A 144,179-nucleotide genomic window follows, 5' to 3' on the forward strand; every position below is an offset into this window, starting at 1 on the left:
TAGTTTAAGCATTATGCGAGTCAAAATATTGTACTGCGGGTTACTTGCTGTTTCATTTGCTTCTGTATAATCGTCCTCCTTGTAAATCATTTGGACTATTAGTTACAATCTGATAGTGCAGCATTGGTGTTTTCTGCTTTTCTCAGTGGACAGGTGCACGCGGTGGACAACCAACGTGCAGCTCTAGTGCTTCACACTGTGATAAAAGGGCAAGTGTTCGTCCTGCACCACGCTATCCCATTCACAACACATATACACCGAGAATTTCCTCGGTTCTGTAACTTCATTGGCCATAAGGTTGCAAGTTGCTGATCATAAGAGATACTGGTCTGCCATTTTGCTCTGAATTTGAGTAACTGTTGAGAGGGGGTCTACTTCAAGTTAAGCCAAGACAAAAACAAGGGAAACTGGGCTATACATTCGTAAAAAGTCAATTTAGTCTAATGTGTGGAAGAATTTCTTCCCACAGAGACTTCAACACCTGGAATGTTCTCTGGGTCGGGCAGTAGAAGCACATCCCATAGTCAAAATACAGTTGGATATGATGAAGCCATTGTAATTTGTTTTATAATGGATGGATAGGGTAAGAGACGAATAACCGTCCACAGCTGTGTGCTTCTGCAATTACTATCCGCCATCACATCTTCCTCTGGCTGACGATACACCAGCGACCCGGAAGCAGTGCTGTTGTCCCGGAAGTTGCCGGCGGCGGTGCCCAGCTGCCAAGATGGTGACGATACCGAGGGGTTTGTGTAATGTCTTCAGCCGGCTGCTCCGGCAGCACCAGGTAACGCTCCACCGCCCTTTGCTGCTTTTACTACCCGGGGTCTGTGCAGCGTTTATATTTTAGCGCCACTTGCATGATGTCTCGTTACCCGGGCAGTTGTCATTCTCGCATAGCTTTAAACCCCCCCCCCCCCCCAACCACCAAATTAGAGACGGACCCCTGAGAGGATAGAGAGAAACTATTTCCGCTGGTTGGGGATTCTAGGAGTAGGGGGCACAGTCTAAAAATTAGAGCCAGATCTTTCAGGAGTGAGATTAAAAAACATTTCTATACACAAAGGGTTGTAGAAGTTTGGAACTCTCTTCCGCAAAGGCAATTGATGCTAGTTCAATTGCTAAATTTAAATCTGAGATAGATAGCTTTTTGGCAACCAAAGGTATTAAGGGATATGGGCCAAAGGCAGGTATATGGAGTTAGATCACAGATCAGCCATGATCTTATCAAATGGCAGAGCAGGCATGAGGGGCTGAATGGCCTGCTCCTGTTCCTATGTTCCTAGACGGACCCCCGGGACCCATCCCTGAGAGAGACGGACCTCCGGGACCCGTCCCTGAGAGTTAACCCCCCAATCCGCTGAGAGTTGGATAGAAATTACAGCACTGAAACAGTCTGTGTTGGTGTTTATCTTCCACAGGAGCAGCAAAATCCCATGTGCCCATTCTGTTTCCAGATCCCTTTATTCTCCTTTTCCATCCACAATATCTAACCTATATTTAAATGTTGACATGGTCGCTGCTTCAAACAGTAACCCTGGCAGTTAATTTCACAGCCTCACCACCCTCTGTATAAAAATGTTTCTCCTGCTCTCTTACTACAGGTCCTAAATCTCTTTCTTTTAATCTTATATCTATGTTTCATCATTCTACACCCCTCAATCATTGGAAACAGTTTGTTTCTATCTAGTCTGCCCCATCGCTTCATAATTTTACACCTCTTAAATCACCATAATCGACTCAGCTCTACTGAAAACCGCCCCAATTTTTTCAAGTCTCTCCTCATATCAGGCAATATCCTAGTGAACTTGTGGTGTACCGTAGCCTCAATATCCTTCCTATAATGTAGAGCCCAAAACTGCACGAAGTACTCCCAACTGTGGTCTTACTAAGGTTTTCTTTAGATTCACCGTTATATCTCAATTTTTGTATTCTATACCTCTTGCCATAAAATCCAATTTTCCATCAGCTTTTTTTATGGCTGTACCCACTGGGAGTGCTACTTTTAATATCTTCCATAATCACCCAGCTTCTGCCCCCAAAGTCTAATTATTACTTTGATTTTTTTAAAACCAAAACCTCACCCTCTGCTAGTGTTTTGCCCATTCCACCATCATCTCAATATCCCCTTGCAGCTTAATTTCGTCCTCAGAATTATTTACTATGCCTCCTATTTTAGTATGATCTGCAAATTTGGATACCATTCCCTCAAACCCTGCATCCAAATCGTTCATTTACACAGTGAACAGAAGCAGTGTCAGAACAGAACTCTATGGGACACCGCTACCCACTTCCAAATACCCTTGAGAAACTGCCATTTCCTTCCTTCTAACCAATTTAATCCAATTTGCTACCATCCCCCTAGTTCCATACCCCTTAATCTTCTCCAAAAGTCTCTGTAGTAGCTTGTCAAAAGCTTTCTGAAAGTTCACGTACATCACATCCACTGCATTTCCACTATCCATCGTATTTGTCACCTCGTCAAAGAACTCCATCAGGTTTGTCAAACACAACCTTTCTTTATGAAATACTTGTTGGCTGCTTCTAATTATTTTCTCTTCATCATGCCCTGGACCACACGTTAAAGACCAACTCCCTGAACCCCATGTGAATGCTTAATACCTCAGACTGTGTGAAAGATCAACCCCAGACCCTGTGTCAAAAGATCTATTCCCAAACTGTGTAAAAGATCAATCCCTGTACCCCATGTGAGAGATCAATCCCCAGACCACATGTGAAAGATCATCCCCTTCACTCTTCATTTCTCAGTGTAGGGACAGGTAGGGGTGCTGAGCATTATCTTTTTCATTTTAAATACAGCGATTTTGGAACCTAGACACACTGCTCAATCCCAAGCTGAGCTTACTTCTCCACATCCAAATCTCTTAAGTCTGTTTTCTTCCACCTCCAAAACATTGCTCCCTCCACCTCTACCTCTTCCAAAACCCTATATCGATGCCATTATCATCCGGAGGCTTGACTTGTCCAATGTGCTTCTTGCTGGACTCCCAAACTGTAACCTGTATAAAAAGGTGCAAGTCATTCAGAACACAGAGTCTTCTCTTGCATGAAATGCTGCGCTCCCATCACCTCTATCCTTACCGAGCTCCTCTGGTTCCTGTGACCTATCACATGCATTTAAAGATCCTTATAATCCTCATTTTGAAATCCCTCTTTTGCCTTGTCCCACAGCAGTCTTTCCCAGTGTTACTCCTTTCCTATACCATATTACTCCTTGCCCTCCACTCCCTTCCATCATCAGCAGCTGGCCCTCCAACCACCATAATCTTGCCCTCTGGAAATCTCTCCACCTTACTACTTCCCCCATTGCTTTCAAAAGTCTTCTTAAAAACCCTGGTTTTCGATAATGTTGGTGGCCCCTGAAACTTTTTCTGTCTTCCTTTTATACTCTCAAAGATGTCTTTCTGTCTAGGAATGCAAATTGTTTAAAAGATATTCCATTTGTTGTAACTTAATCTCTGTAGAGTGTCTTTATCAGGAGGAGGTTATGTTACATTCCTGGAAGTGCTGTAGCTTAATCAAAGTTCAGTATGCCGAAAGAAAGATATGTGGGATCTCCATGTTAGCTCTGTTTTCTTTTGACTAGTAAAGATACACGTGCATGAATGACTTAAAAAAAAATCATACTGTTTGACTTTCAGGTTAATCGAGTGTCACCTTTGAATTATGCCAGCAACAATATGATAACAGCATGTCTTTGGTAAGTTCAAAGATATTAGGTGACTTCAGATTAAGTATATTCCTATCAATATTCCTTTCAAAAATAAGCAGAGACAAAGAATTTTTACGGTGCATTTACATAACAACTGTAATATTGGTGCAAAGTGGTGTGTAATTGTAGCCCAAATCTCAACTCAGAACCTGAACTGGAGGAGGGATTCTCAATGTGCATTGTTCTGGAGACGCCTGCACACCCTCACCAACATCGAACTTGTAGTGTAAATACACTACAAGTCTAAGTTAACTTTCTAATCTTAAGTTTTTTTTTGCTGAATATGTTTGTATACAGAGTATTGGTGACATCATGACAACTCATTTGGAGGAATCTCTGTGCCGAGTGTGATGAAACTTAATTAAATGCAAAAAATAACATTTTCAGATATGTCTTGTGTTAATCATATTTCAGCTGATTGTAGTTCAGCTCCCTTACACCTTCAGGCATAGTCAAACAAATCAACAGAAATAAAATACGTTGTGCAATTGATTTTTAAAGGAGTACTGATGAGGAACGTTCCTTCATTAAATAGTAACACTTTAACTTATATCAGCAGAGTAATTTTAACTCAGCATTCCTAATGATACTGGATGCCATTATTGCATATTGGTTTTGCCAGATTCACTCATAGTGTGTGCAATAAGCAGAATCATTTATTTTAATATTTATTCCTTGTAGCCATGGTATTGAGATTGCTGGCCCAGTTAAGCTTCTGGTCAATGGTGAACCCTTGAATGTTGATGATGGGGGACACGGCAATGGTGGTGCCTTTGAAGGTCAAGGGGATGTGGTTGGGCCTTTTCTTGTTCGAGATGGTTATTGCCCAGGACTTGTGGTGTGAATCTTACCTGTGATTTGTCAGGCCAAGCCTGGATATTGTCCAAGTCCTGCTGCAGGCTGGCTGCGGTTGCTTCATCATTGGAGAAGTTGTGAATGGATGTGCAATGCCACAGAAAATCGACTAGTGTCTTGTGTAAAAGTCTTTTCTGTCACGTATACAATCACCCTTCTGTCACTCTTAGTCAAACATCAACAACTTACATTTATATAGCGTCTTTAACATAATAAAACGTCCTAAGGAGCGCAATCAGACAAAAATTGACACCGAGCCAAAGAAGGAGCCATTAGGACAGGTGATCAAAAGCTTGGTCAATGAGGTAGGTTTTAAGGAGCATCTTGAAGGAGGAGAGGTGGAGAGGCAGAGATATTTAGGGAGGGAATTCCAGCGCTTAGGGCCTAGACGGCTGTAGGCACAGCCGTCAGTGGTGGGGTGAAGGAACAGGGGGATGCACAAGAGGCCAGAGTTGGAGGAATGCGGAGTTCTCAGAGGGTTGAAGGGCTGGATGAGGTTACAGAGATAGGGAGGGTTGAAGCCATGGAGGGATTTCAACACGAGCATGAGAATTTTAAAATTGAGGTGTTGGTGGACCGAGATCCAATGTAGGTCAGTGAGCACAGGGGTGATGGGTGAATAGCACGGTGCAAGTTAGAAATACGGGCAACAGAGTTTTGGATGACCTTAAGTTTATGTAGGGTGGAAGATGGGAGGCCAGCCAGGAGAGCATTGGAATAGTCGAGCCTGGAGGTAACAAAAGCATGGATGAGAGTTTCAGCAGCAGATGTGCCGTGGCAGGGGTGGAGACAGGCGATATTAGAGGTGGAAGTAGGCAGTCTTGGTGATGGAGAGAAAATGGGGTTGGAAGCTCCGCTCAGGGTCAAATAGGACACTGAGGTTGGGTACAGTCTGGTTCAGCCTGAGACAGTGGCCAGGGAAAGGGACAGAATCAGCTGGAGAATGGAGTTTGTGGTGGGGGCCATAGACAATGGCTTCGGTCTTCCCAACGTTTAGAGGAAATTTTAGCTCCTCCAGGACTGGATGTTGGATAAGCAGTCTGACAACACAGAGGCATTGGAGGGGTCTTGACAGGTGGTGAGGTAGATCTTATCCAAGAGAGAGTTGAGCCTGGGATGGCATCAAGAGAGTAGGAAGGTCGACAAGTAGTGAATTGCCCAATAATCAAAGCATTATAATCAGCCCAAATGTATTCCAACCTAGGCAAAGTTGTTAAGCAAATTTAGTCTATTACACCTAATAGTAGCTGGAGCAGAAAGTTAAAACAAACAAAAAAGAAATGAACAATTGAAGCTAGGTGTTAACTTAGCTTAAACTTTTTAAACGATTCTTACAATTAGGATAATTCATACTTCCTGTCTTCTGCACTCAGGTTTCTAACGAATGAAATGTTAAAATGTTACATATCAGCCGCACCCCACCCCGCAACCAAGAACATGCCATTCCACAATGTGTCCTATTTGCCTGTCAAACTAAGGCCAGGGTTCTCAAGTGCAATCTGACATCAAAGCAAATTAGCTTTTATTTCAAGATTGCAATTATACAGCCTTAAAGGGATACAGTTTTACATTGTGTTTTACATGGTAAGATGTCCTGTGCTTATAAAACCTCCGACTTACCGCTAGCAGTGCCACAGGAGATTCACTAATGTATATTCATAAACTCTTGCATGTTAGCTTGACACGGTGGCAGCACTCTTATCTCGGAGTCAGAAAGTTGTGGGTTTAAGTCCCATTCAAGGACTTCAGTACATAGTCTAGTTTGACACTTCAGTGCAGTACTGAAGGAATGCTGCATTGTTGGGAGTGCTGTCTTTTGGATGAGATATTGGGCACTATCTGCCTGTTCAGGTGGATGTAAAAAGATCCCGTAATACTTCTTTTGAAGTGGAGCAGTGAGTTCTCCTGGTATCTTGGCTAACAATCATCCCCCAACCAACACTAACAAAAACGGATTAAGTGGTCATTTATCTCACTTGCTGTTCATGGGATCTTGCTGAGTGCCAACTGGGTGCCACATTCGCTACATAACAACAATGACTGCACTTCAGAAGTAATTAATTGGCTGTAAAATGCTTATAAATGTCCTGAAACATGAAAGGTGCTATCTAAATGTAAGTCTTTAGAAGCTTTTTAAATATGATTTAGTTTTTGTAAAATTTAGATGCTGTACATACAAAAAATTATGTAATAATTATTTCATATACGTTGTTCCTGTTTAACGGCAGCAAAAGGCCAGTGCTGACACTGTCATCAGGAATCCATTTGGGGTCTCCACACTACGCCACAGCTCCCTTGGTAAGGTTTCCTGCCTATTTTAGTGACTGTATCGGTGCTATGTTTAGTCTGTCAGGATTTGTGCTGCATATTTTAAGTAGTTAGCTTGCCATGAAATCTAGACATGAATTTCAAGTAGACCAATTTTGCTAACTTAATTCTTAAGAGATCAGATTAGAAAATACCCAATTGTTCTTTTCAGGTACTTCATATAGTTAGTTTTTTTTTAGGAACAAAATTATCTGTGCACCTTTTAGAAAATGTTGAGTTTGTATAAAAATACGAATGATACTTGTAACAATATATCCATGGACACTTGCATACATAGAAATAGGCCTTTCAGCACAACCAGTCCGTGTCAGTGTTTACCTTCCACGTGAGCAAATAACATTAATTGTATTTACCCACCCTGTTCCCATATCCTTTCAACCCCTTTTCCTTCATCCACCTATCCATCCTAATCTTGAATGTTAACATAGTTTCTGCCTCAACCACTAACCCTGGATGTGAATTCTACAGAAGTGTCTTCTACCCTCTGTTCTAAATCTTTTACACTTAATTTTGTATCGATGACCCCTCGTTCTTGAACCCTCAACTACTGGAATCAGTCTGCTTCTATCTACCCTGTCCGATCCTTTCATAATTTTAAACGCCTATTATATCACCATGTAATCTGTTCAAATGAGAAAGGCCCAATATTTATATTTCCTCATACCAGGCAGCATCCTACTGATTCTGCGTTTCTAAAGCCTCAATATCGTTAGTTTAGTATGGAGACCAATACTGCACACTCTACTCTGATGTCTGATTAAGGTTTTATATAGGCTCATAATTATCTCTTGGCTTTTATATTCAATACTACTTGAGATAAAATTAGCTATTTTTACAGCCGTATCAATCTGAGGTGTTGCCTTTAATGTCCTGTACCCCCAAGAACCTCTGCTCTTCCACAGCACCAAGCCCATTTCCTTTCAGAGTATAATTATTGCTGTTATTTTTTTAAAACCTAAATGCATTACCTCAAAATTACTGACATTGAATTCCAGCTGCCACTTTATAACCCGTTGCCCCATCTTATCAATATTCCTTTGCAGTTTCCTTTTGTCTTCTAAAGAATTGGTAACATCTACAAATTTTGTCACCACTCCCTCTCGACCTGTATCCAAATCATTTATGTGAACGGAAGTAGGTTATCTTAAGGGGTAGAATCACTTCTAAGAACAGAAAATCCTCAGTAGTTTACTGGAAATCTTATTAAAAAAACAGTGTGTGCAATCAGGTTGGCAGATGTAGAAGTAAGAAATCTTTATTTGTAGACTCTTCACAATATTCCGTCAACATTTCAAAATTTGTATTTAACTTAAAGAAACTAGTTTGAATGACATTTCTGCTTAGAATAACATGCAGTTGTATTAAATAAGACGTGCACATTTGGAAAAAGTTGGTTGAATCATTTATCCTGATATTCCCTTTATACTGGGATGCAGATCAACAGACAGCAGTCTTTCCGCTACCACATGTGGCCATTTTGACACATGACGTTGGATAGTGAGCTAATTGACTATATCGTCTATCACAGCAGAACCCAATCCTTTTCTCATGAACCATCTATATAATGCAGTCTTAACAATTGTTGCTAGATGGTGATCAGAATCATGTATGCTGGCTGATTTGTTCCCCCACCATCCTAGCCAAGGCTAAGTGTTGCACCCAAATACCACGCTTGCTGAAATTGGTGATGTAGTATAGAACAGGGATCAGACCTGGGAGTCTTGTGATCTGCATGGCCAAGTACCTAGTTATGCAGCGCATTTACCCTATTCCCTTTGAAGTGTCAGCTTGGCTTAGAAGGGTGTGAGTTTAAGCCCCACTGCAGGACATCACATAACTCAAGGTGATACTTCACTGCAGTTCTGAAGGAGTCCTGCATTGTTACACTTGCCATCTTAAACTGAGGCCCTGACTGTCTGTTTCAGGTGGCTATAAAGAACTCATAACATTTTTTTTGAAGAAGAGCAGAGAGTTCTTCTGGTGTCCTAAGCAAAATTCATCTCTCAGCCAACACCACCAAAGCCGATTAACTTTTTTAGTTGTTGGAATCCTGCTTTGTGCAAATTGGCTGCTGCATTTGCCTGAAAGCAACAGTGATTACGCTTCAAAAGTAATTCATTGACTGTGAAGCACTTTGAAACATCCTGAGGACGAGAAAGGTGCTATATAAATGTGAATTCTTTCTTCTAAGTCATTAGGTGGGGAGGCTGGTTAAAACATTTTCTAGTTCATTTTTATTTGCTTTACTGTTTACTGTTAACTGTTAAGGTGCAAATTTAAATCTGTCAAGTTTTGGAATATTTGGCTGCTTTGGGACTTTTGAGTCATTTCATTTTAAAGAGGATATCTCCATCTCTGCAATAAGTTCTTTTGTCTGTCGTGCTTTATGATTTTATGTTAATGCAGATAACAGTAACAGATGAGCCTGATGCACTTTACAAGAAGATCTCTGTGTTGGTGAAGGGTCATGATAAAACTGTACTGGATAGCTACGAATATTTTGCCACACTTGCTGCTAAAGAGCTGAATATCACTGTTGATAAAGTGTAAGTACTTAATTGCTCTTATAAGCAGCTCCCTTGCATCTTTTTGGATTTAATATGCCAAGTGGATTCTTTTCAAATACCCTCTAAATTTTAAATTTTCCTTGTTATTTTCTTCCATTCCCCCCCACCATTACCTGTACTATGACAGTGTCGGCACTGATGAATTGGCTGCCAAGTGCAATGCAGGTTAACTTCCTGTTCAATTTTTATTTTCCTGCCTTCTAAGAAAATCTTCTAGGAAAATTCTCCAATGTTGAGACTTGGTATATATTTACCTCAACATTACCACTTTACATTTGTGATCCTTTCATTCAAATGCACTACAGTGATACAGGCAAAAGAAATCCCATGTATTCAACTGCTCCACAGTATCAATGGCACTGTTGTGTCTGAAGACAGACTTCCATTGCCATGTCCCCACTAGTATACTGTACATAAATTATAGCAATGAAGAAATAACTTTAAATTTTTTGGTCTATTCATGTTTTCATTCTCACAGCAAAGCCAAATCCCTGCTAGTATTACTGCTGCTACTTCTCTTCCTCACAAATTATGTTAATTACTTTTTCTTTGTGATTTTTGTGTTCAAAAGATGCTAGTACTAGGAATGGAACAATTTTCAGCCACCCCGTTTCAGCATAAAGTACTCACATGTCAGTTAGTTGCAGAGTAAAACTCTGCCTCAAAGTTTACACCTCAGAGGAAACACCCCCATTGCACCAGTGTTACATTTTCCATTTCCCACCGCAGTCATCCTGTCATCTGTCTAAGTGAGATTTCCAATTAGTACCATTGTTGGGGCAATGCACACTAGTAACCGGATCTAGACTGTCCAAGCTACTCCAATTCTGGCCTCTTGTGCATCCCCAACTTCCTTCGCCCCACCAGTGGCAGCCGTGCCTTCTGCTGTCTAGGCCCTAATCTCTGGAATTCTCTCCCTAAACCTCTCCATCTCTCTCCTCCTTTTAACCTACCTCTTTGACTAAGCTTTTGGTCTCCTGTCCTAATATCTCCTCCTTTCCCAGTGTCAATTTTTTTTGTCTGATTACGCTCCTGTGAAGCACTTTGGGATGTTTTACTACATTAAAAGGCACTATATAAATGCAAGTTGTTGATATAAGATTCTTACACCCCATCAATCTGGACCTGATTGAAATCTAGATCTCAGAGGGGAAGGCAGATTGTAACTCACTGTACCACTCACTACTGTATTATGCAAAATATCTTTACCCCTGTAAATCAAAAATATCCATGAATTTTTATTCCACATACCATTAGGAATGAGCCCCTGGACCATGGACTCTTGGGGATTTCTAAACAGGAACTTGCTAAATGGCTTGTTGGCCATGTTTGGTGCCTCCTCACCGTTATGCAGCTCCAAGTGAGGATGAAGCCATATTGTAGCATCAAATGTCACAATAATCATAAACTATATTCATAAGAGATCCATCTCAAAAGGGATAGAATGAGTTAGGTGTTGCATGGAATGTAGGTAACATTTTCAATCTGAGAAATAGGTAGGTTATTTCCCTTTACTTTTAGTGTCACCCAGATTTTACACTAGCCCAGTCAACCTGTGATGGAAAAAATTATTCAGCTACCTATTATGGGGGAGAATTTCTGTGGGCTTCGCTAAATCTCACGAAACTTTGGCAGCTGATCGGTGAAAACCCTGAAGAAGTGGCATAAGTGGCCATTTTTAGCCATTTATGGCTAAAAATGGCCACTTCATGGGTTACACTTCATGGGCACATCTGTTTTGTCTGCTTTGTCCTATGCTTATACTTTTTATAGTTTTCCCACAGTCTCTCCTATAGAACATATCATTGCAGCAACACTGAAAACAGTCGTTTTGATATTTATATGCAGCTGGGACATTGCATTTGTAAAGTCAATAAAAGTAAAATTGATGTCCTGTGGTTTAAAATAACATTTTTGTGAAGTTAATTTGTATTGTTTTCTTTCTTTTTAAGGTATGAACCGGCAAAGAAAATTGATAGAATGACACTTCTCAAATCTATTCACATTTTCAAGAAGCATAGAGTTCAGTATGAGATGAGAACTCACTACAGATGTATAGAGGCAAGTAAAAGGCAAAAAATCATCTAGAAATCTCGAGGATAGTAGATACCTTGCTATAAACTTTCAGCTGACAGACGCAAAATATTCCAACTTCAAATAACTTGGACACTAAGGGAATCAAGGGATACAGGGATAGGGCGGGAAAGTGGAGTTGAGGTAGATGATCAGCCATGGTCTTATTGAATGGCAGAGCAGGCTCGAGGAACCGTTTGGCTTACTCCTTCTCGTATTTCTTATGTTCTAACTTTTAACCATTAAATGGAACTAAAGCCCAGTAACGGTTATTTTGGTTATTACGTTGCTTTCTATTTTTGCCCTTTATCTGCTCACTTAGGTTGGCCAGATTAACATGAATATTTGTTTTATCGTATTAAGAATTTTGTGTAATAGGTGTTACTATTCTGTGGTGAACAAGCTCTTGCATTTTCATTCTCATTTAAGTAATGAAACTGCCCTAATGTTGATGGAGATGAGATTTACATAGGAACCACGATCTCAGTTTACACTATTTATTCATGATATTGATTAGGAAAAAACCTGACCAGGTCAATAAGAGTCAAAGTACTTAAATCTAACACAGTAATGTGATGGAAGGTGTGACTTTACTGGAAGTAATTTAATTGTCAGTTTTGCAGTGAAAGTTAGGCTTCTGGTACAAGGTATGAAGAGATTAGAGCATAAATCTTGTTAGTCTGCCAGGCAGAGATGTAAATTTCACTGATTAATCAGCATGGTACATTTTTTTGTGATTTTTTTTTAAGGTATAAATTCTTAGGATAATATAATTGGATGGTGAACAGGTACTAATTATCAACCAAGATCTGCAGTCATCAAATATATTTTACCCCTCCCCACACACTTTCTCCCCACCCCACAGAATTGTGCACTTAGAACTCAGGATCAGCAGTGACATGTCCTTAGTTCTCTGCTGCTCTGGCTGACTCTCATTCTAATTTTTACTCACCCTTTGTGGGCCAATGGAAGTACAAGTACATAAATATGTTTAGGAATGGGAAATGGCCATTAGGATTAATAAGACATCCTTTTTGATACCCCAGCTCCACTCTATCATTTAATCCTTCTCTCTTCAAAAATGAAGCCACTTCAATAGTTTCTGTCTCAACCACCAATCGCTGGACATTCTGATCACAGGCCCGGTATGAAATATGCTGGTAGTAGGTATGTGCGAAAGCAGTATGACATCTGTTATAGTCACTTAGAATATCTGCAGCTTGTGATGTAATTGTTAATATCCAGCCTTTGAATATCAAACATAACCAAAATTTCATTTTTCTCCAGCAGATGAAACTCTTTATTTTCTGTCAAATCCTCTTTGATTTTATAATGCCATGTAACTACAGCAGGCAACAGAACAAACAGGCAATCTATTTCTAAACTTTTGCCGTTGTCAATTTTCAACCCACTGCTGAGGTGTATAACAGCAGGCCAGCAAAAAAAATTCTTCCTCCAAGTTTTCCTCCTCCTTTTGGGGTGACTGCCGGCCATTCGTTGGCTGCTGCCAATGGCATCATAGCTGTGACTGGAAATTAAGTGGAGTCGGGTTTTGAACTTGTGTTTCCATCACTTTGTGATGCTGTGAGTTGATGCCCCAAAGCACTGCTTAACAAATATATTTTCTTTGCCAGTCAATCTACTTTCTTTTTGCCAATTTTCTCCCCAGGTCTAATGATCAGAATTTGCTGTCTTTTGATAATAAACTCCATATGCTTCTGTAGCTATTCTTGTAATAGCAGCTGATTTGTAGAGGTAGTACTGCTGATTGATGAACCACCCTCAACTGCAGTCATTTTACAATTACTCATATTGAAAGAAAAAACACTTTTTTCCTGGTCCCTAAATTTTTTGTGTGAAATACAATTGAATTGTTAAATATAGGGCAGTTTAGAAACGTGCTTCTTGTGTGTGATTGAAGAATTCTGGCTTACTTTTAATACTGATGCTGCTCTCTGCTAGCTCAAACATCTGACTGGAAGCACTGCTGACGTGTACTTGGAATATATCCAGCGCAATCTTCCAGAAGGGGTCGCTATGGAGGTGACCAAGGTCAGTTTGCTATTGGTACTAGTAGAATAGGGATTTTTTTTCCTGATTTGTCTTTTATGCAAATCTGTAATTTATAAAACTTTTCTGTCTTTTCAGACAATGTTAGAAAAGCTACCTGAACATATTAAAGAACCTGTTTGGAGCATACATTCTCCTAAAGATGAAGGCAAACCAGACTGATAAAGCCAATGGACATTCTCCTGTAACTATTTATGCTATTTTTTTAACAATTAAAATTGCTCAGTAAATAAATGAAACTAATTTGTAAAAATGCTTTACCTTTGTGTTAGATTATCTGGGCTGCCTATTGTAAAACAGAATAAAAAAGGTGCAACTCACCATTTCACCACTCTCGCAGGCAGCACCCTCAAATGTGCCAAAAATCAGGGTATACAAAATAGAGCAAAAGGTGGAGCTACTAAAACAGCAATACTTGTAAGTACACATAACACATAAGAAATAGGAGCAGGTGTAGGCCATATGGCCCCTCGAACCTGCTCCGCCATTCAATCAGATTATGGCTGATCTTCAACCTCAGCTCCACTTTCCTGCCCGATCCCCATATCCCTTGATTCCTCTAGAGTCCAAAAGTCTTTTTAGCTCGGCCTTGAATATACTCCGACTCAGCATCCACAGCCCTCTGGGATAGAGAATTCCAAAGATTCACAACCCTCTGAGTGAAGAAATTCCTCCTCATCTCAGTCTTAAATGGCTGACCCCTTATCCTGTGACTATGCCCTCTAGTTCTAGACTCTCCAGCCAAAGGGAATAGATTGGAAATTAATGAACCCTTTAAGCATTTGTCCAAGTAACCTGAATTAGAGATGGCCAGAAATCAGCAATTACAGCTGTTTGTAATTATAGTTATCTGGGCAATAGCCCAAGAGAACAGGACTAGGGATGAGAAATGGGCTGAGCCAACCTTGCTGGCTGCTCTATGTGGCACAGGTTGGTGCTATTGTCAAAGGAAGTATCATCGTTACAAAAGCAGAATTTTCATTTTTTGTGAAATAGGGAAAATTTCTACCTTTATCTCCAGTATATTATAAATCAGAACGAGGGTTAATTGTTAATCCTGTGGTATGCTATCCAACTCACACCTGGTATTGGTTCATAAGAGACTCAGGGTACTTATGGAAACTGCCTTTTTGACACAAGAACAAAAGAAATAGAAGCAGGAGTAGGCCATTTGGCCCCTCGAGTTTGCTCCACCATTTAATAAGATCATGGCTGATCTTCTACCTCGACTCCACTTTCCCACCCCCGATATCCCTTGATTCCCTTAGGGTCCAAAAATCTATCAATCTCAGTTTTGAATTTACTCAATGACTGAGCATCCACAGTCCTCTGGGGTAGAGAATTACAAAGATTCACAACCCTCTGAGTGAAGAAATTTTTCCTCATCTCAGACCTAAAAGGCCATACCCTTATCCTGAGACTATGACCCCTAATTCTAGACTCTCCAGCCAGGAGAAACAGCCTCTGAGCATCTACCCTGTCAAGCCCTCTAAGAATTTTATACGTTTCAATGAGATTCATTGCACCCCCTCCAAGGCAAGTATATCTTTCCTTAGGTAAGGAGACCAAAACTCTACACAGTACTCCAGGTGTGATCTCATATAATTGCAGCAAGACTGCCTTACTCTTATCCTCCAATCCCCTTGCAATAAAAGCTAACAAAACCATTTGCTTTCCTAATTGCTTGCTGTACCTGCATGTTAATGTTCAGTGATTCATGTACAATCACACCCAAATCTCTCTGACTTGCAACATTTCTTAGTCTCTCACCTTTTAAAAAATATTCTGCTTTTCTATTCTTCCTACCAAAGTGGATAATTTCACATTTCCTCACATTATACTCCATCTGCCACCTTCTTGCCCGATCACTTAAGCTGTCTATATCCCTTTGCAGCCTCTTTGCGTCCTCCTCACAGCTTACTTTCCCACCTAGCTTTGTATCGTCAGCAAACTTGGATACATTACACTCAGTCCCCTCATCTAAGTCATTGATCTAGATTGTAAATAGTGAGGTCCAAGCACTGATCTCTGCGGCACCCTACTAGTTACAACCTGCCAACCCAAAAATGACCTGTTTATTCCTACTCTGTTTTCTGTCTGTCAACCAATCCTCAATCCATGCTATTACCCCCAATCCCATGAGTTCTAATCTTGTGTAACGACATCTTGTGTGGCACCTTATCGAATGCCTTTTGAAAATCCAAACATCCACTGGTCCCCTCTTACCTACCCTGCTAGTTACACCCTCAAAAAACTCTTAATAGATTTGTCAAACACGATTTCCCTTTCATAAAACCATGTTAACTCTGCCTAATCATATGATTTTCTAAATGTCCTGTTACCACGTCCCTAATAATAGATTCTAGCATTTTCCCTACTACTGATGTCAGGCTAACTGGCCTATAGTACCCTGTTTTTTCTCTCTCTCCTTTCTTGAATAGCGGGGTTACGTTTTCTATCTTCCAATTCATACAGACCGTTCTAGAATCTAGGGAATTCTGGAAGATCGAAACCAATGCATCCACTATCTCCGCAGCCACCTCTTTTAAAACCCTAGGATGTAGGCCACCAGGTCCAGGGGATTTGTCGGCTTTTAGTCCCATTAATTTCTCCAGTACTTTTTACTAATATTAATTACTTTAAGTTCCTCACTCTCATTAGACCCTTGGTTCCCCACTATTTCCGATATTTTTTTGTGTCTTCTGCTGTGAAGACAAATACAAAATATTTGTTTAACGTCTCTGCCATTTCCTTATTCCCCATTATAATTTCTCCTGTCTCTGCCTCTAAGGGACCCACATTTACTTTCTCTAATCTCTTCCTTTTTACGTACTTGTAGAAGCTCTTACAATCTTTTTATATTTCTTGCTAGTTTACTCTCATTCTACTTTCTCCCTCTTTATCAATTTCTTGGTCATTCTTTGCTGATTTCTAAAACCCTCCCAGTCCTCAGGCTTACCACTCTTTTTGGCAACATTGTAAGCCTTTTCATTTAATCTAATACCATCCTTAACTTCTCTAGTTAGCCACGGTTGGACTACTTTTCCCGTGGAGTTTTTATTCCTCATTGAGAATTATGAATTATTTCTTTAAACGTTCGCCATTGCTTATCTACTGTCATCTTTTAATCTAATTTCCCAATCTACCATAGCCAACTCACCCCTCATAACTACGTAATTGGCTTTGTTTAAATTTAAGACCCTAGTTTCAGACTTAACTACATTACTCTCAAACTCTATCATATTATGATCACTCTTCCCCAGAGGATCCTTTACTATAAGATTACTAATTAACCTGGTCTCATTACACAATACTAGATCTAAAATAGCCTGTTTCCTAGTTGGTTCCTTGACATATTATTCTAGAAAGCTGTCTCAAATGCATTCCATGAACTCGTCCTCCAAACTACTTTTGCCAATTTGGTTTGCCCAATCTCTATGAAGATTAAAGTCCCCTACGATTATTGCATTACCCTTGTTACATGCTCCTCTAATTTCCTGATTTATACTCTGTCCAACACTGTAACTACTGTAAGGGGGCCTATAAACTACTCCCACCAGTGTTTTCTGCCCCTTGTTATTTCTTAGCTCCACTCATACTGCTTCTACATCCTGATTTTCTGAGCTAAAATCCTTTCTCACTACTGACATAAGCTCAAAAGTGTTGGGAGAAAGCCCAAACCGTTACAAAAGTAGGCGGTTAGGCAAACAGTAAGGAGGACTTTAAAGGACTTCAGGAGTACATAGACAAGTTAGCAGAAGACTTCAGGAGTACATAGACAAGTTAGCAGAAGGCAAATGCAATTTAATGTGGAAACATGTGAGGTAATGCATTTTGGGAGGAAAAACAAGGAAGGGATTATACTTTCAATGGGAAGATGCTGCCAGGTGTGGATTAGCAGAGACAGCTAGGGGTTCAATTACATAATTCCCTGAAGATGCAAGTGCAAATAAGTAAAGCCATAAAAATGTCAATAGTATTTTGAATTTTATAAATCCGGGCATACAGTACAAGACTAAAGAGGTATTATAAATTTGTGCAAGGCAATGGCTAAGCCCAAGTTATAGTGGATGCCCCATTATAGAAAGGACATTAACTGTATAAAGAGCATATAACATAGATTCACCTAGGTGATGCTAAAGCTGGGAAGTTATAGTTATGAGAGTGGGACTATTCCCATCAGCAGAAAAGGCTAAGAAGAAACTTAAGAGGATTTTAAAATTATGAAGGGTTTTGATAGGATGACTAAGGAAAGACTATTTCTTCTGATTGAAGAATCAATAACAAAGGCTCATCAATTTAACATTGTTACTAAGAGTGAGGACAGAGGTTAAGTGAAATTTCTTTATGTAAAGTTGTTGGCACATGGAATGCTTTGCCACAGTGAGTGGTTGAGGCAGAAGCCATTGCATCTTTTAATTTGAAAATTGCATAAATATTTGAAGCAGGGGAAGATAGGGGGCTATGGGGACAGAGCAGGCCAGTGGGAATAGTCTTGAATTGCTCTAGCAAAGAGCCAGTACAGACATGATCTAAATGGCCTCTTCGTGTTATAAACCTCTATGGTTCCATGGCAAGGCCATGCCTGCAATGGCGGTTATTTGCAGGTTATCTTCCTTTTTTAAATTCATTTTCAGGAAGTGGATGTTGCTGGCAAAGCCAGCACTTATTGCCCATTCCTAGTTGCCCTGAAGAGGAGGTGGTGGGCCTTCTCCTTGAACCACTGCCACCCGCATGGTTATTCTTGTTGCGGTTTGATATAATTGAGTGGCTTACTAGGCCACTTCAGAGGGTAATTAAGAGTCAACCACGTTGGTGTGGGACTGATATTGGCCAGACCTTTCCTAAAGGACATCAGCGAATAGTTTTTACAACAATCCAACAGCTTCATGTTCACTTTTATTGATATTAGCTTTTTTTGTTTTATATTTCCAGATTTCTTAAACTGAATTCAAATTCTCCAACTGCTGTGTTCTCTGAATTATTAGTCCAGGCTTCTGGATTACTAGTCCAATAACATACCTCTGCACTACTGTACCCATATGTAAATACAAGTTGTTGCTAATGAACCTTATCCTTTTTTTTAATGAATTCAAATTCCTATTCACATTCAAAAATAGACACCAAAGTTAATTTTCAAAACAGATTTTATTAATTCACACGAAGTTTGTTACCCACATAATATAAATGCCCGTGAAATACAGTAAAGTTATCTGAATTTTCCCACCGTTTCCAGGTCTGGAAGTAGGCTTCAGGAGGGAAATTCCCTACATCGAGGATCATCATGGGTCACGCTGATCTTATATCATGCTTCTAGATCATTCCTACACATTTATGTACTTTTCATTGCAATGCAAAGCCAGTTAATTTGGTAAATGAAATTAAAAGTAAGCTTATATGTAAGACATTAAAGCTATTAGCTTAATTACGGACAGTGTAATGAATCATTAATGGACAAGGCTTTAAAAATGAAAAATTCCAGATCACAAATTTATATTTCTATTTTATAAACAATTTCTAATTTTATTTTATACTGCTGATCCTGTATGCTTTAGCTTGAAAACTATTTACATTAGATGGCACATGCATTTTATATGTTCACAAATTGAAGATGCTTTTTACACAGCATTTTCTCTGATAACTAAGTTCCACAGCACTTTTCATCATAGTGTGTTCAAGATAGCTGTTCAGACTTGAGAGAATATATTAAGGTCACTACACTTTTTAAATGCCTATCAAGCGTTCATAATTTGTCTACAGTAAAACTGTAAAGGTGGATGGTCATAAGTCTAACTTCCCCACTCCTATGAAATGGTGTTGGGGATCTGCATATGTTCATCATGAGAGATGTATCTTATTTCCAGATGTTATCGATGTAAAATAAAATCACCACTAACTTTAGATTGGAAGTTGTTATATGCAGAAAAATGGAGATTTAACTGGATTCCTCAGGAATTATGTGCATCTTTACACAAATTTTGTTTATGAAGCATCACGTTATTAATTTTAAAATGTAGGCACTTGGTTTCAACAGTATTACAACAATCAATAGTTCTGACAAAAGCAGCAACTTAAACTCCTTTCTTTCCTTATTCTGGTTTTATTTAACCACCAGCTACAAAAAATATTCTCAGCACATTTTGCTTAGGTGATTTCGGATGAAGTAAGTTGCATTTTATAGGCTAAAAGAGAAACTAATCACTCAGAGCCCCTTCCACTGTGTGTGTGCGCGCCCTCCAGATTGGTATATTTTACATGCCTAAAGCAAATCTGTAGATTTTAAAATTTAAGAGATTAAAATGGATCAGTCTTTGAATTTAGAATAGATTTTGAAAAAAGGCTTTATGAAATGTTGAATAATGTACCTTTGAAAGCATTTCATATATTCAATCTTTTCTCTGGTATTTGGTCATGTTCCACTGCCTTTAATGCAGGGATTTTCTTTCATTCCACAGGTTTGTTGAGCTAGTAGTTATGTGCAGTAACACATACCTAGGTAAACATGATTCGAGACCAGTAAGCTTGCTTGCCAAAGCACCTCATTGTAAAAGCACCTTCATTGCTTCTTTCAGCTGTATATTATAATTTCATTAAAATTCATGTAATCTTGCTATGCAATATCTGTCAAGTACTGGAAACAGTGTTTTTACAATATTTAGTTAGAAAATTTGTTTTATTTCACATTTCTTCTAAATATTTGATCACTCAGCACTCATTCTTTCCTGTTTCCTAAATTGATTTCTCTGATCACTATATACGACAATGTTCCCATTGATTACTGTTAATAATATGTAGCTGTCATGAGCGTTATTTCCCATTTTAAACAAATCTTTCTAATAGGTCATGTTTCCAATTTACTCAAGTTTTTTTTAAATGCAACTAATTATACCTTTGCACCTACAAATGTGTGGCAGTTTGGTTTCTCCTCCAACTTTCCCCCCTCAACCATCTCTCAAAGGTGCAAGTGAAGATGTGGATCCCATAGGCACGGTCAGCCCTCTAGCACCTCATTTGAGAATCTGAATGATGAGCATTCATGGACTACTCACTATAACGAAGCCCAACCCGCATCTTTACCTATCATCACAGGTAATTCCAGAAAACTGTCAAACCAATTGCTTTCCTCTCCGTAACGTGGGGATGCTAATATCACCCCCCCACTGCTGCCCCAACTGATAGAAACTCAACACAGACTAGTGACCTTTCTGGTCTGCACAACTAAGCACCAAACCTGTGTGGTGAACAAAGTTATTGTGTGTGTGTGGGGGGACAGTGCAGTCAACACCTGTCTTCTTTTGGACTACATGCAATGAAAAATGGTAATGAGCTTTAAGCAGTGTGGTAAACATAGAAGACCATCTTATCTTTTTCTTCTTGTAAGTCCAAACGACATCTTCACAGATACTGTTCCAGTCAAACTCTCAGAAGACATCAGAAATAGTATCGATTAGATAACATTTACAATTCTTGACAACTTGAGATAGAATCATTATCAGAAGCTTTGAAAACATTGGTCACCCAAACACAAGACATTAGAATGCAAGGGAGTTTTACTTTTATTTCCAAATCTGGGTGAAGCAGCCAGAGGTATGCATGCCAGCACGAAGAGTACAGGTGGATAGAAACTTTGCTGTCTGGCTACCTTCTGCAACTTAAAATGGTGCAATTCTTCACAGATCTCTCTATCCCTTTTTTTAAATTAAAGCAACATACTTTGATTCATATTACTTTTTCCAACTTCTACAGCATGATTTTTTTTTGTACGGTGGGAGTGAACTGAAACATACTTGTCTAAACAAAATACACAGAAAGCAAGGATGAACACAGCAAAATCATCGCACTTGTTTCCCTCTGCCTAACTTCCTTTACTTTCCTAGGTGGCAATCAAGCTGGGATATGGTTCCACAAGTACCTGTAGCCCCTTGGTACCATATATAACAACTACTGGAGTGAAAGAAGGCCATTTGGTCCACAAAGTCACTCCATCCCAAGACCATGGATTAATTATTGATCACTCTAATATAAATGTCTCCTCCTCCACTTGTTGATTGCTTACTTTAAGACACAAGTTCCTTTCCCTATCTCTCTAGGTAGAACAAAAAAATCAAGCAGTGTTGTTACTATCTCTAGAACCCAAATCCTCCTCTTTTTCAGTTTCTGCATCAGCCACCTTAATTGATTTTATTTCATTTACTTTTGTTAGTTTTATTGGGCGGGTCACTCGTCCGAGCGTTTAGTGCAGTTGCCCCTTTAAGGAAAGCACCTGTTGTATTCCAAGGGCTGAATTTAGCCCGACCCCACAATTCTCAGTAGCCTATCTTAAATAGGACCCCTTCAGGTTATACAAATTTACTATTACCTGTTCCTATATTACCCTACATTTTTCCACATTAAAATCCACCTGTCATATCTCAGCCCACCTATGTAAGTGTTCCTAGTAATCAATCTTTCTACTCATTACTTGCCAACATATCTGTGTCATCAGCAAGTGTAATACTAAACTATATATCCTTTTCCATATCATTCACAAATATTGTGAACAAGAGACGCCCCAGTAGATATCTGTGAAACATCACTGGTTTCTTTTTACTAGGAGGAACATTTACCATTTATCACTGCCCCCTGTTAAGTCAATGCTCAATCTATCTAGACAATTTATCCAGCTTCTGCACAGAAATAAGTTAGTCGTACATTAGACCATCAAATATTCTGTAGTTTGTACAGCCAATCTAGATCTTTGTTTTTCATGTTTAGGTTTCTCAGGATGTTACGGCATTAACACCAGTTAGCAACAGCCCAGAAAATACTATGCTGCCATAAGCCTTAACCCTTCCCTATTAGTCTCACATGAGGAACTTTGACAAACATCTTGAAAAAACAATTTATTTCAACTACTAGATTACCCTTGTTCACTAGCTTAGTTACCTGCTCAAAGAATTCCTATATTGAATGCCATTATTATTTTTAAAACCATGAAAACTACTCCCTATGATATCTGTGCTCTTTCAAATGTTCATTTGCAGAATCCTGTAGAATACCTCAAGCATTTTTCCCACTTTGGATGTAAAGCTAACCAGCCTGTAATTACTAATTTTGTGCCTTATTTCTTTGATTATTAGAATTACATTTGCCATTCACCAGCCCTGAAGTCTTATTCCAGTAGTTATGGAACTCTTAAAAAATACCAAAGAATCATTTCTTCAATTTCGTTGAGGGCTAGGAGGTTTCCCGCCTGGTCCAGGTGCCTTGTGGATGTTTAATCCTTCAAGTTCAAGCATAACATATTTTCCAACTTTTATGCCTTACAGATTGCTCAGCTGCATTTTCTATGGTTGGTATTTGTCTACAGCCCCCTTTGTGAAAAATGTGAAGAATCTGTTTGATATAGCTTCCATATCTTATTCACCTGTAGTAATCTGCCCCACACATTGTTTGACCTTTCCTCTATTATTAACATAATTGTAAAACATTTTTGGGTCCCTCTTATTGTCCTGCGTGATCTATTTCTCTCTCATTTTTTCTAATAAGTGACCATTTTCATGTGAACCCAGAAATTGAGTGCTGGCAGACTATTTGATCGCTGGGGGACATCACAGCTAAGTCTAATCCCATTGTCACCCAGCATCAAGTCCTGGATGAGTAAAACACTTCCTCAGCTCAAGGTTGGCAAAACTAAAACTATCCTTTTCAGCTCCAGCCAGCACCTATGTGCCGACTCCATCAACTCCACAGCTGCCCTAAGACTGAATCTGGTGATGCACAATCTTAGCTTCCTGTTTGACTTTTAGCTGAACTTTTTATCCCATACCAAGACCATATTTCTCCACCTCTGCATCACTGCCTGCTTACGGTCTATCTCAAAGCTACCAAGACCTTAATCCACATCTTCTTCAGCCAGAGAACTGACTTTTTTTTAATTCGTTCATGGGATGTGGGCATTGCTGGCGAGGCCGGCATTTATTGCCCATCCCTAATTGCCCTTGAGAAGGTGGTGGTGAGCCGCCGCCTTGAACCGCTGCAGTCCGTGTGGTGAAGGTTCTCCCATAGTGCTGCTAGGAAGGGAGTTCCAGGATCTTGACCCAGCGACGATGAAGGAACAGCGATATATTTCCAAGTCGGGATGGTGTGTGACTTGGAGGGAAACGTGCAGGTGGTGTTGTTCCCATGTGCCTGCTGCTCTTGTCCTTCTAGGTGGTGGAGGTCGCGGGTTTGGGAGGTGCTGTCAAAGAAGCCTTGGCGAGTTGCTGCAGTGCATTCTGTGGATGGTACACACTGAAGCCACAGTGCGCCGGTGGTGAAGGGAGTGAATGTTTAGGGTGGTGGATGGGGTGCCAATCAAGCGGGCTGCTTTGTCCTGGATGCTGTCGAGCTTCTTGAGTGTTGTTGGAGCTGCACTCATTCAGGCAAGTGGAGAGTATTCCATCACACTCCTGACTTGTGCCTTGTAGATGGTGGAAAGGCTTTGGGGAGTCAGGAGGTGAGTCACTCACCGCAGAATACCCAGCCTCTGACCTGCTCTTGTAGCCACAGTATTTATATGGCTGGTCCAGTTAAGTTTCTAGTCAATGGTGACCCCCAGGATGTTGATGGTGGGGGATTTGGCGATGGTAATGCCGTTGAATGTCAAGGGGAGGTGGTAAGACCCTCTCTTGTTGGAGATGGTCATTGCCTGGCACTTGTCTGGCGCGAATGTTACTTGCCACTTATGAGCCCAAGCCTGGATGTTGTCCAGGTCTTGCTGCATGTGGGCTCGGACTGCTTCATTATCTGAGGGTTTGCGAATGGAACTGAACACTGTGCAATCATCAGCAAACATCCCCATTTCTGACCTTATGATGGAGGGAAGGTCATTGATGAAGCAGCTGAAGATGGTTGGGCCTAGGACACTGCCCTGAGGAACTCCTGCTGCAATGCCTTTTCAAATGCTCTAATTGGCTGCCCCACTGTGACCATTTACAAACCAATCCAAAACTCGACAGCTCATGTTCTTTTTCACACAACTAGCACCACTATCCTTGCTGAGCTCTGCTGGCTACCTGCGTTCTAACACATCAAGATTCTCATCTGCAATTCCCTCCATCGCCTTGCTCCACCCTGTCTGAGCGATCTTCTTCAGCCATAAATCCGTCCGCACCCTCCACTCCTCTGACTCCAGTTTAGTACTGGCTCCCCATTCCATCATCAAAGGTCCATCATTCAGTCATTATACCCCCTGTGCTCAAATTCCAAAACTATTTTGCCTTTGCACCCCCCACCTTCAAAAGCCTCCTTAAAATCCATCTCTTCAAACATGCTTTCCCCTCCATTAAATTCATTCTTTCCTGCTTGGTGTCCACCTCTCTGCTTTGTGATGCACTCTACGGCTTTCTTAACACATGAAGAGGCCTATAACTAAAAATCTGCAGTTTGCTGACAACCTCCACGTTTTCTAACGTAGGGCTATTGGACAGCAATCAAAAGCAGCAACCTTAGTTGATTTGCCCCCTCCTATAGTCAGGAACACTGACCAACTGTTTTGCCCCGCTGCTGCTTGAGCACATACCAGTGATCAAATCTGGGATCATTCTTGTCTGTATGGGCTGTATCAAAACACAAAGTGCATTTATCTACTGAGTCATTGTGGCATTTAAAATCATGCTCTTTGTAGCAAGAACAGCAATTTAAAGAACAGTAGCCACTTCACAATTGGGCTAATCAACATTGTTTTGCACAGATTCAGGTAACACCAGTAAATTTTAAAAAATGATTATGCAAAAACTTCTCACCTGAATTCAGTGCTCAAGCTCCCCAGTAGTCTCAGCATCTCCAGTAGGCCACACAGGGTGCACTACCTATGTTACCCTTCAGGAGACAACAACAGCATCAATCTTACACCACAGTAAAGGTGGTGATTAAAATTAAATTTAATAATCACATGCAATACTGAAGATGAAAATTAGAAAAATTGGTTAACAAGTTTATTGCATGAAAGGCCTAAAAAAAATCTTACGGGCAGGTTTTAAATTGCCCAACATTCAAATCACTACATTTTAATTACCCACAGATCTTGTTCCAACTGTTTGATCTATAAATTAAAATATTGATCTCTTCTAATACTACCTTTTAATATTAATATATTACTGGAAGCCAGATATGTAGTGGGACATTCCCACATAAAATTTAGTTAACCATACCTTAACAAATTATTGTTTCTTCGTATATACAATTCCTGCTTGCAGATTTAAGACCCAAGGTAGGGCTAGCCTAAGGTTAACTTGAATTGCACACTGGTCAGAAGATAGAATTCAGCCCTCAGCACAAAGGGAACTAGCAAGGTTCGTTGTTAAACGAACTGCTTTAGTGGCAAGTTAGGTTGTGATCATCCTGGAAGATGGCAGGCTCTGTTCCAAAATACTTTTTTCCGTCGTTACGTTATGTTTCTTTGCCACTAACATGGCAACATTAGAAAGAATTACAGGTGTTCATTAAATTCTTTGTAGCAAATACTGATAACACTTTCATTAGAATATTCATATGAATATATGGTAAAAGTTACTATACATTACTTCATTAAAATATTCAAATGAATGTAGTTAGATACATTAACTGTATAATATTTTTGATTGTCAAACATAACATGTTACACTTCAATTATTGTTTAATAACAAAATCAAAAGGGTCAAGCTGCATTGTATATATATTTTGGGAAAATGAATTTAAAACCCTTTGAAATTCACAATTGTTTTAAATATTTTTTTTATTTCCTCAGGAGTTTTTCATTATGCTCTTTCTGGTTCAGAAAGTAACATTAATCCACATTTACTTCAATTACATTATTTAGTGTTTCTAACAGTTCAAAACTTAAACAGTGTGATTTCTTTTCCACGTATGGAATCATCCAACCATTAACTACTTTTACTTTACATTGTTACTTGCTGTCAGTATTTTCAAATTTAAAAACACTTCACTTCTATAAAATAAGGATGCACAGGCAATATTTCTAGACAAACAACATTATTAAAACAATCACAGCTACCTAAGCTAAAATAGTTGCACAAAAATATTTTCAAACTGCATAAAAGTAGACTGCATGATTCTTTACAAAGATAAATGCTTGACCTCAGCAGAGACATCTAGACATAAAACTGGTTATTTAATCATTCAAGATTAAATGTGTGCGTGAGGCACCGAAAGGAGTCCATACAGCTTATATAAAACAATGCTTCGAAAGTCCAAGGAGTCACAGAAATATATATTTGTATGGCTTGTGCCATCTGGTGCATGAGGGCTGCTGCAAATATTGTTGACAAGTCTCAACTAAGTTTCTTTGCCAGCTTTACTATTTGCTGATCCTAGTCCGGCCATCTCAAAACTTTTTGTGTGCGCCCCACTATACAATTTAACAGTAAGTGGCTTTAAAAGCGTCTGCCACCTGGCGGTCCAGGCCATCTCTGGCCCCGTCCAGGTGGCGGCGGCGCACCAGGTCCATTGTGAAAGCTGTGTAAAAGGATAAAATCACAATTTTTTTTGTTTTATGGCGTACTTATCTTTATTAAAAAATTAAAGTTAGTTATAAAAATCTAACAGTTATACTACTTTTAATTATTTTATACACTAAATAGTCATTTGAAACATTCTTGACATGCAGATTTTTATCGGCTTCCAAAAAAATAACATTACTCACTACATTAAGGGCTAGTTACAAAAATTAGATCCAAGCATTTTGTTTAATTTAGAGAAAAAGAATTTACTGCGTTTTGGGAAAATTATCCCACACAACCCTGAACTTCACTTACCCTCTCGGAGGTGGGAAAACTCCTCTTCGCATGCCTCTACCTCGAATAAAGGGGGGTCTTCCTCTGAAGCGCATTGGTCCTGGAGGAGGAGGAAGATGAGGAGGGCCACCACCCCTAAATCTGCAAGACAATTATCAAATGCTAAGACTGAAGAAAGCAAATCAAACACATTTTATTCAAACTAGGACCACGATGAAGGTGAGGTACTAAACTGCTGAACAAGGTTACATAGGGCTGGCAGGGACAGTTGGAGCCAGAACATGTAGAAAGTCCCAATCTCAGTTGAGGCCTTATAATTAAAATACTAAAATTTTCATTATTTAGTAATAGAACAAATTGTATATGTTTTCTGCTAAAATCCCTTGCAAGCCATATACTTGCAATCACCTCACCAAAAAGTTCAAGGACATTGGTATTATACATCACAACATTTTGTGCTCCCAACAACTGCTACAGAATGTTTACAAACACAACTAAAAACAGTAAAGGTTCAGTACCTGTTAGAACTGAAACTAGTGAATTTTCCAATCAATCAATATTCAAGTTAATGTAATCTATTAAATAGTGATATAACTCTACAAAGCTGAGCTTCTCTGTACAGTCGTTTCATGTCTTACTAAAATATTCTAAATATACCCCATACTACCCAGTCCTTTATCCAAAAAATCTTTTCCAATAAAAAAAAGCATCTGTTGTCCTCACCAACAGCAAGCAATTAGCAGAAGGCATTTCATGGAACATCATTATTAACTGAGTATTCTGCAGAGACTATTATAAACATAAAACATTCTTATATATCCTGAATTATTCCCTCTTGTCCAGTCATATAGACTAATGGAATGTTGGCCTTTATCTCAAAGGTTTGGAATACAAAAATGAGGAAATGATGTTTCAGTTGTTCAGAGCTTTGTTCCAACCACATATGCAGTGCTGCATTCATTTTTGGGCACTGAACCTTAGGAATGATATATTGGCTTTGAAGGGGGTGCAGCACACGATACCGGGCTTGAAAGGTTAAATTATGAGGACAGGTTGCAAAAATTTAGTTTGTATTCCCTTGAGTTTAGAAGATTAAGGGGGTAATCTAATTGAGCTAAAATTATAAAGGGATTTGATAGTTTCTTTGCTTCCAGCCTATGTCCTCTGGGGTGGAGGAATTCAGAATAAGGATGCATAGTCTTAAAATTAGAGCTAGGCCAATTAGGAGTAAAATCAGGAAGCACTTTTTCCACACAGAGAGCAGTGCAAATCTGGAATTCTCTCCTGCAAAAGGTTGTGGATGCTGGGTCAATTGAAATTCTCAAGACTGAGATCGATAAGATTTTGTTAGGTAAGGCTATCAAGGGACATGGAGCAAGGGCAGGTAAATGGAATTGAGCAACATATCAGCCATGATCTAACTGAATGGTGAAACAGGCTCGAGAGGCTGAAAGAGACAGAATGTTCTGAAGACAATGGGCTAAGTCTCCAGGTGATTGTTCCTGATCTGTGCTTGGTCTTGTCACGCAAATCAAATGGCGTGGTTTCAAAACAGATCTCGTCTTATTGATCAAATAGTATCATAAAGGTTCAATTTGCCATACACTTTATACAGTTTAAAGTAATTAATTTCAATCTTACAGCCCTGTACCAACTTATTTCGGAATCCAAGAGAGACTAGTAACACTTCTAAGCCAGTATGTCCAATATTTAGACAAAATATTCAACAAAACAAGGATATAAGCAAACAAAACAAGGATATAAGCAAACAAAACAACGGATAAAGTTCTTTCAAGGATGTAGATGGTATGACTGCATACTAAGGTATTTTGCAACTCTGGGACTTGAGTACAAATTCACTGACTGAATAATCTACGTGAAAGGGTTTGGGTAGTCCATCCCATTCCAGTCAGAAACCTGTAAAGATAGCTGGTGTAAAAAATGGGAAAAATTCACAACCATAAATGTAGATACTCTTTTGAAGTTTGCATTGAGGCACATCACTGGAAGAGGGCAGTACAAGTATCCAGTTGTTCTGTAGCTAATCTAGTTGGATTTGATATCAATATTAAGTTCCCAAAATAAAACTTTTATTCCCCAGCACAGACATCTCTCATTGATTTGCCAATGTAGGTCAACGAGCACAGGAGTGATGGGTGAGCAGGAGCTGGTGTAGGATAGGATTCGGGCTAGGTTTTGGATGAGCTAAAGTTTCTGGAAGCTAGAGGATAGGAAGCCGGCTAGGAGAGCATTGGAATATCGAGTCTAGAGGTGACAACAACATGGATGAGGGTTTTAGGAGCAGATTGGCAGGGGCGGAGATGGGCAATATTACAGAAGTGGAAGTAGGCAGTTTTTGTGATGGAGAGGGTATAGGGTCGGAAGCTCAGTTCGGGGTCAAATAGGATGCCGAGGTTGAGAACTGTCGGCTTCAACCCGAGACAGGGGCCGGGAAAGGGGATGGAATCGGTGGCGAGGGAACAGAGCTTGTGGCAGAGGTCAAAGACAATGGTCTTCCCAATGTTTAATTGGAGGAAATTGCAGCTTATCTGGGACTGGACGTCAGACAAGTAGTCTGACCACACAGAGATAGTGGGGGGTCCAGAGAGGTGATGGAGAGGTAGATTTTAGAGTACTTTCAACCTGCTTGACTTGAGATTGAAATCTAGTTCCATTTGGATTTATGTGGCATTAATAGCATACTTTCATATTCTCTGTTCGTGACAGGGCCATGGCAAACCAATCGATCGTTGCTGGTGCCTGACCGGACTTCAGTTTTGCCCTAAAGTTCATTTATCCACTATTTATGGGGTCACCTGTCTGCAATTTCATATTGCTAATATAGAAAATAGCCTTGCTGCTGGCACTTGTTTATGCCTAAAGAGTAAGCAACAATCAAGCTATTTTGATTTATGCAACTTATTTTGGATGGAGAGATGTAATAATTCTAAAGATGCATGAATGGTGCCGCATTCAAAAGAAGAAACCCTTACAATTTAATCGTCTTTGTTGTGTGAAAATTAGAATTCAAAACGCCAAATTCTGTTAAATGACAGCTTGCAACATCCCATTTTCATCCATTTAATGTCTACCAGCTTTAAAAATTTCAATCCCTCTAGTAATGCAACTTATCAATAACTGTTTATGTTGCAAATGTTCCAGTCTAGTCCTTGCACATGATCTGGTTCAGGGGTATCACCAATGTGTTTCCAATTCCCTATCAAATCCTATAAGTCCCTTACCTTGGCGTGGGAAGGAAAGGCATATCTCCTCGTCCACCAAATGGACATTCCATCCCTCCCCTCATAAGATGTGGTCCATGCCTAGGCGGACCTCTTCGACCACGGGGATCTGGATATGGACGCATTCTAGTATTTCCCATACCACGTCTAAAAACAGAAAACAACATTTTTACTCTCAAATGAGAAAATACAATTCATATAAAGTTAATATTTTTAACTGTGATCATAAAATCATTGTCAAAATTAAACCCTCTCAAACACTTTTTTGTGTGAATCAAAGTGAGGGATGTTAGCACCAGGAAAATAGAACTTAATGTTCATGCACCCAGTGTCAGCAAACAATCAGTCAGATGCAGACTGAAGCTCCCTCTGTCCACCCCAACAAAATAATATAAATTTAAGTATATTACATATTACAATGAAAATAATGGGATGTGTTAAAAGCTTTGGCAGTCAGGATAGAAGGAGTCAAAACATCCTGTAGATCCGGCACAAACATGATGGGGCAAATGGCCTCCTTCTGTGCTGTAAGATTCTATTATTCACAATGACACAAACAATGGTTAACTGGGTAAATGCACCACACAGCTTGCCAATGAGCCATACAGACCATGCTTGATCCCCGATCTGTGTCGAATTACCCTATCTCAAACACAGCTAGTTGATGGGCGTACATAATTAGCCTTTGTCCCTGGGTTAGGGTAGAGGGAAAAAAATATTGACTACTGCCCTCCTTTTCTGATCACCATCAATCGACGCTCTGCAAATACACATGTTCGGATTACTGGCTGAGGGCAAGGTTGACACTGGCTTTGATGGCCCCAAGTCAAATATGCTACCAACACATAACTTTCCATGTTTACCAATGAAGAATAATCACTTGGATAAGCCACTGCAGGGCTGCTGCTTCTGGAAGTGGACCCCAGATCAAGTGCCCATCTTAAGGATAGGGGGGGAGAAAATTGAGAAAGAAATGAGAAATACCTTGCAGGTCCAAATCCATTAGCAGCTGCTTGTCCTCGCCCAAATCTGCCAGGTGGTCCACCTCTACTCACTGGTCCTTGGCCCTTAGGCCCTCCAAAAACACCTCTGCTGCCTCTTCCCCTGCCACCTCTGGCCATTCGCCCGCCTTTTCCTCTTCCTTTAGCTCCACGACCCCTGGTCAAAATAGTAGCATTACATTTTACTTCTCTTCACTGCATGTTACATTTAGTATAAAAAGGGGCCATAATCCAAACAGCAGAAAATCTTCAGGGTCTTGGACTGTTATTAAGTCCCTCTAGTACAATTGCAAAATTGAACTAATTAGTAAGTTATTTTCCCCAACTATCCATCTTGGCATAAGAAGTTAAAACATAAGAAGTATTTTCTCACATCCAAATGTAGTTATTTTCCTGATTACAGGTCTTAGAAATTGGCCAGCAAACAAATACACAGTTTTGGCCATTTAGTTTAGAAGAAACAAGTATGGAGCTTAAACACCAGCATGGACTCGTTGGGCTGAATGGCCTGTTTCTATGCTGTATATTCTATGTAATTCTATGTAAGTGATGGATTAATTTAAGGTTCACAGGTATTTTCCAGTAATCAAAATGTTAAATAAATATGAGACCAGAGACCTCACTTAAGTGAAGAAAGGTTTGTGAAATAAAGTTTTGTTTTCAAAATATCTTAGGATAGCTAACAGTTTGTGAAGCTCACTATAAATAGTGCTGAAATTTTGGGCTCATTGCATCCCACAAATTATGCATGTCCATGTTATTTCTGATTTGATGACATTTCCTCAAATATCATAAGCAGGTTTGCAACATCCCACCCACAAGAACGTTTTATATGAAGTACAACTAGTTCATGAACTAAACTCCCCAAACATGAATTTGTAAGTAATAAGAGTGATTCCAAGGCAAACACCTGATTGAGTGGATGATATTAAACCAAAGGAGAGAGCTCACGGGGCTTATAATAGTCATTAGATGATATTATAGCCCTAAAATCCAAGTTTTTGAAATGTGCGCAATGCACTTCAGAGGCTGCAGCAATTCAGATTGAAGCCTTTACTGCAACCTCACTGGCCCCAAATATAGACACTAATGCTATTATTGCACAACATCACTGGATCATCCAAGTTGATCATGGATTAATCCATAGGTCAACTTGTAGAATCAGTCACCTGGTTTCAGTTGATTACCTGCAAATTACATGATCCCTACGTGTTTTTATATAATTTCATTGCTCAACATACTTCTCAACCTGTTATGTGTCAAGGCTTTTTTTTGCCTTATTTTGAATGAACCTTTACCATTTTTCATTTTATCAACCCACTATTTACATCAAGATGTCCAAGACCATATATCAACACATTAGCTTACCTAATTTCGTCACTGCCACCAGTCTGTTCATCATAATCCATCTGTAAATCAAAATTTAAAAAAAAATTCAAGTTGCTTTGCTTAGTACATCTCACTAAAGTCGATGAACCTCCAACTGAGCCTCATCACAAACTTTGGCTCTTTCTAGCCTTATACCTGCAGTTATGAGAGCAGTGTCCCAGCTTCTTACCATCCAACTCCCCCCCCCCCCCCAACTTCCACTTTTCAGTTCCATGATCAGTAGTATCATCAGCTGAGCTCTATCCTCTGACTCAGTCCCACGTCTTTCAAAACCGCTATCAACCACCCCCTCAAAAAACCCTGATCTCAACCACTCCATTCTCTCCAGCTACTGCTGATCTCTAACTTTCCCTTTCTCTCTAAAGTCCTGGAACATATTGTTGCATTGCAACTATGCTCCCACCCTGACTACTTCCTGTTCAAAGCCCTTTATGTTTCCGTCCCACTCCGTACAGAAACCATACTTGTCAAAAGTCACCAACGTCCTATGTGATTGTGACCAATGCTGACTGCCCCATCTCAACCGCCCCACTACCTTCAACATTGTCAATCCACTCCATTTTCGTAGATTGTCTCTTCTCCACAGTTCATGCAGCACTGCTCTTTGCTGGTTACATTCCTAACTGTCATACCATAGACGTTACATTGCCTCAACTGGCTTCTCCTTACATGCCTGCAAAATTGTTTCTGGTGTATCCCAGTCTTGGCTCTCTCATCGTCATTTATAAGCTACCCTTTGGTAATATTATCCAGAAGCATGGGATCAGCTTTCACGCGTTTGCTGATGACACCCACTCTACCATGCCAACTCCACTTCATCGGCTGTCCCTGTCCCTAATTTCCTCCATTCCAGGATGGTAGAAGGCAACTTAGATGGACAGAGAATCTGGCAGAATACGGGCAGTTGAGTGTTAAACAAGCTGCATTAGATCAATGGTGGAGGATGGGAAGCAGCAAATAGACATTTGAAAAATGGAGTCTAAATGATAAGAGTTTCAGTGGTGCTGGGGCTGAGAGAGGGGCAGAGGAAGGCAATGTTGCAAAGGTGGAAATAAAGTGGTCTTAGTGATGGATAGGATGTGTCTTTGAAGCTCAGCTTTGAGTTGAATAGGACGCCGTGTAGTTGACACTTAATGCCCGTAGGGCAACTAGGGATGGGCAATGAATACTGCCTTTAATTGTCAGGTGTGGCTCAATGGTAGCAGTCATGCCCAAGTCAGAAATTTGTGGGTTCAAGCCCCACTCCACAGATTTGAGCACATAATGTACGCTGACACTTCAGTGTAGTACCAAGCAGTATTATTATAAAGGAGGAGTTGCACTGTCAAAGGTGGCAACTTTCGGATGAGACATTAAACTAGGGCCTAGACTGCCCTCTCACATGGACATTCGAAAAGCAGGGGAGTTCATGTGGTGTCCTGGTCAACGTTTATCCCTCAACCAACATCATTAAAAAAACAAATTGCCTGGATAGTTATCTCATTTTTGTTTATGGGATCTTGCTGTGCACAAATTAGCTTCCACGTTTCCCTACATTACAGCAGTGGCTACAGTTCAAAAAGTGTTTAATTGGCCATAAAGTGCTTTGGGACATCGGGAAGTCTTGAAAGGCATTATATAAATGCAAATTCTTTATTTCAATGGAGGTTGGCGGCATGACTGCATCAAGTGCTGCAGAGAGATTGATGAAGTCAAGGAGGGATCATGAATCATAGTCACAGACGATGTCATTGTGGTCTTGATCCTGTGAGCATGGCAGAAGCTGGACTGTGAGGATACAAACAAGCAGTTTTTGGAGAGTGGGGCACAGAGCTGGGTGGCGACAATTTGTCTGATGACCTCAGACAGGAAGGGGAGGTTAGAGATGGGGCGGTATTTAAAGAGGATGGATGGTTTGAGGAGGAGTGTTTATGGCAGTGAAGAAAGGAACCGCTATGAGCAAATGGCACCATTAACAATGTCAGCTAACAAGGGGACCAGGAAAGGTGGCTGACTGTGGTTAGGAGTTAAGTGGGGAGGGAATTGAAGGAGCAGTAGGTGGTCTCGTGGAAGACATGAGTCTAGAGAGAGTGCAGAGGGGTGGTAATGGGAGAGAATCTATCGTCTAACAGGGTTTGAAGCTAGAGTGGGTATGGGACTGGAGAGGAAGGGGAGTTCATGTCAGAAGCAGCTGCATACCATTTTCAATCTGAGGCCAGAAATCCACAAGCTCATCACATTTGGTATCTTGAGGTTAGGATGGAGCAAAAGAGTTTGAGGCAGTCAGTCAAGGAGAAATGGAGACATAGATATAGAGTCATAGAGTTATACAGCACGGAGAGAGGCCCTTCGACCCATCGTGTCCGCGCCGGCCATCAGCCCTGTCTACTCTAATCCCATATTCCAGCATTTGGTCCGTAGCCTTGTATGCTATGGCATTTCAAGTGCTCATCGAAATGCTTCTTGAATGTTGTGAGGGTTCCTGCCTCCACAACCCTTTCAGGCAGTGAGTTCCAGACTCCAACCACCCTCTGGGTGAAAAAGTTCTTTCTCAAATCCCCTCTAAACCTCCCGCCTTTTACCTTGAATCTATGTCCCCTTGTTATAGAACCCTCAACGAAGGGAAAAAGCTCCTTAGTATCCAACGAAGGGAAAAAGCTCCTTAGTATAATTGATTTTGAAAGATCACTGAAAAGTAGAACTTTTGATTTTATGGAATCACTTTTAAGTTTGTCTCATAAATATATAAAGCCACTTTATTATAAAGGTTTGCCAAACAAGTAAATGGAGTGAAAAACAAAACTTTGAGTGCTTTCTGAATCACTGCCTTGATTTACAGGAGCCGCTATCCAATTTTTCTCTTTGATCAATCTCTGGGTTTGAGGAAAGGGAGTGACAAATAAACGAAATCTAGGACCAGCATCACAGACCAATCCTGAGAAAGTCTAACTCTAGGTTATCGATAATAATCCACTTATGTTTAAAAGAAAACGTGAAAGGATTATTTGGTGTATACCAGATTGTAAAGCCAGGGATGTTGTATAAAGGACACATTGCGAGAGAAGGAATCAGGTTGAAGTCACTCGCGCAGTGAGGGGAAAAGAGAAACATAACTCACTGCTACTGTCCTGACACTTGTACAATTCAATAAAATAAACGGGACTGTTAAAGCACAGGTTCTTAATACAATCGCTCTGCTTTCTTGTTAAGATCATCAATTGGTGTATTCTTCTAAATGAAGAGTATTTCACATTTATAGCGTATTATTTTACTGATATTTACAGAAGGCCCGTTTTTTTTTAAACATTGTCAAGCATAAGAAAAGTTTGTCTGAAACCCCTTCGGGATAGAGAACAGTCAGTGAGACCCCAACTCAAGACAAAGAACCCGGCTCAAACAACCTCAGCCGCGGCTAGAAATCCCCGCCCCATTCGGATAGCGGCGTAAAAAATGAGAAATGCGCGCCCGATTGCATACTTGCCTCCACTGTGCAGGTGGGATTAAAGATAAAAGGCGCGCTCTTTACTTTTTTTTAAAGCTCCCTCGAGCCAAACCACACGCGGTTTATAAACGGTTTTTAATTTTCCAAAGAAAATCCCGTGAAGCAAACTAACGGTAACCGCTGACCACAAAATGGCGAGTTACATCGCGACTCAACCAAACTTCACTCTCCGAATTCTGGCGATCTGATTGATGGTTCGCTTTCCAATCGTTAACGCCTCCTCTCAAAGAAGGTCTTTGATTGGGCGCTGTCTACGTCAATCAGATTTCTCCGCCATCTCTTTAGGCAGAATTGATCAAGTTAGGGTTTAAGGGAAGCGAGTGAACCAATCGAATGAGGCCATATTGGGAGGTTGCAGTAGGCTCGCCACCGGAAACTGTCCAATCGAATCCAAAGCAAGCGCGTGCTCTCAGCCAGTAGAAGTGTCGCGCGGAGCGGTAATGGGGAAAAGGAAAAGTAGCGCAAGGTCTCGGGAGATTGGGAACAACTTAACCAAGAAACAGAAAAAACATCTCCGGGAGTTCGGGGAGGAACACCCCTTTCATGATAAGTGAGTGTATCTGCCGTTACCTTGAACGGCACTTCCCTACCTGTCTCTTGGACCAAGCTTTTGGCCGCCTCTCTTCCTGAGCCTCGCCGCCTGCTCCTTTCTTCCTCCGAAGCTCCTTTAGGGTGATTTTCAACGTTTAAATCTCTGTTATAAGTCCCAAGTTTTGTTGCGATTTTCTGGCCGATCTCATTGTCCCGTGTCTGTATCTCAGATCAGCTCCAATGTTTTCTAAACTTTTAAAAGTTCACTTTGGGGGGGTGGGTCTCGCTGGCAGGGCCGGCATTTATTCCCCATCCCTAGTTGCCCTTAAGAAGATGGTAGTGAGCCGCCTTCTTGAACCGCTGCAGTCCATGTTGTGAAAGTGCTCCCACAGTGTTGTTGAATAGGGATTTTTGACCCAGTGACGATGAAGGAATGGTGATATATGCCTGAGTTGGGATGGTGTGCAACTTGGCGGGGAACTTAGGAGAAATGGTGTTCCCATGCACCTGCTGCCCTTGTCCTTCTAGGTGGTGGTGGTCGGGGTTTCGGAGGTGCTGCCGAAGAAGCCTTGGCGAGTTACTGCGGTGCATCCTTTAGTTAGTACACGCTGCAGCTACGGAGTGCCAGGTGGTGGAGGGAGTGGATGTTTACATAAGAAATAGGAGGAGGAGTAGGCCATACAGCCCCTCGAGCCTGCTCCGCCATTCAGTCAGATCATGGCTGATCTTCTACCTCAACTTCACTTTCCTGCCCGATCTCCATATCCCTTGATTCCTCTAGAGTCCAAAAATCTGTCTATCTACCTCAGCCTTGAGTACACTCAACGACTCAGCATCCATAGCCCTCTGCGGTAGAGAATTCCAAAGATTCACAACCCTCTGAGTGAAGAAATTCCTCCTCATCTCAATCTTAAATGGCCGCCCCATTATCCTGCAACTATGCCCTCTCGTTCTAGACTCTCTAGCCAGCGGAAACAACCTCAGCATCTACCCTGTCAAGCCCCCTCAGAATCTTATGTTTCAATTAGATCACCTCTCGTCTAAACTCCAGAGAGTGTAGGCCCATTCTACTCAACCTCTCCTCGTAGGACAACCCTCATCCCAGAAATTAACCTAGTGAACCTCCGTTCCACCGTCTCTAAGGTAAGTATATCCTTTATTAGATAAGGAGACCAAAACTGTACGCAGTATTCCAGGTGAGGTCTCACCAAAGCCCTGTACAATTGTAGTAAGACTTCCTTACTCTTGTACCCCAGCCCCCTTGCAATAAAGGACAACATGCCATTTCCTTTCCTAATTGCCTGCTGTACCTGCATGCTAACTTTTTGTGTTTCTTGTACCAGGCCACCCACGTCTCTCTGGACATCAACATTTAATAGTTTCTCACCATTTTTTAAAAAATTCTGCTTTTCTGTTCTTCCTACCAAAGTGAATAACCTTACATTTCCCCACATTAAACTCCATCTGCCACCTTTTGCCCACTCACTTAATCTGTCTATATCCCCTTGCAGACTCTTTGTGTCCTCCTGCCTACTTACTTTCCCACTAGCTTTGTATTGTCAGCAAACATGGATACATTACACTTGGTCCCTTCATCCAAGTCATTTTTTTTTAGTTTGTAAATAGCTGAGGTCCAAACACCGATTCTTGCGGTACCCCACAAGTTACAACCTGCCAACCTAAAAATGCCCCGTTTATCCCTACACTCTTCTGTCTGTTAACCAACCCTCTACCCATATTAATATGTTACCCCCAACCCCATGAGCCCTTATCTTGCATAACAACCTTTTATGTGGCACCTTATTAAATGCCTTTTGAAAATCCAAATATACTACATCCACTGCTTCCCCTTGCTACCCTGGTAGTTACATCTTCAAAAAACTCAAATAAAATTGTCAAACACTGTTTCGCTTTCATAAAACATGTTGACTCTGCCTAATCATATTAGGGACATGTTACCACTTCCTTAATAATGGATTCCAGCATTTTCCTGACGATTGATGTCAGGCTAACTGGCCTGTAGTTCCTTGTTTTCTCTCCCTCCTTTCTTGAATAGCAGGGTTACATTTCCTCGCTGGGTCAAAATCCTGGAACTCCCTCCTTAACAGCACTGTAGGAGAACCTTCACCACACGGACTGCAGCGGTTCAAGAAGACGGCTCACCACCACCTTCTCAAGGGCAATTAGGGATGGGCAATAAATGCCGGCCTCGCCAGCAACGCCCACATCCCATGAACGAATAATTTAAAAAAATTTGCTACTTTCCAATCTGCTGGGACCGTTTTAGCTTCTAGGGAATTTTGGAAGATCATAACCAATGCATCCACTATCTCTGCAGCCACCTCTTTTAGCACCCTTGGATGTAGGCCATCAGGTCTAGGGGATTTATCGGCTTTTAGTCCCATTAGTTTCTCAGTACTTTTTCTCTACTGATAATTACTCTAAGTTCCTCACTCTCATTGGCCCCTTGGTTCCCCACTATTTCTGATGTGCTTTGTGTGTCTTACTGTGAAGACAGATACAAAATATTTGTTTAACGCATCTGCCATTTCCTGATTTCCCCATTATGATTTCTTCTGTCTCAGCCTCGAAGGGACCAATGTTTACTTTTGCTACTCTCTTCCTTTTTACATACTTGTAGAAGCTCTTACAATCTGTTGTTATATTTCTTGCTAGTTTACTTTCATATTCTATTTTCTCCCTTTTTATCAATTTTTTTGGTTTTTAAAACTCCCAATCCTCAGGCTTATTACTCATGGCAGCACTATAGGCCTCTTTTAATCTAATACTCTCCTTAACTGCTTTAGTTAGCCACGGGTGGATCATTTTCCTGTGGCATTTTTATTTCTCAATGGAATGTACATTTGTTGAGAATGTTGAAATATTTCTTTAAATGTTTGCCATTGCTTTTCAACAGTCATTCCCTTCAATTTCCCAAGCTACCTTAGCCAACTTGCCCCTCATACCTATAATTGGCTTTATTTAAGTTTAAGACTCTAGTTTCAGACTTAGACTTTCACATTGAGTTATCATGTTATGATCACTCTTCCCCAGAGGATCCTTTACAGTGAGATTACAATTTACCCTGTCTCATTACACAATACAAGAGCTAAAATAGCCTGTTCCCTGGTTGGTTCCATGATATATTGCCCCAGGAAACTGTCTCGAATGCATTCCATGAAATCTTCCTCTAAACTACCTTTCCAATTTGATTTGCCCAGTCTGTATGAAAGATTAAAGTCCCCCATGATTACTGCATTACCTTTGTTACAACCTCCGATTATTTCATGATTAATACGCTGTCCAAGGGTATAGCTATTATTAGGGGGCCTATGAACTACTCCCACCAGTGTTTTCTGCCCCTCGTTATTTCTTATTTCCACCCATACTGATTATACTTGCTGATTTTCTGAGCCAAGATTCTTTCTCACCACTGTTCTTGTGTCATCCTTTATTGTTAGGGCTACACCCCCTCCTTTTCCATTCTGCTTGTCTTTTTTAAAACATCATGTACCGTGGAATATTTAGTTCCCAATCTTGATCACTTTGCAACCTTGTCTTTGTAATGGTTATTAGATCAAACCCATTTATCTCTATTTGTGCAACTAATTCATCTATCTTGTTACGAATGCTCCGTGCATTCAGATAAAGAGCCTTTAATTTTGACTTTCTACCATTTTTTTTTCCCAGCTTTGAATTTACTTGTTGATGCTCTATTATTGGTAAACTCTGTCCTTTCCTGCCACACTCTGCTTATCTTTACCCAAATCACTACACTGCTCTGTTGCCTTGACTTTTCTCATTAGATTTCTAAATTTCCCCTCACCTGACCCCTTCTTCCCACCCCCCCCCTTTTTTTTTAGTTTAAAGCCCTATCAACAGCCCTAGTTATTCCATTCGCTGAGATGGTGGTCCCATCCCGGTTTAAGTGGAGCCCGTCCCAACGGAACAGCTCCCACTTTCCCCAGTAGTGGTGCCAGTGCCCCATGAATCGAAACCCCTATCTCCCACACCACTCTTTGAGCCACGCATTTAACTCTGGTCTGTGTGTCCCTATGCCAATTTGCACGTGGCTCCAATAGTAATCCAGAAATTATTACCTTTGAGATTCTGCTTATTAATTTAGACCCTAGCTTCTCAAACTGTCTCAGCAGAACCCCATTCTTAGTTCTACCTATGTCGTTGGTTCCTAACTGGACCATGACAACTAGATCCTCCCCCTCATGCTCCAAGTTCTTTTCCAGCCATGAGGCGATGTCCTCAACCCTGTCTGGACTCTCAGTTGCGGCTGCAAAGAACAGTGTCTATCCCTGGTTTAAGCTGGTGGAGGATGGGGCCTAGGTGGATGGGGTGCTGGTCAAGTGGATTGCATTGCCCTGGATAGTGTTGAGCCTCTTGTGTTGGAGCTGTACCAATCCAGGGAAGTTGAGAGTATTCCATCGCACTCCTGACTTGTGCCTTGTAGGTGGTAGGCCTTGGGAAGTCAGGATGTGAGCCACCCGCTGCAGTATACCCAGCCTCTGACCTGCTCTAGATTTGAATTGCTGTTGCTGTCTGTTCATTCATACATTTACTTAGTATTTTTAATTTACAGTAGAAAACCATTATATTTATGTTGGTGGAGGAACAATGTTCCCGCACATTGGATTTATAGTTGCAATACTTATCTAAACTTGTAGAAAAAAACATGGGTACACAAGGACTAATCTAAATTCCACCTTAAAATTAGGATATCCACCACCGGTAGCCAGTGTTGTTTAACCTCCATGTATTGTTTTGCAGGGTTTCTGAAAAAGCAGAGCCAGCTCAAATTGTTGAACTAGTGAGTTTCAATTGTTTTGTTTTTTTAGTACCTGTTCATAACACTGCTTCTCAAACACAGAATGCATCATGTGCAGGTTAAACCTATTTATACAGCAAGCATTGAACTTAGTTACAGCTAGAACTGAACACCTCTGCAAACATGCATGTACCAGTCACTCGACATTAAAGTACTGAAAGTATAGATTCTTCATGAATGTTTAATTTAACAACAATAACGTGCATTGATATTGCACCTTTTTGATGTAGAAAAACGTCTCCAGGTACTTTAGAGGCATAGTTAGGCATAAATCGATGCCAAGACAAAGAATGCGATATTAGGAGAGATCACCAAAAATTGGTCAAAGAGTGGCTTTAAAGGAGGTTGGGGTTCCAGAGCATGGGGCCTAGGTGGCTGAAGGCATGGTTGCCAATGGTGGGGCAAAGGGAGGGGGATGTGCAAAAAAAGCCAGTCAGAGGAATGTAGAATTTGGGGGAGGGGTTGTAGGGCTGGAGGAGGTTAGGGGTAGGAAAGGGTGAGGCCATGAAATGATTTAAACACAAGAATGAGAATTTTAAATTTGAGGCATTTGGGCAATTGGAACCAATGTAGGTTAACAAGGATGGGGTGATGGGCGAATGGGATTTGGTGTGAGATAGGATACGGGCAGCAGAGTTTTGGATGAGCTGAAGTTTACGGATGGTGGAGGATGGGACGCTGGCCAGGGGAGCATTGGAATAGTCAAGTTTGGTAGGTAACAAAGGCATGGATGAAGGTTTTGGTGACATTGGGCTGAGGCAATGGCAGAGGCAGATGTTTTAACTGAGAGATAGTATTTGCGAAGTAGAGTATATGGGGTTGGAAGCTTAGTTTGGAGTCGAATAAGATACCAAGATTGTGAATAGTCTGGTGCGGCCTAAGACGATGGCTGGTGAGGTGGATGGAATCAGTTGCTAGAGTACAGAGTTTATGGTGGGGTCCAAAGATGATGGCATTGGTATTCCCAACGTTTAACTGGAGGAAATTGCAGCTCACCCAGGACTGGATATCTGACAAGCAGTCTAACACAAAGGCAGCAGAGGGGTCGGGAGAGATGGTAGAGAGTAGAAGCTGACCCTCGTCTGGATGATGTCACCAAGGGGTAGCATGTAAATGAGGACACATCTTTGGGGGACCCTGGAAGTAATATTTGGGGGTAGGACGAGAAACTATTGTTGGAGATGCTATGGCCGGGTAGGCAAGACTGGAACCGAGCGATGTCAGTCCTACTGAGCTGGACAATGGTGGAAGGGCATTGGAGGAGAACGGTGTGGTCGTCCATGTCAGAGGCTGCAGAGAGATTTAGGAGGACGAGGGGAGAAAATACACCAGTCACTGTCACAGGATGTAATTTGTGACTTTGATTGATGTTGTTTCAATGCTGTGGCAGGGGTGGAAACCTGATTGGAGAGGTTCAATCATGGAGTTGCAGGAAAGATTGGCATGGAGGCGACACCATGTTCAAGTGCTTTGGAGAGGAAAGGGAGGTTGGAGTCAGGGCAGTAGTTTACAAGGACAGAGGGCTTGAGGGTGGATTTTTTTTGAGGAGGGTGGTGATTGATGATTTTTAAAGCCAGAAGGGCAATACCTGAGGAGAGGGAACAGTTTATAATGTCAACTAGCTTAGAGGCCAGGAAGGGTAATTGAGGTGGGGTTCACCAGTTTAGTCAGAGTGGAGTCAAGGAAGCAGGAGGTTGGCCTCACAGACTAGATGAGCTCAGAGAGGGTATGAGAGAAACTGGAGAAGAACACTGGTTCAGGGATAGGGCTGGGGAAAGTTAGACTTGGTGAGGAAGCAGCTGAATGGATGGTCTCAATCTTGGTGACAAAAAAGTCCATGCACTTGTTGGAAGCGAGGGTGGAGGAGGCAGTTGGTAATGGAGAAAATAAGTTTTTGAGGGGGGCGGAGGATTATGTTTGCTCTCCAGGATGATCCTGCAGTGGTTGGTTTTGGCAGAGGAGAGTGAGGCCCAATCATGCTTGATGTGGTCCAGCCAGTTCTAGTGATGGATGGCTAAACTAGTTGTGCACAGATACGTTCAAGTCTGCTCCTGGAAATTAAGTATGCATCCTCCCCAAATATTTGAAAGATCATGCCATTTAATGGTGAGATTTTCTAAAATAATTTTGTAAAACCATTAAAATTTTACAAAATATTCTATAAAATCTCATTTTTCAAATTGTAGCCGCAAGCTTTTAACGCTATTTCTAGAAACTGCATCACAGTAGGTACCAGGCTGTAATCTGGAACTGCATTTATACTTGTAAGTCCTTCTGAAAACAGCTAATAAATTAAAAACATTGCATAAACACAGGCACAATCTGAGTTTAAAGAATACACATTAGGGGCTAGTGGTGTACAAAAAATAAACAGTGTGTTGTGAATCAGACAGTTGCTGCTGTTCATTGTTTTAGTCCATGTAAACTAATAGTGTCAAGTGTATGCCTCATTTAGACCTTTTTAGAATGCCAATAACTTTTGATGACAAACTTGTGTGTTTTATGTTGGTTCAAATATTTGGTACAGGCTACAGCTTATCGATGTTTTTCGTGATTCCTCAGAAAAGATCCTAGACTTTGTCTCTTCCAATGTTGGTTTAAAGTCAAAAATGCCTTTTCTGGAGAATCTGAAAAATGCCTGAAGAACATTTTGTGTCTACAGATATTCTTGAGATTATTTATATTTAAAAAAAAACATTTTCAGGCCGACAGCTCAGAACAGTCTGATTCTGAGAGCGATGCAGAATCTGGCTTGGAACAGGTGACTGCGTACCAACATCTGTGCTCCACCTTAAAAAATATTGCAGAGGATGAAGACAGTGAAAGTGAATGTGAAGAGGAGGAGGAAGACCAAGGTGATGAGGAAGAGATGGATGATAGTGAAGATGAGGATGAAAATGACCAAGATGAGAGAGGTATTTTGCTAGTAATTTCTATTGCTTGTATATTAAATGACTGGATGGGAGAGGCGAATCCTATACAAAAATGGCAAATTCTGTTAAAAATAATTAAGATCAATTGCAGAGATTTTATATTGTGAACATTAAATCATGACCACATTCTCTTTCTTTTTCTTCCTTTGTTTTTAATTCATGTTAACAGATGCATTCAGTGATACTGAGAGCAAAAGCAGTGCTGTAGGGAAAGAATTTGCAATGGATGAGATGATACGTGATGAAATTGAAAACACCAATGACCTAGAAGCTGATTTCACTGATGTAAAGAATGAAGCCAAATTCTGTCTAGAAACTAATTTCATTGGAGATGGAAATGAAGACGAAAATGATAAAGTTGCTTATGTAAACAGTTCTGAAGGTGGGACATTGATTTCCTTCTGTGCTTGCATTAGAGCTCTGTTGAATTCCATAGTCTACCACTTAAAAATGTAACCTTTGTCCAGAATAGTATTTTTCTAATGCTAATGTAAATTGAGCAGGCTGGTAAACGTGAACTAAACGAGATGCCTGCTTTAGATGCAGTATGAATTATATTTTTTGTTTACATTTTTAAAATACTGTGTAAGTTTTCACTAAACTACATAGAAATTACGACACAAGAGTGGGCCTTTTCGCTCAACCAGTTTGTGATGGTACTTATTCACCACATGAGCAGAAGTCCTAAACCTATGTTCCCACTCTGTTCCCATATCCCATTATTCCCTTTTCCTTCAACTACATATCTTATCTATTCTCAAATGTTGATATGGTCTCTGCTTCAGTCACTAACTCTGGTAGTGCATTCCACGGCCCCTCAGCCCTCTTTTTCAAAAAAAGAAGCTTCTCCTGCTCTCTGCCTAAATCTCTTACATTCTAATCTTATATCTATATCCTCTCATCCTAGATCCTTCAATCACTCTCTCCCACCTTTTCATAATTTTAAGTATCTCTATCAAATCACTTGTTAATCTATGTTCTAACAGTAACAGCAAAGAGGTAGTAATATACTCCTATTCTGTACTGTACACAGGGACAGTGTTATAGAGGTGAAGGGCTAATATACTGTTTATTCTGGGATAGAAGAAAATTCAAGTAACACTTTTTCAGTAAAAGTGTGATAAACATATGTAATAAGAAACTATGATTGGATTAGACGACTTCCAACGAAGAGCTGGATGATCAGAAGCAGAGGGATCGGGATAGATTGGGCAGTTGGGCACAGAAGGGGAAATTAAATTTAATATTGACAAGTGCATAGTGATGAGAATGGGGAAGTAGCATAAACATCGGAACTATAAAGTAAAAGTGCGTTTACAGGAACTAACATGAAAATAATTTGGAGGTATTGGACAGGTAACAGAAACTGTCTGTACAGTGTGTGGCAGTGATTAGTAAGGCAAATAGAATCTTTAATTGTGTAGTGCATGGAATAGAACATAAATCACAGGATGTGCTACTGACCCTATACAGGGCATTGGTTCGTCCCCACTTAGAATAATGTGTGTAGTTTTGGTCCCCAGATTATAAGAAAGATGTCATAACATTGAAATAGGTGCAGCATTGGGCTACTTGTTTGATCTCTGACACCTGAGCTAAATTGTGGAGGTGAAATAGAGCATTAGTGGTGGAAAGCTGGTTTGTACTGTGATGCTTCCACATAGTTACCAACTTCAGTGATGTTATTCTGTGCCATCACGGGGCAGCAGCAAGCAGAGGTTATTGCATTCAGTGGAGAGATAACCATAGAATCAGAGAAAGGTTACAGCATGGAAGGAAGCCATTCGGCTTATCGAGTCTGCGCCGGCTGTATGCAAGAGCAATCCAGCTAGTCTCACTCCCCCATCCTATCTCCGTAGCCCTGCGAATTTTTTCCTAGAAGGATTGCCTAGGAATTCTTGGAAGGAGGTCTCTTACCTACATCTTGAGTTAGGAAGATCCATGGCACAGGAAAGGAGATAATTAATTCCTCAAGGGGAGTTTTGGGAGATTCTTCAAATGGCTTGGTGGGTTTAGTGCCCTACTGCACCATGCAGAGCAGATAGGTCCCATATTTGCTCCTTACAAGAGCTAGCTGATATCAGCAGGGGCAACAATTTGTTTTAACATACCTGGGCTAGGGTGCGGAAACAAAAATTGGCTACTTCAGATCACTATGCAGTGATCCTGCTGGAATGCATTTGTGTGTGGACATCGGGTGGGGACAGATCAAGCTCAGCTTTGATACCCCAGCCTGTTCAGGTAGTTTGATGCTTGTTGAGTACACTTGCAAATGAAGAATGGCAACTTTCCAGAGGGCTGCTGGTACCATACCTGTGAATCTATACCTTGGTGTGAGCTGTTACCCTTTTTTCCAGGGGGAGGGGGGTGGAGAGGAAAGGCAGGGACTAAGGGAGTCCTGCCTTGTATTTAATAAAAAAACTTAACAGAAATACATAATTATTCTGTCTTCTTAGAAACTAACTTTTGTCAAAATTGCAAAGTTTGTTTTTTGGTAGTTCAACCCATTTTCTGACTTATGGTTATCATAGAGATTCATTTGGAACCTTTAACTTTACTAATTTATTTGAAACTAACGAGAACACCTGGTATCTGTTGTAATGTTTCAGTCGGTGGCTGTATAGATCTGAAATATATCCATCAACTGTTAATGGAGACATGTATTAAGGACACAGAACCCATTACTAACATTCTTTCAAATAACTTCTATGATTCTATTGCAGGCAATTGGGACTAGCTTAGTGGTATAAACTGGGCGACATGGACATGTTAGGCCGAAGGGCCTGTTTACATGTTGTAAACTTCTATGATTCTATAACTCCATTTCAGTGTATTAGTTGAACAGTTCATATGCATTGCTGAGTTATAGAAATCCATGTGCATTGAACAGTAAAGTTTTCGTAATTTTGTTTAAAGCAAAGCCATTTTTACTTTCAGACCCATTTAAGCAACATATGGACACAGAACTAGAGGATGATGATGTGAAAACTATAACACAAATTAAAAGTAAAATGCAGTTCAAGGTAATTGTCAACAAATGATTCAGTCTTTGAATTCTGAGAAAGTTGAAATGGTTATTTTCCAACATTTCAGTTTTCTGGAGGATCATTTATCATTAGTGTTTAAGGGTCAAGCGGTTAAAGATGTTTGATCAATTCTCCCCAAGAAAATGGGTTTAGTGTGAATAATTCATTTCAGTAGACTTGGATGTTAAGGAGACAGTTATTCTGCATCTTCTGATTTGTATATGTTGGCTCTAACCACTAGTAGTTCGTTCATCTAATTCAGTGTCTACTATTTGCTGCAAAAATATACTTAAATAGTTTCACAGATTAGGTTAAATTTGTAGCTCTGACTCATTGGGACTAGAGATTATTTGTAAACTGTTAATTCAGCAAATTTGACAGTGATGGAGATGTACACCCTGCATTAGTTTTGCATCGAGAAAAGATGTCAAATGCAGAAATGAATGATGAGCTCCCGGCCCTAGTTACTGGTGTTCACTGGTCATGTTGTCTAATTTTTTTTAAAATTAGAAAATATATTTCTGTATTCAGTGATTATACACTTTTTTAATATAATTTTCAGGTTACAGGATTTAAATTGACTATGTATAATATAGTTCTGTGAAAACTTTAAACTTTTTGTAGGGAATGGGCAGAAATGTTGTACTAATTCCTTTATGTAGTGATTTTATGTTTTAGCAGCTATGATTAAAAGGTATTTAAACAGGCTCTTTCCAAGCCCATATCTCATTGTGTTAAATTTTTGTCTTTTTACAAGTGGACTACTCTTGGGCAGTTAGTATGGTCCAGCCCCCTAACAAAAGACACACCCATCAAAGAGTTGTGGGGTGACTGTTTGAAAAATCTTCATCTCCATAAACCTCTAGAAACAACATGGCCTAAGGTAAACCTTTCAATAGAAGGTCAACTGAATCAGCAAGAATTCTTCACTCCATTACAGCAAGGACTCTTCAATATAATGAATGGTTACAAGGACTTGTATTATCCAGAAAGGACAGCTATTCGAAATGGAGAGGAAGTTCGCCGTGCCTATTGCTTACATGTGATAAATCATGTGTTGAAAGCAAATTCACAGGTGCTCAACAACAATGCAAAGTACCGAGATCAGAAGGCTGAAGTTGATGATGACTTCAGGGATCAGGGGCTTACAAGACCTAAGGTAAAGAGTATTTCACTAAAGTTACAATATTCACCATCTTTAGGAGCTGTAAAGAAAGCATCGTGTACTGAAACAGTTGGATGTTTTTAATGTGGTTTATTTATAAATGAGGGGGAGAAATGTGTTGCATCAGAAGGCATGGTATCTTAGAATGTAATGAGTTGCAAAAATATTGTAGAATAGAAATATATGACCCAGTGGATTTTTATGCTCGAGATTTTTCTGCTTGTGGAATTCCCACCCTTACCTGTGCCATTGGCATGGTGCTAAGTACCGAAAGTGGCCCTGAAATTATAGCATAGGATACTAGTGTACAAATGCTTACTGCTTCTGTCTGAAATTCCCCTCTCCTATGTTGGGAAATTATTAACCAATTTACAATAAATGGGTCAAGACCTCATTAAAATAATAGAGCGAGGAATTTCAGACATGCGTTAAGTGTTTAGAATCTTGTATCAATGTAATTGAGGGCCTCGGTGTTTTCTGGGGGGAGGGGGCTGGCTGTAGAGAAGCGCAAGCCATCTACATATCCTCATATCGTAGTATTAATGCCATATGGGGAAAATGGTTTGAGGACTGTTTATGACTCCATCTGTCAGTTTATTCATTGCTGTCAGATAATGTTTCCATTCATAGGAAAAATAAATTAAGAATCTTCAAAAAAAATTTTGAAAATATTTGTAACTTGCAGGTACTTATTGTGGTGCCATTCAGAGAGTCTGCTTTAAGAGTGGTACAAACTTTGATTAGTCTTCTTGACGTGAAAAACAAGCTGGAAGTGAGCAACAAGAAGAGATTTAAGGATGAATATGGCTCTAATCCAGGAGATAAACCGCCAAATCTAAAACGACCTGAAGATTATGAAGCTATTTTTGCTGGCAATATTGATGACCACTTCCGAATAGGTAACTACAGAGTTCGTTAAGTTACAAGAAATTGTAATAACTCTTTGTTGTCCTACCTCCATACTACAGTATTCAAACCAGCACAGGAAGTTAATGTAACAGCTCTTAATGTTGGTGTTTACTTTTTTTCTTTTCTACTTTCCACTTTCCAGTTTGGAAGAGGAGAGCTCTCCAAGTGATATCTTCCACAGTGTTGTCACAAGGATTTCAGTAAAATGTAAAAGTGGTCATGTGAAAATTATCATTTGCTATCCCCTTGAACTGAGAATCAACCCTGCCAGTATAATTTTTAGATTTTGTCCTTCTAAACTTGGATTGTTTATAAAGAGTACTTTGGGCAATATAACACTAAAATGAATTACTGGTGGTAACAGACCCTACCACTGGTGATGAATTAAGTTTATTGTGCATTAATGAATAGTAGCTTCCTTATAGCATATTGATACATTTTTGTCCTAAATATGCCTAGTAACAACACTGCTCCTAAGGATTGAAGTAGGAGTCTCTTTTAGAAATGTAAAATTAAAATCTAGATCTCGAAAACCTGACTTGTAAATATGTTGATCCATATGATACTGCTGGCAAGCTACCGATTGAAGTTTCATTCACCATTTATTTATGAAAAGGTCAGTTTTAGGGTACTATAAGGAACAAATCATATTCAACACATAAGTGTCAAGAGAAACCAATTTCCAAGAATAGACTCAAAGGGTTTCTAGCAATAATTCTGCTAGACTCTACGCAGAAGTATATCCATTGTTCAGCTGAATCCCTTATGCTTTGATTTAGAAGAAAGAAAATATTTCTATACCATTATAGTTCTTTTCTTTCCATCATTTTTTACGCCTCCCTGTAACCAAAAGCAAGAGGATGAGTGATGTGGCAGGAAGTGGATTCATATCCATGATGTGCTGCATTGTACGCTACCTCCGTCAATGATGATGGAGAGGTTTATGCAGAGGATAGGCTGTTCCCCATAGTTAGGGAAGAAATTCAAAGGGCCATCCCTAGGTTGATGATTTATGCTGCTTTGTATATGCTTGGAGAGCTCTATATTTGTAGAGGCCTGAAAATGGGTTTCTCACCCTCCCCCTTGACTGGAGTGGTGCACACACAGCTTCCTTGTGGTGCATGGAGACTAGAAGAAGGGCAAATAAAAATAAATTGAATCCTCAGTGATTTTAACATAAACAGTACTAGTTGGTGGGACTTTCTGGACTTTCAATTTGATATGCTCCAGATTTTACACTTCTACTGAATGTAACTAGGATTTTAACCCAGGAATACACCAGTATTTGTTTTTCTAGCTAGATGCAGGTCATCAGTGAACATGAGAAAATACTGGGTTTTTTTTGCCTCCAATATTCTGCCTCATCTGTTTGGGTATAATTTCACAGGTGATGGCCCTTCAGTACCTTGCTCATGTAGTATTCTTCATTGGTGAATCTAACTCTGCTTTTTCCTCATGGCTAGGTTGGGTGGTGCCGAGGTCAGTTGTAGTGTTCTGACTGAAATTGACTAACTTTACCCCAACTAGATATCACCTGGGACCATACATGACTGTAGGGCTGGCTGCCACACCACACAATAAATCTATTTGCTGAGTGTTGGGGGAGGAAGAAGGGAGAGAGTGTGCTTGTTATTCAGAAACTAATTCATGCTTGTTTTTCTTAATCAGGTATGGCCATCCTTCGGAGGAGTATGAGATTGTATGCACCGTTTTATTCTAGTGATATCATCATTGCTTCTCCTCTGGGCTTGCGGACAATTATCAAAGCTGAGGGTGACAAGAAAAGGGATTTTGATTTCCTTTCCTCTATTGAAATATTAATCATTGACCAAGCTGATGTTTACCTCATGCAAAACTGGGAACATATCGTGGTAAGAAGTTCCAACAAATAATGGAATTTTCTCCTGTAGATTATCTGAATAGCTTTTTTAGTAAATGGAAGAGCTGCTGCACCTAAAGTTTATCCTAAGCATGCATTCCTTTCAGGGATAACTAAAGGCATTTTAGGTTTTAACATGCTGACTGCCAAAATTATAAAGATGGAATGATACATTCAGCTTTGATAAATTGAAGTTTATCTATCGACTTGTTGGTCTTTCAACATTGAAATTAAAATGCAAGTAGCTCTAATTTTGTTAAAATGATGCTACTTTGCAATAACTATTACCTTATGTGAAGAAACCATGTTCTGAATTCACCAAATAAAATTGCTGGTGTGCTCAAAGAACTGGACCATTAATGGAACACGTCCAATCTGAAGGGATCGGAGAAGTCTTAGTCATCTTTGTAAAAGCCTTCTAAAAATATTATGCACCTGATTTTGAAACGGTGACAATCAGTTCAGAAGAGCATCTGTCACTAAGTTTGGGTAAGGCTAGCAAGAAAACTGGCAGATGAAAATGAGACCCATTTATGTAATTTGCATGGGTGCAACAGTCTCGTGGTTATGGTACTGGACCAGCATCCCAGAAGTTGAGTTCAAATCCCAACATGGCAAATTGCAAAATTTAATTCAAAAAATCTGCTAATTTGTGGGCTAGCAACAGAAAATAACCATGAAAGCTCTGGATTTTTGTAAAACCCAACTTGTTCACTAATATCCTTCTGGGAGGGTTTGACCTACATGTGACTCCCATCCTACACTATGTAGTTCACTGTTAATGACCCACAGCAACTAAGGATGGGCAATAAACACTGCCTTTAAGCGTAGGCCTTGGCTCAGTGGTGGCACTCTCACCTCTAAGTCAGAAGGCTGTGGGTTTAAGCCCTACCCCAGAGACTTGAACACATAACCTAGTCTGATACTTCAGTGGAGTATTGAAGGAATGCTGCACTGTTGGGGGTGTCATCTTTCGGATGAGCTGTTAAACCAAGGCCATGTCTAACTGGTCTGATAGATGTAAAAGATCTTTTAGCACTATTTGAAATAGAGCAGGTGATTTCTCCTGGTGTCGCAGGTAACTATTATTAATGTTTGTGTGACCTTGCAGCAGCCAGTTTGCGCACAGCATTTGTCTACGTTACAACAGTGACTACACTTCAAAAGTATTTAATTGACTGACTGGAGCATTTTGGAATGTCCTGAGGACGTGAAAGGTGCTATACAAATGCAAATTAATTCTTGCTTGCTTTCCCGCCCGCCTGCCCCCCCCCCCCCCCCCCCCCGTCCCATTCTTTTAAAAAAAACTTAGTACGTTTTTGCAAATGATTCTTCATATAAGTTTTAACATTGTGTATATGTGTAAGAAGTTCAGTAATTTTCAGTGGTATACTCTTACTCATTGCAGCATCTACTGAAACACCTTAATCAGCAGCCTCATGAGCCACATGGAGTGGATTTCTCTCGTGTGCGGGTGTGGTGTCTGAACAATTGGTCCAAGTATTACAGACAGACTCTGATCTTCAGCGCACTTCAGGATCCACAGATTAATGCTATTCACAATAAACACTGCTTCAATTACAGAGGACAGGTTTGTTTATTGTAAACTTTTTAAATTGAGCCAAGAAGCCTGGGTAACTAGTTTGGATCTATATCTGCCATTACCATTTTAGCTGCTCATAAAGAAGTTTCTCCACCAGTGGATAATTAACTAGTCTCTGTTTGGTAACTCATGCACAGCATGGCTAAGATCAGGAGTGTATTGTGTAGGGTACGTGGATTATTTATGTTTTAACATGTTTGTGATGCAACATGTGGGTGCACCAGTGCACTGCACCATCAAGCTGCTATGTGTCCTCCTCCCCCACCAACCCACCCCCCCACCAACTTTTTTCCTTCTTAAAAAAGAAGACATATTGTTAAATGAAATTCTAATTGTTCATCAGGGAAGAGTTTGAGATTTTGTTTGTCTTTTTTAGGTGGCAGTAAGGAACATGCCTCAAACTGGTTCAATTTGCCATGTTGTTGTGCAGTTACCACATGTTTTCCAGCGAGTTGATGTCTCCAGCTTCACAGGTTTGCCTGATGCAAGGTAATCCATCATGTTTAGGAATTCTCTTGTATTACAAAGAGAATCAGATTGAGTTTGAATTATATCTTTAGTGTTGGGTGTGGAGAAGATGGGTTATCAAGACTAGAGCTGACACTCACAGGTGAATGGGACACTCTGCCATTTCAAGCACCGAACATTGGTGTTCCTAAGTCAGGCAGCATAAATAGTTGTGTTTGAAAGGCAGAAACCCATAACGGCTACTAAGATTCTAAATTTAGGTAAGGCCGACTTCAGTGGGATGCAACAGGGACTGTCCATGGTAAACTGGGCAAATCTGTTAATGGATAAAACAACAGAAGATCAGTGGGACGTGTTCAAAAAAGAATTTAACATGATACAGAACCAGTTTATACCCCTAAGGGACAAGAGCACTAGTTGCCAAAAAAAAGCCATGGATGACAAGAGGTAAGGGACAATATGAAACCAAAAAGAAAAAGCATACAAAAGTGCAAGAAAAGCACAGATCCTGGCAATTGGGAGAGATACAAAGAACAGCAAAGGGTGACAAAACAGATAAGAGCTACAAAAAGGAGTATGAAAAGAAACTTGCAAGGGATATCAAAATCAACACATTTTTTATAATTATATTAGGATAAAGAGAGTGGTCAAGAGCAATGTGGGCCCCTTTAAAAACTGATCACGGTGATATTGTAAATGAAAATAAGGAAATGTCAGACATGTTAAATAATTACTTTGCATCAGTATTTACAGTAGAGGAAGAAGATAGCATGCCGGACACCCCAAGGAAACTAATTTTGAATCCGGTATGGGTACTCACCATAATTAACAAGCAAATTAACTGTAATGAAGAAAATAGTGGCACTAAAGAGTGACAAATCCCCAGGACCAGTTGGTTTCCATCTCAGGGTTTTAAAGTAAGTAGGTGAGAACATTTCCGATGCCCCAACTCTAATCTTCCAAAGTTCTCTCGATTCATGGAACCATTCCTTTGGATTGGAAAATTGCACATGTCGCTCTGCTGTTTAAGAAAAGTGATAGAGGAAAACTAGGGAATTATAGACCAGTTAGCCTAACATCTGTTGTCAGGAAATTACTAGAGTCTATAATTAAGGATAGAGTGACTGAACACCATGAAAATTTTCAGCTGATCAGAGAGAGCCAGCATGGATTTGTAATGGGTAGTCATGTCTGACGAACCTGATTGAATTTTTTGTAAAGGTGACTAAAGTAGTGGACAGGGGAACGTCTATGGATGTTGTTCATATGGACTTTCAGAAGGCATTCGATAAAGTCCCTCATAAGAGACTGTTAGCTAAAGTTGAAGCTCATGGAATTGAAGGCAAATTATTGACCGGGTTAGGAAATTGTCTAAACGGCAGGAGACAAAGAATAGGGATAATGGGCAGGTACTCAAATTGGCAGGATGTGACTAGTGGTGTCCCACAAGGATCTGTGTTAGGGCCTCAACTATTCACTGTATTTATTAACAACTTAGACGATGGGATAGAGAGCCACATATCCAAGTTTGCCAATGGCACAAAGATAGGCAACATTGTAAGCGGTGTAGATGGAAGCATAAAATTAGAAATCTTAATAGATTACGTGAATGGGCAAAACTGTGGCAAATGGATTTCACTGTAGGCAAGTATGAGGTCATCCACTTTGGACCTAAAAAGGATAGATCAGAGTACGTTCTAAATGGTGAAAAGCTCAAAACAATGGAAGTCCAAAGAGACTATGGGGTTCATGTACATAAATCATTAAAATGTCATGGATAGGTACATAAAATAATCAAAAGGCTAATGAAATGCTGGCCTTTATATCTAGAGGACTAGAATACAAGGGGGTAGAAATTATGCTACAACTATACAAAGCCCTGGTTAGACCACACCTGAGTACTGTGTTCAGTTCTGGGCACTGCACCTCAGGAAAGTTTTATATTTGCCTTGGAGAGAGTGCAGTGTAGGTTTACTAGAATGATACCTGGGATCCAAGGGTTAAATTACGAGGAGAGATTACACAAACTAGGGTTGTATTCCCTGGAATTTAGAAGATTAAGGGATGATTTGATCGAAGTTTTCAAGCCATTAAGGGGAACTGATAGGATAGAAGAGGGAAACTATTTCCGCTGGATGGGGAGTGTAGGACTAGGGGACAAAGCCTAAAAATTAGAGCCAGGACTTTCAGGAGTGAAGTTAGGAAACACTTCTATGCACAAAAGGGCGGTAGAAGTTTGGAACACTTTTTCGCAAACGGCAGTTGATGCTAGCTCAATTGTTCATTTTAAATCTGAGATTGATGAATTTTTGTTAGCCCCATATCCCTTAATACCTTTGGTTAAGGTGGGTATAAGGAGTTAGGTCACAAATCAGCCAAGAGCTCATTGAATGGCGGAACAGGCTCGAGGGGCTAAACGGCCTACTCCTGTTCCTATCTTCCTATGTTCCTAGTTGCACAGTAAAACTCCCCCTACTTTGCCATAACAATTAGCCTCAGTGCCAAACTTGAAAGAACGCGTCTATGGTTTTGCCATTTCTCAACAGCCACCCCTTTGTTGTCTGAGTAGACTGGCAGTTTGCGGAAGATCAGGAAACTGTCTGTGTTGTCCTTTGGAAATCTGGGACTCACCAAGCCCGTTTCAATTAGAAAGGTGTTTCAGTCCTTATGTATCATCTTGCCTCAGTTCAGTTGGTAGTGCACTCTCTTCTGAGTCAAAATGTTGTGGGTTCAAGCCCCACAATGGATTTGAGCACATGATCTAGGCTGACTCTAGTGCAGTACTGAGGTAATGCTGCATTGTCGGATGAAACTTCAAACTGTGGCCATGTCTGCCTGCTCAAGTGGATATTAAACGCCCCATGGCACTATTCAAAGAGCAAGAGTTCTCCCAGTATCCCAGCCAACGTTCCTCCCTCAGCCCAAAAAACAGATTATTCACATGCTGATTGTGGGACCTTGCTATGTGCAAATTGGCTGCCAAGTTTAGCTACCTACCTAACAAGAATGATTGCACATCATAAAAGTAATCCATTGATAGTGTCATGTGTACATGGTTTGCTGATGCATGGTTATTTTTAGAGCTTATGTCTTTCAGAGGAATGAGCCTAAATTTTGAGAGTTTTTAATGGTCTGTTGGCTGACTTTATTTTTCATGTTTCCCAACAATTGTTTTTTGACTTTATTTGTATCCTGGGTGAGCATGTGGCATTTATCACTGAGCTACAGATGTATTCCTTTGATAGATGGAAAAATTGTACACTGCTATGTAATGTCAAAGTAAATTGATATTGACCAGATAATTGGTATGGGGGAAGCGGGGGGGTTGGGGGGGAGAAAGAGAGTGTCAAAACTATCTAGTGAAATGGAAGTACTGATAAACACAAGAACTTCATCAAAACACATCCAGAAAAACCCTTCAGCTCTCCCAAAGCAGCATTTAATTGTTTCTTAAATGATTCCAGGATTTTCCCCTCTCTTACTCTAGTGACAAATCATTAAAACCACCCAATGGAAGCCACTTTCCCCCTGGACAAAGTCTATTGCAGGTCTGCTAATTGGCAAACCATTGGAATTGTTTACCTTAGTATTGTGATAGTGACATTGAAAACGTGCTGCAGGTAGTGGCGAATTCTGGAAAATGGGTGCTCCAGAACCCCACACTGAGTAGGCTCTGTCAGCTTTGTCGTGATTACATGGCTTAATGCAATTTACCATTTCTGTTTACACTTTGTGGCAAAAGTATTTTTCACTTAAGTGGAATGGTATTGATCAGAACTCTAATGTGAGAAAGAGAAACTGAAGCGAGTCAGTTGGTGAGCAAGCTCCGAGGTGCTGATTGTTGTAAAAGAAAAAGCAGTAGATGCAAATATCCTGATGTCATTCCATTGGTAGGATCTGAAATCTGTTAAATAGCAACTTTAAGTCACTGTAGCAAAATGCCCAAATGTGGAATATTAAGTATTTGTTGATACATACATACGAGCATATGAACAATAACGAACAGGAGAAGACCCTCTGGTCCATCCAGCCTGTCCCATACCTTCATGATACCTTGTGTATCACAATGTATACACTCCCCACCCCACACCATGTGACCTCCTGGGAGAGGTGAAAAACCAGATTTAAAAACCCAGGCCAATTTGGTGGGGGAGCCTGGGAAATTCCTCTCTGACCACTTTGGCGATCAAAACTAGTCAGGCGATCAAAACTAGTCAGGCGATCACTCTGGCCCTGATAATTCTAGCATTACATTGCCTACCTTTTGTAAGAGGTAATCTCCGCCCCAGACAGAAACAGGTCCCGCTCTCGCTTGAAGGAATTCAGCAAATTGGCATCTATTGTACGAGCCGGCAGTCTGGTCCAGAGGTCCACTATTCTGTGGGAAAAGAACCACCTCCTGACATCTAACCTGGATCTGATTTTGTACAACTTAGGGAGGACCAGGGGTCACAATTTTAATATATTTAATTGGAATAAACTGTCAACTGGAACACAATCAATTCCTTTCATCATATAAACCTCAATCAGATCACCCCTAAGTCTATGCTTCTCTAAGGTGTAGAGTCCCAGCTCTTATAGCCTATTTTGATAACTAAGATGCTTTAAGCTGGGAATTAGTCTAATGGCCCTCATCTGCACCCTTTCCAAAGCTTTAATATCACCCACCATGTGAGGAGACCAAAACTGGACACAGTATTCCAAATGAGGTGTGACCAAGATCTTGTATAAGGACAAAATAATACGTTTTGTCTTAATCAATTGACCTATAAGTGCATCCCAACACTGTTAGTGACCCAACAAAGTGGTGATTCTAATGAACCTTTGTTGCACCCCCTCTAAGGCAAGTATATCCTTCCTTAGGGAGACCAAAACTGTACACAGTACTCCAGGTGTGGTCTCATCAGAGCCCTATATAATTGCAGCAAGACCTCCTTACACTTTTACTCCAACCCCTTTGCAATAAAAGCTAACCTACCATTTGCCTTCCTAATTGCTTGCTGTCCCTGCATGTTAATTTTCTGTATTTTGTGTACAAGGACACCCAAATCCCTCTGAATACCAACCTTTCTTAGTCTCACCTTTTTAAAAAAAAAAATTCTGCTTTTCTGTTCTTCCTATCAAAGTGGATAATTTCACATTTCCCACCTTATACTCCTTTTGCCACCTTCTCACTCACCCACTTGTCTATATCTCTGCGTCCTCCTCACAGCTTACTTTCCCACCTAGCTTTGTATCGCCAGCAAACTTGGATACATTACACTCGGTCTCCTCATCTAAGTCATTAATATAGATTGTAAACAGCTGAGGCCCAAGCACTGATTGTTGCAGTATCCCACTAGTTACAACTTGCCAACCGGAAAATGACCCGTTTATTCCTACTCTCTGTTTTCTGTCCATTAACCAATCCTCAATCCATGCTAATATATTACCCCCAACCCCATGAGCCCTAATCTTGGGTAACAAGCTCTTGTGTGGCACCTTATCGAATGCCTTTTGAAAATCTAAATATACTACATCCATTGGTTTACCTCTTATCTACCCTGCTAGTTACACCCTCAAAAAAAACTTTTAATAGATTTGTCAAATGTGATTTCTCTTTCATTAAATTGTGTCTGCCCATTTAATCAGTCTGTTCATGTCCTCCTGAAGTCTGCTACTAACCTCTTCGTTGTTTACTCTGTTGCCAAATTTTGTATCATCTGCAAATATCGCCCATCTATCCCCCTGATTATCGAATCCCCTATAACAACTGCATTCCAATTCTTTCTTTTGCAGCTGAGTCTTCCACGATGCCATGGATTTGTTTCTGACTGCACTCCCCTGAGGTCTCAAGACCCTCACCGGTATTCAACACTGAATACCGGTTTGAGTGCCACACTCCCAGGGAATTCCTGCAGTGCCTGCCTTGTGGTCACCCACTCCCTCTTCCCCTGAACTCTCTGTAGCTGTGGGATGACCACCTCCTGAAACATGCTATCCACAAAACTCTCAGCTTCCAGTATGTACTGTAGCGACGCCAGCTGCCCCTCGAGCTCTGAAACAGAGTTCGAGCAGTTGGCACTTCCTGCGTATGTGGTTCTCCAGGACACAGTGTTCTGGAGTTCCCACATGGCACAGGATGTACAGGTGACTGGCTCCAGTTGTCCTGCCATGTTAGCTAACAGTTATTTAAAGCTGTTTGTTTAGCCTTAAGGCTATTTAACTGTTTAGCTAAACACTAAAAATACTAACCAACCACTAAACTAAATACTTACACTGACTTACCCTCTCTGTTCCTTCTTGTGTTGTGACATCGCTTTGATTTTTGTAATTAATATCAAATCTTAGAATGCTTTCAATACATTGATTTTTGTTTTTTTTCCCCTCAAGGTTTGAATTCTTTATCAAGAAGATTTTACCTCAATATAGAGAAGCAGTCATGTCCCACACATTAATTTACGTACCTGTCTACTTTGATTATGTGCGACTGAGAAACTACTTTAATCGTGAAGAAATAAATTTTTCTCACATTTGTGAATACAGCAAAAAATCCACTATTAATCGAGCAAGATATCACTTCCTGAAGGGGGAGAAATCTTTTCTCCTATTCACTGAACGTTTCCATTTTTACAAAAGGTAAGATTCCTGTAATTCAAAAAAAGCTCATAGAGTAAGGCCCTGAAATTGTAAGCGTTGCACACTTTTATTGTTTACCCATGCTCTCTCAGTAAACATTCTTACATCTGTGATGTCCACAATGAAGACAGTATTTTCAGTCTTAGAGAGGGGTGAGAAAACAAGTAGTTACAATTTTAGATACTAGCTTATCCATATCAAAGGATGGGTTTAGACAAATTGGATCAGCATACCCTTATGTTGAAACCCAGTGCCAGACTTAAATGTCAACAGGAAAATCTACATGGGTTAATTAAAATGAGCTATTTCAAATTTTCTTGAGTCTATTTTTAATCAGAAATTGAGAACAGGTGGCAGGCAGTGGCCAGGATTTATTGTTTACCACCTTATCTACAGCCACCATTTTTACACTGTATTCAAAATGTAGGAAGCTAGGTGTGCTTTGGCATTTTGTGTCCCCTTTTTAGCTCCTTACCCTATTCAATGGAGTTTCTCTTCAAGTGAAGGCTAGTGGGTTAAGTATATAAAATTAATTACAAGTGTACACTTCAAGGAACTCCACTGGTGGTAGTTCCATCTATTAAGTGTTGCTATTTTAAAATGTAATCCTCCATGTTCTAGCAATTGAGATCTAATGACATACTATTCATTATTTTCTAAATAATTTTCGGAACAGTTGAATGTGATTGGTCATTGTTTATTGTTAAGTGTGTCTTGCTTTGAATAATTCTAAACTTTTTTTAAATATAGGTACACAATAAAGGGCATCAGACATCTTATTTTCTATGAGCTTCCTACATATCCACATTTCTACAGTGACATTTGCAACATGCTGAAAGCAGAAAATAGGGGTGATGAAGCTACATGGACTTGTACTGTTTTGTATTCCAAGTATGATGCTCAAAAGCTGACTCCAGTGGTGGGAGCAGAGCGCGCTGCCCAGATGATTCAGTCGAAGAAAACTGTCCATTTGTTTGTAACTGGAGAAGACTTGTAACATAAACTGAGGCCACTGGCAGTATCCAAACAATTTTGTGATGACTGGAGTGAAATAAGTACCACATATCTCTGATTTGAGATTACATTCAAATTACTAACCTACCTTTCTTATTCAGATGTTAACTAATCTGCAGTGCATTTTTTAATCTTTTTTTACTTCAAGAATACAATACTGTCATTCTTTTGTAAAAACTATGTGTACCATCAAATTTGTAGATAATTCATTTAATGTAAAATATGATGTGTTGTAATTTTTTTTCATACACTTATGGATCCAGAGGAGAAAATAGTAAGAGTATTATCAGGAAACATCCTGAAATCAGACTAGCAGAAATAAATAACTGTCGAGCAGAAAATACCAGTGTGTTAAAATTCACTGCAGTTTCTGTTTATAATTTTCTGTACTCCTGGCCAATTATGTATTTTTAACTTATAATGCAGTTTTCAATCTAATTTTCATAGGCTGTGGAGCACTTTTGTATGCCTTGAGTTGTGAAAGATGTTATATAAATGCAAGCTCTTTCTACTGTTAACTGCAGCATTTAACGTTTGCAAAGTTTTCGCTTTATTCCATAGTTTGTCTTCTGTTTGGCTGTTGCAGTACCGATGGTTCAAAGAAAGATGTATAACTCTTAGCAAAATGAGTTTAGGTAGTTGCTAATGGTTGAAAATTAGCAGTACAAAACTGCTTGTGAGTCCGGCTTGTTTCATAAACATGGACAGTTTGGAGAAAAATATTGTAGGAATATATGAAAGTTGACAGTCACCGTTCACTGCATCCAAGTATGGGGGTGGGGGTACTCTATTTTTGATAATTGGGATATCCCATCCTTAATAGGTATGCGTGAGCACAACATTTTTAGAAAATTTCTTCTGAAGGATGGGGTGATGCAGTGAATTAAGACACTGTCCATTCACGCAGCAGTATCACTTCACATGCCACAGAGAAGCAGGTTTAATCCTCATTATTGTAATTTCCTGGACTTAGCTATGTTGCTGGAGAAGAACAGACATCTTGTTGTCATCACTGGACTGCCCTTACACTGGATAGGTGGATGTTTCCAGAGAAGCATTAATGGATGTCTAGAGGGAGGTCATTGGCTTCCTCTCTTGGCCTTGGAAAGTATACAGTACATAGATGGAAAAGAAAAGAATGTTTATAATGTTTAAGCTTTATCTGCAGTGATTTTTTTTAGGATGTAATATTTACTGTTGCCTAGAGTAGTTAGTGCTTCATCCTACTTTTGTCAAATTTCATTAATTACATTTTTTTCCCATGCCATTAATGTGAACTGGACAGAATATAGAGTTTAGTGTTTTTGGGACAAAATCTTCATGGCTAATTCACCCCTTCCTGCTTTTCCCCTCAAAGTGCTGAGGTTTATTTGGGTACAGTTCCATTGGTACCAACGGCTCCAGTACTGTTGAAGAGGCCATTTTGCATGTGAGAGCCCAATTTGAGTGTTGGCAGTTACTTGAGCATAGAGGGTATCATAGTTGAGTGCCGTTTTCCTCTTATCCAACATCCATACTTCCATAGTGGGAATCTTTGATAATTTCAAGATTTCCTATCCGAGGAACATCGAAGACAATTGTAGTTTCCAAATAATGTCCAGGCTAGCTTAGCATAAACTGGGAAATTAATCTGGCACCTTCTGATCTGTATGGCTCATTACTACATGACATGATGCTTTTACCCACAAAGTCAGTGTGAATCTTTACAGGTAAGTTTACCAGTGTTGTATTAGGATTCGAAAGGCACTTTGAACTGCAGCCCTCAAAAGCTTTGAGAAATTATCTTGTTGCCCAGAATGAATTACAGTGTAACAGTGCAAAAACCTTTGCTTTACCAAGCTCCAAAATGGTAGATGCAGTACCCTCCCTCTCACCCTTCACAGCTTTTGAATAAGTTGGAAGCGTTATCAGTCATGTAGTATTGAGCATTTTAAATTTCAGCAGCTGTTCTAATGGTCACAACCCTGTTTTCTACTCCGCTTTAGTCAAATTTATTTACAATGGTTCCTTTGGAGAATGCGGTGCTTCAGCACAGGCTGTGGATTCCAATTTCACTGCAGTGACTGGTGGAGGTTATATTAATTTACAAATTTGTTTATTACCACAATATTTTCAAACAATACTCAAATAGGCAAATTAGACAAGGTGTCAGATGTTGTGCCCAGATTGATTCGGGTATCATGAATAACATGCTTCTACTGCATAATTTGGCAAGTTTTCAACTCTTCATAATGAGTTGGAACAGATATTTGTTTTGGCCTACTAACCCAAAATCACCCTTTATTTTACAATTTTTTTTAATTTTAATTATTCGTTGGTTACAACACAGTTACACAATTCATAGTATATAAAGGGTGCAAGGTACAGAAGATTAATAGGAAAATAAAATGTTGAAAGTGCAACATGTCAGTCGGTATCTGTTGAGATGGGGCAATGTTTTGTGCTGGGTTCTTTAAACCTGAAAGATGAATGATCATGGTAATAGGACCAGAAAAAAAAGGTTGAGGGTGGGCGGTGGGAAACCAAGCACAGAAGCAATATCGTTGGAGTTACTGTTAGATAGGCATTTGGAAAAAAAACATTAAACAAATGAAAGACATTAAGCAAGTAAAGAAGAGGTGAATAGCTAAACCATAGAAAAAGTAAAAAAATACAAGAAATTGAAGAGAAGGTTTACAGATCAGAACGCAAAATGCTGTCTACACAGTGGATACTGCCAGTTTCAAAAAGAAAAAAATAACAGGCCAACACGCACAGTGGAACCTTTCCTTATACTACCAGCCCTGTATTCTGATGCTGTCCATTCTGAACATCAACTTTTCTTTCCCCCACCCCCACCGAAGCTGCTGACAGACCCACGCTCCTTGCTGCAAAGAAAATGGAACATATAGCTACAGTTGGAAGTTAAGGCCAAAGTACAGAACAATGGGCTACAGCGAGCCCAGAAGAAAAATAAAATACTGAGCCTTGTCGGAACAGTGTAAGAGGACTAAGACGCTTAGTTCAGGATCACAATTTGTGGACAAAATGCTAGTGTTTGGCAAGTTGATCACCTAATCTGCATTTGGTGTTCCCAATGTAGAGAAGACTGTAATGAATACAGTATACTATATCAGTGGAAGTGCATGTAAATTACCATCTCCTATGAATGGAGCCCAGGACGATGGTGTGGGAGAAGGTGAATGGATAGGTGCTGCAACTCCTGCCATTGTACAAAATGGTGCTAGGTGAAGAGTTAACCAGGGTGTCATGGAGGGAATGGATCCAGCGGAAAGGTTGAGGAGAGGATGATATCTGGTGGTGGAATTATGTATGGGATGGAAAGATAACTTGGCGAGTAGAGTCTGGTGGGGTGAAAGGTGGGGTCAAGGGGGTCTGTATCACAGTTGTTAGAGGTGGTGAAAGTAGAAGCATAGGAAATAGGATGGACCCAGTCAAGGATTTGGTTGACCAGTGCAGAGCAAAATATACAAGTGAGGCAAAAGGATATCTCAGAAGCGAAAGTTATTCATAAGAACAGATGCAATGGAGATGGGGAAATTGGAAGAAAGGAATAGAGTCTAAACAGGAAATGGGAAGCATCACAGTCAAAGTAGCTGTGGTAGTCTGGTTGAAAAAACATTCCAATAACTTGCTCTAAGGTCGCTGCCAATGCTACTCTGTAAAGGCCAATTGAAAGGTCCAGTGATTGTGATTTGGGTGACTCGCCTAGCGAGTTTTTCCCTCAGTGCTGAGTCTCCACTAGGATTCAAAGTGAAATTTCATTCCATGATGTTGCCACAAATTTCAACGTTCCCCAATGTTTAGTTGTACTTAACTTTCCACTTGGCATCTCTGATGGATTAACGACAACAACAGCTTGCATTTATATAGCACCTTTAACGTAGTAAAATGTCCCAAGGTTCTTCACAGGAGCATTATCAGACAAAATTTGACACCAAGCCGCATAGCGAAATTAGGACAGGTGACCAAAAGCTTGGTCAAAGTGGCAGGTTTTAAGGAGCGACTTAAAGGATGAGAGGCAGAGAGGTTTAGGTAGGGAATTGCAGAGCTTAGGGCCGAAGCTGCTGAAAGCACGGCCGCCAATGGTGGAGCGAAGGAAATGGGGGATGCGCAAGAGGCCAGAATTGGAGGAGCGCAGAGATCTCGGAGGGTTGTAGGGCTGGAGGATGTTAGAGATTGGGAGGGGCGAGGCTATGGAGGGATTTGAACACAAGGATAAGAATTTAAAATCAAGGCATTGCTGCACCGAGAGCCATTGTAGGTCAGCAAGCACTGGGGTGATGGGTAAGTGGGACTTGGTGGGAGTTAGGATACAGGCCGCAGAGTTTTGGATGAGCTCAAGTTTATGAAGGGTGGTAGGTGGGAGGCTGGCCAGGAGTGCATTGGAATAGATGAGTCTGAAAGTAACAAAGGCATCAATGAGAGTTTCAGCAGCAAATGGGCGGAAGCAGGGGTGGAAACGGGCGATGTTACAAAGGCGGAAGTAGTCTTGGTGATGGAGGGGATATGGGGTCGGAAGCTCAGCTCAGGGTCAAAGGTTGCAAACTAAGATTGGGTATTTGCCATGTGGGTGTAGTCGTACATTTTAACCACCCAGTGCAGTATTACACTGATGCATTGTGCTATTTCATAGGTAATAGCAGTAATTTGAAGAGATTCACGTTAAAGAAAGCATCCTTCAGCTGGGATATTATTTCTCAATACTTATCCCAGGATTTACCCTGAACGTTTTACATGCTGTCACTTCTCATAGTTTCAGCATGCCATTCACACAAAGAAACTCTCACAAACTGACACGCAAGGACATAGCTTCAGTTTCTTTAATATGGGGTAGCAAACAATAGAAAAAAGAAAGTCAATTTGCTGATTTTCCTGTGGAAATATAAATGTTTTCCCTTAATTTTGAAAAAAAAATCTAATATACCCTTGTCCCTACTCTTACCTCTGCCTTTCCTCAAAACTAATCAGCTAAATGTAAACTAGCTCTTCATTCAGGCTGTGGGAGGTTAGGACAATCCATTTAAGAACATAATCAGTTATTCTTTGATCACTTAACATAAGAACATAAGAAATAGGAGCAGGAGTAGGCCATACGGCTCCGCGAGCCTGCTCCACCATTCAATCAGATCATGGCTGATCTTCAACCTCAACTCCACTTTCCTGCCCGATCCCCATATCTCTTGATTCCCCTGGAGTCCAAAAATGTATCTATATCAGCCTTGAATATACTCAACAACTCAGCCCTCTGGGTAGAGAATTCCAAAGATTCACAACCCTCTGAGTGAAGAAATGTCTCCTCATCTCAGTCTTAAATGGCCGACCCCTTATACTGCAACTAAGCCCTCTAGTTCTAGACTCTCCAGCCAGGGGAAACAACCTTTCAGCCTCTACCCTGTCAAGCCCCCTCAGAATCATATATGTTTTAATGAAATCCCCTCTCATTCTTCTGAACTCCAGAGAGTATAGGCCCATTCTACACAACCTTTCCTCATAGGACAACCCTCTCATCCCAGGAATTAATTTAGTGAACCTTCATTGCACCGCCTCTAAGGCAAGTATATCCTTCCTTAGATAAGAAGACCAAAACTGTATGCAATACTCCAGGTGAGGTCTCACCAAAACACTGTACAATTGTAGTAAGACTTCCTTACTACCCCTTGCAAAAAAGCCCAACATGCCATTTGCCTTCCTAATTGCTTGCTGTACCTGCAATGCTAACTTTTTGTGTTTCTTGTACGAGCACACCCAAATCTCTCTGGACAACAACGTTTAATAATTTCTCACCATTTAAAAAATATACTGTTTTTTTATTCTTCCTATCAAAGTGAATAACCTCACATTTTCCCACAAATTTACTCCATCTGCCACCTTCTTGCCCACTCACTTAATCTGTCTATATCTCTTTGCAGATTTTTTGTGTCCTCCTCACAGCTTACTTTCCCACCTAGCTTTGTTTCGTCATCAAACTTGGATACATTACACTCGGTCCCTTCATCCATTAATATAGATTGTAAATAGCTGAGGTCCAAGCACTGATCCTTGTGGCACCCCACTAGTTACAGCCCGCCAACCTGACAATGACCCGTTTATCCTTTCTTTCTGTTTTCTGTCCGTTAACCATTCCTCTATCCATGCTAATATGTTACCCCCAATCCCATGAGCCCTTATCTTGCGTAACAACCTTTTATGTGGCACCTTAAAAGATCAATTACTCCTCCCCCTCCAGTTTTCCTTTCTTCCCAAGGGTAGTTGTGTAATCCTGATAAAACTTGCCCTTTAGGGGGAGGCATAAGCACAGGAGAAATAAGAATTAACAAGACAATCTAAGTGATCCTCTTGTGATGCTGATGCCATTTGAGGCAGGTCAGTGGTTCAGTCTGTCCTGGAGTTGCTGATTGAGGGAGGAGAATGTAGAAGTTGGATGCCAGCATTCATGTGATTCTAAAAAAAAGGGCGGACTAGTTTAAAAAGCATAGTAAACTGCTCTATCAGTACAATGAGACAAACAGTTACTGTTGTCTGTAGAAGACTGTCTTAGCAGGTACATGTAGACATTAGTGGACTGGACAGACAGACAGCTTCAATGGACTTTACAGCGCGCTAAATATTTATAAGTTCAAAAATAAACTAGCCTCTATTAAATAAACAAACAGTTGGGTTGGAATGAGTTATGAGTTGCAACACAATCTCATGGTTCAAATGACATTCCACTTGAGTTTTGCAGTTACGTCATCCAAATCCCTTGATTATATTACAATTTTGTAATGTGCTTCAATCCAGCTGTTGTCTTGTACATCCTAAGATTTTTACATAGTCAGAATTTTTTTATTATTATGACATCCTGTTCGAACAGCGAGGATAAACATACTGGTAATTACTGGTTTGGGAACTTTTATTCAACAGCACATCTTAAAAGTTAGCACCACTGTAGTTTGCAAAGAGAATGATTGCATTTAATGATTCAAAAGGATCATTAAAACAATACCATGTTCAAATTGCATGGGGCAGGAAGAAACACAATTAGTTAGTATACTGTAATCTGGCAGTAACTAAAATGCATTTATCTTCAAGCTGACAAATTTGAATTATTAGTCTTGAGGTTACAAGCACCGGAATCGTATAAATATGGTCTTTGTAAATATGAGGCATTTATAAATATTAACTATGTCTTTTCAAGTTATAGTGTCAATTATAGTCAATAGCCAGGAATGCATTTCTTTAATATCAGACACATATTAAACAAACCATTTATTTTGTAGAATCATAGAATATTACAGTGCATAAAAGGCCAAATAAAATTAAAAAGCTCCTAATGCTGAAAATCTGAAATAAAAACAGAAATGTTGGAAATGCACATGTAGGCCATCAGCATCTGTCAAGAGAAATACCCTTCCTATAACGGGGTGCCCCACAATATTCCCACTGCAGCCTAACTAAAGTCTTGTACAAGTTCAACATTACATTCTTGCTTTGGAATTCTAAGCTTCTGGGTACAAAACCAAAGATCCTGTTACCTTTTATATGGTCTTATCTACTTGTAGTGCCGTGTTTAATTACCAGCGTATCTGCACACCAAGACCCATCTGTTCCTCTACTCTATTTAAAATGTATTTCCTTTCCCTATTCTTACTTTCAAAATTTATTACTTTATGAACATTAATTTTTCACTGGGTGATAATTTCTTTGATGTTATGTGGCTTGGAGTGACAGATACCTCCACCATTTGAACTAAATTTTTAGGCCTCTGTTTTCTCTCCAATCTCTTCTCTGATTTTCTCTCCTACCCTTTCTCTTCTGAAGGAAGTGATTCATGCTGGGGTATGGTTCTTTGAATATGGTACCTTACCCAATGAGCTTGGACCAGTGTGTTAGTGGGCTATTCGATTTGTTTTTAAAGTTGAGGCTGGCTCTTTCTTCACCCATCAGCCACCTAATACACATTCCAGCAAGGGTAGATAGCAGTCAGAAGCAGTAACCCAGGGTGATTTTTGTTTCTCTCTCTAACCCAGTGATGCTGAGGCTGATTGTGTGCCTTTATTGCTTTCCCAACTAAGATCAGTTAATTCATAGCAGACGGTGGACAAACTCAACCTGGCACTTTCCTGGCCGATGACACAGGCCTTCTGTATGTTCTCCCTTCCTGCTTCACCATTGGGCCATCATGCCACAACCTTTTGGAATTCCCTTTCTAAAGTTATCTGCCTCATCACATTTTTCCCCACTTTCACATCTCCTAAAATTCCACCTCTTCAACCGTGTCTCCAGTTAGCTCCCCTAACCCTCCTCCCAAACTCCTACAAATCCTTTGTAAACTGCTTTGGGATGTTTCATTTTGTTAAAGCCAGTATAAGTGTAAGTTGTTGGATTTTGTTATTGAGTGGCTCAGTTGCACACCTTGTAGTACATTTACCCAGAGTCATAAACTGAGTTAGCCCTTTAGTGCTAAACTGCAGCAATGTGTGGTGGAAATCAGTTAAAGACCGTATGAGCTGTATTTTGCAAAAATGCTAAAACTGGTGCTGCAAAGATATACATAGGTTATGTACTGTACACATCAATAGCGCAGTGAGTTCCAGGACTAAGGATGGTCTAAGGACCAAAAGCCTATTATACATAATGCTAGCAGAACCAGATATTGTCCATAAGGAATGAATAACTGTTCTGACAAAATAACAACTTTTATTCCCAGCAATTGAAAAGGAAATGTAACAATGGCATGACAAGTGGGGACCATTGTGCACAGTGTCAGGATTTTCAGTATCCCCAGTTACAAGGCTATAGTTACAAAAGTATATAAAAATGAATTGTGTTGTTTGTGGTCATTTAGGATTATAATCTTTAAAAAGGTGACCCTAAAATGACAAAATCAATATGTATGATAGTACCAGATGTTTTGGTAATTTAGGATTACAATAATTAAAATGAAAGAAAAACAGCATTGGCCGTTGTTAGAGGGACGCATGTCTTGTGCTATATTCCCACCATCCTCCAAGGACATAAACTACTTAATGGAACAGTTTAGATTACATTCAAGGTCTTATGTCCTCACGTCATATGCAGAGACTGACAGGAATCCCGAATTTCACCTTGCAGTACCCTGTGAAAAGCACAATGGATAACAAGTCTGATTTTGCCTCAGTGGGCTACATTAGACCAGGGTTCTGCCGGAATAACAATATTGATATACAGCTAAAAGCTACAGTGTCCTGCATTTCTAAAAAAAATGTATTTAAATGTACTTATCGAGTACATTTATTCTCCAAAGGAGCTGAAATTATTTCCTTGCTTAAAACCTTCAGTTTCAGTCCAGAGGTGCAGCACATTGTGTATGGCATGAGATGGTGGGAAATCATTCATCTTCTGAATGCTTCCAAAAAATTAATTCTTAAACCTTTGTTAACTTTAGTATTTTTGAACTATTATATTTCTTATAAGGAGTGATGCCATGACCCCACACTCCTGCAACTCACAGGGAGAGCTGATTGGAGAGATAGGTTAACATTGTAGCCCTGATTCTCCGACCCGAGCTCCCTACAAGCACAGCTCCCCACTGGGGTGTGGAAATGTGGAATCACCCTTAACATCTGATCATTTACAATCTTCTAGGCTGTTATATAATCACTATGGGTTGATTTCCTCTGTGTGTTAGAAAGGGGGGCATGTGCTAAGTGTTTGTTAAGATGCATTAATTTTGTCTATTGCTGGAATGCGTACAAACTTCTGTTCATACTCGTAAAATTGGTCCTGGAAGTAAATAGGTCTAACCCATATTAATGCAGTGATCTTGTGTTAATAGTGTTTTTACTTGTTCAGAGCTTGTTCTGCAGCAAATTAAGGGTTTTTCCATAAAATCGCAATACCTGAGGTTTAATGAAAGTCATCACTGATGCCTGGTCAAAGCTGGAGTTACAAGAAAGGAAAGGTATATAAGGTAACCTGAAACAGACAAAATCAATAGGAACCTACAACAAATTCCTTCAGTAACGAAGACAGTGCAGAAAACTCCAGACTGTCCTGGTAGAAAAGTGCTCCACATGCCACAAGCATCTCATGTGAACGCTTAGGGCATGCGCTACTATAAGTGTTGAAATCATCTCACCTTACTTTGTCAACCAGCAGGCCATACCAGCAGCCAATCTAGGAACCAAAGTTAGTCATGTTTAGGAACAATGGGGTGAATATCTTTGTTACAAAATGATATTAAGTATTCAAATAGACATGTGGCCTTATCAATTAGTATTCCTGTGATATTCAATTAACTTTCATAGTTTAAAAGTGGCACTTTGTGGAGAATTGAGTTATAGGAAATACAGCCGCCTGGCATTAAGCTGAATTGATCTTGATTATAGTTCTTACTTCACAGGATACCTACAAATGAAAAAGACCATTCAGCCCATCTTAATTTATCCATCTAAAACAACCCCACACTCCCTCCATTACTGCATTTATTTGTTTTTAAATGATTCCAGGGTTTGTGCTTTTACCACTCTGCCTGGAAGTCCATTTCAAATGTTGAACATATTGAGTGAAGAAAAATCTCCTGATATCAGTCCTAAAGTTACCTTTTACTAGTTTGAACTTGAGTCCCTTGTCCCATTCCCACAGTTTAATTTAAAGTAGTATTCTGGAATAATCTTTTCCATATTATTTACTATCTTATAAACTTCTATCACTCAGATGCCTTCTTTCTAGGCTGAGAAACTCAAGTCTCACCAGTCTTACCTCATGACTCAGACTCCTAACACTAGGGATCAGCCTTTTGGCTCTTTTCTGCACTGCTTTCAGGCTTTCTCAGCAAACAGGACTGAACATAGTACTCAAGATGTGGTCTGACCAGAGCACTGTTCAGTTTGATCATGACTTCCTCTGACTTGAAATTTACTGTTTGGCTATGTAGTTCAACATACTATTGGCTTTGTTGATTGCTGCTGAGCATTGGTTGGGCAATAAACTTGAGCTCATCCAAAACTCTGCTATCTGTATTCTAACTCTCACCAAGTCCCATCACCCCTGTGCTCACTGACCTACATTGGCTCCCGGTCCAGGAACGCCTCGATTTTAAAATTCTCATCCTTATTTTAAAATCCCTCCATAGCCTCGCCCTTCCCTATCTCTGTAACCTCCTCCAGCCCTAAATGATCTCTGCGCTCCTCCAATTCTTGTCTTTTGCGCATCCTTGATTTTAATCGCTCCACCATTGGCGGCCGTGCCTTTAGATGCCTAGGCCCTAAGCTCTGGAATTCCCTCCCTTAGCCTCTCCGCCTCTCTACCTCTTTCTCCTCCTTTTAGATGCTCCCTAAAACTTAGCTCTTTGACCAAGCTTTTGGTCACCTGTCCTAATATCTCCTTATGTGGCTCGGTGTCAAATTTTGTTTGGTAATTGCTCCTATGAAGTGCCTTGGGACATTTTACTACGTTAAAGGCGGTATATGAATGCAAGTTGTTGTTATTGCTTTGTTGCTGTTGAAAGTTTAGTCTAATAAGACTCCTAGATATCTTTCAACTTAATTCTTAGCTATTTCAACACTATTCATGAGGTATATAGGTTGCCCATTTTTCCTTTCTATGTGCAATACTATACATTTTTCTGCATTAAATTCCATCTGGCCATTGTTTGATCATTCATATATTTTGTGTAGCTCATTCTATAATTTCTGGGGGGCCTCCTTTCCATCTGCCCTTCTGAGTTTGGTATCATTTGCAAATTTGACCACTTTGCATTAAGTTTCTGAATCCAAGGCATTGATGTAAATTAGAAACAGCAGTGGTCCCAATATTAAACTCTGGGACACCCTACTCAGTATGTACCCTCACTCTGACACTAACCATTGTTTTCTACCCTTCAGCCAATTTTTTATTCATACCGAAGTTTGACCCTGAATCCACACAGCCCTGATTTTGCCTCGATTTTAAAATTTTCATCCTTGTTTTAATTAGTAATCTGTCATGTGGAACTTTTCAAATGCTTTTTGGAAGTCTGAGTACACAATCTCAAAATGTTTACCACAGTCACCTGGAGTTGTCACTTCCTCAAAGAAATCAAGGACGTTGGTCAGGCAGGATCTTCCCTGACTAATCATGGATATCTTTTCTTTAGTGCCCCATGACATCAAAAAGAAAAATTTGTCAGTTGCAACACAATTATGAATCTAAGAGGGATCATTAATCCAGCACTGTCAGAAGTCATGCTGTTTCTGTTCACATAAAGGACACATTAACATTGGTTTGCTTTTCCCAAGGCACCAACATGAATCATTCAAAGATATGCTATACTATAGGGCCAATTCAGTGATTCTGGCAAAGATTCTACCCTCCTGTGATTCATCACACAACTGGAGAAGAGAGTTGACTTTGTCTGATTCAGTGACATCAATTCATTGTAATAATTTGCCTGTACTCCCTGCACATTTTTCATGGGTGCAGAAAGCATAATGAGTGGGGGTGGGGTGGGGAAGCAGCTCTTAAAAAGGCTGCCACAAAACTGGCTGTTTTGGCTGGATTGAAGAACAGCTATCAAAAGTCGACAAAGTTCGCTGGGCAGAACTGCCCCCTTTGTTGATGATGATAATCTGCATAGTCTTCTGGAAGAGGAAAGTAGCCATATTTGCGGCTGAAGGGAACCTTCCTCTATGCCGTAATGTGCAGCAAGCATGGCAGGAGTTGACTGATCAATGAATGCTGTCTCCCATATCCATAGGTCATGAAAGCAGATGAGGAAGAAATTCTCAGGTCTGAGGAAGAATGCCAAAGCAAAGCTGCCCACAGCTTGACATCTCAAATTAAGTTTATAAACACAGTGCCCCAATCATTCTGCTGTATCACCGACAGAGCATGGAAAGCTCTGGTATAACCTCTGGCACCTGTCATACCTGTACTTCCATATCAATAAAATTTTCGCTTGAACTTTGTGACTGGCATTAAAAATGCTCCTGATGTCACATGTAACTGACCTACATTTGCTCCTGGTCCACCAAAGCCTCAATTTTAAAATGTTCATCCTTGTTTTCAAATCCCTCCATGGCCTCACCCCTCCCTAAGTTTGTAACCTCCTACAAACCTACAACCCTCCGAGATCTCTTGCGCATCCCTGATTTTAATCACTCCACTATTGGTGGCCATGCCTTCAGCTGCCTAAGCCCTAAGCTCTGGAATTCCCTCACTAAACCTCTCCGCCTCTCTATTTCTCTCTCCTTCTTTAAGACACTCCCTAAAACCTACCTCTTTTACCAAGCTTTTGGTCATCTATCCTAATATCTCCTTATGTGGCTCAGTGTCAAATTTTGTTTGATAAAGCTCTTGTAAAGTGCATTGGGACTTTTACTACATTAAAGGTGCTATATAAATGCACGGTGTTGTTGTTGTTGTTGTTGTTACGTCACCAAATCATAATGCTACCTGAAAATATTTGCATGCTGTTTAGTCATCCATCCATACAAGGTGGGATGCAGGCTGGGTGCTTCCAAATACTGAATGCGTATGTTTTCTCTGTTCTTAAGGGAGAAAACTGCACACAACCTCAGAGAAACAAACCAGTCATGAGTCTGCCAACAGAGAGGGAGACTCAGAAATTAAAGAGGAGAGTGAGAGGAAAAGAATAAAGAAGAGTGAAAAACAAATGATGGAGGAGAGCAAGTGAAAGAGAAGAGCGAGAGAAAGAGGTGAAGGAGGATGAGAATAACAGAAATGAAGGAGGGGAGTGAGAGAAACAGAAGTGAAAGAGGAGAGTGAGTGAAACAGAAATGAAGGAGGAGAGACAAAAACAAAAATAAAGTTGAGACTTTTTTGTACAGTTATTACTGCCAGTGGCCATGGGGATGCATCCCAGGGTAAGTGCTGAGATGTACCTGCCCACAGTCCCTGACTGTGCTGTCATCCATGGAGTATGGGGAGTAGCCACGAGTAGCAGGCCTTGGGGGCACATCTGCACAGCTCCATGCCAAGGTGGCTGGAAAGTCCAGCGGAAATCTGTTAGCTGGGGGTGATGTCAGGTCCCCCACTGGAAAGAATTCCTTGGCGTGCACCAAGCAGCTTCCTGTGTCAACCGACTATTTATAAAGAAAAACAAAAAAATTCAGCCCTTCATCTTTGGGGATCCAGGCCCCACAACCTCCCCAGGAGAAAGCAGGTGCACTTGCACCAACCCAACTGAGGACCAGAGTGTAAGCACTCCTAACTTAGGGAGTTCTTCCCCAGCCTCACCTCTCTTATGGCAATGGTCTTGAAGGGATTTGTATGACTGGGGAAAGACAGTGAAGAGGTTTGGTTTCCTAGTAGTGGAAATGTGACTTATTGCAAGGGATAGGGATATGGAAGATGCAGGGAAAACTGGTAATGGGAAGAGTCTTTCAGGACATTATGAGAAAGTGTCCTGTATAATGGTCTGCTGAATTGCCCTTGCAACTGCCAAATGTGCCTGTGTTGATGCTTCTTTTGGTTCCTCAGTCTTCTCACTAATGTCCTATAGATGTTCTTCGAGAACTGTTGCTCCAGTTGCTCTATGTGGATACCTCTTTGAACTGTGAAGTTATGGAGAATGCAACAGACTACAATGATCTGGGAAACTTTGGTTGGTTTATAGTAAAGGATACCATCAGACCTGTCAAATCATTGGAGATGCTGCTTTGGCATGCCTCTGGTACCCTCAATGACAGACCTGGTGGAAACATGCACCTCATTATATCTGTAATCTAGTGTGCGGGGATGCTGATCAGGATGATAAGCCAATGCAGTAGCAGATATCCATGTATCCCAGAATCTAGCCTTTGACTTGCTGGGTAGCTGCAAATAATGGGGAAGCAGTGGATTTTTATAAAATGAGTGCATCATGACTGCTGGCATGGAATCTGATATGCCTTGGCAGTAACCTGTGCAGATGGTCGCACACAAGCTGAACACTGATGGAATAAAAGCCTTTGCAGTTTATGTATGGGTCACTCATTTGTACAGGAGTACCTAGGACTATATGGACGCCATCAATGACAATCTGGGCTTCTGGTATTCATGCCATCCAAAAAAATCTAAGGCTTTGTCCTATTGGCCCTTGTTGTCCATGGGGAAAGTGATGTGTCTGTTTGGTCTGGTAAGCAATGCTTTATGCAGTGATGCACTGCAGACTGACTGATGTTACTAGTGTTCCCACTGGCCCCCTGGAAAGAGCATGAAGCAAAAAATAGGTAAGGTGGCCATCACCTTCACTGCCACTGGAGTTGGATTGCAAGTCCTTCTGCAGCGTGTTGCACAACTCAGTCACTGGTGAATTGATGCCTCTGAAGGCATTGCTCCTCTGTGGTATTCTAGGTAATTCCTTCATGTCCAATATACTTGGTTGGCAGAGTTGTTCCTGATCCACCTCCTCTTCATTAAGTAGCACAAGCAAAATAAGATTCCAAATGGAACACCCATTGTGTTAGAGGAATGGTGGAAGCAGAAATCTATATGTATCCCCAACTCTCCTTAAAAGCTGTTGAACATAGTGCAGCCTTGTTACAATAACAAGCTTTTAAATTTTGGTCTCCTGACTGCCCAAAAGTTAATTTGCCAGTCACAGTTCAAGTTTTTGCCTGTTTCTTCATGCATCTATGGATTTCAGACAGCCTAGCAGCTGAGAATGCCTAGTTAATATGGACATTCTTGGCACATGACCAGTGTAAGGAGAGGAAATCGCAACGGAGCCCAGATGGATATCAGTTCCAGCTCTTTTAAATTTAATTTTAAATTACATCTCAACACCTGTTGCAGAAGCAATCTTTCTCTCTCCATCTGACTGGAAATGTGCATCAAGCACAAATGGGGAAGAGACCAGATGCAAGGGGTCTCTGCCCCTTTTTCTTCAAGGCAATGCCCCAGTCATAATGAATTGGGGAAAAATTAATCCCCCCCACCCAGTCCCTTTTTCAAATTAACCTTTGGTGTGAGCAAATACTAAGTCAGTGTTCTCAATCTACAAATATGCTGGCTTATTTTGTAGCTCAAAGCTCTTATCTAACGTTTATCTTTAGGAGAATCAATCACACAGTATATTACTTTTAATCTAGCTGCCAATTATTCGGCTTCTTAATACTAGCATAGGTTCTTGCAATCACTGATCGATGAAAATCTTTCAGTCTCTTCCTCTTGGTGTGTGCATTGAATCATTTTGTGTAAATCCTGTAACTATTTATTCAAGTCTTCTAGTCGGGAGTTTAAAGTTATCTGCAATGATTCAAGGCATGCTTCAGATTTAACAGTTCAATCACGACTATCCCTGCTTTACCTGAAACAAAATATATAGCTTAGCATAAAATGTCATCTGTGTACCAAAAAGAGCATATATAGTATGTGTTATTTACAGTCTATATTTACACTTAATTTAGGGACATTAACAATGTTAAAGATTTACAGTATTAAGATATATGGAACAGCTCTCACAGTTACATAGATAATAACTACTCCAATGGAAAAGCATGCCTGTTCCTGCAAAGAATTGATTCATGTCACAGTACAATAACTATAACATTCAGCACAGCCTAATTTTACTGCTTGAAATCAGTAATTACCACAGTTACTTATCCTTTTTACTATATTAAGTCAGAAGTGATTAGTTTGCTGACACAGGGTGGACAACATTACTATAATCTTGGACTAAAGAATGTAATAGGTTTTATAGGTAGAATAACTGACATCTGAGAGAATATTATAATGCTGTAATCCAACTTTATGGAGTTAAGATGACATAAAAGAGCTCAAGCTGTTTAATATTACCCTAAGTCATGAGATTCATTTACAATCATTATCTCCTTTCTAGATATTTATTATAGTGCTACTTTTTAAATTGAAATCCTACATTTCAAGACAAAATCTAACCGCATTAGGTATTTCACTATATTTTGGCTACTGGCTGACTAAATATCAAAGTAAGAGACAAACTATAAATTAGAGGGAGGCAGAGGAGACAGAAATGGATCAATAGTTACAGAGTGAAGTCAAACTGTTAACTGTTTAGATGAACTGATTGTTATGAGTGAGATATGTAGGTAATATGCCATCATGATGGCCGGGCTGTACTCCCTATACACACCAGCTGCTCTGGCTTCCTCTGAAACCCAGATCATTACTGTGCATACATACTTACACATGCACAGTGGTGTTCCAAGTTTCACAGGAATCCAAATATGTGGTCTGTATAGTCCATTTGCACACGTGTAAATTCTACTTATCTGCAGTGGTTGGTGGGGGAGTTTAAATGCACATCATAATAATGTGATGTTATGATGTACAATGGATTCTGGGACATTGTGTCAGCTTCAGCTGTTATACTGCAGCACTTGGGTAAATTTCAATGGAGCCAAATTAGGGTCAGATTTGCTGCTCTATACTGAGTTTCATGTTAAATTTATGCAGCTGCAGGCATAGTTAGTGCAAAAATTATAGTGTTGCATGTACATTAGTTAAGAGAGTTAAAGAGAAATGCTTATTAGAAGAACTGAACACTGAATAAAGAGAAAATGAGATGTCTCATAAACTTAATAGTAAAAATAATTGAAGTAATGAAAGATGAATTAATGAAAATGACTTGAGAAAAGAAAATAAACTTTTGGAGAAAATATACAAAATACTTCCAAGCATAATACAAAATTTGAAGCTGACCAGAAAGATAGAATTCCAATAAAAGTGAACACTTACATTCCAGATGGAGAAATTAGTATTAGTCTTTTCACTATAAGCTGTCAGGAATGCTTTGCAGTTAATTAATTAGATTTTTCCTACCATAAGTATGGTTTCACTTTTTATATCATATATGTAAAATATATTTTGTCTCCAAGCTTGAGATGGGATTTCTAGCCAATCTCGCTTATTTATGATACAAGTAGCTACTGGCCACTGCTAATTCTTTATCAAACATGTGCAAACACCTTCCACATTTTTGAAGTTGCTATGTTGTAATAGTTTAGCGACATGACCAGATGTTTTTCTCCAATTTTTCAGATTTAGGAAAATGTCATAAGAACATAAGAAATAGGAGCAGGCCATATGGCCCCTCGAGCCTGCTCCGCCATTCAATGAGATGATGGCTGATCTTTTACCTCAACTCCACTTTCCTGCCCTATCCCTACATCACTTGGTTCCCTTAGTGTCCAAAAATCTATCAATCTCAGTCTTGAATATACTCAATGACTAAGCATCCACAGCCCTGTGGGGTAGAGAATTCCAAAGATTCACAACCCTCTGAGTGAAGACATTTTGCCTCATCTTGGTTCTAAATGGCCAACCCCTTATCTTGAGACTATGACCCCTAGTTCTAGACTCTCCAGCCAGAGGAAACAGCCTTTCAGCATCTACCCTGTCAAGCCCTCTAAGAATTTTATATGTTTCAATGAGATCATTTCTCATTCTTCTAAACTCCAGAGAATATAGGCCCATTCTACTCAATCTCTCCTCATAGGACAACCCCCTCATCCCAGGAAACAATCTGGTAAACCTTTGTTGCACCCAAGCCCTTTGTACTCCAACCCCCTTGCAATAAAGACTAACATACCATTTGCCTTCCTAATTGTTTGCTGTTCCTGCATGTCAACTTTTTGTGATGTGTGTACAAGGACACCCAAATCCATCTGACTACCAACATTTCTTAGTCTCTTACCTTTTAAAATATATTCTGCTTTTCTATTCTTCCTACCAAAGTGGATAATTCCACTTTTCCCCACCTTATACTCCATCTGCCATCTTCTCGCCCACTCACTTAACCTGTCTCTATCCCTTTGCAACTTCCTTGCGTCCTCCTCTCAGTTTACTTTCCCACATAGCTTTGTAAAAATGAACTCATAAAAAATTATTTTTGAAACTTATAAAAGCAACAAAGTGTGGAAAAACAGAATCACAAGACTTTCTCTTTGATTTTATCTATATCCTGGCCAGCTTCTGCTTGGTGATTCCTCTGATAGTTCAGTAAGTAGGGATCACCAGCTTAAAACCATATTCTACTGCTCCGTGGTGCTGTGTAATGGTGTCTCAGCACACTACACAGCTATGCTGCAGTTTGATAAAAGATTTCTGTGAATGTGCTGAGTAATCTGAGCAAAAGAAATGGTGGCTGCTTTGTGTTTTTTATAGGCACAAATGCAAATATTTTTAATCTGCATACTTTACTTCTGATAAGAACACACATATAAATTTTTGGTCAAAGGTTGCAACTGAATAAATAATAGAAGAAGGATATTTGATCTGTATCCCCTTGTGATACTGAAGAATCATGCCATAATATCACTGGTAGAAAACTAATACACGGCTTCCTTTGTAGTGATTTACTAGTAATTTCCCTCCATACTACAATATATATTATAATGTTACATTGATACTTATGTGGGATACAGCAGCTTAATTATGTGGAAATAGAATTGTTTAAATTGATTAACAAAATGGATTTTTCTCCCACTTGTTCTACTAAATATACTACTTATTGACTCAGAGGGTTGCAGTTTAATGAGGCTTCTACACAAAAAACAATGAACACGATTTGGATAATGCATGGTCTGAATAGAGACAGATCTTCAGAATGTTACCATAGCAATGGCAAGGTTTATTCAATTCAATAAAATTGAATTAGTGTGCACTGCTACTCTGAAACATTGTTGTGAGGAAGCCTAGAAAAAATGAATAATTACATTTTTTAACTCTTATACTGCCACAGCTAAATGCAAGGGAAAGTACTGAAGGGTGTCTTGAAAGGAAGAACTTGCACTCATAGAGCACCTTTCACATACTCAAGATTCCCCAAAGCCCTTCCCAGCTAATTAATTACTTTTTTAAGTGTAGTCACTGTTACTTTGTAAACGTGGTAGCCAATTTACGCACAGCAAAGTCCCACAGACAACAATTAGATAAACCACCAATTAATTTGTTTTGGTGGTATTGATTGAGGGATAAATGTTAGCCAGGAGAATTCCTCTGCTCTTCTTCGAATAGTGCCAAGGGATCTTTTACATCCATCTGAACAGGAAAATGGGGATTTGGTTTAAAATCTCATCAGTACTGCACTAAAGTGTCAACCTGGATTATGTGCTCAAGTCTCTGGAGTGGGTTTGAATACACAACCTTCTGACTTTGAGGTGAGAATGCTACCACTGAGCCAAGCTAACACTTAAGTGTAAACAATTTTACAACACCAAGTTATAGTCCAGCAATTTTATTTTAAATTCACAAGCTTTCGGAGGCTACCTCCTTCCTCAGGTGAACGATGCGGAAAAATAAAATTGCTGGACTATAACTTGGTGTTGTAAAATTGTTTACAATTGTCAACCCCAGTCCATCACCGGCATCTCCACATCAACACTTAAGTGAGCAAACGACGATCATCTGGATAAATGCAAAACTATAAAAGGGAGCCAGCATGGGTTTATAGGTGCGGGATCATGCCCGATGAATCTCTTGAGTTCTTTGAGAAGATAACAAACCTTGTGGACTTGGGGAAATCAGTTTGTTTACATTTCAGCAAAGGTTTTGAAATAATGCCACATAGGAGATTGGTCCACAAGGCTGGAAGGCAAGGTGTGACAAAACATGCCATTTTGTCTGTGTTGAATTTTTAACTTGTACTGCTTGAAGTAACATGCTTTGAAACAACTGTTTGTTTGTTTAACATGGTTTGTTAAAAAAAAGCAACATGTAAAGTACTAACATCCAAGGTCACACAAAGGATCTTGTCAGCAGAAAGCCATCAGCTCAGAATCCATGAGTTGCCTGGGAAAAGACTCTACAAGATGTGAGTTTTCTATGGTCCTTACAATGAATGTCTGAAATGTTTAATCACCCAGAGCTAGTACATTGAATCTTAAACATCTTTGCCACTATCAAAGATTGGCTGTTCATTCAATATTGATGAATGACTATTTGTTCTTTGGTATTTATGAGAGATGCAATTGTCTGCTGTTTTCGTATCAGGAATTGTGAATTGTGAAAGTGTTTACAAGCTACCTAGTGAGATTAAAGGATAGGCCTCAGCCTGGGGTAGAGACTTTGATTGACAGCTGTTTCTACAACATTTTCAGTAGAGGGCAGAGTCATTGATTGGCTGGAGTCCTCTGTGACGGACAGCTTGTGTGCATAGATTTCTTCTTACAAATTTACATTGGCAGACTGTTGGGCCAGGTGTCAGAGGGTACTCGGCCCTAGGGCACCCTGCCAATGATTTGGCTTGGCACTTCCAAATGGGCTTATTTAACATTAGCAGAATCAATAATATACACAGTGTTCAAGCAACAATTAGAAAGTTATGGCACAGAAGGAGGCCATTCGGCCCATCGTGTCCGTGCCGGTCGAAAAGAGCTATCCAGCTTAATCCCACTTTCCAGCACTTGGCCCATAGCCCTGTAGGTTAGGACACTCCAAGTGCACATCCAAGTACTTTTTAAACGCGATGAGGGTTTCTGCCTCTACCACCCTTTCAGGCAGTGAGTTCCAGACCCCCACCACCCTCTGGGTGAAAAACAATTTCCTCAGCTCCCCTCTAATCCTACTACCAATCACTTTAAATCTATGTCCCCTGGTCACTGACCCCTCTGCTAAGGGAAATAGGTCCTCCCTATCCACTCTATTTAGTCCCATCATAATTTTATATACCTCAATCAAATCTCTCCTCAGCCTCTTTTGTTCCAAAGAAAACAACCCCAGCCTATCCAATCTTTTCTCATAGCTAAAATTCTCCAGCTCTGGCAACATCCTCGTAAATCTCCTCTGTGCCCTCTCTAGTGCAATCATATCTTTCCTGTAATGTGGTGACCAGAACTGTACGCAGTACTCAAGCTGTGGCCTAACTAATGTTTTATACAGTTCTAACATAACCTCCCTGCTCTTATATTCTATGCCTCGGCTAATAAAGGAAAGTATCCTGTATTCCTTCTTAACCACCTTTTCTACCTGTCCTGCTACCTTCAGGAATCTGTGGACATGTACTCCAAGGTCCCTCTGGGTAATATTGGTTGAGGGGGGACACCAGAACACTCTGGTCTTCTTCAAATGGTATCATGGAATCTTTAACACCCACCAGAACAGGCAAATGGGGCCTCAGTTTAACATGTCATTGAAGGGTAGCACCTCAGACAATGCAGCACTCCCTCACTACTGGACTGAAGTGTCAGCTTAAATTATGTGCTGAAGCCCTGGCGTGGGGCCCAAGCCCCAGTTGATAATACATTAATAATAAATATATGGGGTTCACGTTGGAGACACATTGGAAAATAGATACAATCAAATTCCTATAAAATCCTCAGGCTGTATACAGCTCCCCAATGGCCAGCAAGGGTAAGGTACAACTTGGTGGATTCCAAACTATACTGGCCAGGAGGTCCCAGGTTTGATTCCTGGTCTGCGCTGAATTAGTTGATGTCAGTTGGCCTCTGTGCCCCTGGAGGGGCGCAAAAATTAACCAGAGCTCCCACACTTGGTAGTCATTCAGTGATCTCTGCTGGCAAGTGAGCATCGGGTGAGGACAGGATTCAGATTCAGTTGTGCTGCCTTCAATGCTTGATAAGGCCCCTTGGGCATAATATGGTGCCCGTGGAAGCAAGCCAGCAAGAATCAGAGCCTTCAGGATAGAATGGGAGAAAATGAAGGGCAAATGCAAGGGAAAAGCACAGAGAAATTGTTCACACTGAAATTTTAGCCTTTGGTGAGGGTTTCTACTGCTGCAGATAACAGACCATCAAATCAGTTTATCCCAGCCCATTTGATCAGTCAAGAACTCACTCTAAACACAGAGCAATAAAAAGAGTCTATTTCAAATTAAAATGAATGAATTGAAAAGGTTTATTCCATTGGAATTTTAAACAAGAAGTAAACAGTAATAGGTTTGTCCCATTGTAATTCTATTGAATGGAAGTGAATGAGGAGGCGTTCATTGGAATTATATACAATTGCAGAATGAATGGGAAGGAGCTTGGTCCATTGAAATTCTGTATAAGAAGAATGACTGGGTAAAGGTTTGGTCCATTGGGATTCTATACAAAGGAGTGAATGGGTAGAAGTCTATTTAATTTCTAAAATTGGGAGTGATTGGGTAGGGTAGTGGAGGGAAAAACTCTTGAGTCATTTAAGAGGTAGTTAGACACTGATGGGGGATTGTAAATTTCAATTGAAAGGTGAGGTGAATAGATTGAATGGGAAGGGATTGGTCCATTGGGGTTCTATATGATGGGAGGGAATGACAAAGGGTTGTGCATGCAATGCCAGTGACCATTACAATAAGAATCTCAGCTCTATATATGGGTTTACGTTAGAGAAACTAGAGAATGAATTAACAGAATCAAGGTCGATAATACCCGGTACAAGCCTCTGGACAGCAGTGCAGTGTAGTAGATCTTCTTCAAATCTGCTGTGTTTTGTTCTTTTTGCGCTCTTTCATTTATATTCTTACATTTGTCAAGTTACAAGGCTAAGGACCCATCTGAGGTCGTCTGACAGGTGACAAGGTTAAGGTCCCTCTGAGGTCATCTGACAGTTGACAGTTAACAAGCTTATCTAACAAGACCACAATCAGTTTTCAGTCAGTGGTCAGTGGGTGAACCTCACAGCTGCAAGGCCACTTGATTTTAAAGTTAGTGCCACTCTAGGCAGATGTAAGGAATCTTACAACACCAGGTTATAGTCCAACAGTTTTATTTGAAAATCACAAGCTTTCGGAGGCTTTCTCCTTCGTAACCTGGTGTTGTAAGATTTCTTACATTTGTCCACCCCAGTCCATCACCGGCATCTCCACATCACTCTAGGCAGGGCAGTTAGCTAAAGTGAGTTTGGAGTAAGCAAACCTGTGTTTAAGGCCCAAGCTTAGAGATAAAGCTACTGGTATCTTTATTATTTTTATGTATTTAAGGAATGTAAAGAAGTGTATTTTTCACTGTTTTATACTGGTTGCTGTATATTCATCTATTGTATATTCATCTGCTTTATCTGCGACCAGATTTGGTAATAGTGTATATCCAGACTCCTTTAAGAGAGATAATTCACGTGGCGTCATGAGGTATATTCCATTAGCTGTGTGCAGAGTAAGGGTTTTCTGTTATGATCCTTGGGTCTTGCTATCACTTACCTAGCTATTGGGCAGGAAAATATGTATTCTGGATCACTGGGGATGTGGGATCTGCTTACGGGAATGGCCAGTGAAGTTATACCCTAGAAAATATCAGCCAGCTCTTTACTCAGAGCAGTTTCTGTCGCATTTCCGGTGAACTTATGGCAGTGAAGCGGGACCGGCAAGTGAAGGTGGAGGAGTCCACTAGTCATATCTGTGCAGTGGTATTTGATCATTGTATAGAATTGCAATCCACACTGCAGAGCATGACATTCTAGGGGCACTTTCAGCGGAGCTCTCCGTAACAGAAGTGTCAAGCACAGCTATGGATTCTCTCAGGAATGTTCTAACTGATGCTATAGCGACTGAATTCCCATGCTTTTGAATCTGTCCTATCTGGAACTTCAACTACCTCATTGCAACCCTGTGGTCTGCTCCCACGCATTCTGAGGGAGTAACCAGGAGCAGGGGCATGTGAGAGCTGTCACCTCAGGCGGACTCAACATCCATGCCATCCGGCTGCCCCACTCAAATGACCTATGCAGAGCTAAAAAGTGGACAGGTCCAGGCAGCCACCACAGTATCAGACATAGCATCAGCAGTACAGGACCATCTTATGACCCAGCAGAAAGAGGAAACTTACAGTGACATCCAGCAGCCAGCTTCCTTACAATTTTCTCCCACCATGGAAGCACCTAGATTAGGTAGAAGGGTATATTCACCATGCACAGTCACAAAGGGGAAGAACCAAGGCAAAAAGCACTAATAACACAAAATGCAGAGTAATTGGAAATGAATTTTGACCTTGTGCAGAGTTCATTTGTACTGGAGCGTATTTCTGTAGCAGAAAATGAATGGATGCGTATGTATGGTAGCTGAGGTCAAGCAGAGCATAATGATGTAAACGGGCCCGGTGCACCAGTTCTTTGGGAACATGCATTCAGCAATGCTTGTACTGGGGTGACTTTGAATTTAAACTGAAATTGCTGTCTATCAGTTGTTGATGTTCTGTTTTCTTTGCTGCAACTCTAGTGGAGCCTTGGGCTCATTATCAGTGTGGTCTTCAGGGCATTTTTCACCCTCCTCGTCCATCTGTTGCATGGTAATTCCTCTTTTGACAGCATAATTGTGCAGCATACAGCATACAACAATTATTTTGGACACTTTTGCAAAGCTGTACAATAGTAGACCTTTAGATCTATCCAAGCAGCAGAATCTTTGCTTCAGCATGCTATGGTATGCTTTATCAGTATTCTTCTTACAATTGCAAAAATAAAAACTAACAATGAACCAAGATAAATGCAACTAAAGCAAACCAAGAGGCAAAAAGCAAAGTAGCTCACACTCACTCAGAAACCATTTCCACACACCTTTAAAAAACTAGCAAGGCTGGCATTTATTGCCCATCTCTAGTTGCCCTGAGAAGGTGGCGGTAGTCTGTGTGATGAAGGTGCTCCCACAATGCTGTTAGGCAGGGAGTTCTTGGATTTTTACCCAGCAACGATGAAGGGATGGTGATATATATCCAAGTCGGGATGGTGTGTGATTTGGAAGGGAACATGGAGGTGATGGTGTTTCATGCCCTTCTTCTTGGCCTTGTCCTTCTAGGTGGTGGAGATTGCAGGTTTGGGAGATGTTGCTGAAGCCTTGCTAAGTTATTGCTCTGCCTCCAGTAGATAATACATACTGCAGACATGGTATGCTAGTGGTGCAGGGAGTGGATGTTTGGGCTAGAGGATGAAGTGATGATCAAGCGGACTACTTTGTCCTGGATGGTTTGAGCTTCTTGAGTGTTGTTGCAGTTGCACCCCTCCAGTCAAATGGAGAGTATTTCATTACACTCCTGATTTGTGCCTTGTGCCTTGTAGATGGTGTAGAGGCTTTGGGGAGCTAGGAGGTGAGCCACACGACAATACCCAGCTTCTGGCCTGCTTTAGTAGCCACAGCATTTATATGGTTGGTCCAGTTGACCATCATCTGGTCAATGACGATGCCCTCCAATTGTTGATAGTGTGGGACTCAGCGATGATAATGCCATTGAATGTCAGGGGGAGGTGGTTACGCTCTCTCTTATTGGAGATGATGTGGAGATGCCGGTGATGGACTGGGGTTGACAATTGTAAACAATTTTACAACACCAAGTTATAGTCCAGCAATTTTATTTTAAATTCACAAGCTTTCGGAGATTTCCTCCTTCCTCAGGCAAATGTTTCAAGAGCTCCTTGAAGCCTACGCATTTATACATATAGAACAATACATGGTGTATATGTATAAATGCGTAGGCTTCAAGGAGCTCTTGAAACATTTGCCTGAGGAAGGAGGAAATCTCCGAAAGCTTGTGAATTTAAAATAAAATTGCTGGACTATAACTTGGTGTTGTAAAATTGTTTACAATTATTGGAGATGGTCATTGCCTGGTACTTGTCTGGCGCTAATGTTACTTGTCATCTCTAAGTCCAATCTAATCCTGCAGAAGTGAGTTTGAAAATGTGCCCATTTTAGTGATAGCATAGCGTTTCTGGATTAAACCAAGAATATGCAGCGGACAGATACCATGTCTTCATATATATATCACAGAATGGTTACAGCATGGAACGAGGCCAGTCGGCCCGTCGAGTCTGTGCTGGGTCTCTGCAAGAGCAATCCAGCTAGTCCCACTCCCCACCTTATCCCCGTATTTGCATACTTTTTGCATCCTTAATAAGGCCAGTTTTTGCTACACACTGGGCTGTTTGAGGAAACGCTTACACACGGAGCACAGCTGACAGGAATTTAAAGGGTTTCTACAGGCTGCATTCTTACTTCTGAAACAAGGGAAAGGGTTTAGAGCTGCCAAAGCTCATGGCCACCTACACCCAGATTCACAGGTGTTATGCTTGAAGTCAAATTTGATGATGTGTTGCAATGGAGGGCTATCCTCTTTAGTAGTGAAGGGTACCCTTCACAGAAAAGAGTGGTACAACAAGCCAGACAGTGTGAATGCAGTCAGCAACACCCAAAGGGTTTAACTGCAAATGTATGTAGGGTGTTTTGGGGTTGTTCTCACCCTATTGATCGGTGCAGATATCTGGTCCCCGGTCTAGCCAAGGAACACTTATACCTCACGGATCAGGGGTTCAGGAAAACGGGACTTATGCTAATGCACCCGGTGATGGATCACGTAGCCGAATAGCACCGAGAACACACAAACTCGGTGTTTGAATTGAATTGGAATGTTCGTTTTGTTATACTGTCAACACGAAGAAAATAACGGTAAAAACGGTCCTACACTGTACATTGAGTTACACACACCCACTACAGTACTTTATCCCACTAAACTAAGAGGTTGGTGGGACCCTGGAGTCACCTATCACACACACACACACACGCATGGTCGAGGCTCACCAATCCTTTGCACTTGCAGGTCTGGCTGACTGGTTCTCTCACGTAGGGTTCATTGGTTTCGCTGGAAGCTGCTTTCCTTCCTGGAGAGCTCGGGTGAGCAACAGAGCAAACCATGATAGAGAGGGGTTTCGAGCTTCCACTTTTATACCCTCTCTTACAATTGTCTTCATCACTTAAATGATGTGGAGATGCCGGTGATGGACTGGGGTTGACAATTGTAAACAATTTTACAACACCAAGTTATAGTCCAGCAATTTTATTTTAAATTCACAAGCTTTCGGAGATTTTCTCCTTCCTCAGGCAAATGTTTCAAGAGCTCCTTGAAGCCTACGCATTTATACATATAGAACAATACATGGTGTTTACAGACTGCCCCTGCAACTGCCCGTTGCCAAGGCAATCACCGTGTTCAGACAGAGAGGTGTCACCTGCAGAACCCCCGAATACACATTCAACAAAAAAACAAACAGGGAAAAAAAACAGAGAAAAAAAACACAGAGAGAGGCAGAAACATCCGGAAGGCAGAGAGAGCCAGCAAATGACCCATTATATTAAAAACAGATAACATTTGTTCGCTGGTGGGGTAACGTGTAGCGTGACATGAACCCAAGATCCCGGTTGAGGCCGTCCTCATGGGTGCGGAACTTGGCTATCAATTTCTGCTCGACGATTTTGCGTTGTCGTGTGTCTCGAAGGCCGCCTTGGAGTACGCTTACCCGAAGGTCGGTGGATGAATGTCCATGACTGCTGAAGTGTTCCCCGACTGGGAGGGAACCCTCCTGTTTGGCGATTGTTGCGCGGCACTTCATGTCTGTTTAAACAGTTCTTACAAAGTCCTTAAGAGTCCTTGATGGCTTATGATGGTCTCTCATCATGTTGCAATTGCTTCTATCGATGGGCCATTGTTCTACGAATTCATTCCGATTGTCGAGCACTTGTCACACAAGACTTCCTTTTCATCCCACGTCCTAGGTGTCGATTGGTTTTGCATCAGAACCGAGGCATGGCGCCACCATGTCTGAAGCAGTTGCCTCTCTCAATGGCCGACTGCCTCTCGAATTAGTGCTGATTGTTGACCACCTGCTGTAGGTTTGCATTAAAACAGAGACAGGTCTGAAGCAGTAATTCTCGCACATTCCATTGTGTGTGTTGTTGATTCGTCTGGTGACCTCTCACCTATCCTTCCATCTTAGGATTTTGGTCAATGGCCAAAGTTTTACATACTCAGGGAAAAGGTGGAATTCCCAGAATTCTTACATGTAGAAGATGACAGACCCGAGTAAAGCTGCCAAAATAAGGCTGTCAGTTTTCTACACCAAGTAACTGTGCAGGCCTCAAAATGTTTCCTCATGACCAATGAGAGCTTTGCTGCTGCCCCATCGAAAACAGTCATACAACCGTAACCCTTTGACTGCTTACTGCGCCTGGCCATAGTGCAATGGGCACAAATACAAGCTGCAACAACACTGTTGTCACACTGAAATCTTAAAGGAGCACACATTCATAAAACTGGCTTTCACATAGCAAGAATAATAGCCCGCTGATGTGCCTGCACAGTTACTTGGTGTAGAAAACTGACAGCCTTATTTTGGCAGCTTTACTCGGGTCTGTCATCTTCTACATGTAAGAATTCTGGGAATTCCACCTTTTCCCTGAGTATGTAAAACTTTGGCCATTGACCAAAATCCGAAGATGGAAGGATAGGTGAGAGGTCACCAGACGAATCAACAACACACACAATGGAATGTGGGAGAATTACTGCTTCAGACATGTCTCAAGTTAACTCTGCCAGCAGATCTCTTCAATATTAAGCTCACACACTATGATGCTGAAACAAATATTGATATTACAGCAATAAATGACTGAAATGTTAGGCCTTGTTTTACTACTGTAATATTAGCCTTGTTTTACTACTGTAATGATAAGCAGATCAGAAAACAATTTGAAATATATATTTCAAGTTCTTTACTTTTCTGGTTGCTACATCTCCCTGTTCTACATTTTCTCTTGTATTTTTATTATTTTAACTTTAATTTTGCAGTTTTCCTGTATATTCCAACACTTCTCTCTAAAAAAAATCTTACTTCTGGTTCTTACTGTAGTAAAGTTGATTGCCCTTTCTACCACAGCAAAAACAATGTGAAATATCCAAAATGTGCATAGATTTGCAAATCTATTTGCACCAGCCTGACTTAGGCAAAGGATCATTTCACATGCAAAGCAAACTCCCAATGTAAATTCAGCCTACTGCTAGTAACTCACATGGAGGGATGAAACAAGGCCCAATTCCATCCCCCGTTTGTTTAATCTGAGACTTTTTAGGTTTCTTAAATTACTAATTTCATCTTCTAAATAAATAGTAAAAAAAATCCTGTAACTTAGAATGTTCCTGAAAACAGCAGCTGAGTGTTTCCATAACTCAAACAATTTTCTGTAAGTGATCAAGTTCGGTATAGTGAAAGGATTTGAAATTTTGAATTCTATGACTCAGGTCATGCCAGTATTGATCTGCTTATTTGATTTAGATCGGGTAAGCCATTGGCAGCACCACTTCTGATGTCCTTGATTCACCATTATGCTTGCTACGATATATTCAAATTACTTTTCCAGGAAATTTTGGAATAAGTTTACAACGAGAGCATCAGGGCACAAAATGGCATAATTTATGGCATGTCACCGATTGTGCCATTTCAGGAAATTCTGGGCCAATGTTATTAGACGTAGTATGGACTTCATAGGATAAATAATTTGTTATGGATAATTGGTACACATATGTACATGTATGATTGGAAAAAATGTATATACAGTGAGTCAAGGATTCAACACTGTGCCCTGTCTGCTGTATGGCTTACAACATTTAGTTTCATTTGCATTTCAGAGCCTGACCTATGTGTGATTAGTGAAAGAACACATTTTAATGCCCCTTCCCACTTCTACTTTTGTAAACAATTTTACAACACCAAGTTATAGTCCAGCAATTTTATTTTAAATTCACAAGCTTTCGGAGATTTTCTCCTTCCTCAGGCAAATGTTTCAAGATCTCCTTGAAGCCTACGCATTTATACATATTGAACAATAATACATGGTGTTTACAGACTGCCCCTGCAACTGCCCGTTGCCAAGGCAATCACCGTGTTCAGACAGAGAGGTGTTCACTTCTACTTTGACCTCTCTGTCCTCAGCCTCTTACACTGTTCCAATGAAGCTCAACATAAGCACCTCATCTTTCGTTTAGGCATTTTACAACCTTCCACACTCAACACTGATTTCAATAACTTCAGATCATAACCACTGCTCCCATTTTTTTTGGCCAGCTAGTGCTGGTAATGGTTTCACTGCTGCCATTTACAGCTACTCTTGATCAATCTTTTGTTTCCTAACCTGTCCCATTACCACTTCCTTGCCTCATCATCCCTTTTGTCATCTAATTACTTGTGCTCTCTACCCTAGCACAGACCTTCCCTTTTGTTCTTTCCTCCCCCCCAAACTCCCTCCCCCCCTTTCCTTGGCTCTGTAATTGCTCAAAAACTTTAACTCTTTTAACATCTTCCAGTTCTGACGAAAGGTCTTTGACCTGAAACATCAACTCTGTTTCTTTCTCCACAGATGCTGCCTGACTTGCTGAACTTCTCCAGCATTTTCTGTTTTTATTTCAGATTTCCAGCATCCGCAGTATTTTGCTTTTGATTTTACATTTAATTGAAGTTCCATATCCATCAACTAATTTACCAGCCTTGGACCAACAGATTGAGCAGACAGACATTCATCATTTTGTCAGTAGTCCAACTGCAATCTATTTTGTGGAATGCAGATGGTGTGAGTGATGTCATTTAAATGCTAGCTGTCGAGCCTGCCCAGATTAGCTTCACCTAGAAGAATGGGTCCTGGTTATCGATGTCAGGGAAGATATCTGGCACCATTATTCACACAGATGGACAGAATTCATCCCAGTCATTTGCAAGGGCTGTAAACAAATTATTCATCTGCCAGAGACACTTAACACTGCAAAATAATAAACCCTATGGAATTTATAATTCCAATGCACTTGTTGATATAAAATATACATTTAAATACAAAATATATTTTAATTTAGCAACAGTTTTTATCCTACTACATACAGGCTATAAATCAAGAATGTGTTTAAATGCTGCTGGAGTCAATTTCCAGTCTCATTAATAATTCTACTACTGCCACGGAAAGAAAAGTATACATTTATCATTTTTTTTACAGGAGATGCTGCAAAAAATGGCCCCAAAAGCTATGTCAGTAAGCTGAAGATCCAATTCAATGAACTGTTCCTTATTAAAGCAATACCCCAGAATATGACTCCATAATGGTGTTATCCTCAAGTATTTGTCAGAAAAAAAATCTTGCATTTAATTAAAGCAATACTCCAGAATATGACTCCATAATGGTGTTATCCTCAAGTATTTGCCAGAAAAAAATCTTGCATTTAATTTAAAAATATATATTTTAAGTGCAAGTTTAAAATAAAATCACCATGTAATGGTTGGTTTCCTGATAGGAACCTTCTGCTTCTACACACATTCAAGGTTAAACACAATACATGATGCTTCATTGCTCAGTTTTGGTTGCCCAGTTGCTCATCCCTTTCAGTGGAGAAGTGCAGCATCTAAGCTTCTGTGAGCAGAGGTTAAGTAAAGAGACGACATTGCCAAACCTTGGAAATACCGAGAAGATGGAGCTCTAATTGGGGAGCCAACCACCATATTCCATTAATAAATTTCTTTTAAAATTAATTAGACATGTTATAAGACATGAAAACAAGGTGCCCTTGAGAGAAGTTTAAAATGTATTTGAGTGTACAGAGCAGCTGTTAAGTAAATACTGGATTTATTTTAAATATTTTTATAGTTATGAGATGGATTCAGGTAACAGGATCATAAAAAGACTGTGTTTTTGTGTAAAATGTAGTTTGTCTGGAAAGTTTTTCATATTTACAATTATAGGACAGTTTTGCACTGCCTGGGGGGCATTTAGTATGATATTCATAATTGCTAGACTCCAGTAGATAGTTAAACCACTATCATATTAGTATTTACATTAGTGAAAATCTGTATCTGCATGTATGTATTGGAGAGAGAGTAGTAAAATTATACACGGTGGATTTTCCTGACTTTCTCCCCCTTAGGAAACACCCAATTTCCTGGATACAAAGGTTAGGAACAGGGACGGAGACCTAGATAGTCAGGTCTCTCCACCTTTAATTTTGCCTAAGAATTGCAGGGCTTTCTTGGAAGAGGAGTAGTACTTGGCCTGCATCAGTTGAAGGCACAGGTTCAACAGAGGTATTTAAATGTGGCGGGAAAAGGGATTCCTAGCCTCTTGCTTCATTTTGCAGTTTACTGGCTGGCGAGGGTCCTGGGGAAGGTCAAAGACAGGAACATAATGCAAGCCCTCTCAGGATCTACAGGTTGAATGGGGACCTTCTGACTGCACGGCCATGATTTTAGGTGGGTAATTAGTCGCGTGGGAAACCCGGAAAAAAATTTAGCGCTTCGGCAGCTGAAATGAAGGTACTTAATTTTACTTCTGGGTTTTATGTCTCCAAGCTGTGCAGTGGACATACTGCGCACCCGTATGACGTGCTGTGAACTGGAGTATTTAAAGGGCCAATGCAAAAATGGATTTTGAAGGAGAAAGGAGGAGCAATGAAAATGGAGCAGCACAGAGCCAAGGCAGCACCCCGGTTCAGCGAGGCTTCCCTTGAGGTTTTACTGGCTGGTGTGAGAAGCAGGAAGGAAGTCCTCTACCCGGATGACAGGAGGAAGCGACTTGCTTCTGCCACTAAGAAGGCATGGCTGGAGGTGGCAGAGGAGCTCAGCAGTAGGAGGACGGAGCCAAGGTCCTGGGTTCAATGCAGGAAGTGGCTTAATGACCTAATCAGAAATTTTCACTGCCCACCCGTCCCCAACTCACCCATTCTTGGGGATTAAAATTTACCCCACATCTCCATGGGCAGCCAGAAGGTCCTGATAACTGAGGTCAGACATGCAGCTGCAGATCTTAAATGCCTGCAGCTGCCTTGACTTTCCTGGCCTGGATGCCAGTGCTAATTTCTAGCAGGGAGTAGGCCTTTATCAGGAAAACTTCTGAATGCCCTGGGGCAGGAAATTGGGCAGATTGTATAATGGGTGGGTGATCTGCTCTGCCAGATTATGACCCAGGCAGTGAAGACAAAAATCTACCCCAAGATCTCAGATTGTTCTTGCATTTTGAGTAGAGGCATATAGGGGCAAAAAGTGATGGTGGATGTTCAGTGTGCTTCAGCACATTGGGTGCCCTTTCTTCATATTATCGGGCGTGAAGGCCTGTAACACACCTGTAACGCCTATCTTGTCCCAAAATGGCCATGCAAGGACAGAAAGCAAAGAAAGCCTCTGCATAAACCATCAAGGCCCCAAAAATAATGAGGGTTGGCCCCATAGTGCAACTAGAACACCTGAGTAGTTTGGAATGGGGACTGAAGGGAAGGCACCAATTCGAATATTTTAAAAAACCCTGTCACCTGTGCCACTGCCCCTGTCCCTGCGCTCAACCTCAGAAAATCCTGCTGATGCTGAAGGAACAGCCATTGACTGGCCACCCCCTGGTACTCCCACTACATTATGGATCAGACAGTGAATGCACTGTCAAAATATTATAATGAGCTGACCTTGCATAATGGAATGAGCTCAGCTCGTTCCTTTGCAGGTGCATGGAGTGTCAGCACTGTTCATGAATCTTTATATTTTCAAAATTTCCTTAGATGTTGCAAAGGTGACACTGCATATAATCAAAAAGAAATAAGCACAAACTCCAATTACTATTATTTGATGTTAGTTGCATGTTTGGAGTGTCATTATTGTTTCCAAATGCCACTTCAAAGGAGAATTTTACTGCAAAAGGAAGTATTTTCCACAGATGTGATCTACTTTTCATTTTTTACGATGTTTAATTTCTGCCCAAACTCTTTGCTGACAAAGATAAACTTCTATGGAATGGCTCCTTTGAAGTTGCTGGCAAAGCGGTGTATAGTGAGAGTAGGTGCACAGTGAGAGTAGGTGTGCTCCACTGACATTGCTGTTAGGTGTCATCAGGCACCATGACTATTCAACAACAGATTTCTAAGTTATTACTTCTTCCACCATGAGACCAGTCAATTTAAACAGCACTCGTTTGGTTAGCAAGGTTTGTGGGTAGCCTTAGTTCCTGGACCAGCCAGGAGTGGCTTGTGCTGTAAAGGTGCCATGATTGCTCCTGAGGAAAAGTTTGTGCCGCAGCAGATTACATTTGAAAACAAGCAGCTGCTCTGTTGCACTGCAAACCATTGTTATAAAATGACTAAACAAATTGGCATAAAGGGAGGTGATATCAACACACAACAATAATACAATTGGGTAAAATGTATATTATTATAAACTTTAGATTTTCTTGAAAACAGTTTAATTTGATAGTGCCCCTTTAAACTCAAGAGACTAGATATATTCCAACAGATGTGGAACCTCAACTTACAATTAATTATCAATCTATTTTTATAATCACAAATGCTCCACAACTGATGTAACAGTGCAGGTGTGATATGTCTCCTGGGTCCACAATGTGTTCTATCACATGCTGCTCCACCTCCATGGAAATGAGTTGCCACATTAAACATACTTTAAAAAAAATTTTTCCAAATTTTCTCCCCTTTCCTGAGATTGGTGACTCATCCCAGGGTGCTGGAGAGATACCATAGCTGCTGACTTCCGTATGGTACCTTATTAAGTGGCACTTCATGATCGGGCCTCATTAGCATTCCATCGATGAGCTCCTCATGCAATTGGAGTAGCTCGCTGATCGAAGGAGGCTGAATATCCAGTGGCACCACTGTGGAGTCTATCTAGTTACTTGGGGAAGGTGATCCTGAGGTAAGGCCATGGAGAGTCAGGCATCACAGGGGGCGATTTTTGTGCACCCCCCCCCCCTCAAAAATCATTATAAAACTTGCCTGTGTGCTTTTTTGAATGGCATCCAATGGTCCTTTTAAGGAATACTGATTAGACTGCTCAACGCCAAGTAACAATGGGCGGAGAGTATGTGGTGCATGTACTACCCATTGGTATTTCAAAATTGCATCGGGGTCCTATTGACATCATACAGCCTTAATTTGCATTGGCTAATGAAGTGCTTGCCTGTATCTGATGGGTGCCTGGGCTGTCCGTTTCAAGGTCCCAACCAAAATGGCGGTGGCCCAAACATCGGAGGAAGTGGGATGGGAAGTGCTGCACTGCTATTAGAATCACACTACTGCCCTGTTGCTGCTCGGCAGAGGGGTTGAAAATTCGGGTCCTGCAGGGCTCGGTGTTGGGAAAAGTATTCTTCAACGTTTTCATAAATATTACAGAAGATTTTGATAGATTCACCTCAATATTTATGGATGACAGAAAAATGCCATGGGTGATTAATACTGTGGAAGTTAGGGACTAGCCACAGGGACTTTTGACTGTTTGGGAAGGTGGGCTGAAATTGGTCAAACACTTCGGAACATATTTATCAAGTTACACAGAAATTATCCCTAAAAGTATTGTTATGTAGTTTATTGTAGATAAGTGTAAAATCATGCATTTAGGGATACAAAATACCCAAAGGGATTATAGGATTAAAGGGAAAATACAGTCAAAAATTAATCAGGAAAGGCATCTGGGAACATTGTACATAAAACTCTCAAGACATCAAGCCAATGCCTGACTGCTGTAAGGAAAGCAAATGGGTTGCTAGCTTGTATAAAAAGAGGAATAGAGTTTTGCATGGAATAGGCGGTAAATGATGTAAAATTGCATGGCTTGGAGGCCATCCACTGGCACAAGACAGGATCAAGGGCGTTTTGCATGGATCTTGTGTTCGGGAAGGTTATGGGGCATCCGAGGCATGCTGGTCTAAGATTTCCTTATGGGGCCAAGGGGAGCTCCCTTGCTCCAATTGGCCCCACAAAGGAAAGAAAAACACTTACCTTGTTTGGCCTCTTCTTGGACTGATCCTATTCTGTCCTGGGTTGGCCTGGGGAGGAGGGGGAGGGGGGAAGCCGACATGCATATGTAAAGATGGACCCTGCCAGCTTTGGATAGATGTGCTTTCTGACTGTTCCATAAAGCAGGTTAAAATCTCAGATAGTGGGATCCAGGTGGCTTCAGGGCGGGTAGGTAACTCGGGGCATTTTAACTACGTACCTGACTGGTTTCCGTCAAGTGAGTAGGGTTAAAAGTGTCCCCATAGGTTGTATTCAGCCTCCAACAAGAGAGAGTCTAACCACCTCCCCTTGACATTCAACGGCATTACCATCGCCGAATCCCCCACCATCAACATCCTGGGGGTCACCATTGACCAGAAACTTAACTGGACCAGCCATATAAATACTGTGGCTACTAGAGCAGGTCAGAGGCTGGGTATTCTGCGGCGAGTGACTCACCTCCTGACTCCCCAAAGCCTTTCCACCATCTACAAGGCACAAGTCAGGAGTGTGATGGAATACTCCCTACTTGCCTGGATGAGTGCAGCTCCAACAACACTCAAGAAGCTCGACACCATCCAAGATAAAGCAGCCCGCTTGATTGGCACCCCATCCACCACCCTGAACATTCACTCCCTTCACCACCGGCGCACCGTGGCTGCAGTGTGCACCATCCACAGGATGCACTGCAGCAACTCGCCAAGGCTTCTCCGACAGCACCTCCCAAACCCGCGACCTCTACCACCTAGAAGGACAAGAGCAGCAGGCACATGGGAACAACACCACCTGCACGTTCCCCTCCAAGTCACACACCATCCCGACTTGGAAATATATCGCCGTTCCTTCATTGTCGCTGGGTCAAAATCCTGGAACTCCCTTCCTAACAGCACTGTGGGAGAACCGTCACCACACGGACTGCAGCGGTTCAAGAAGGCGGCTCACCACCACCTTCTCAAGGGCAATTAGGGATGGGCAATAAATGCTGGCCTCGCCAGCGACGCCCACATCCCGTGAACGAATAATAAAAAAAAATTCAGCCTACCTCTCTCTTTTCACATATACTGAAGTTGTATCTGCCCCCATCTATCTCTCTTGGTCACACACACCTAAGTGTCATTGTCTCTCCGTCTGTCACACACACTGAAGTTGTATCTGTCTGTCTCTCACACACTAAAGTTATATCTGCATCGTCTCTCTTTGTCACACGCACTTAATTTGTACCTGCCCGTCTCTCTCTCTGTCACACTTAAATTGTATCTGCCCCTCCCTCTCTCTCACACACGCTGACCTTGTATCTTCCCCTCTCTTACTCACACACACTGAAGTTGTATCTGCCTCGTCTCTCTGTCACACGCACAGTTATATCTGTCCATCTCTTACTTACACACACAAACATTGTATCTGCCCATCTCTCCTTCTCACATTCACTACAGTTCTATCTGCCTCTCTCTCTCTCACACACACACTGAAGTTGTACCTGTCCTTGTCTCTCTCTCTCTCACATACAATGAAGTTGTATCTGCTACTCTCTCTCATACACTGAAGTTGTACCTGCTCCTGTCTTTCCCTCTCACATACACTGAAGTTCCATCTGCCTCTCTCTCTTTCTCTCTCACATGCACTGAAGTTATATCTGCCCCTGTCTCTCTCTCACACACTGAAGTTGTATCTGCCCCGGTCTCTCTCACACACAATTAAGTTGTATCTGCCTGTTTCTCTCTCTCACACACACAATCTGAAGTTGTATCTTCTGCTGTCTCTCTCTCACATACACTGAAATTGTACCTGCCCGCCTCTCTCTCACACACTGAAGTATCTGCCCTGTGTGTGTGTGTCTCTCTCTCACTCTCACACACACACACACACACACACACTGAAGTTGTACCTGCCCATGTCTCTCTCTCTCACACACTGAAATTGTATCTGCCCCTGTCTCTCTCTCTCTCTCTCACACACACTGGAAATGTATTTGCCTCCATCTCTCTCTCACACACTGAAATTTTATCTGCCCATCTCTCTCACTCACTAAAATTGTATCTGCCCATCTCTCTCTCCCACACACTGAAATTGTATCTGCTCCTGTTTCTCTCTCTCTCTCACACTGAAATTGTATCTGCCCATCTCTTTCTCTCACTGAAATCGTATCTGCCTCTGTCTCTCTCACTGAAATTGTATCTGCTCATCTCGCTCTCTCACACACACTGAAATTGTATCTGCCCGTCTCTCTCTCTCACACACTGAAATTGTATCTGCCCGTCTCCCTCGCTTAGATACTGAAATTGTATCTGCCCATCTCCCTCTCTTAGATACTGAAATTGTATCTGCCCGTCTCTCTCTCACACACTGAAATTGAATCTGCTCGTCTCTCTCTCATACACTGAAATTGTATCTGCCCATCTCTCTCTCACACACTGAAATTTTATCTGCTCGTCTCTCTCACACACTGAAATTGTATCTGTCCCTGTCTCACACACACTAAAATTGTATCTGCCCTTGTCCTCTCTCTCTCACATACTGAAATTGTATCTGCCCCTGTCTCTCTCTCACACACTGAAATTGTATCTGCTCGTCTCTCTCACACACTGAAATTGTATCTGTCCCTGTCTCACACACACTAAAATTGTATCTGCCCTTGTCCTCTCTCTCTCACACACTGAAATTGTATCTGCCCCAGTCTCTCTCTCACACACACTGAAATTGTATCTGCCCCTGTCTCTCTCTCACACACTGAAATTTTATCTGCTCGTCTCTCTCACACACTGAAATTGTATCTGCCCCTGTCTCACACACACTAAAATTGTATCTGCCCTTGTCCTCTCTCTCTCACACACTGAAATTGTATCTGCCCCTGTCTGTCTCTCTCTCACAAACTGAAATTGTATCTGCCCCTGTCTCTCTCTCTCTCTCACACACTGAAATTGTATCTGCCCGTCTCTCTCTCATACACTGAAATTGTATCTGCCCCTGTCTCTCTCTCACACACTGAAATTTTATCTGCTCGTCTCTCTCACACACTGAAATTGTATCTGTCCCTGTCTCACACACACTAAAATTGTATCTGCCCTTGTCCTCTCTCTCTCACACACTGAAATTGTATCTGTCCCAGTCTCTCTCTCTCACACACTGAAATTGTATCTGCCCCTGTCTGTCTCTCTCTCACAAACTGAAATTGTATCTGCCCCTGTCTCTCTCTCTCTCACACAATGAAATTGTATCTGCCCCTGTCTCTCTCTCTCTCACACACTGAAATTGTATCTGCCCCTGTCTGTCTCTCTCTCACAAACTGAAATTGCATCTGCCCCTGTCTCTCTCTCTCACACACACTGAAAATGTAACTGCCCCTGTCCCTCTCTCTCACACACACTGAAATTGTATCTGCCACTGTCTCTCTCTCACGCACACTGAAATTTTATCTGCCCCTGTCTCTCTCTCACACACACTGAAATTGTATCTGCCCCTGTCTCTCTCTCTCACACTGAAATTGTATCTGGCCCTGTCTCTCTCACACACACTGAAATTGTATCTGCCCCTGTCTCTCTCTCTCTCACATACACACTGAAATTGTATCTGCCCCTGTCTCTCTCTCACACACACTGAAAATGTAACTGCCCCTGTCTCTCTCTCTCTCTCTCACACACTGAAATTGTATCTGCCCCTGTCTCTCTCTCACACACACTGAAAATGTAACTGCCCCTGTCTCTCTCTCTCACACACTGAAAATGTATCTGCCCCTGTCTCTCTCACACACACTGAAATTGTACCTGCCCCTGTCTCTCTCACACACACTGAAAATGTATCTGCCCGTCTCTCTCACACACACTGAAATTGTATCTGCCCCTGTCTCTCTCTCACACACACTGAAATTGTATCTGCCCCTGTCTCTCTCTCACACACACTGAAAATGTATCTGCCCCTGTCTCTCTCACGCACACTGAAATTGTATCTGCCCCTGTCTCTCTCTCACACACACTGAAATTGTATCTGCCCCTGTCTCTCTCTCTCTCACACACACTGAAATTGTATCTGCCCCTGTCTCTCACTCTCTCTCACACACACTGAAATTGTATCTGCCCCTGTCTCTCTCTCACACACACTGAAATTGTATCTGCCCCTGTCTCTCTCTCACACACACTGAAATTGTATCTGCCCCTGTCTCTCTCTCACACACACTGAAATTGTATCTGCCCCTGTCTCTCTCTCACACACACTGAAATTGTATCTGCCCCTGTCTCTCTCTCACACACACTGAAATTGTATCTGCCCCTGTCTCTCTCTCACACACACTGAAATTGTATCTGCCCCTGTCTCTCTCTCACACACACTGAAATTGTATCAGCCCCTGTCTCTCTCTCACACACACTGAAATTGTATCTGCCCCTGTCTCTCACTCTCTCTCACACACACTGAAATTGTATCTGCCCCTGTCTCTCTCTCACACACACTGAAATTGTATCTGCCCCTGTCTCTCTCTCACACACACTGAAATTGTATCTGCCCCTGTCTCTCTCTCACACACACTGAAATTGTATCTGCCCCTGTCTCTCTCTCACACACACTGAAATTGTATCTGCCCCTGTCTCTCTCTCACACACACTGAAATTGTATCTGCCCCTGTCTCTCTCTCTCTCACACACACTGAAATTGTATCTGCCCCTGTCTCTCTCTCACACACACTGAAATTGTATCTGCCCCTGTCTCTCTCTCACACACACTGAAATTGTATCTGCCCCTGACTCTCTCTCATTCACTGACGTTGTATCTTCCCTTGTTTTCCGCTCAAGCAGTTCACGGTATTCCAGCTCACGCGCTCATTAGCAGTGGTGACGCGCTCGCCGGGTTTCAGAAAGAGCTCGGCTCTTGCTTATGAGCACGCGCGGGTGAGGGCGCGCGCATGGGGCGGCGTGAGCGCGCCTCGCCTGGAAGGTTCCATGTGTGTGTCGGTGTCTTTCGCTGGCGACGCCAGCCCCTCTCCCTCCTCCTCTAACTCCTGCAACCCGCTTCCCGGCAGCGGTAGTGGCCGAGTCTGGCTGGATGGATTATCAGCATCATGGCGATTGATGGTAAGTAGGCCACAAGGTCCCCGGCTCCCAGTGACTGGGCCGCTAACTCACTCTCTTGCTCTGCTTGGCACCCAGGGCCTGACAGGGCCGATGTGTACGTTCCCCTGAGGAGGAGAGCGGCGGCGGTGGGATACGGGCGTGCCGGGCCGGGAGCCGGAGCCCGTGGGCAGCGCCACCGTCGGTAACTGATGCAATGGGTTTAATGACGCCGATTGGTGGTTCACCGCTGTCCGCTACCTGAGGTACTGAAAGCGGTAGCCGCTGGCACGAACCAGTGCGCGGCATCTGACTTTCAGTCCGTCCGAGTCCGAGCCAGAGCCAAATAGCCTAAAAGTTACTGCGGGCGGTTTGCTCGTTTAATCTGATTATTGTTTACAAACCGAGTGCCTGGAGCGGGATAACGGTCGGAATGTGAATGCGCCCGGTCTCTTTATCCCGAGTGTCACTGCCCTTCAACCGGAACGCCGGTGCCCTTCGACCCCGAACGTCGCTACCCAGTTACCCAGATGTCAGTCTCCTTTACCCTGAGTGTCATTGCCTGTTAGGATTAGGGATGGGGTCATGAGAAAGCTCCCTGCCACACTTCCAACAACACAAAGCAATCACCAGAATTTTAATGCTTTAATGTTAACACACCCTATTTTACTATTACTAACTTGTACTGTTTCCATCTCGTACTCACTTGTCACTCACTACATCTGACGGCCACTATTAGTATCTATCACGTACTGTCAATATCTATGACAATCTGCTACTGTCCCACACACTATCTTCGCAGTATCTGGAGTCCTCCAAGGATCTATCCTTGATCCTCTCCTGTTTCTCATCTACATGCTGCACCTCCAAAAACACAACCCTAGGTTCCACATGTACTGTGATGACACTCAGCTCTACATCACCACCACCTCCCTCACCCCTCCATCACCTCTGATTTGTCATGCTGCTTGTTCGACATTCAGTATTGGATGAGCAGAAATTTCTTCCAGTTAAATGTTGTGAAGACTGAAGCCATTGTCTTCAAACTCCACAAACTCCGTTCCCTAGCCACCGACTCAATCCCTCTCCCTGGCCACTGTCTGAGGCTAAACCAGACCGTTCGCAAACTTGGCACCATATTTGATCCTGAGCTGAGCTTCCGACTCCATATCCTTTCCATCACCAAGACTGCCTATTTCCACCTCCATAACATTGCCCGTCTCCGCCTCTGCCTCAGCTCATCTGCTGCTGAAACCCTCATCCATGCTTTTGTTACCTCTAGACTAGACTATTCCAGTGCTCTCCTGGCTGGCCTCTCACCTTGTACCCTTCTGTAAACTTGAGCTCATCCAAACCTTGTACCCCCTCTGTAAACTTGAGCTCGTATCCTAACTCACACCAAGTCCTGTTCACCCATCACCCCTTTGCTCGCTGACCTACATTGGCTCCTGGTCCTGCAATGCCTCGATTTTAAAGTTCTCATCCTTGTTTTCAAATCCCTCCATGGCCTCACCCCTTCCTATCTCCGTAACCTTCTCCAGCCCTGCAACCCTCCAAAATTTCTGTGCTCCTCCAATTCTGGCCTCCTGCGCATCCCCGATTTTAATGGCTCCACCTTTGGTGGCCATGCCTTCAGTTGCCTAGGCCCTAAGCTCTGGAATTCCCTCCCTAAGCCTCTCTACCTCGCCCTCCTTTAAGATGCACCTTAAAACCTACCTCTTTGACCAAGCTTTTGTTCACCTGTCCTAATATCCTTATGTAGCTCGGTGTCAAATTTTGTTAGATAACGCTCCTGTAAAGTGCTCTGGGATGTTTTACTACATTAGAGGCACTATATAAATGCAAGTTGTTCTTCTTGTTGTATGGCACTATCCACGAACATTGTCTCTGTGAGTAACAATGTTATTATATTGCATACTTTGTCACTATTATATACTCTGTTACCATCTGTTATACTGTTATTTTCTGCTGCATAGTGTCACACTAATGGCACTGAAATAAACATTATCACGTATGGATACTGCCACTTTACTTCTGTTTCACTGCTGTTTTAGAGCTGTGATCTCTTTTTACATGAGGAAGTTATTGAAGTAGACTGTAGTTATGGTGCTGAATAAACAGGGCCTCATCCAGTTTAACCCGTAATCTTTCAATATATTCACGATCACTTTTGCTTTCATATTTACAAAAATCTAGCATATTTAATGGCACATTACTGTGAAGAATAATTCTACACTCACTAATTTCAATTGTTCTTAGTACTCCAGTTACTAGAATTTTTTAAAAAATTGTTTGATCTTCAGGTTAATTTTTTTTTGGTGTTTCATATCTGAGGAACCTCCATACTTCTAAGAATGTACAATTTTCTCTAATAAAATTGGGTTTATTCTATCAAGGTTGACAGGTCACTGAGTTTTACACGTCTATACTTGAATTGTTACTTTGCAATAGAAGGACTGTTACTATTTTAAGTTTCATAAAAAAAGCAAGAATGTGGAGTAAATAGATAAAATAGAGATTACTTGATGAACGGAGCATATGCGCCAGGGATGTGTTGAATATCATAAGAAAACAATAATTAATATAACATAACCTGCAAACAGGAAGGTTGTGAGCAACCATAGTGAACTATGAATTGAATGTTGATTGGATAGTCTATTTATACTATAAAGGTGCTGATAAATTTAAATTCTTCCACTATGTTTAAAAGTAAGAATTTTTTTTAGCACAATTACTACTGTGGAGGTGTAAAATTGTTCAGTATTACCCAGTGACCTATGCAGGGCATTCTCACATTTAACCTTTCACCATCATAATTTCTTAGATTATGTATTTCTAATCACTTTTTGTGTAGATATGTGTGCTATTTTTTCAAATTATTTTCAAAACAGCCTCTCTCTCTAAGAGCTTCCTTGGCCATGCATGAATTTTGGCTTAGTGAGGAGATGGATGACCTGTTAACACAAAGGGACACTATAAATTGTAGATTTTGGCTTTTGTCTGTCCTCTACAAAATTTGAGACCCAAGCCTAAATAAAGTAACATAATGTACACACACATATCAGCATTACATAACTAGGCAATACAACATGTGTTACTGATCTGGATAGACTTTTTTTTGGTGAGACTCCCTCTTTTATAAAGTATTTTTTAATCTCCTTCCTGGGTCACAACATGCACCATTCCTGGCCAAATTGTCCTAAGCATCCTGTATCAATATTGCTCTGAATTGGCCATGAGGAATTGTATAAGAGTGGTTCAGGGATAACTTAGTCTACTTTTTCTTTCTCTATCCTTGAGAAGATGTACCTGATCTGTCTAGCATTTCTCAACACCAGCATGGCTGAGATTAGGAACTCAATATCGCTGTGTTTAGTTAGCTGATTTCAGCTGGAATGGGGGTCTGAGGCATTGTAATTGCCCTTAGAACCCAGCTGTAGGGAGACGAAAAATTGTCCAGGTGTCCTCTCTGATTGCTATAAATTGATCCCTGCTGGAAGTGGAGGTGAGGTCAGCAAGGGATCAAGCTCACCAAGATGCCTACCACAGACAAATAACATAGCACCACTCACTTAATACTCATATACAATTGATGACCACTTCCACAAATTACTTGAGCACTACCATTGTTTGTGAAAGTATGGGCATGATTTTGACCCTGAGCCAGGAAGGGGGTCAAATTGCAGACCGGAAACCCGGAAGTGCAGGTTTTCCGGATGTCCTTGTGATTTTGATGTGAGGATGTCTTTTTATTTTTTTTGTTGGTTTGCTGTCCAATTGGCTGGCCTGATTGACAGGCTGGTCTTAGTCGGATGGGAGAGCAGCCAGGTAGAGGACATGTTCAGGTAAGTCTTTGATTGTATGGATGGGGGGGGGCAAGGGGGCATGGGTGGGGACGGGTGGGCAGGGGGCACTGATGGGCATGGGGACACTGGTGGGCATGGGGGTTGGGGGTGGAATCAGTCATGGGGGGTTGTCGGGATCGGGGGGTCATTGTGGGGGACTGCGATCTTTGGGGGGGTTGGAGATCGGGGTGGTCGAAGATCGGGGGTCCGTGATCGTTGGTGAGAGGGGTCGGAGATCGGGGGGGAGTGGGCCTGCGATCGTTGGGGGGTCGTTGCAGGTAGACTGGTTGGGGCTGGGGGAAGCACTCCTGCTCCTCCGGCCCACAAGCTGTGCCAGAAAGGCACTTACCTGCAGTTTCGGGCCTTCTCTCCTCCTCTGATGAGGCATGAAGGAGTAGGCTGAGGAATCCCGGCCCCCAGGGGTTGAAATTGCAAAATCTGCAAAAATGGAGGCCTGCAGCCTCCTTGAAAGGTTTTAGTGACCAATCCGCCTCCTTGGAGCGGGTTGGTCGCCCGGCCCTCGTCCCCCCCTGGTGAAAACCGGAAATGGGCGGGTTGGGAGGCGGGTCTGAAATGGTTGCGAGTTTGAATGCCCCCTCACCCCCAACCCACCCGTTTTTCAATGTTAAAATCACGCCCTATGTCTCAGCAAGAAGCCAATACCTCCTGGAGAGGTAAGGACGGGAGGGAAGAAAATTAGTGAGCGAAAAAGGAACTGGATGATAGTGAGCGTGAATTTATGTCCTGTCATTCAATGGCACAATGTTGGAACTTTTAAAAATAGTCTGCCTCATGTTGTGTCCTCTCTGTCTAACAACTGCAAACTCGAACAGAAAAGAGTTATGTTATAATGTGGGTCGAAGAAGGGAGTTTGTTAAATAATCCTTAATAAAACTTTTGTTATTTTACACATTAGTCTGCTAACATCAATTTATTTTGTCACAGTAAAATCTTCCCACATTATTAGAATGTTGATGTGTAATTATATTATTGAGATAAGATTTTATGGAGATTGTAACATAGGTGCCTGTACTGGTAAAATTTTCTGACTTTTAATGATCTGCGGAAAAGGTAGCATGGAATCTGTTTTACACAACCTTGTAAGACAATTTCGCTGTAACCATATGTGCAAATGTTTGTGTGTGAGAGGGAATGAATAGTGATAGGAACAGTATGTGCGACACACAGAGTAAACTGAAAATGATATTAATCTAAAATACAGAATATTACACATTTAAGATGTGATTGTTTCACTGTGTTTAGCAGTTTTTTTAAAGAAAAGTAGAATAAAAGAAATTTCCTCAGGCATCCATGCATATAATCCCGATAAGATCTCTGACAGAAGTTACGTGCTTTTGCACATCAGTAAGATAGTATCAGTAAGAAAAGAAAATGCTCAAACACAAAAAAATGTGGCTAACTTTAAGCTTTGTAGGTAGTGCCATTGTAAACTCAATTATTAACAAGTAAATATTGGTAAAATACTTGTATTTCTTGAAGCTGTCAATCTTTAAAGTCACAGTATCAATAGCATTGTTTGCAAGTCTAAAAATTCAGCAACAGGCTGTATGTAATGATTTTCTTCAAAATCAGTTCTTGCAATTTGTCTAAATCAATACGAAGGTTAAAGATAATAAAGTATACAGCTTTAATGCAGAAAAATAAAGATTAAATAGTTAAGGTAATTAAGCAGATTTAAGAAAATTACTTTTTGTGCAGTGATGATTGGATAAATATTGTTTATCTTAAATCCACAACTTTAAGCCACATAGGGTTAGTCATAGAAGTAAGGCCATTAGTTCAAGCTGAATGATGACTTTCCAGTAAACAAGCTCCAATTTGTAAATACCCTGGGGCTAATGTTTATCTTAGATTATTTTTCTTAATGTTTTTTTTAAAGGAAGAAATATTGTTGTATTTCTCTGTTAGTTAACAATGTTAGCCGTCCACTTCAAAATAACCATATCTATCTGCGACCAAAATAAAGTGAGGGAAAAAAATTAACCAAGGGCACCTCATAGGGAGAAACTACACTTCACTACCATAAACTGTTTAACAACAACTTCTGAAATATTCGAGTATATGATTGCTATATGTCATCTAAGAAAATCCTTGGGACAGAATCAAAATGATGAGTACTTCGATTAGAACTTAAAACTGAGGAACCTGAGGTACAATTCCAGTTTCACCTGAAACTCACATTTGTTCCCTTGGAGCATGAGTTTGCTGATACAGACAAGGTCATTTCCAACCAATTCCTCACATCCCCCCACCCTCTTCCAGTCTCACTTCCTCCTGCGTCCACCCCTGGAAAAAACTCTCCACTAAGTCATTTACAACTGCTCTTTCAAACTCCCAACTGTCTAGCCAGTGCCCTCCATTCGCTACGATACTTCTGCAATTGTCGATCTGCTCAACCACTCCCTCACCTTTGATGCCCTTGTCCCTAGTAAAACCCTTACTCCCTCTCAGCCAGGTCGTTTCCCTTGGTATGGCCCTCACCTTTGCTCCCTCAATTTCAAGGGGCACAAACATGAGTGTATGTGATGCACAACTGGTTGAGCCATCCATCGCTAGACCTGGATAGACCACAACAAGCATTGGGCATTGCTGTGCTCTGCCAAATGTGCTCACTACTCCAGAATCATCCTGAAAAACAAAGACAAGCACTGGTTTCTTTTATCCACAACCAACTGCCTCCGTAGATGCGTCTACCCTGCCTCCTCACATCCAACAGCAAGTGAATGGAGCTCATGAACTTCTCTTCAGCTGCCTCTGCTGCATCACCCACTTCCCTTTTCCCACCAAGCTACACCTCCCACAAGGTTCCCCCCGCCCTAGCTCTGAACCCGCCTCTTTCTCTAGTTCATCTTGTTCATGAGACACAACTTCTGTTCTCTTGACTGCATTCCCTTCCTGGCCCCCATGATAGCTGACATTGTAAATTCATAGAATCATAAAAATTTACAACACAGAAGGAAGCCATTCGGCCCATCGTGTCTGTGCCAGCTGAAAAAGAGCCATCCAGCCTAATCCCACTTTCCAGCTCTTGGTCCATAGCCTTGTAGGTGGCACTTCAAGTGCACATCCCAGCACCTTTTAAATGTGATGAGAGTTTCTGCCTCTACCACTCTTGCAGGCAGTGAGTTCCAGACCCCCACCACCCTCTGGATGAAAACATTTTTCCTCAGCTCCCCTCTAATCCTTTTACCAATTACTTTAAATCTATGCCCCCTGGTTATTGACCACCCCCCCCCCCCCCCGCCAAAGGAAATAGGTCCTTCCTATCCACTCTATCTAGGTGCCTCATAATTTTATACACCTCAATTAAATCTCCCCTCAACCTCCTCTATTCCAAAGAAAACAACCCCAGCCTATCCAATCTTTCCTTATAGCTAAAATTTTTCAGTCCTGGCAACATCCTCGTAAATCTCCGCTGTACCCTCTCTAGTGCAATCACATCTTTCCTGTGATGCGGTGACCAGAACTGTACGCAATACTCAAGCTGTGGCCGAACTAGTGTTATACAGTTCTAGCATAACCTCCCTGCTCTTATATTCTATGCCTCGGCTAATAAAGGAAAGTATCTAGTATGTCTCCTTAACCACCTTATCTACCTGTCCTGCTACCTTCATGGATCTGTGGACATGCACTCCAAGGTCCCCCTGTTCCCTTACACCTCTCAGTATCCTCCCATTTATTGTGCATATACATGCTTTTTTTGCCCTCCCCAAATGCATTACCTCACACTTCTCCGGATTGAATTCCATTTGCCACTTTTCTGCCCACCTGACCAGTCCATTGATATCTTCCTGCAGTCTACAGCTTTCCTCCTCACTATCAACCACACAATTTTTGTATCATCTGCCAACTTCTTAATCATGTCCCCTACATTTAAGTCTAAATCATTGATATACACCACAAAAAGCAAGGGACCAAGTAGTGAGCCTTGCAGAGCCCCACTTCCAGTCTCAAAAACACCCTTCGACCATTACCCTTTGCTTCCTGCCATTGAGCCAATTTTGGATCCAACTTGCCACTTTCCCTTGGATCCCATGGGCTTTTACTTTACTGACCAGTCTGCCATATGGGACCTTGTCAAAAGCCTTGCTAAAATCCATGTAGACTACATCAAATGTGCTACCCTTATTGACCCTCCTTGATACTTCCTCAAAAAATTCAATCAAGTTAGTCAGACGTGACCTTCCCTTAACAAATCCATGCTGACTGTCCTTGATTAATCTGTGCCTTTCTAAATGACGATTAATACTGTCCCTCAGAATTGTTTCCAATAATTTGCCCACCACCGAGGTTAGGCTGACTGGCCTGTAATTACTCGGCCTATCCCTTTCTCCCTTTTTAAACAATGGTACAACGTTAGCAGTCCTCCAGTCCTCTGGCAGCATGCCTGTAGCCAGAGAGTATCGGAAAATGATGGTCAGAACCTCTGCTATTTTCTCCCTTGCTTCTCTTAACAGCCTGTTGTTCCCTCTCCTCAAGTAATGTCTTCTCCCTTTCAATACTGTCATCATACCCTCCTCCTCAAAAAATCCACCTTTGACTCCTCTGTCCTTGCAACTACTATCCCACCTCCAACCTCTCTTCTGCAAAGTCCTTGAACGTGTTGTCGCCTCCCAAATCTATGCCCATCTTTCCCACAACTCTCTAATCAGGTTTCTACGCCTGCCACAGCATTGAAATGGCTCTAATAATATTCGCAAATGACATCCTCTGTGATTGTGACTGTGATGCACTATCCTTCCTCATACTTCTTGACCTATCTGCAGCTTTTGACAGGGTCAACCATTTCATCTTCCTCCAATGCCTCTCTTCCATTGTCCAGCTCAGTGAGACTGCCTTGGCTTGGTTCCACTCTGACCTATCTAACCATAGCTAGAGCATCTGCAGCAATGACTTTTCTTCCCGACCCTGCATCATTACCTCTGGAGTCCCCCAAGGATCTATCCTTGGCTTCCTGCTTTTCCTTATCTACATGCTACCCCTTGGCAACTTTGTGCACAGATATGGGGTCAGGTTCCACATGTATGCTGATGACACCCAGCTCTACCTCCACCACCTCTGTCGACTTCTCCACTGCCTCTGTTATCATACTGCTTGTCCGATATCCAGTTCTGGATGAGCCGCAATTTCCTCCACTCAAACGTTAAGAAGACCCAACCCCTTTCCCAGACACTATCTTAGGTTGAACCAGACTGTTTGCAACTGCAGCATCTTATTTGACCCAAGCTGAATTTCTGACCCTATATCCTGTCCATCACAAAGACCTACCATCTCCATTATATCACCCGTCTCCTCCCCTGCCGCAGCACATCTATTGCCGAAACCCTCATACATGCCTGTGTCAACTCCAGAGTTGACTATTCCAGTGCTTTCCTGGCCAGCCTCTGATCCTCCACACCTCATAAACTTCAGGTGATCCAAAATCTGGTGCCCGTATCCTACCCTCGCCAAGGCCTGCTCACCAACACCTCTGTGCTCGCTGACCTGCATTGACTCCTGGTGCCACAGCACCTCAAATTTAAAGTTATAATCCATATGTTCAAATCCCTTCATGGCCTTGACCCTCCCTATCTCTGTAACCTTCTGCAGCCCTATAACCCTCTGAGAACTCTGCATTCATCCAAATCTGGCCTCCAGTGCATCTCCCAGCCCCTTCGCCACTCCATTGGCGGTCGTGCCTTCAGCCATCTGGGCTTTATGCTCTTGAATTACGTCCCAAAGACCTCACCGCCTCTCCCCCTCCCTCTCCTCCTTTGACCCCACTTCGTTGAGCAAGGTTTTAGTCATCCCTCCTAATAGCTCCTTCTTTGGCTCGGTGTCACTTTTTGTTCGGTTACGTTTTTGTTTTTTCTACTTTAAAGGTGCTACATAAATACAAGTTGTGATGTTGCAACATCAACCTCTGAAGCTCCCATCATTACTAATCCCATTTTGCATAAATGTTAAACTCTACCCTTTATTTAACTATTTTAGAAATGACCAAGATGAATAAAAGCTCATTCCTGAATTTGATTTTGCAAATATACCGAATTATCTTAGTACTAAGTCTTTATTAGTTAAAACTATTAATTTACAAAAGTAAGTTGTACCAGTGAGTTATTCTGGGACCTGCAATTTCCATTAAGGTGCCATATTTGGGTGAGTCTACTTTGCAGTATGTATCAAATGCTGGATAAAATCAGAGTATGTTATTATGCTATACCACAGACTCTGGTACAAATTCCAAATTAATTGACATTTGCACTCATGTTTCCTTGCTGATAAGTTTCCACTCTTGAGTGAGGTGTCAAGGGATGTCATAATTCCTAGCCAATGAGAATGAAATAATGTTGGCAGTTTCCCTATGTTCAACCGTAGGTCATTTTTCAACATATCTTACGATTTCACTACAAAGTTGTGCTGGTAGAGTGGATGGAAATGCCCATAGTTGCTTTATTTTTTTTTTATTCGTTCATGGGATGTGGGCGTCGGTGGCGAGGCCGACATTTATTGCCCATCCCTAATTGCCCTTGAGAAGGTGGTGGTGAGCCGCCTTCTTGAACCGCTGCAGCCCGTGTGGTGAAGGTTCTCCCACAGTGCTGTTAGGAAGGGAGTTCCAGGATTTTGACCCAGTGACGATGAAGGAACGGCGATATATTTCCAAGTTGGGATGGTGTGTGACTTGGAGGGGAACGTGCAGGTGGTGTTGTTCCCATGTGCCTGCTGCCCTTGTCCTTTCATTTGAAACAAATGTCATGAAACTCGGCACCACTGTTTTTATAGTCAGCATTTAAGTAAAAATATCTTTAACCAATGATAAATTTATTTTTCCACAGGTGGAGAACGTACTTGTGGAGTTCATGAACTTATATGTATCCGCAAAGGTAAGAAGACTGTTACAAAGGTTGACCATGTTATAAGTCTGTACGGGGGAGGGGGGGTGTGGGGGGAAGGAGAATTTATAGAAAAATGAATCATAAAATAGCTTGGTGTTGCATGTGATTGATTGTTGATTTTGAGACCAATTTGGTGAGTATTTTTTTTAACCAACCATAGAGAAAAATTCTTATGTGTGCTGCGTGTAACAAAATCATAAACCTGATCTCTAGAAACAGGCTAACAATTTTATTATACTGAGGAAATTTCTGTCCATGTTCTTAATTTGAATATTTAATTTCTACTAGTCCATCTCCCAAGGTGTTGTACATGGTCACCCTTTTACCTGTCTCTGTTGTCTTTGTGTTGCTGTTTCTCTCTGTCTCTCCTCTTTCTTTTCTGCTACTTCTCTCCCCATAACTCTCCTTTTTGATTCTTCTGGGTTAATTTTGACTTTAGATGAAAGTGTAAAACGTGTGATATCAGCTCGGCCGCTAGTTAAACTCGTCTCCCGATTGTTGTTTCCAATGACTTCAATAGAAATTCTGTCTCATAGGTGTATGGAAATAGCATTGACCTTCTCTGTCAACGAAATGCAGATAGAGATAATTAGCTTCAAAATTGAATTGGTGTTTTTTTTAAAAAGTTGAAGTAGCGTTAAATGAAAGCCCATCTCTGCCCTAGTCTCTGTCTTTGTTTCTATTAGAACATTCAATATAAGATTTACCTCAGTAAAACTTTGAAATTGTACTCTTGTTTTTCAAAATTATTTAAAGAAAAATTACTGAGCAAAAAGTGCTTATAGCTAAAGAAAAATATTACATCAGTGTAGCTGATAAAACAGGACAAATGTATCCTGTGCAATTAGATACACTGCACATGCTTAGACTGATAGAGTAAATAAGGGGAAACTGTTTCTACTGGCAGGAGGGTTGGTAACAAGAGGACACAGATTTAAGATAATTGGCGGAAGAACCAGAGGGGAGATGAGGAGAATTTTTTTCACGCAGCGTGTTATGATCTGGAATGGACTGCCTGAAAGGGTGGTGGAAGCAGATTCAATTGGAACTTTCAAAAGGGATATATACTTGGAATTGAAAAATTAGCAGGGCCATGGAGAAAGAGCAGGGCTGTGGGACTAATTGGATATCTCTTTCAAAGAGCTGGCACAGGCACGATAGGTCAGATAGACTCCTTCTGAGCTGTATGATTCTATGAAAATGGGAAATCATTAACATTAGCAAACAAGGAAGATGTAACCATTGCGTCAGCTCCTTGTCTTGGAACCAATACAAGGTTAAACAGTTAAACTGACCATGCATCCTGTAAAAATTGGTAAATCACCAGTCAGATAACTTTGGAACATTAGACTTAGTGTGTATGTGCTTATGTGTGTGCAGTGGTCCTCTGAGATTGCCAGAAGATTTGCTTTACCATGCGCCCAGTGTGCACCAGTCACATTGAATAATGTTGATACGTACGAACATACGAAAAAGACGGACATACGAAAAAGACAGACAGAAAAAGACCAGCTGGTACCCCCAGAATGACAGTGGCAAGAGGGGGGTTAACTTGTAAAAAATGGGAAACCCGACCCCAACCTGTGGCGAACACGCCTACCTCCAGTTTAACTGGGGCCGGTTGGGTGTTGGGCGAGTAATCCGCTCTCGAGAGACAGGTCAGTAATTATAAAATGTTAACGAGGCTGCATGCCTCAGATTTTGTCAGCCATTTGGATTTAACGTCTGTGGGCTGGATTTCCCAGGGTTCAGGAAACGCAGCAGCTAAAGGGAGATGAGAACTGCCGGATCCAGGAGGTAAGTGCTTTTCCACCACTGCTTGTGGGCCAGGAGGAGCAGGAGTGCTTCCCCCTAGTCCCAGACCTAAGCTAACTTGCCATGATCTGCCTCTTTCCCCCCCCCCCCCCCCCCCCACAATGATGTCCGACCCCTGAAGGCAATCAAAATGAGTTCCAGAAGATAACAATAGCCAAGAGGTACATTTAGCGATACTAGCTTCCTCCAGGAACTTGTTCAGCTCCCTTTTGAATGTTTGTACTGCAAAAGTTGGCAACTTATTCCAAAGGTCAATGACCCTTTGGGAAAAGAAAAATCTCCAGACATTTAACTTAGTTCTATGATTACACAACTTAAATGCATGTCCCCTCGTTCTCCCTAACTTATCTAATTCAAATAATCAGTCCACATGTACATAGTCTAGTCCCTTAATCATTTTAAATACTTCAGTGAAGTCTCCTTGAAATCTACGCTTGTCTAGAGTAAAAAGACCCTGCTCCCTGAGCCTATCAGGATATAGCTAAGGATAAACTGGACACAGTATTCTATATGTGGCCTAACCAAGGCCTTCGTGTCCTTTGCTTCTTATTGGATTGTCCTAGTTGTACATCCTAATACCCAATATGCTTTCGCTATGGTCTCTTGGCACTGGTCATGAACCTTTAGAGACTCATGCACTATAACACCCAGACCTCTTTTTATTTCTACAGACTTTAATTCAGAGCCCATCAAGATATACACATGCTTGGTATTAGCCCTACCCACATGCATCACACTACATTTATCAACATTAAACGTCATCTGCCAGATGCGGGCCCAATCCCCCATCAAATCGAGATCAGGTTGTAATGTTTTCTTCTCCTCAATAATTTTGACACCAACACAGATCTTTGTGTCATCTGTGAACATGCAGACAGTACCCTCCAGTGCCTTCATCCAGATCATTAATGTATATTGTGAAGAGTAATGGCCACAACACCGATCTCTGCAGGATTGAACTTGTATCCGGTGTCCACGCAGAGCCACTACCATTAATGACAACCCTTTGTCTACGAGAATGCAACCAATTCCCTATCAAACCTAGGATCTGCCCACCAATCCCACAGGACTCTATCATATATAGTAACCTATTGTGAGGCACCTTATCAAAAGCTTTTTGAAAGTCCAAATATGCAATGTCTACAAGGCTACCTTCATCCATGAACGTAATAACCTCTTTGAAGAATTCAGTCAGGTTGGAAAGACATGACCTTTTCCAGAAGCCATGTTGCACATCCGTAATAACCCCTTCTCTATCAAGGTGGTCATATAGAGCATCCCTAATATGAGAGAAAGGAATCAGGGAATCTTCAGGTAAACAACTGTTTTAATCAGTTTACAAATTCTCACAGCCAATTATGTGGTTACTGCATCACAGTAGGTAAATTTTAATCTCAAAAGTATATTGTGACATCATTGGGTAATGATGAATTGAAAGGGATATCTGAAAGGTGCTAGGAAAGATGTCAGTGCTAGGAAATGGAATATTTTTTTTTCAATTTTGTGCACCAAGTATTAGTATCAAGCAGTCCAAGGTCATGAATAGCACAGCTAGATGCCAAGTAAAGATCCTCTACTTTGCTCCAATAGTGTCCTCTACTGCATCCGTATGAACTTTTCCATTTCCTAACCAGCCATAGTAATGGATTCTCTAAGGCAGAATGCCAATTTAGTGCTGGTTAAAGCATTTTCATATTGAATGGCTACAGTCACTGGAAAATGGGTTGAGACTGAATAGAATGATGAAACAGTCAACTTTTATAATGATGTGGAGATGCCGGTGATGGACTGGGGTGGACAAATGTAAGGAGTCGCACAACACCAGGTTATAGTCCAACAGCTTTATTTGAAATCACAAGCTTTCGGAGCTTTGCTCCTTTGCTCCTCCTCACTTCACCTGACGAAGGAGCAAAGCTCCGAAAGCTTGTGATTTCAAATAAAGCTGTTGGACTATAACCTGGTGTTGTGCGACTCCTAACTTTTATAATCAAAAGAGAAGGAAGGCACTTTAATTCAATCAGCCTGGGCTGGATTAGATGTCAGGTCTTGGGGTGAAAGGACAGTATGCAATGATATTACATCACTCAGTCTCCTTAATTCTCATTATTTATGTGTGTTTATGTATGTGGAGGTCCACTTGGCTTCCCCCTTATCTCCAGTGTTAGCACTGCTAGGCAGATCCTGATATCCCACCACCCTTTTTTGTTACTAAGCTCAATGCTGAATATGGTTGGATAAAAACAAAATCAATTTCTTTAGATTCAAGAAAAGCAGATTTTCATCAGGTACAGTCGAGGTCACATACATTGGCCTGGAAATTGTGCTGAGTGGCGAACGGACGTCACCCGCCACTTAGAAGTAACTAACTCACCCACAAACTTTTCGTGGCTTCTGGGTGCCAACTTGCTTCAATAGAGACCTGCAAGAAGTGCAGCGGTCTGTCCCAGGCTTCTCTGAGCTGTGAGAGCAAGGAAAGGATCTCTCTCTCCCCTCAACCAACCAAAGCATCATTGACAAGCTGCGTAGTCAGAACCATGAAGTAAAATCCTCCTTCTCAAGCCACGCAGACCAAGAACCAGGAAGTGTCAGGTAGATCAATACATTCTCTATAAAATTAGTTAGAGAAAGTGAAATAAAGAGAGGGTAAGATTAGGAGACAGAAAGAATAAGTCAAAAAATAACAATTTTAAATTAATTTTTTTCTTAAATGTCCCCAACAATTAATATCGGGAGGAATGAGACTCCACGTTTTCAAAAGTTAATTTTCAATTCCAGAGAGGTTGTTTGGCAGTCATTAATACTTACCACGTTGTTGAAAGTTAGTTTAGACCTAAAAAACCCAGCATTCCTTTTTATGGAGAGATTGGTTTGTTTTCAGCTGGTGAGATCTCTTTAATGCGAAGCTTTCAAACGAGCAGGACAAATGGTACAGCGATTTCCGCGTTTGACTGCGCATGTGCGTTCTCCGGAACTTGCTCTTCCATTTGCCCTGAAATAATGGTGAGCCCTGTTAGCTTTGCTGTCATTTCATGAGCAGTTTCCGGGCCAATGTTGCAGATCAGCCCAAAACATTGTGGTGGAGACAATCTCAACGATACTCTGAATACTGTGAAGCAAAGCAATTTGAATTGAAAAATAAAACATAATTGAAAACTGGATCCTTGCACCATTACCATTATGATTCTTACCAGATTGGCTTTCCTATGAGCACTAGAATCATATCCGAAGCAAAAGTTAGTGACTTGTAGAATGGAAATTCCTACTGAAAGTCCCTTCAGGTGCTGCCACAGATATGAGAATTTGTGAAGATAACTGGAAAATGTTAATTACTTCATTTTTTATGTCAGCGTTTAAGAGGTGATGAAAATCTACCCCAAATTTAAGTGTTTTCAGATTATAGGGCAAATAAAGCATTTCGTATGATTTTCTAATGTGATGGCTGTGTGTGAGGCCCCGCCAGTAGCCTTGCAAAATTTACTGTAATGTTTGTTTAGCACTTGACATTTTGGATTTTCCTTTTCTTACAGCCTGACTTGCAGGTGGTTTTGGCCAGGTGGGGGTGGGAATTGGGACAGGGCTCCAGTGTGCCAGGACCCTGTCCACTTAAGCCCTAATCTTAATTTTCTGTTGTAGCTTCTGGGGAACGGTGGATGCGCCTGTCTCATTTTTTATTCAAAATATGGTGTATTCAAATGAGAGAGGAATGATACGGTGAGACAATATTTCCTGTTACTACCATCTCAGTTATGCATCATCATCGTTTCAGCATATGAAATATGCATCCAGGATTACTAGGTGCTACAGAAAAGGCAGAAGTGAAATTAGCCCAAAAATACATTGCAAGACTTTACCAAAACCTTATTTCTCACCTGCTCTTGTTATTTTTTTTATTCTGGCGACTACTTAATCATTTATCTTTGCATCTTTTACTGTGGGCTAGTATTTATCCCCCCGCCCCTATTTGTAGAGAAAGCACAATGGGTTTCCTATTGTTAATTCCCATCCCTTTTTTTGAGGAATGTGAGGAAGACCAAGGGAGGGAGGCCAAGTTAGTCTTGCAGCATTAGCAGCATACTGCCCCCACTTGTCGATACCTCCACGTCAGAATATACAAGCAAAGGTGCTCCCATGTCCAGTTGCCTCATAAGCATTGCTTGTAAAGGCTGTGTTTCACAAAGGAAACTATCAATACTTTATTACACATGCTGCAACCTGACCCACAGCATATACACAGCAGTGTAAGTGGTTGTAAATCAAAAGCAAAATGCTGTGAATGCTGGAAATCTGAAATAAAAACAAAAAGTGCTGGTAATACTCAGCAAGTCAGACAGCATCTGTGGAGAAAAAAAACAGAGTTAATGTTTCAGGTGGATGATCTTTCATCAGGACCTGATCCTGAGGACAATATCTAGCGTAAACTCAAAAATGTAAGCGTTATCCAGTTATTTTTGTTGGCCACATATTTGATGGCATCCAATTATTTCTGAAATGAAGTTTTTTTTCGAGCAATTATCGTTGATATACAACCTTTAGCTGCTTATCTTTAATTTGTGTGGTTCTTTCTAAATAACTGCAGCAGCAGTACACAAAATTCCACCCCCACACTGTGCAAAGTCTCAATGGTAGACACATTTAAGGCTGAGAGCTCTCACTAACTATTATGAGAGGAATGTGGAAGTTTGTGTGTGCAAAGCCCACTGCACACCATTCTAAAAGCACCCGTATTGAAAAATTTGCCTGCAGTCACTTAATAATTTTAAGTCCTATTACACCTTTTCATATAGTTTCCTTTTTAATATTCATATTAATTAGTGGTTCTCTACATCGTCCTGTGGTACTGCTACAGTATTTTGTTCACCTGTAAAGACAGAGGCAAAATTATTTTATTCTATAAGATTGCTTTCTTCATTCTTAAGTGGCACCACCCTTTCTTTGATTATTCTTTTGATTTTCATGTGCTTATAGGGAATGAGCCTTTGGCCTTTCTGCCTTTGAGTCAGAGGTGCTCCAGACAGTCTCGGCGAGTGGAGACCGGAGATCCGGCTCTGAATTCTGGGTTGACATCCAATGGGATACTTATGTCAGTGGGTTTGTGTGGTTCCCCCTCATCATATGGGTTGTGGGAGCCCATAAAACCCTTCTGCCATTTAGGACTAAGCACCATATTGGCTAGTATAAAAGATGGTTACAGCCACAGAAAGAGCATTCACAATGTGGCCTGTTAGATTGTTAATTAGTCTGCAAATCCTTCCACTACTTCACACTATTCTCCAAGGTTGCCAGTGTGAAAATATGAAAACAACATGTGCTTATAAAAGCCGTTGCTATTTTGCTCTATGTTGACAGGCAGGTTTTTGCATACTCTCTTAGCCTTTCTAATCTCTGATTTAGGTTCTCATCTATGCTTTTGGTATTTGTCCTGATATTCTTCTGTATTAATAAATTAATTAATGAATAACTTTCAAATTGATAATCAAATTCCTAATATTGTGAGGGGAAAAAAACAAAAGGATATTGATATATTAAATATTTATAAAGTTGAGCTTTGCTACCATCATAGATTAGATACAATAACCATTATCACTTGCTGTTACAGACACATCCACACGGATGGATAGCATTGTAGAGTCCTCAAAACTACATATCAAACTGAAATTAAGAATGCAAGTAGTATGTGACAATGGTTTGTCATTAATTGATTATTTTTTGAAAAAAAATCCAGGAACATAAATTAAAGGGAGCTTCAAGTTCAAAAGTATTACAATGAGTATCAAAATTACCTATGGTGCTCAAGTGGAGTATTGTCTGAACTGTATTTTCTGAGTGTAAATGTTGTATTGTTTGCAATTTTTATATATTTTTGGTATATGCTTTAACCATTTTATTCAGAGGATTTTCTTAGAATTAATTTGCAACTTTTAGAAGTTTGAATGTAATGCTTTTAGGGATCTATCCTTTGCAATATGCAATACAGTTTAGAAGCAAAATATTTTGTGGAAAATGCGGATGATTCTACGCAGAGCCTAGAAAAATGTTTCAGTCAGAATAAAGTAATTTGAGTATAGGGCAGTGGTGTGGTGCAGCACGTTGGAGATCTAATATCCTGTGACACTGAGTGGAAAGACATGACTTTGTGCTTGTAGTTCTTCACACGGTGCTGTTGTCTGTGCTGTTGTGAGGTGCAGTGTAGACAATCAGTGGTTGCCCACAGTAGATAGCTCATATGAGCAAGTCTAGCACACTTCTGGCAGTTGGTGCAAGAGTTGTTTTGGTACATGCTTGCAAGCAGGTAATGTCTCCATCTGCTTGGCTAGGAAGTAATTTGTGAGATAGGATGGAAGGACCTAAAAGGAGGGTAGAAAAATGGAGAGGGGAGTAGATGAGTTTAACGGGTCAAGAACTTAGTTCTCTTCTTGTGTTTTGTAAATTGGTGAACAAGGTTTTTATACTAGTATAAAGATTCAGATGAATATATGAACATAAGAAATTGACCAGCTGGTCCAGCCTGCCCCACACCATGACGGCCGGACCATCATGGCTAAACACTTTATCCTCCCCCCCCTCAGATTGTCTAGTGAGTTATGTAGACCGGTGTATCCTGGCAGGTGGAGGAGGAAAATCGGGCAGGAAGTCTTCATTTTTGGGATTCCCCATTGGAAGTGATATCGTTGTATAATAATACATCTGCTGAAATGTGGAGGCTTATTCTAATAAGATGCAAATGATTGGATGATGTTTTATGATGTATTTCCCACATGCAATGCTGGGCACAAAGAATGCTGGTGTGTTCCTGGCTTCCAACAGACAATCAATTGTATTAGTCAAAGCACAAATTCAGACTTAAAAAAAAATTCTTCCTATTTCAGCCAGTAGTGCTAGCCATGCTATGCTGCAGCAAGGCGCAGCAGCAATTTTCCTCCCTCAACGCCTGAGGTAGACTCTGCAATAGCGCCATAATTTGGTCCATTACCACCCTACATATTTAAATTATCCAGACCCTGGGAAATGGGCTGGTGTTCAGGCAAAAGGCAGGTGGAAGTTCTGCTCAATTAAAGAGGCATTGCCATTGCAGCCAAGAGGGAAATTCTGCCCCTACAATCTATCACTTTGAAGTGGAGCAAGTTGGAGATCCAACATGTAGCACCACCAAAACAAAAGCAAAATACTGCGGATGCTGGAAATCTGAAATAAAAACAGTAAAATGCTAGAAAACATTCAACAGGTCAGACAGCATCTGTGGATAGAGAAACAGAGTTAGTGTTTCAGGTCGATGACCTGTCATCAGAAATGTAGCATCACTAAACTGCCCTATTTTGATTTTTAAAATCTTCAATATTAATGCTGTAGTTTAAAATAAGTTTATGGTTGCTATTATTTATATTTGATATTTGTATCAGGTTTATCCTTTCTTGCCATAGAAAAAAAACCTTTTATACAATAGCTGTAACAAAAAGGAAGTATTTTTGTCTAAAGATGTTCTGATTGCTATCACTTTAAAATATAATTCATATGCAAAGGAAATCCAGAGACAAGCTAAGGCTACTCAATACTATGTTGCAAAGGGTCACTGGCAGCATGTTTTGGAGGAAATCCCTGACTCAGACTTTTCAAATATATACAGAATTTTGGATTGATTTGGGTTAAATTTTACTGACATTTCTTTGTTGAATCTAAAAGGCTGTCTATTCAAATCAATTGTAAACAATTTTACAACACCAAGTTATAGTCCAGCAATTTTATTTTAAATTCACAAGCTTTCGGAGATTTTCTCCTTCCTCAGGCAAATGTTTCAAGATCTCCTTGAAGCCTACGCATTTATACATATTGAACAATAATACATGGTGTTTACAGACTGCCCCTGCAACTGCCCGTTGCCAAGGCAATCACCGTGTTCAGACAGAGAGGTGTTACCTGCAGAACCTCCGAATACACATTCAATAAAAAAACAAACAGGGAAAAAAAACAGAGAAAAAAAAACACAGAGAGAGGCAGAAACATCCGGAAGGCAGAGAGAGCCAGCAAATGACCCATTATATTAAAAACAGATAACATTTGTTCGCTGGTGGGGTAACGTGTAGCGTGACATGAACCCAAGATCCCGGTTGAGGCCGTCCTCATGGGTGCCGAACTTGGCTATCAATTTCTGCTCGACGATTTTGCGTTGTCGTGTGTCTCGAAGGCCGCCTTGGAGTACGCTTACCCGAAGGTCGGTGGATGAATGTCCATGACTGCTGAAGTGTTCCCCGACTGGGAGGGAACCCTCCTGTTTGGCGATTGTTGCGCGGTGTCCGTTCATCCGTTGTCGCAGCGTCTGCATGGTCTCGCCAATGTACCATGCTCTGGGGCATCCTTTCCTGCAACGTATGAGGTAGACAACGTTGGCTGAGTCACAGGAGTATGAACCATGCACCTGGTGGGTGGTGTCATCTCGTGTGATGGTGGTATCTGTGTCGATGATCTGGCATGTCTTGCAGAGGTTACCGTGGCAGGGTTGTGTGGCGTCGTGGACGCTGTTCTCTTGAAAGCTAGGTAGTTTGCTGCGAACGATGGTCTGTTTGAGGTTGGGTGGCTGTTTAAAGGCGAGTAGTGGAGGTGTGGGGATGGCCATAGCGAGGTGTTTGTCCTCATTGATGACATGTTGAAGGCTGCGGAGAACATCATATTCAAATATGATGTTCTCATCATATTTGCGGAGAACATCATCTCCACATCATATTCAAATCAAAGGAAGCCTCTAGCCTACTCACTTTCAGTTATTAAAAAGCAAGCTTCTTATGAACTGGGGCAGTTGAGCTGTTTCTCTGTCGAGAGGTCAACTGGACCCTCCCTATCACAAGAAAAGACAAGTTGAAGAATCTACTCAGGTTTTGCAGTTACCTTGACAGACCTCATGAAAGGGAGCTTATGATAGTTTAGAATTACAGATAGATCAGAGGAACCTGGTATAGATCTTAAGACAGATACAAGAGATTAGATAAGGTGCTATTTATTTGTCATTTTGCCATTCTGAGGAGTTTATTGCTGTATTATATCACAGTTAGGTAATTAGTTTGTTCATCTTTTATTTAATAAATTTGCTTCCTGTTTTATACTTTAAGTAAGACTGTATTTGCTTTCAAAGATTGAAGTGAAATCTCTGGCAGCATAAGAAAGCCCAGTATCTAATAGCAGTTACCAAATAGGGTTTACTGTTCGTTAACCTGGGCGTGTTACCAAAACTTTCCTGAGAATTCCAGGCAAGGATAGACACTCTCGAAGGCTTGATGAGTTGGGACTCACTGTGAGAGTGGACCCAAAAATGTGACAGTAGGTTTGGGTTTGATGGTTTCTGTTGAATGATTTTTGAAACTTTTTAAATTATTTATTGGCATCATTCAGCAGTGCATGTGACCACAAACTAGTACCATAATCTTGTTGAAATGTGATGATATTGCATACATTTGAGGCAGTTAAGAACAACAGAACTCCTGCTAAGAAATGCCTCAACCAAACAGAAAACAGATTTTTAAATGACCAAACCCATTCCAGACCCTCAAACAATATATATGATTACCAGACATTAAAATTTACCAGCACAAAATACCAAGCATTCAAATTATATAACTTATTTGAAGATAGTTGTGCCAAGATTTTCCACTATGGGTGCAGTTTACACCTGAATGGCTGAAAATGGGTTTTGCACTGATGTGAATGGAAATTTGCTATTTGCAACCAATTTTACAAGATCAGCTCATAATCATAATTATATATAGTTCCAGGTGTAGATTTGAATGTGCAGGATGCGTACTTGTGATGGGAGTAGTAAAATGGAGATGATTAAAGGCAAGTGTAACAATAGGCTGACTAAAATTCTGAAAAACTTTGGAAAGAGTCAGAAGGCACCTCAACCCATTAGCAGCCTTTACCAAGGTTTAAGGGGTTTAAGAAGTGACAGGAAAAAAGTTAAGGGAAGGAAACCCAAAATGCAGGCAAGTGATGGAGCAGTCCAGCACTCAATACACGTTTGATGCTGCTGAAATGGAGGTGGTGCAGTTGTGTGAAGAGTTGCCTTATGTGGCACTCCATGGTACTATCCTCATATTGTAACGTACCTACAAGGAGATGGAGCCGAGTTTCTTGTTGCAATATGACCATTACTGTCTTTGGATGTGTCACCCCTATGCTGCATGGCTGCTGCAGGTGTCCTTGTAGCAGATAGCACAGCACTGTATCTGGTTCTCTGATGATGTGACCCCTGTGAAGACAGTACCTCACAGTTTTTGACAGGTAAGTATGCCATATCCTGCAGATATGGATGGTGGCATCTTTGCAGGTGCAGGCAATGAGGTTATATTGGCTGTTAATGGCATTCCTTCTTTCATACCGTGCCACTGAAAGCATAGCATACTTTTTTGGGGTACTTCCGAGGAAGCACCTAAGTAGTCAGGCATTCACATATCTATGCCATTGGGTCTCTGTCCCAGTTTCCTTTGAGAATAGCAACCTCCACAATTGCTAACTGGAAATCAAGAAAGTATTATACCAGGACTCTCACAACTTCCAGAGCTGATAACAGGCATACAGAAGACAAGCAAAAGATTTACATTAGTGACAAATGACAGTATGGATCATCTTCTTAATAACAACCAAAACAAAAATATAGGAAAAGTAGAAAATAATGTGACACTTCTCACTGACTACCTACAACTGACACACAAATACAGACTCATGCATACAGAAAGAAAAGAAGGACTCTTACTTACTTGGCATACTTACCTATCAAAAACTGTGAGACACCATCTTCAAAGGGGACATGTTATCACTCCAGATGAATTAAATATTATTCTTACAAATGTTTTCTTTCAGTATTCTGCTATAGTTATAGGCAAATGTCAAAGTTGTATTAACTGATCACTCTGATTTCACAATTATCAATTTGCATTTTTGATCCTTTTCAAAAATCAAAACAACAACTCAAATAAGTGGAACGAGATACATTAAAATGCTGTTGAAATAATTGACAAACTGTACAAAATAGGGCAGGTCATCGTAGCCCATCAGCACCAATTAACACAATGTGCTGCAGTACTATATCTGGTGTGTGGGGTGCCAGAAAACAACTCAGTCTCAAATGGGGGGAGGAAAGATAATATTAAATACAGATGAACATGGACAAGAATACTGAGAATGTATAACGGAACAACAAAGAAAAACAAACACTGGCAGATATCCAAAATACACAGGTGTGATGCAACAAAAATATTCATACTAGGAAATACTGGCCCAACCATCTTCAGCTGCTTCATCTATGACCTTCCCTCCATCATAAGGTCAGAAATGGGGATGTTCGCTGATGATTGCACAGTGTTCAGTTCCATTCGCAACCCCTCAAATAATGAAGCAGTCCGAGCCCACATGCAGCAAGACCTGGACAACATCCAGGCTTGGGCTCATAAATGGCAAGTAACATTCGTGCCAGATAAGTGCCAGGCAATGACCATCTCCAACAAGAGAGAGTCTAACCAGCTCCCCTTGACATTCAACGGCATTACCATCGCCGAATCCCCCACCATCAACATCCTGGGGGTCACCATTGACCAGAAACTTAACTGGACCAGCTATATAAATACTGTGGCTACGAGAGCAGGACAGAGGCTGGGTATTCTGCGGCGAGTGACTCACCTCCTGACTCCCCAAAGCCTTTCCATTATCTACAAGGCACAAGTCAGGAGTGTGATGGAATACTCTCCACTTGCTTGGATGAGTGCAGCTCCAACAACACTCGAAGCTCGACAGCATCCAGGACAAAGCAGCCCGCTTGATTAGCACCCCATCCACCACCCTAAACATTCACTCCCTTCACCACAGGTGCACAGTGGCTGCAGTGTGTACCATCCACAGGATGCACTGCAGCAACTCGCCAAGGCTATTCGACAGCACCTCCCAAACCCGCGACCTCTACCACCTAGAAGGACAAGAGCAGCAAGCACATGGGAACAACACCACCTGCACGTTCCCCTCCAAGTCACACACCATCCCGACTTGGAAATATATCGCCGTTCCTTCATCGTTGCTGGGTCAAAATCCTGGAACTCCCTTCCTAACAGTACTGTGGGAGAACCTTCACCACACGGACTGCAGCGGTTCAAGAAGGCGGCTCACCACCACCTTCTCAAGGGCAAATAGGGATGGGCAACAAATGCCGGCCTCGCCAGCGACGCCCACATCCCATGAACGAATATAAAAAAAATACTTGTAGAGGCCCATAACACTGATTAAAGATTAATGATCGAAAGACACGCTGAAGCATCTGGATACTTTTACATCAGTCCTCAATTAATTTTGTGGCTAGCCACATTATTCTAGCTATGAAATATGTTTTTATCTTTGTGTACCATTAAAAAAATTCTATAAACTTGAATTTAAGCCTACTGAAATTAAAAATTAAATATTGGAAACTGTGAAATATTGGTATTGAAAGCATCTTTCCCACATCTGCAATTTCATTTCCCTAGCCATGGCTCCTTCACCTCTCCCCAACCTTTCAATGGAAATAAAAATAGGGAGAGACATAAAACAGGCTATCACCCACATTACACTATCGCTCAAAGTCAAAATTATCCCCATGGTGCCTTTAGTAATGCTGAATGGTTTTATAGTGCTAACATTTGAAACAACTCAAATTACCGATCTATGAGGCCACAATGTAAAGCTGTCTGCTTAGCAGGTTAGCATGTGGTAGTTCACAAAATGATGTCTCCAATAAAGCTATTTTTAACTCTGTGCAAAAAAAAAATTCCAAGGCACATCACATATATGGAAAACAGATGTTGAACCAGAAAATGAGAGATTAGGAGAGTAACCAAAAGCTTGATTGAGGAGATGGGAGGACGCCATGGTAGAGAGGCAGAATTGAACAGGACACCAGTGTTCTGAACAGTGTTGGGGAGGGGGATGGAATCAGTGGCAAGAGAATGGAGTTTGCTGCTTGGGTGAAAGATGATGGTTTTCCACTGCTGAACTTTAGGAAGTTAAAACTCATCCAGGATTGAATATTGGACAATCAGTACGACAGCACAGAAGCAGTTAGGGTTTGAGAGAGACGTTGGAGAGTTAGAGCTGGATGTCATTAGTGTACATGTGAAAACTGATCCCATATCTACGGATTATATCTTTAAGGCACAGGCTGTAGATAAGGAAGAAAAGGGGGCCAAGCGTAGATTCCTGGAGCACTCTGGAAGTGATGGTGTGGAGATGGGAAGGTAAACCATTGCTTGAGATGCTCTGGAAAGGTAGGAGTGGAACAATGCAATGATAGCCTTACTGAGCTGTGAGGAATGGGAGGAGGATAATGTGATTGACTGCGACAAATGATGCGGAAAGCTTGAGGAAGGATAAAGCAAAAGGTGCAGTCACAGAAGATGTTGTTTTTGACTTTGGTTAGTGTCATTCTGGCACTATAAGAAGGTAGAAGCTAGAATGGCGGGATTTGAAGGGGTTATGGGAGAAATAGGCTTGGAACTGGGAGGCAACGATGCATTCAAAGACCTTGGAAACAAAAGGAAGGTTGGAGATGGGGCTGTAATTGGGAAGGACAGAGGAATCGGTAGTGGGTTTTTTGAAGAAGGGATTGATCATGGAGATTTTGAAGGGGAAAAGGGCTGTACCTGAGGAAAGGAAGCCATTGATAATGTCATCTACCAGGAGCCAGGAAGGGGAGTTGAGTGGTGATGAGTTGGATAAGATTTAATTATTATTATTATATAGTTCTAATTTTATTGACTATTCCTTTTTAGATAAATTCTCTAATGCCCACATCTCAAACACTCAGATTGGCTTTCACACTATTTCCCAGCCTGGCCACACTGGAGAGGGGGAACTCTTGCCACCCCATAGTCCTATTGACAATCATGACCTTTCAAGTCACTGCTTTAACACAATTATCAATGTTACCCTCTCTTCAGATGTTTTATAAAGTATTTTGCTGATTACTTACTCCTGTTTATCTGGATGTACTCTCAGAAATTCCATTATATCTGCCACTGCTGATGTAGACTTGACTGACAGCCTCCTGGCTTCCAACCAGTCTGACTGGTTATCTGGAAAATACAGAAATAAGGACTAATAGCTGGATAGATTGAAATGCTGGTTGTCAGCGTCAAACAAGGATGATTGGCATGTCTGAACTACTAAGGAAAGTAACCACAGCAGACAGTATAAATGAGATCAAGAGGCAATTATATATGTTTTTGGCGAAAGGAGGGATTGAGCGATTATGGTAAGAAGGTGGGAGTTGATCCATCAAGAATGAGCAGCTTGTTGTGCTTGATGCCCTTCACCTATTCTGAAAAATTCTTATTTTCTTACTATCTACTATCCACATTTTGGTAACCAGATCTGCCTGATTCAGGGTTGGCATGGAAACAGAATTCTACATGTGAACACACCAGGTTTCTTAAGGATTAAGCAACATGATATCCATGCATAAATTATTCTAACACGTTTGCAACTTGTCTGCCTTCATTTGTCTGCAGTCAGTAAATGTTTCCATTTAAAATCATTCCGATATTTTTAATGGAAGAACAGCAAGTTACCTAAAAATATTTGGAACAGAAGTGGGGTAATAGTCTAGGTTGTGTATAGAGAGACTATGCAGTGGATTTTATACTGGTTTTGAAAAAAAAGCAGCATTATTATTCTCTGCTGTATCATCAAACATGAATTAAGAATTCTGCCAACTGATCAATGTTTGCACTTGTGGAAAAATAAGACATGGAATGGGATGAAGGCACAATTAACCACTGCTGATGAACACAATAATTAAGAAATTACCCTCCTTGGTCTTTCTAAAGGCATATTTGTAAATTCTGGGGCAAAAAATTCTGATAAATTGTCAAAATCTGAGCAGAAATAGAAACAGAAAATGCTGAAAATGTACAGCAGATTGATCGGCATAAAGAATAAAGATTGATGTTTTGGACACTAACCTTCAAATCGGAAGAAAAGTAACCAAAATGTTAACTTTTTTTTCTTTTCAGAATCTGACTGATGTGCTGTGTGCATTTCCAGAATTTTCTGTTTTTATTTCATATTTCCAGCAGTCACAGTTTTTCTTTTTATGTACCTAGAGAGGGAGTTGGAATTGTTAGTTAAGTAGGTGACAGCCAAATTGTACTATTTGGAAGCAATAACAAAGCCACAAATCTCAAATCCAGAGGAGTGCATGGGAGGTTATTGCTTGTAAATTAAGTGCAATATTGACAAATTATTAATATGAAGAGTGCACAAGTGCTGAAAGGGTAATCAACACATGTATAAATACAATTGGTTATGTTTCAGAAATATGCTGTAATATTTCAAGCAGGTAACTGAATTAGTGGCTGGATTTTGAAAAGGCATTTGATACAGCTTTTAAAGCTTTTAAAGAAGGTTAAGGCTCAAGAAATTAGTGTCAAATTAGTTAGTTGCATTGAAACTGCCTTGCCCTTAGGGAATGAGATAAATTGAAAAAATGCTTTTTCAAGATCAAACAGTGGGTTGTACAGCGGTCTTTTCTGGGTTTTTTGTGCTTCATAGTATTCATAAACAACAGTAACAAGAGAAGCATTGGAGACGTATATACAGAGCCAGCTTACATTCTTCCATCAATGTCAGTACTTATCTCCAGTAGGGGAACATTAAAGGAAACAGTTGGTGAGGGGAGGTAAAAAGGAGAAAAATTACAATAATATGAAAAGAAGAAAAGGTGCAAATGAAAATGGTATGCTTTCTAGTCTTGCATACGTAACTGATAGTGAAATAGGGAATTTGGGTAGTGCAGAAGTGAGGAAATGGAGATAGTAGGAGAGTCCTGGTAATACTGTTGGTCAGTTGACCACATTTGCCACCTACTGACCTTGTATCTAAATCAGATGTTTTCCTATTATTTTGAAACATTTCACCTCCCTCCCCCCAAAAAATCTGGAATATCTCAAAAATATATACATATTGCAAAACCATTCTCGAAGAAGAAATTTTCCAGTCATTATAATTAACCCACACAAAAATTGAGTGTTAATATGAAGAAATTTGTAGATTTTGGACTAGCAAATTATTTGTCCACTTCCAGTGCTTCTCCTGAAATTCCTCCATTATGGAAGCTGGTTGCATAAGCTAGTTTAATGAACAGCAATAAAAATTGTTGGGGAAAATCATGCTTTACCTGCTAAGACCATGTTAAAGGGACGATGTGCAAAATTCTGCAAGCTTGAACTTCTTAGCCTAGATTTTTCAATTGGCATCATATTAATGCTGGCTAACAATGGTGTTAAAGTAATGCCTCTCGGAAAATCTAATCTCCCATATAAGATGTTTGCGTCACGGTCAAGAGAAGAAGAGGGATTCGGGCACTATTGCAGCAGTGGCATTTGGGAGTATTCCATCATGGAACAGGACAGCCACAGAATTACTAGCTGAGGAGTATTTTTGTGTGCACCACAGCATTGGTGCAGCATCAAATGCCAGATGGTTGGCAGGTTAGAGCAGGAGAGGTAGGTCTGTGAGATCAGAGAGATAGGAGGTAGACCAACAAGACCTGGTAGTACTCAATGCAGTGCTTATACCACAACAGAGGGGACTACCTGAGCCTCACAGAGAAGCAGTAGCTGTTGAAGTTCCAACTCAGCAGGGAGTCTGCCACTCATCTCTGCCAACTGGTAAGACAAAACTTGCAGGCATGTCTTCAGCTTCTATGTAATAGGGTCACTCTAACACTCAATAGAAACTATCTCTGAGGTCAGCCAAACATAGGGGCCCTGAAAATCGGCAGCCATTCCAGCATATTCCTGCTGCAACTCTGGCAGGAGTCCACTAGGTTGGCTAGAAACAAGGCAAAGACCTGGATAAGTGGGTCCTGGCCTTACATCAAAGAATCTAGATCACCTTAGGGAGCAGAGCCTCTGCATGCCGCAATGAAGGCCATTGTCATAAGGGGGAGTGTGGACAGGGATTCCCTGCATCAGGAGTTCCCATTTCCTGGGTCCTCAAATGGACCTGGCGTATGGTTCCTGCTACTTCTACAACACGGTGGATTGTTCAAAGCAAGTTCAAAGTTGCAGTTGTTGAGAAGTGAGCACATTGATGACGAGCAGCTGGCTATTGCATATTGAACAATACACTGCTTACCAGTGGAATGTACAGTAACAAGTTGGTCTTCAACAATGAACTCTCAACAGCTTCAACTTTTAACTTAAAATGAAGCTGCCCGTATTCTGCCCAGCAATAAGTCCCTTTGCCCAAAACCCCATTATTGAGCCTGCTTGATTTTCTGTTCATTAAATGGAATGGAAAATTGGTCAAGCTCCCTTGCAAGCGTGTGCTTTTGCATGCCTGATTTTCCTGTAATTGTTGTGCCCAGATGATCCGATTGTCCCAAGAATAAGAACAAGAAAAACTGCGCCATTATTTTGCAGTTTTGCATTATTTTGGGCAGCTCTGTTTGTTAAAGGTGTCATATAAATGCAAGTTGTTATTGAATAACCCACTCCCTGGCATTTACCATGGTCATTATGCACATATCATTGGGTATATAGTTCTTCATCATTCAAATATAGATTGTTAACTCATTTATATGAATTGTTAGTGCCTGTTATTGATTATTATGTGTTGTTTTTTCTGTTCAGAAAGCAGATCCTTTGTCCAGATTACTAGACCTCAGAAGGTACAGATCAAAAGTGAACATGTTGCTACACCAAGGGTTAGGTAACGAAGCTAATTAGAAAGTTTAATAAGTGCAGAAATATGTAGCTGTCATATTACAGTGTTGTACTATAGGGAAAGTAGCTTTACTTTCAAGCTATCTACATAACTTAAATAGACATCAATTTCTAGATCAAAGTATTGGATACATTTAAATTTCAGACATGCTTCCTTATTTTCCTGTCCACATGTGTCAAAAGTGTTTGTTAAAATGTTAACTATATGTGCATTTTTTAAAACTAATTCTTGGTCACAATGTTTTATATGAGAACTTGTTAGTATGTCAATATTTAATCTATGTAATCTTATAATATAGCCTGATATAGCTTCTGGAAGAATTGACATTGATGCAAGTTGCAACAGCACTTCCTAAGGAAGATGACACCAGATATTAAAGCCCCAATTTTACAAGGCCACATGGAGCCTTGCATGTGGGGTGTGCAGGTTGTAAAATCGGGCATGCAGTCTTGTGTGGCCAACTTAGAGTGTTGTATTCTGAAAGGCATAATTTGTGGTGGCAGATGGAGGCAGTGCTACATGCTACAGGCAAGCATGAGCTTTATTTAAATGGACACTTATGCTAGTAAGATCCTACAGTATATGTCGTGAGATCAGAAGAGAACTTGCCTACTTGGGTTCAACAGATGAAATCTGTCTTTGCCACCTCTGCTTCACTGCAATGCCACCTGCTGCAGGCTCTCTTACAAATATTCTCAATTACTGGAATGTATCTTCCTATAGCTGTGAAGGCCACAATTATGTTAAGCTTCCATACAACAGGATTCTTCCAGGCCACTAAACGGGACATCTGCCAAATAAGTTCATATGTGTATAAGGAAAGTAACTGATACTGTGCTTGCCAGGGGAAACACCTTTATCACTTTCCCAGTAGAAAGGAGACACCAACTGCTGAGGGCATAGGACTTTTACTGTCTGACAGGCTTTCCAGGAATCCAGGGTGTTATAAATGGAATGTATGTGGGCACCAGGCTCTACATGGCAACTTAAATACATACATGAACAGAATGGGATATCACTCTAAAAATGTTTAGGTGGTTTCTGACCACAGAAATGTCACCTTGCACATTATTGTCCATTATCCAGAAAATACCCATATGATATATCTCCAAATGATCACTGTCTGCTGCTTCATGCACAATTTTGATATCCAACAAGGAGTGAGCTTGAAGTTGGATGAAGATGAGGCCTATAGGGCTGTAGGCTCACAGAAAGAGGATGAATGGAGATGATATGCAGGCAGGGAGATTGGTACAGAACTTTATGATCAAGAACTGCTTCTGATAATGGCCATACTTTGCTACTGCTCAGCTTGTTTTTGCTATGAAAATGCACACATTGTTCCCCCCAAGAACGTGGCGCACATTACCTCTGCTCAAGCTGAACGTCCATCTTTCAGCCCTCTTCCAGCGTTTAATTACCTTTCCATTGAGAAAGGGGTCTGCATTGATCTCCCTGCCTAACATCACTCCCTTCATGTCGTCTTCATCCTTTTCCTGTGAGCATAACAGCCCTATAGACCTCCACTGTCCACACTAAGGAGATCTAAAAGGATGAATATTTGTGCTATCTACTTGAAAAATTTGCTATAAGTCCTATAAGATGTGCTCGTCCAACTGCATAACTTAATGCAGTGACTTAAGTGGTTCGTAAGTGGGATGAGCATTTGTTGTAGCAGCTTATTGTTTGGTGCTTTGGCCTTCTTGGATTGGTGGTGGCATTGAAACCATGAGTACAAAGTCCTGAGATGTCTCCTGTAGCAGCTGGGGCCGTATCCGATAATGTAGTGGATGTCAATACCTGCCCGCTCTCTGGCACTTCATCGTCTTTTGAAGGGCCTGGCTGGAGTGGGAAGGACGTGTGGCTATCTTTAAAGAAAGTGCCTCACCTGGTCCATCTTCTGCATTGCTGCTGGTGTTGGGCATCCCAGCTAGATGACCAGTAATCTGCATGAGAGCAGTATGGGTTAAGCCTTCTATCATTGCCTTTTCCAAGCAATCATTTAGTCAGTTAAGTCTGACAGTGACACACTGCTGTAAGTGGATGCCCAATGTGTCAGTGGCACTTGTGAGAGAAACCTGTCTATCCTTGCTCCCTCTGTGCTTTAGGGCTCCTTTATAGATAGCCATGTAGATGCCACTCACTTAATGGTATTCTGTATTTCCAAAAATTCTTCATGTATGACAGGCAGTCATGTTGGGGATACACTGCTGCTACAGCCTGATCATGATGAACTCAGAGAATGTGGAAACAGATTTGTGTTCTTGCACTAGCTCCGTGTTGAAGGTAGGTCCAATAGGATATCAAGCCTTTACCCATATTCTGTAACCTAAACCTGTGTCTTAGCGCTCCCTAAGAGGGAGGAGCAACTGGTAGCAGGTTGATGTTAGGGATGGTGATGGCTTTAAATCTCTGTCCCAACACAAACACACTCCTGCAATGGTTGGCAAAGCTGTCATTGACACTAGTCACAGCATTCTTGAGAAAAAGGTGAATTGCCCTTGCTTTGTCTGTGTTTTGGGGCTCCAGTACAGTTGGTGTTGTTGAACATAGCTCCAGTTGTTGAAGGGTTCTCCCATGGTATACATTGTGGATGTCACCCTCTGCTTTCCTCATCTTGAGAAAAGGCTAAAGAAAGACAAAAAAAGAGTAAGATTTACAATACATCCTCCAGATATTGGCTTCAAAGATAGCTGCTTTGGAAAGTAGACCCTACTGTGCAGATTCAGAAAGTCTGTCAGTGTAATAACGATTATAATAAATAGAGGATACTTGCGAGGTGGTGACAGCACACCTCTAAACATGTCCTTGCCAATGCCTTTGACAGATTCTCATTCAAGAAGGGCAAAAGTCTTCTGTTCTGGTTCTCTCCTGTTGGTCGTGAGCTGAAATGGCCTGTAAGCAGAGCACATTTATGAATGATGTGGAGATGCCGGTGATGGACTGGGGTGGACAAATGTAAGGACTTGCACAACACCAGGTTATAGTCCAACAGTTTTATTTTAAATCACAAGCTTTCGGGGCTTTCCTCCTTCGTCAGGTGAGTGAAGGGTTCTAAAAACGCATAGCATATATAGTCAGAGAACAATGCCTGGTGATTGTTCTCTGACTATATATGCTATGCGTTTTTAGAACCCTTCACTCACCTGACGAAGGAGGAAAGCTCCAAAAGCTTGTGATTTAAAATAAAACTGTTGGACTATAACCTAGTGTTGTGCAAGTCCTCACATTTATGAAGATGTTACTAAGTGCCTAAACACCCCAAAATAGCAATCCTGTGTGCAAACCAAGCTTTCAATGTGCCAACCTTTTCAAATGAGCTTGCATGGTGTTTTTCTTGTCAGTACTCTTTTGCAGGTGAACTGTGAAGCATAGAAGAATAGAAAGCACAGAAGGAGGTCATTTTGCCCATCATTTCTGTGCTGGCTTTATTGCTAGAGCTATCCAAAACTAATCCCAATGCTCCACTCTCTCCCCATAGCTCTGTATCTTCTTCTGCTTTAAATAATTATCTAATTTCTCTTAAAAGATGAAATGGCCTCTGCCTCAAGCACTCCCTGTGGCAAAACATTCCATGCTCCAACAATGCACTGCATTTAAAAAAAAGTCCCAGCCTCTCTCCTTACTCTCAGTGACAATTTTAAATTGGACTCCCCAAGCAGAGGAAATATCTTTCCCATTTCACTCCATCAAAGTCCTTCATAATTTTAAGAGCCTCTATTGTCTCCGCTTAGCCTTCTCTGCTTCAGCATCTTAAGTCTCTCCTTAAAACTATAGTTTCCCATCCCTGACATCATCTTGATGAATCAACACTGTATGGTCTCTAGGGTTTTATTGTACTTTCTATAATTGGGTGCCCAAAGTGGCATACAGTACTATGGCCTAACTAATATTTCATACAAATTTATCATTACTTCTTTACTTTTGTATTCTATGGCCCATTTATAAATGCAAAATGCTGTTGGCCTTTTTTTATAGCTTTATCTACTTGCATTCGCACTTTCAGGAAATTATACATTTGAACCACTAGGTGTCTCTGTTCATCCACAGCCTTCAGCATCCTTCTCGGGAGTGAATATTCCCTGTTACAAATTTGGAGTCTGGGTTAGAATCGTAGTGGGAAAAATTGGATAGGGCCTGTTTTTGGGTGGGGGTAGCACAATCCGCTATTACCCCCGCCCAGTGGCCCCTGCGTAGGCAGGACGAGACTTTCGTTGGGTCTGAGGACTTACCTGCAGTCTGTGTTGGAAATCAGCATTGAACGAGGATTCCATGCAATTTGCACTTTCCTCCAGTAGGGGGAGCTCCAATCTCTTAAAGGCAGACTGTCCGTTAGAAATCTCTTAAAAGTAGCTGGTACCTGTTATTTGCTGAAAATAACAATCTGCTGTCTGCACGGAATCTGAATGGAGATCTGACATCGCACACGTAAAACACAGATGCAGGTCCCATCCCAATGTTTACACATTGATGAGTTATGTTAAAACATTGAATAAAGGTTGCGCACCACTAAATCCCACATCCTCCAATCTGCAGGCCAGACCTCACCAATCTGTCGTTCTGAGTTTGTACCAGGCCTGCGAGAATGCGTGCACCAAGGTTCTCTGCTGATGCACCAGAGGGCTTGGTGCAAGAGGTGGACAGAAGGAGGGACATCCTATATCCACCGGGAGGGGGGGGGGTGGGGGGAAGAGGTCTTCCAGACATATACCCAAAAGGCAGTGGGAGGCAGCAGGGGACGAAGTCAATGCCAGGCGCACAGCATCATGAACATGGATGCAGTGCAGGAAGAAGTTCAATGCTTTGACACGAGTGGTCAAGGTGAGTGAGGTCAACTGTTAAGTGGCATCTCCTACCAACTGCACCACTAGCCCCATCCACTGCTCCACACACTACACCCCCCAACACCTACATACCAACAAACTCTTTCCATCAGTACTCAACTCTTCCAATCAGATGCTTCCTCACACCCTCACACATTACCACTGTTGCAAGCCACCCACCCACAACTCACAAGCCACACGAACTGGCAGCTATTCAACCATGACAGGCACATCACCCAGACACATGTCCCGCTTTCTTGCAGGAGAAGGTAGCGCATATCAGGAGGCAGCAAGTGGCAGTGGCATTCAGCCCCTCGAGCCTGTTCCACCATTCAGTGAGATTATGGTGGACCTGTGACCTAACTCCATATACCCGTCTTAGCCTCATATCTCTTAATACCCTTGGATCACAGAAATCTATCAATCTCAGATTTAGAATTCACAATTGAGTTTGCAGAAGAGCTTTCCAAACTTCTCCCACCCTTTGCATGTGGAAGCATTTCCTAACTTCACTCCCGCATGTCCTGGATCTAACTATTTGTTATGTCCCCTAGTCCTAGTATTCAAGTACAGGAGACCTCCAAAAACAGTTACAAATGTCTCGGCAGCCAGAAGCAATAATCCAGCCACTAACCTGTAAATCCTGAATGGTCCCTTTAAGTAGTGCTGGTGGGGGCCTCTAAGACACGATCAGATGGTTGGGGTTAGGACTGTGCGTTGAGTTGAGCGTTAAGTTCCAAAATGTTGTCTATCATTTTAAGTCAACGTTGCACACTGATTGTATCCATTTTCTCCTTACTTTACATGCTTCCAGCGTTTGTTATCTGCGCCTGCACTAACTCCTATATCAAGATAGCGTCCGGTGCAAGGCACGCTGGAAACTGTGCGTGCAGCCAAGGCGCCATCCTGGCACTTCTGGAGGCCGCGTAGCACTGAAACAACGGGCGCTACACGGCCCAATTTAGCATCCATAGAATCATAGGAAGGTTACAGCACAGAAGGAGGCCCATCGAGTCCGTGCCGGCTCTATGCAAGAGCATCCAGCTAGTCCCACTCCCCCGTCCTATCCCCGTGGCCCTGCAAATTTTTTACTTTCAAGTTCTTATCCAGTACCCTTTTGAAGGCCATGATTCAATCTGCCTCCACCACCCCCTCAGGCAGTGCATTCCAGATCCTAACCACTCACTGTGTAAAAAAGTTTTTCCTCATGTCACCTTTGGTTCTTTTGCCAATCACCTTAAGTCTCTGCCCTCTGGTTCTTGACCCTTCCGCCAATGGGAACAGCTTCTCTCTATCTACCCTGTCTAGACCCTTCATGATTTTGAATGCCTCTATCAAATCTTCGCTCAACCTTCTCTGTTCCCAGGAGAATAACCCCAGCTTCTCCAGTCTATTCACATAACTAAAGCCCCTCATCCCTGGAATCATTCTAGTAAATCTCTTCTGCACCCCCTCTAAGGCCTTCACATCTTTCCTAAAGTGCGGTGCCCAGAACTGGACACAATATTCCAGTTGTGGCCGAACCATTGTTTTGTAAAGGTTCATCATGACTTCCTTACTTTTGTACTCTATGCCTCTATTTATAAAGCCCAGGATCCCGTATGGTTTTTTAACCGCTTTCTAACCTGCCCTGCCACCTTCAACGATTTGTGCTCAAATACCCTCAGATCTCTCTGTACCCCTTTTAGAGTTGTGCCCTCTAGTTTATATTGCCTCTCCTCGTTCTTCCTACTGAAATGTATCACTTCGTATTTTTCTGCATTAAATTTCATCTGCCACCTGTTCGCCCATGCCACCAGCCTGTCTATATCCCCTTGAAGTCTATCACTATCCTCCTCACAGTTCACTACCCTTCCAAGGTTCAGTGACGTTGGTCTCCTGTAAGCAGATTGTGCGTGTCTGACATTCAGGAATTCACCTGTACTGCCCAATATCTAGTTATGTGTTAGCGTAACCCAGGTAGGGGATTTCAATGAGACCCCCTTGTTATCTGAATCTGTGTCCTTCGTATGTGCTATTACATGCACTTGTTCAATCTTTCGGTAGGTGGACTAATTAACACTTTAATGAGATAAGACTGGATATGAATTGTTCAATTGTTTTATTTTATAGTCAGTATGGAGTAATAGTTACAGAAAATCCCATGCCATTGTGGCATCCGACACGCTGAGGAATCCAGCTATCCCTGACTTTGTGCCTCTGCTGCCCGGGGGTAATGCCGAAGTGAATGAATTCAGCTACCCTATGAAAGAGGGCACCTGTCACCTGCCAGAAGCATGCCTTGAGCCTCTTGGAGAGGTCCTCATAGGACCCATATACCTTATACACACATTGGGGAAGGTCGTACCTGGTTGGCTTCTGTCCTCTGCCATGCTGCCTGATTGTCCTGGCCTAGACACAATGCTGCTGCAACTCCTCCTCCATTATGATGGTATAGAGTGGGATGCCAGCGGGAAAAGCCACCCCTTGTCCAAAGTCAATGGGGGTTAAATTGGTTAACCCCAGAAAATGGGCACTGGGATCGCGGTGCGTGATTAACCTGTGCCCAGTCATTGAGCTGCAGGCAGCACGTAACATTCGTGCTGCCTGGTGATTTTACTGATTGCTGCGTGCAGCCAGCGCTACCTGTGTTGTTGATTGGCTGCACACATCAGCAGGGGGCCCCGATACCTGGAGTGGCTAGCACTACTTAAAGGCAGCCTGCACCTCTTAAAGGGGAGGTGCACTGTAGCTGAAGGGAGACCTGGAATTGGTGTGGTAACTAACTCCATGGTGGAATATACTGAATAATGGCTGGGCCTACGAGAGAGCATGCACCAAGGTTCTCGGACGATGCACTAGAGACCTTGGTGCAAGAGCTGGATGCATGGAGGTGCATCCTTTATCTGTGGGGGGTAGGAGGCCCTCTAGACATATGTTGAAGAGGCAGTGGGAAGAAGTCACGCACGAATGCCAGGAGCATCGCACAACACACATGGATGCAGTGCAGGAAGAAGTTCAATGATTTGACACGAGTGGCCAAGGTGAATGAGTACAACTGTCAAATGGCATATCCTACCAACTGCACCGCTAGCCTCATCCACTACTCCACGCACCCACCTACCATCAAGCTCTTTCCATCAATACGCAACTCTTCAAATCAGATGCTGCATCTCACCCTCACATATTACCACTCTTGCAAGCCGCATACCCACAACTCTCAGGTCACGCAGACTGGTAGCTATTCAACCATGACAGCCACATCACCCAAACATCTTGCAGGACACTCACTGACACACTTCGCTCTTTCTTGCAGGAGAAGGTGGTGCACAATAGCAGGAAAGAACTGGGGGAGCATAGGCACGCCTACGCATCTTCACCCCCATTGATGAGACAGTGGTGGCTATCGTCGGACAGCCGTCAGTGCAGCCGTGGCTGCTGGCAGTGCCGGAAGTATCGATGATGAGGGTCTCTGCATACCTAATCCTCCTTCTCGCTTCCCACTTCTCCCTCAGCCCACAATCTTTTATGACTCATGTGCTGCAGATGGTGTGAGCACGCACGTCTTACTTTCTCCTCTCCCCTCACCACAAGTCAACCAGTGTCCCTTTGTCAGTACAGATACGCAAGAACTGGAACCAGCACCGTCAGAGGAGGCAAAGGAAGATGACAGTGATGCGGACACACTATCACTTGATCTTACGCTTGCAGCAACCAGCTCAGAGACTGACACTGCGCGTACTTTAGAGGCTAGGGTTAGAGGAGAGATCTGCAAGTGGTGAGACACCTGGCACAAGTGCACAGAAGTCGGGGCGGGCGAAACGGTTACCACAGGTTCCAGCTCGCCGGAGGGCAAGGTCGCTCACTAGTTTTTCTTCAGAGGAGTCAGATGATGACTTCGATGGGCTAGGCTACAGAAGAAGGCTGATGGGCGTGCACAACCAAATGCTTGGTGCACTGGAAAGTCTGCCAGAAAGTCTGTGGGAAATGTCAAGGTGCATGGAGGAGTCCAGCTCCAACTTGGCTCAGGGTTTTGTGTAGAGCTTGGAGCGCATCCTTTCCCACATGGAACAAGTGGCCACCTCCATTAGCACACTTGTGGAACCCGCCATATTACAGCGTCTGATGACCAATGTCACAGCTTCCATTGCAGCACAAACATCTGCCATCCAAGGTCTGAATGTTGTGTTTGGAGCTCAGATTACTGCCTTGGAAGCTCAGACTGCTGATATCATGGATTTGGATTCCACTGTGGAATGGGGCTTTCAGGGTGTCAGAGCAGTCCAGCAATCTGTTCTCCAGCACATCACCGGGATTGCTGAGGCGCTGCCTCAGGAGAGTGGCGGTGGCGCTACGAAAGATGAACCTGCTGGATGACAGTCTCCCAGGATGACAGCATTCCTGCTCCCACCGCTGCCACTCCGCCAGTGCTCTTGCCGTTGCCTGTTAGCCAGCCAGGCCTGGCTGCTGCAGCCCAGGCCGAGATGGTGCGGCCTGCAGCCAGGCCTTCCTGGCCCGAACTGCTCGAGGTCATCCTCCAAGGCCATCTGCACTCTCCTCAATAGAAGGTCAGCAACCTTCCACCAACCATGCTCCAGCCACTGGGGATGCACCTCGTAGGAGAACTAGGAAAGGTAAAGGCATACAAATGACAGACACTGAGGGAATGCACAAGGGTGAATAGTCTCACTTTATTTGAATTATGACGTTTTAATTTATAATTTTGGATTTGAATTTGCATTTGGTGTGGTTTTCATTTCTGTCATGAGCTGAGGGAGGAAGCAATGTGTAATCATAAGGGGGACGATTTGATGGTCATGTGGGAGAGGAAAGCTAAGGAATATGGGACTGTTGGTGAATGAGAAGGTGTCGTTGAGGTTACTGGTATCGCTCATTTATCAGCTGATCACGCAGAGCCCTGGCAGACAGGGCCTGTCTACCATATTGCCTCCCTGCCTCTTCCTCCAATTCCTGCTGCACTTCCTTACCCCCCCACCACTTCCTCCTCCATCTCGTCCTCCTCCTCCTCTTCCTCCTCCGCCTCCTTCTGTGCCGTAAATTTTCTATGATTCTATGATTCTTCCTCCTCTTCCCCTGGCTCAGGTTCTCGTCGGATAGGCGGTGGCAAGGGCTGTTCCCTCATAATAGCGAGGTTGTGCAGCATGCAGCATTCAACGACAATTCTTGATACCTGCTGAGCTGAATACTGCAGGGCTCCTCCAGAGCGGTCCAGACAGCGGAAGCATTGCTTGATCATGCCTATGGTGTGCTTGATGATGTTCTGTGTGGCAGCTTGGCTCTCATTGTATGCCTGCTGTGCACGTGTGCATGCATTCCGGATCGGAGTCATGAGCCACTTCATGAGGGCATAACCCTTGTCGCCCAGTAGCCAACCTTTGACTTGCCGTACTGGTTGAAATATAGGTGGCATGTTGGACTGCCACAGAATGAAGGAGTCATGACTGCTGCCAGGATAGTGGGCATTGACCTGCATGATGCATTGCGTGTGGTTGCACACCAGCTGCACATTGAGGGAGTGGAATCCCTTTCTGTTAATGAATATGGCTGAGTTCAGATGTGGAGCACGCATGGCAATATGCGTGCAGTCAATGGCACCCTGCATCATGGGGAAGCCTACAATGCGAGCAAACCCTCGCGCTCGCTCATGCTGCTTGTCTCTGTCAAGAATAAATGCGTAGACTTCAAGGAGCTCCTGAACATTTACCTGACGAAGGAGGAAGCCTCCGAAAGCTTGTGAATTTAAAATAAAATTGCTGGACTATAACTTGGTGTTGTAAAATTGTTTACAATTGTCAACCCCAGTCCATCACCGGCATCTCCACATCTGTCAAGAAGGAATGTGATGAATCTGTTTCTGAGTGCGTACAGAGCCTGAGTGACCTCCCTTATACAGCAGTGCACTGCAAACTGTGAGATGTTGCTTATATTGCCAGTAGCAGCCTGAAAGGAGCCAGCGCCGTAAAAATTAAGCACCACAGTTACCTTGTCAGCCACAGGCAATGCTGTTCTTGCTCTGCTCTAATGCTACAGTTGTGGCTGCAGCAGTTGACAAATCTCAGTCACGACCTCTTTCGTGAACTGCAGCCATTGGATGCTTTGGTCATCGCTGAAGTTGAGGTAAGAGAATTGGTCCCTG

At 41.5% G+C, this 144,179-nt stretch overlaps 3 protein-coding genes across 7 annotated transcripts; 2 read left to right on the plus strand and 1 right to left on the minus strand.

Annotated features, from left to right (window-relative positions):
- Positions 1-495: 495 nt before the first annotated feature.
- Positions 496-20,222, plus strand: mrps10 (mitochondrial ribosomal protein S10). Of its 4 annotated transcripts, none has more exons than XM_067988853.1 (8): positions 496-787; positions 3,663-3,721; positions 6,817-6,886; positions 9,323-9,462; positions 11,436-11,544; positions 13,519-13,608; positions 13,705-13,810; positions 20,082-20,222. In XM_067988853.1, exons 1-7 carry the CDS (start codon positions 728-730, stop codon positions 13,786-13,788), a joined length of 612 nt encoding a protein of 203 aa, XP_067844954.1. In that variant the 5' UTR covers positions 496-727; the 3' UTR covers positions 13,789-13,810; positions 20,082-20,222. The 4 variants fall into 4 exon arrangements, with proteins under 4 accessions (XP_067844954.1, XP_067844952.1, XP_067844953.1 ...); XM_067988851.1 differs by lacking the exon at positions 20,082-20,222 and adding an exon at positions 18,562-19,527; XM_067988852.1 differs by lacking the exon at positions 20,082-20,222 and adding an exon at positions 18,863-19,527 and having other exon boundaries at positions 497-787.
- si:ch211-51e12.7 (uncharacterized protein LOC336335 homolog) lies at positions 18,756-36,648 on the minus strand. Of its 2 annotated transcripts, none has more exons than XM_067988855.1 (6): positions 36,473-36,648; positions 32,992-33,032; positions 31,607-31,780; positions 30,623-30,769; positions 27,402-27,521; positions 18,756-25,467 (listed from the first exon to the last, which is right to left on the minus strand). In XM_067988855.1, exons 2-6 carry the CDS (start codon positions 33,030-33,032, stop codon positions 25,458-25,460), a joined length of 492 nt encoding a protein of 163 aa, XP_067844956.1. In that variant the 5' UTR covers positions 36,473-36,648; the 3' UTR covers positions 18,756-25,457. The 2 variants fall into 2 exon arrangements, with proteins under 2 accessions (XP_067844956.1, XP_067844955.1); XM_067988854.1 differs by lacking the exon at positions 18,756-25,467 and adding an exon at positions 26,345-27,102.
- Positions 36,649-36,890: 242 nt separating this feature from the next.
- utp25 (UTP25 small subunit processor component) lies at positions 36,891-62,002 on the plus strand. The gene is made up of 12 exons (XM_067988310.1): positions 36,891-37,043; positions 41,807-41,846; positions 44,569-44,779; positions 44,967-45,179; positions 47,735-47,820; positions 48,581-48,982; positions 49,674-49,887; positions 51,566-51,768; positions 53,185-53,367; positions 53,756-53,868; positions 60,220-60,465; positions 61,216-62,002. The coding sequence occupies exons 1-12, from the start codon at positions 36,934-36,936 to the stop codon at positions 61,460-61,462; spliced, it is 2,268 nt and encodes a 755-aa protein (XP_067844411.1). The 5' UTR covers positions 36,891-36,933; the 3' UTR covers positions 61,463-62,002.
- The last annotated feature ends 82,177 nt before the right edge of the window (positions 62,003-144,179 follow it).

This window comes from Heptranchias perlo, chromosome 8 (assembly GCF_035084215.1).
Source record: "Heptranchias perlo isolate sHepPer1 chromosome 8, sHepPer1.hap1, whole genome shotgun sequence".
Classification (NCBI taxonomy): Eukaryota; Metazoa; Chordata; class Chondrichthyes; order Hexanchiformes; family Hexanchidae; genus Heptranchias; species Heptranchias perlo.

What these genes read in the sequence shown, in the direction of transcription:
- si:ch211-51e12.7 (XM_067988854.1), bottom strand. Translation starts at nt 33,032, where the DNA reads ATGGATTATGATGAACAGACTGGTGGCAGTGACGAAATTAG. An exon ending in GGTGGCAGTGACGAAATTAG is followed by an intron (nt 31,781 to 32,991) that starts GTAAGCTAATGT and finishes TATTTTGACCAG; the next exon opens with GGGTCGTGGAGCTAAAGGAA. An exon ending in AATGGATTTGGACCTGCAAG is followed by an intron (nt 30,770 to 31,606) that starts GTATTTCTCATT and finishes TTCTGTTTTTAG; the next exon opens with ACGTGGTATGGGAAATACTA.
- utp25 (XM_067988310.1), top strand. Translation starts at nt 36,934, where the DNA reads ATGGGGAAAAGGAAAAGTAGCGCAAGGTCTCGGGAGATTGGGAACAAC. An exon ending in GAACACCCCTTTCATGATAA is followed by an intron (nt 37,044 to 41,806) that starts GTGAGTGTATCT and finishes ATTGTTTTGCAG; the next exon opens with GGTTTCTGAAAAAGCAGAGC. An exon ending in ACAGGTTTGCCTGATGCAAG is followed by an intron (nt 53,869 to 60,219) that starts GTAATCCATCAT and finishes TTTCCCCTCAAG; the next exon opens with GTTTGAATTCTTTATCAAGA.
- mrps10 (XM_067988853.1), top strand. Translation starts at nt 728, where the DNA reads ATGGTGACGATACCGAGGGGTTTGTGTAATGTCTTCAGCCGGCTGCTC. An exon ending in ATGATAACAGCATGTCTTTG is followed by an intron (nt 3,722 to 6,816) that starts GTAAGTTCAAAG and finishes GTTTAACGGCAG; the next exon opens with CAAAAGGCCAGTGCTGACAC. An exon ending in ACTACGCCACAGCTCCCTTG is followed by an intron (nt 6,887 to 9,322) that starts GTAAGGTTTCCT and finishes ATGTTAATGCAG; the next exon opens with ATAACAGTAACAGATGAGCC.